Genomic DNA, 131,445 nt, shown 5'->3' with positions numbered 1-131,445 from the left:
ATCTTCCTACAAAGCATCACCCAGATGTCCATCACTTTGGCATCTGAGCGTTCTCCCTGGAAAGCATTTAAAATGCCCCCCAAGGGTCTCACCTCTCTCAGTGAGGCAATCTCCATTATCGTGCACTGCCACAAAGTGACCCCTTAACTCTCTTTCGCATGTGTTCCGTTTTGTTTGTTTTTTTACGCCATGTCACATCCCCTCCTGTTTTCTGTGGCTGAGTTCTAATAACTCAGATTTCAATTCTGAATTCTTATGTCTGCAGTCACCAGCTCTCACCATCATGAATCCTACTTTGATTGCTACCTTTCCCTCTTACGGAGATGTGCGTGCGCCTTTACAACCAGCGAGCACACTGGCAGAGATGTGAGCGGCAGAACCATACAATGGAGATGGAGAGAATTGGCATTAGAGGCGGACGTCCTAAATTCCCCATCGTGCCTCCCCCGCCAGCCAGCTCTGCAGGTCCCAATGTCCTCGTCTCCAGAAGCAGGAGATTAGAACATGGTCCTTCAGTTCCTAATTCTATGATTTTCTACAAAATGAATCACTGACCAGTATAACATGCCTACAGATGTTATGATGGAGGTAAGGACAGACAAATGATATAACTTGATGGAAACCAGTAAGTAAATACAGAGAAAATATGACTTGGGCTGTTTCTTCTCTTCCTTTTAAGTTGCTTTTTTGGGACTGTTGACTGGTAAGGGACTTTTTATTAAAAACATTTTAGTCTACAAATATCTGTGGAATAGCTGGTAAAGGATAGCATTACCTGATGGTTAACATTAAAGGCAGTGGACATTTTGCAGGCCAGTACAGTTCTCTGAGGCCTAATGTTTCATAGCCTCTTTAAAACATTATGTTAGCATCTAACTGCACAGACCTATTCAGCGAAAATTATGGTGACTTCATAGGACACTAGTCAGCCTTTTGAAAAATGTCTAGTACAATAATGGTGTGGAAAAAAAATGTGTGATAAGAAAAAAGTCAAGTTAGAGTTGCCATAGGGTTACAGTTTACTGAGGGGGAGAAAAAACTGCTTACCATTTCTATTTCTAGCCCAAATCTTGGCCTCTAATATTCTTCCTGACTGAAAATAGCCAGAGCCCCTGGAAGGAATGGCTGACTCCGGGTCTGGAAAAGGGAAATAGACAACAAGCCCCAGTTATCTGGGGACTCACAGTAAAGATGCTCTCAAAGACCCGTGGGGTCATGTCAGAAAAACACAAAGGCCAGGCTGACGTGGTTCCCACTGTCCTAATTGGGCCCCATTTGAGCCTTAAGATCATAGTTAACTGAAATCCACTGGGTCTGTGAAAATTCATGTTTGAGTCACTGTCACCTCTTTGTCACCACTTGAGGTAGCCCTTAAGTTGGCTCCTTGCCTTGAAAATTTTATGCATTTACCCTGCCTTTCCAGGAAGACCTCTGTTTCTAGTAACCAGTAGCCCAGATGGTAAGTGAACGCTGTACTTTACAGAAGTATTCCAGCTAATAGTTGTCGATGGTGATGGAAATACAAAAACACCATTTTGTAGTCCCTGAGGAAATTACACACTCAGACAAGGATTATGAATTGGTATTAAAATTAGTAGATGATGGATAGATGGATGGGGACATGAAATTTGTGTGTGGTTTGCCAGAGTAACATCAAAATAGATTGCAGCCATCACAAGGAGGACATCTTTACAGTAGAGGAAAAGAGGCTAAAGTTGTACAATATGAAGAGTAATGCCACCATCACACTACCTCATTGACCAAACGTAGCGCCACCTGTCGTGGTGAAACAACCAGGTGCTGCACGTGCCCCAGAGGACGGCCCCGGGGTGTGCACATCGCCCGTGATGTGTTCTCCGCTGAAACGTGTGACCTGAATCTGCCAAGCCTTCAGAGGCCACTTTCATTCTACAGGAAACATGCAGAAGGATGAGTTAAAAGCTGCCACAATTCAGACAAAGCCAGACAAAGTGAGACAAATCCAGGTGGTGCGGCATTTTACAGGACAGATCAGTGTCATGAAAAGAAGAGACTCTTCCGGATTAAAGGAGGGGTAGAGGGTACCAGTAGACCAGTGCAGCTTGGACTAGACCCTGATTTGGATTAGACCAGCTTCACGTGATATTTTGAGGGAAACTTGTGAAATGTGAACTTGGTACATTGAAAATTATATTTTGTGAAATTAGTTGTTTTTAGTGATTTAGGAAAAAAATTTTTTTTGCTGTGTCCTCAAGTCTTCCAAAACTGTGAATGTTCATTAATACAAAAATGTTGATGGTGGTGGAGTGTAGACATGAGACACGCCTGGGCTTGACCCCTGGCTCAGCATTTACCGGCGGGTCAAGACGCTGAAAGTGTAACTTAGTTACCTCTGAGGCTTGCCCTCCCTTTCATAGGCAACGGGAATTACAGGAGCCAGTGCAGTTTGACAACTAAGTTCTGAGCTTTGCCCGTTAACCTCCTGCTGCTCGACCTGTGCTTCTGTTCTGCATTTCTTTAAGTCTCTTCTTTGTTCCTCAATGTTTTAAGCTTCCCCTTGATTTCATTCTTATTTCCACTCATGATTCTTTTGTTCTGTCTGTGTACTGTGAGTGCTCAGGGTGAAAACACGCCTTGTCACCTCTGTGCCACTGAGGACTTCAGCTGCATAATTACCCACTTCTCTTAGGGCTTTTGTCGCGAAAAAGTTCAACAGTCCCCACCACTTTGTCACTTTGTGACTCTTCGTTTGGGACACTAGCTTTTTTCTCATTGACTCTTCATAATCCTGCCATGATAAGGTCTTCTTCAACCTCCTCTTCCTAGACTAAATCCAGCGTCTTCCTTGTGATCTGTAATGTTCCACTTCTACAGTTGCTGGTGACGAACGTCTGACCTCATCCGTGTTAACTGATGTGTAGCTGGCTTTCTCACTTTCCCAGTAATTCACTGAACTTGCTCATTTGATTGCAGCCTACTTGTCACTCTCCCCAACTTGTCCCTCATTTGCTCGTCATGGATTCCTTCATATAGTTACATCATGTTTACTTTCCAACTCCTACAATTTCTGTCAAGAGAACAGAAACATTCTATTTTCTGGAACAAATTCACCCAGAAAAATTGACTCTGCTGAAGAACCATTGTTGAAAGATACAGTGAAAATGATGATACAGCAAAGGTCCTTCATCCCTTTCAAATCTCCTACTTATTTCCTTAAGGATCTGAAAATACAGATCAATAAAGAGTTAGAGTCACTAATATATGGTGAACCGAGCTTTTTAGACCATAAGTCAGCAGAAGTCCTCCCTGCCCCCAGGGTAAGAAAGTCTGCTTTTCAGCATTTCTTGGGGGGCCATGTCACCTGTGTGCAGCCTGATGAGATGAACCTGGCCCTGGAGTCAAATGTCAGTTTAACCCCTGAGTGGCCCTGGAAAAGTGACTCAAAACTCTCATCTATAAAGTTAAATAGAAGCTAATATATTCCCCAGGGTGAGAAAATTAAAAATTGTGTAAAGATACTTACATATTTGTTAATTAGCCCCTGCCCAATGGGAGGGGAGAGAGAGAGAGAGAGATACCAGTAAACAAAGTACTTCTACCCGAAGCAGCTGTGGCTTCCTTTCCCCCCAATTTCTAGAGGCGGTTGGTGCTAACTTCCATTCCGCGTCCCATGAAGTCAAAAGCCCCTTCCCAGCGATCCTCCGCACTCACTTCCTTTTCGTGAACATCCTTACCCCCAGCTCCTTACTTCTGTCCAGCTAGTCGGGTTTATGAACAGTAGCCCCGCTGCCCCTCTGTTCCGCATTGACACGGATGTCCACCTGACACACTCTGGTTTCCCCACCCACCCAGCCTTCCCCCAAAAGCAGAGCTCCGCAAAAACAAAATCCCTCACTCAAGACCTTTCTTTGGCAGCTGATGCTGGTAAAAGGAGATTGCAGGGGAAGGAGGATGAACTGTGACAGCAGTGTACACACAACTTCAGTCGAACACTCAACGTTCTATTTTCAGAACTCCTTCCTCCGTCCCTCCCGCGGGTTCTCTTTGGCCACCTGCTCCGTGCCGCTTCCCCAGGCGTAGAGCGCCGCAGCAGCCCTGGGCCCCTGTTTGGAGGTGAGTACTCCCTGGAGCTCCAAGTTCTGGCTCTATTAAGTGGAGCCAATGACATCTTTTCTGTCTCTAATCCTAAACTCAGCCCCTCAGCCAAACCCATGGAGGCCTTCAGTAGAAAAAGGTGGGAGTTCATTCCATCGGATTTGCCTTCCTTAAAGGTTGTGGACAGCGTGGTCTTCACATGTGACATAATGGTTCGGGTTAGCACGAAAGTGTGGCTATAGTATCTAAGTTAATTTTTTTTTAAATGCCATTTACCTAGAGTTCATAGACCTAAGAATAGAGAGCTATGTCAGTGTAAACGTAAGAAGTGGAGCACACAAAGGGTCAAGGCTACTTGCAAGGGCAGTTTGGTTTCAGTGTTTCCAAATAGCTGTAGTCCTTAAAAAAAAAAAAAAAAAAGACCTTAATAAATACTGTTCAAGGTCTTCGCTTATCAGTAAATGGCCTTGATCTTGGCTTTTGGGTTCAGAGTGGAGCAGGCTCTGTATATAACCCCCTGGCTCCTGCGGACCTTGGAGGCTTTCCAGCCTGAATTCAGTAGCAGTGCTTGCTGCCTGGAAGCTTTCTAACAGACACAAATGCGCCCTCCAGCTCTCCTGGGATTCCTTTGTCCTTAATAGATGTAATCATGAGTTTAACTACCGCTTTGTGTCAACCTGTTATTTATAGGTTTTGAAAAGTGTGCCATTTCAAAGTGAATCAAAACAAAGAGGGGAAAATAATACTGAATCAGTGAACACATCTCAACAGAACCAACTTTGGGTCATCCTGCTTTATTTGAGATAGGTATTTTTCAAACACATCCAGCACCTAGCATGGGGTCAACATAAGGTGAACCCAAGGTGAACTGGAGGCTGGCATGTGGAGAAGGTTCTTGTTGTCTTTCTTTGTGCTTCAGTTCAGCCACCATCAAGAACAGCATCTCCCATGATTTCAGATGCTTGAACCATTCTTCCAGTTACGTTTTCAGAAATATAACATCATGGCAGTGGCCTCATTGGATTAGATGTCCAAAAGTGTTTATTTCTCATATGTCTGTCTTTCCTATGGGTTTCCTATAGAGGCAGCATGGCTTAGAGGGGAGAAAATGATTATAACCTGAATCCTAGTCTTTATTCCCCCACTTACCACCAGTGGGGCCTTAAACAAACTACTTGACTCCTACAAAATGTTACACAGCATAGTAAATGATCATGCTCCGACCGTCTATTGATCTGAAGTCTCCTTGCCTTGCTCACTACCGTCTGTGACATAGGAATTACTCCTTTCAGTTGTCCAAAACCTTGTTTACATCTTAAGGGATCTGTGCTTTTTAAATAATTTGGAATTTGATGAAAAATAAAGTCACTCTGTTGGTAACTGTCCTGAGCTTACATGCATCTCCCAAAACTCTTCTGACACTTGATCATCATAATCACCAGCCCGGAGAACCCAGACAAAGGGCTCTGCACAGAGACGGTGGTCAGGATCAGCGGGAGGACACGCACACGCTTCAGGGCAGAGTCCTTACAGCTCCTGCCCTGAGGATCCGTCTTTGCTGAGGATCAGTCACTGTCATATTTCTTTTTTCCAAATTAGTGGTCTTACTGCCGTTATCCAAGCCCTGCCTCCGCGCATCCTCAGCCGGACACAGCACAGCAGAACCACTCTGTGGTCTCCTCCTCTACCCATCCCTGAGGGTGCAAGTCTGTGTCCTTGACTCCTGGCCCCATTTCCGCCCCCGACCTCCCTCCCCACCTCTGCTCCTGCTGGGGACTCCTCCCTTCTTGTCTTAACTGTTCCATCAAACCCAGCAGATGTTCCTCAGATCTTTCTTTCCTCGGGAAGAAGCCCTACACTGTTGAATCAGTGGTTTTGGGGTTGAGATACAGCTTTGGGTTCCCCAACATCTTTAGCGTGTCAGTGCTGGTCCTTAGTGGCCCAGCCTGGCTGGAGCTCCAGACATTCAGAAAGTAATAGCAGGTGCTCAGCTCAGGCCTGTCTCTGAGAGAAAAAGACCCCCACCCTCAACCAACCATCACTAAACACCTGCCTTCCCTTCAAGCCAATAGCAGGAGGAGGTCTTTGCGTTGGGCCTGAGGGCTCCAGCTTGGACTTGGCCGTGAGTTATTTAGCTTCGCTTAGTCTCAGTTTCCTCATCTGTAAAAAGGGATAACAACAGTACAGGCCTCCCAGGATGGCCCTGAGGGTTAGACACGACAACCTGTGACCGTCTTCAGCACCACACCTAACACACGACAAGCATGCAGTAAGTTTACTGGTAGTCTTGTTACTGCTATTAGTCTTGGCTCAAAATGTTCTGTGTAATCAGGCACCTGAGATTTCAGTCTGATTTAAGAAATCTCTGAAAATCTGAACAGAATTCTTGTGTCACTTGCCATCACTAAATTTCATGAATTGCAGTAACTTCTAGGTGGTTTACGCGTCCATTCTCCTGGACACATGGGTTAGGGGATGGCGTGAAGGGGCGTAACAGCTCTGCAGTTCTCACCCTGCTAGGACCTGAAGAACACACGTTTTGGGAGACGGACGCCCATGCCTTATGTGTGACCCTCTCAGAGTTGGAGATTGGCCTCTGACTTCCCGTGTTCCTGGACTCGCCACCCGACAGGTGAATGGTGAGTGCTCGCCAGTTTTCTCCTGGGGCAATGCATGTTTCCAGGCCTGGCGGGGAGACGTAGCTGCACCCTAAGGTCAACAGTGACTGGCAGAAGTATGTTTACTTTTGCTTCAGTTTTATTGGAATTCTGTAACCTTGGACTAAAATGGACCCTTCTTGAATATATTTTTTATGATGGGCAAAGTCAAGAGGTGCCCTCCCCATCCCCTGTTTTCTCCAGGAATGGAGAAGAGGGCCCGTCACAAACAGGTCGGAGCTTCTGCTCTTCCAGTTCTGAGGGTTTCGACTTGCAGGAGTTTTCACAGCGAGATGTTGGTCCCTCCGGTCCAGCACCGCCTTTCATCTGAGGCCCTCCCAGGCTCCGCTGTCCGTGATGTCGAACCACCTTGTTTTTCCTTCAGCACCATCTCTCTGTGTATCATGCACTTAACAAATGTATTGACTACTATGTAAGCTAGTATAGAAAGTTCTCTTTTTTATCCCTGGAACATTCTGGAACCAAGAGCATTAACCACACCCTTGAAATAAGAGCTGCAACCTCTGTACGGCTTACTTGGTGCTCTGTCGTGTTTCGAGCACCATTTACTCCTCATAACAGCTCTAGGAGGCTGGTGCTTTGTTTCCCCCTTTTTAAAGGCAGGGAAAGTGAGGTGCAGAGAGATCAAGACCGTGACGCACGTAAGTAGACGACAGAGCAGTGAATGCGGGTGTTCTGGTTCCAGCGTCCGGGCTCCTGGCCGCTGTGGCAGGCAGCCCCTGAGGTGGCCCCAGGGGTCCCTGTCCTCTGGTGTCCACGTCCCGTGTCAAGCTGAAGTTTTTTTAGTTGATATATAGTTGATGTGCAATATTACATACGTTCCAGGTGTGCAACATAGTGAGTCACAATTTTTAAAGTTTATGCTCCGTTTATAGTTATTATAAAATGTTGGTGGTGTTCCCTGTGTTGTGCAATGTGTCCTCGTAGCTTATTTTATCACAGCAGTTGGTACCTGTTGATCCCCCTCCCCCTTTCCCTCTCCCCTCTGGTGACCACTGGTTTGTTCTCTGTATCTATGAGTCTGTTTCCCTTTTGTTATAGTCATTAGTTTGTTTTATTTTGTAGATACAGTATTTGCTTTCCTTTGTCTGACTTATTTCACTTAGCTTAATACCCTCCAAGTCCATCCATGTTGCTGCAAACGGCAAAATTTCATTTTTTTTATGACTAATATGCCATTGTGTGTGTGTATATATGTATATAGAACTTCTTTATCCAGTCATCTGTTCATGGACACTTAGGTTGTTTCCATATCTTGGCAATTGTAAATAATGCTGCTGTGAACATTGGGCTGCATGTATCTTTTCAAATTAGTGTTTTGGGGTTTTTTTCTGGATATATACCCGAGAGTAGAATTGCTGGGTCATATAGTAGTTCTGTTTTTAATTTTTTGAGGACCCTCCACACTGTTTTCTGCAGTGGCTGCACCAATTCACGTTCCTATCAGCAGCGCACGCAGGTCCCATTTACTCCACACCCTCGCCAACATCTCTTAAGTGCTGAGAGGCCACTTAATCTGTCTGTTGTTGTTTTGTTTCTTCTCAAAATCCTTTGGCTTGCATCATTTTTAGTTTGCTGTCTAGTTTAGAGAGATTTCACTATTTAAAAATACTTTTCCCTGCTCTTATATGAATGCAAAGCATTACTTAGATTGTGTGTGTGTGTGTGTTTTAATCACACCATATTTGGGCAAGAGTTGGATTTTCTATGTTAACCAGTCAGCCTTGCCACTGCTCTTAACTGACTTTAGATTCAAAGGCTACCTGACTTATCAAAGATACAGTCATGGTTACATCATTTTACCAGAGGTAACCAAAGGGAATACTTTGGTTACAGGCAAACAACTGTTGACCTCAGGTCTCCTGCCAAAATTTCAAACACCATGAGGTAGCACTGGAGCAGATCCAGTGAGAGTTTGTAGTTTGGCCCTGCATGGAGCCCAAAGGTTAGTTTGCAGGATTTATATGGCACATGAAGGTTGATGAAGGCAAAAGAGTTTTGATGAATAAAGCAAACAGCTTCCCCCAAGACAATCCTTGGTGTTTTGTAAATGATCGCTCCAGTGGGAGCAGCAACCCCAAATCCTGCTGTTGAGCCTGGAGGCAAATGCTTTTTGCACTGCCGCTAAAACAGGAAGACATCCTCACTCACATGGGACAGTGTCACCCATCACCCCTTCAGATCCTCTAACGTAGAATGGAGTCTGTTCCTCCTGCCAGTAGAGGCTACACTTTAAGTACCCTCACCCCCGAAAGGCATCATGTTATTGTAGAGCCACCCATAGGCACGTGTGGTGCTGCTCTCTGCTCCCTGTGTGTCTGAAATGGGCACTGGGAAGCCTGCCCTCCTTGGGGGCCGCACAGCCATTGGCCAGCCTCCTATTCAAGACCTTGAAAATGGGATCGAAGTGCCCTTCGCGGAGCCTGTGTGTGATGGTGTTGGCATTTAGGGCCCCGAAGGAAGAAGTGAAACCCACAGGGATGAGAATCGTGGCTCTTAGTCACCCCCTGCACGCTCGCGCGCACACACGGAGGGGAGCTTGAGGCTGGCTCAGGAGCCCTGTCCCCCACCCTACCTGTGTGAAAGCTCCCAGCTCTCTCCACCCCAAGCTCTGTGCGCCATGCCCTGTCCCCCGGCCCCCGGGCAGCACTACGGCCTCTCTGACTTTCTTCCTACTTCCTCTCCTTTCCCTGCTCATCAGGGCTGAATTGTGTCCTCCCAAAATTCATCGGTTGAAGCCCAAACCCCAGTCCCTCAGAACGTGACTCTAACCCTAACCCTAACCCCAGTCCTTCAGAATCTGACCCTGACCCTGTCGGGTTGTGACTGTATTTGGAAATGGACACTTAAAGAGGTAATTAAGGCTAAACAAGGTCAGAAGGCCCTATGCCAGGAGGACTGGTTCCTTAGAAGGAGAGGAAGAGCCCACAGGGATGGGTGGGCCCAGAGGACAGGCCGCATGAGGACACAAGGAGAGGACGGCCATCCGCAGGCCCAGGAGAGAGGCCGAGGTGAACCTTGCTCAGATGTCCAGCCTCCGGAACTATCTCGGCAGAAGGAGTACCCATCTGCCTCCGGCCTTCCTTAGCTACAAAATAAGTGAGTGTCCACGACCTGGAGACGCTGTGACTCTGCAGCACAGAGAATCGCCACCTTCGACGTACCCAGACGAGCCGTTCAGAACCGCCGTGCTCCTCCTCCTGTCCCCCTTTGAGACGTCTTTTCTCAACGTAGATTAATACTGTTTCTTAGCTGATTGAAAGTATTCATATTTCAACAGCATTTCCCCCTCTTTTCCTTCGCATTGCAAAATTATTCGAAATCGAATGACTCTCGTGATGTTATGGATTAAAGGAGTGTTTCTCTGGGAATTTAAGTTACGCTTTTAACAGTTTCTTCAATAAAATATGTTCTGAGTTACAAACATTCTATATGCAGGTAAGTCTTCGGAACATACTACTGGTAAGTTGGGACTGCGTAAACGTGGTTGAGTTGAAAGAAGTCATAAATCCTGACGCTGCTTCTTTGGCAGTAAGCTTTTACTATGAGATGAGCAGCTTGACCTAATTGTATTAAGAACAGAAATCTAAGAGGTGGCTGGCCTTACCGCTTCACCCTCCAGCCTCGAAAACTCTATGAAGAGTGGATTTCCTCCCCGGTCTCAAGCAAAGGCCTGATTATGACCAAAACTTGACCTGGACCCTCAGCAGGCTGGACATCTCTGAAACTTCCCAGAATAACAAAATAGAGTATAAATGCAGGGTGTTCAGTAAATTAGGGGTCGAACAGGAGGATGAAATTCCTATCCTCTGCTCCACTTCCTACCTCTGACCCTGCAGAGTGGGCCCCCTCTGCCTCTGAGACCCTCGGACGGACCTTTGATTTTAGCAGAGAGTAACCCGCCTTATCACGCAGCGTGGGCCTGAGCGCAGGCCAGCCATGTTCTCAATTCTGTGTGTAACTCTTTCCTAATATTTTAATAGAGGGAAGATCAATAGAAGCAGAAAGGTCTGTGCACAGAGCAGCCAAATAAAGCACTTGCCGCGTGTCGGCGCCTGGACTCAGAAAAATAGAGACCCAGAGTGCAAACCGCCCCCATGCAAATCGTTACTACCCGCCTCCACGGCCTTAGGACTTGTGTGGTCCTACTACGCACGGCACACCAGGTAGGAGCTGCGGGGAGGGTTGAACCGAACAAAACAGGACCACTCCCCTTGTGGGGCTGGAGTTCCCTGGACTCACTCCAAAAAAGTAATGAAGCAAATGTCCTTACAGCCAAATTTCTGAGAAGCAACTGCTGACTCTGCTGGGCAGGTTTCCATGCCCGCACCCCCGCCCCCAGGTACCTTGGCCCTCAGGCCCAGGCTCGCTCGCTCCCAGGGGCAGCCCTGGGCAGGCAGGCTGTGTTAGTGGCAGCACAGAGCACTTTGGGGGGTGTTTCACCAGGGTCCCTGCCCCTGCCCCCAACCATATTCTCACTTATACACCATAAGAAAAACTCTGAATAAAAAATAAAAATAAAATAAAGATAAGATAAAATACCATGGGAACATTCAGATTGATAGCTATGTTACTGAAGAATAATCTGTACTTAATCCACATTTTAGGATTCATTTTTTAAGAAGATTGACATACAGTATTTAAAATGTTTCAGCTCACATTGCAATTCTGTGGAGTACACAGTATTATTATTACAATTGAGTAATTACTGGTATTTTCAGAAGTTATGGCATACCAGATGAATGCTTACTAACTTAATTGGTCAGCAATTTGTTCGTATTTGTATTTCTAATGAAATTGTGCTTTTCAAAATAAACCAAGTAATTTATCTGTAATTTGGGTGATTTCAAAAATAAATAGAAAAAAATGTTTAAACAGTTTCTATACATCCCTATTTTATATACACACACACACACACGCACGCACACACACGCACATTTTTGAACTATAGAAACTGCTTGTTGGACAACAATGGTAAAGTGACAGTTGAGCATCATGTGAGTTTATTTTCCAGGCTCAGGCTTTGAGCTAATGAAAACCATGTTGAATCTGCCCAGTTTGGGGAAGGAAGAGACCAGATCTCGCCACAGCTCTGACCATCGCTGAATTATCAGTGCCCTTGGGGGTATTTGAGCCTCTAGGAACCTCTGTTGGTCTATAAACCTTTTTCAATAGAAGAGGGGATCTTGTAAATATATAGTAATGTTAAAGTTTCTGAATATTTTTTATTTTTCGAATTTTTTTCAGGTGTAACTTTAGAGATAAGGAAATGGACTTTGCGGGACCTCTGGTTTGAGGGCAGGGTCCCTAATGTTAAATCTATTTGGGTTAATTTAGTGGCTACAATACTTGCTATACAAGTAGGGGGTTCTAGACCCAAGCCTGCCCTGTGACTTGCTGGGCAGTCCTCTTAAGTCAGTCACTTCTCCTTTACCAGCTGTCAGTTTCTAACTAAAATAAGAGCTGAGACCAGTGACTGTGAATGGTTCACAGTGCTCTGTGGAGCATCAGTGCTGCTGTCTAAACCCGAACTTCTGACTCGTCTCACCCAAGGTGAGCGAGAAGGTGCTGAGTGTGGTCTCGGCATTTCATCATCTATTAGTGAGACCAAGGCCTGCATCCCACCACCCTGAAGATGTCTCGCGCTGATCTTGAGAGGAACAACGTGAGGTTCCACAATGAACAGGTCCGAGTTGGGGGAAGGCCTCCCTGTGTGAAGGGGAGCAGAGCATAACACTGCGATCCTGTACGTGGCCGTGGCTGGGGTCACTGCAGGCTGGGCGTCCACAGCACCCTGGCGACGCTGGACTAGCTGAGTGTGGCAGCTGAGGGGCCTCACCCTCTGGCCAGATGGTGTCCCCAGCAGTGCCGATCTTAGGACAGAAATGACATTATGTATTTTGTTTGAGTGGCCTGTCTTCAGCAACCTGTGTCAAGACTGTCTGCCGATAGGACTTACCGCAGAGTGAAGAGGGCTGGCTCTGGACTAGGGGCCGGGTGAATTCCACCACACTGCGGTCCTGCCCCTTGCCAGCCCCGTCACCTTGGGTCAGGGCTTACCTTTCCTGCAGTTCCTTTCCCCTCTGGAACAGAGGGATCAGAGCACCAGGCACCCGGCAGGACTCTTATGAGGGTCCCTTGAGATGGCACGTGTGAAGTGTTTGAGGCTGGACCCGAACCACAGTGACCCTGAACTAATTTAGCTGTTAAAATCTCTTTTAGGCCCATTCGACCTTACCACAAGTTACTATAATATTTTTTTAAATTTTAGGCCCCTGTTTCAAATAAAGATCTCTTGGCTAAATGGGACGGTTTTGCCTTCAATAAAGTTCTAAATTAAGGTTGTTTACAAGAAAATGATATCTTGGAAAAGAATCTGAAAAAAAAATGTATGTACAACTGAATCACTTTGCTGTACACCTGAAACTAACACAACATTGTAAATCAACTATACTTCAATTCAAAAAAATACTTTTTAAAGAAAATTATATCTGGTTTTTGTTCTCTTGTAGTCCCCACACGTGCTTTTTTAAAAAAATGAAAAATTTTTTCATACACTAGTGCATTTTTTTAAGGTTAATTAAATTATAAGACAAACTAGCCTTTGGGATTGCTCTATAGCGGGAGTTGTCAAGCTTTTTTTGCAAAGGCCCAGGTAGTAAACATTGAAGGTTTTCCAACCATGCAGTCTCTGCTGCAACCGCTTGGCTCTGGACTCGACTGAGAGCCACCCGGGACAAGAACACAGGGAGGCGGGCGCGCCGTGTCGCCAGGTAACCGCAGCTTTGGCCATGGAGGGGGAGCTTCACGTAGTCTCCATGTGTCATGAGATATTATTATTATTTTGCTTTTTTCCCCAAACAATTAAAAATATAAAAACCACTCAGAGCTTTCAATCTGTACAAAAACAGGTAGAGGGGCCCCGTGGCCCCCGGTGCCGTGGACTGGCAGCCCCTGCTCTGCAAGAATAAAGGTGTGGAAGGAGGTGTGGGCGCATCCACCAAGGGGCAGGTGTGCCTTGTTTTACTGCCCTTTGTTTTATTCTGCTTTGCAAATACTGCTTTTTTTTTTTTTTTTTTTTTTTTTTTTTGCAAATTGAAGGTTGGTGGCAACCCCACAATACGTTAGTCTGTCGACGCCATTTTTCCGATGACAGTTGCCCACTCTCTGTCTCTGTGTCACATTTTGGTAATTCTTGCAATATTTCAAACTTTGTTATTAGTATGTTTGCTGAGGTGATCTGTGATGTCACTGTTGTCATTGTTTTAGGGCACCGTGAACCATGCCCATGCAGGACAACAGACTTAATAAACATCGTGTGTGTTGTGACTGCTCCACCTGCCGGCCGCTCGCCTGTCTCTCTCCCTCTCCTCGGGCCTACTTCCTGAGACACAACAATGTCGAAATTAGGCCACTTAACATCCCTCCGGTGACCTCTAAGCATTCAAGCGAAGAGTCCCACATCTCTCCCTTTAAATCAAAGGCCAGAAGTGATTACACTTAGTGAGTAAGGCACGTGAAAGCTGAGACAGACTGAAAGCAAGGCCTCTGGCACCAGACACTTGGTTCTTGAAGGAAATTAAAAACGCTGCTCCAGTGAACACAGAAATGATAAGAGAGTGAACCAGCCTCACTGCTGAGATGGAGAAGGTTTTAGTGGTCTGGATGGAAGATCAAACCAGCCACAACATTCCCTTAGGCCAAAGCCTTGCCCAGAGCCAGACCCTAACTCTCTTCAGTTCTTTGAAGGCTGAGAGAGGTGAGGGAGCCCCATGAGGAAAGTGTGAAGCCAGCAGAGGTGGGTACAAGAGGCTAAATGAAAGAAGTCATCTTCAGAACATCTCAGTGCAGGTGAAGCGGCAGGTGCGGATGCAGAAGCTGCAGCAAGTTCTCCAGAAGATCCGGCTCAGATAATTCATGAAGGTGCTGCGCCAAGCAGCAGATTTTCGGTGTAGACAGAACAGCCTTGTTTCGGAAGGACATGCCATCTGGGACTTTCCCAGCTGGAGGGGAGAAGTCCTTGCCTGGCTTCAAAGCTCAAAGGACAGGCTGACTCTCTCGTTAGGGGCTAAAGCAGCTGGTGACTTTGAGGTGAAGCCAATGCTCATTTACCATTTCAAAAATCCTAGGGCCCTTAAGAATGATGCTTTTTTTAAAAAAAAATGCCAAATCTACTCTGCCTGTGCTCTGTAAATGAAACAACAAAGTCTGGATGACAGCACGTCTGTTTACAATATGGTTTACTGACCATCTTAAGCCCACTGTTGAGACCTACTATCCAGAAAAAAGCTTCTTTTCAAAATATGACTGCTCGCCGACAACGCACCTGCCACCCAAGGGCTCTGCTGGAGAAGGACAGTGAGAGTCGCCGTGTCCCACACCTGCTGACACAACAGCCCTTCTGAGGCCCATGGGCCAAGGAGTAATTTTGACTTTCTGGTCTTATTATTTAAGAAATACATATGTCATAAGGCTTCATCTGCCATAGACAGGGGTTCCTCTGCTGGATCTGGGCAAAGTCAGTGGAAAATCTCCTGGAAAGGGTTCATTGTTCTAGATTGCCATTGAGAACATTCATGATTCATGGGAAGAGGTAAAAAATACCAGTATTAACAGAAGAGATGCTTGGGAATAGTTGACTCCCAGCCCCGACAGGTGGCTCCGAGGGGTTCAAGACCTCCGTGGAGGCAGTGACTGCAGACGTGGTAGGAACAGCAGGAGAACTAGGTTAGCAGAGGGGCCTGAGGGTGGGACCTAACGGCAGTGGTGTTGTGAGGAGACCTGAACGGATGAGGAGATCTTACGACTGAGCGAAGTGGTACCTTGAGAAGCAATCTACTCCTGATGAAGATGCTGTGAAGATTGTTGAAGTGACAGCAAAGAATTTAGAACATATAAACTGAGTGGATCAAGCAGTGGCAGGTTTGGGAGGACTGACTCCAATTTTGAGGCTATCAGATGATGGTTAGCACTTTTTAGCAATAAAGTATTTTTTAATTAAGATATGTACTGTTTTTTAGATATAATGCTATTGCACACTAAACAAACTAAAATATAGTGTAAAAACATAACTTTTACATGCACTGGGAAACCAAAAACTTCATGTGACTTGCTTTATTGGGGCGGTCTGGAACCCACAATAGCTCCACAGTATGATACATTAGGAAACCACACTGGAAATTTAGTTTAAAACAATTTTCCATAAAATAGAATTTTGTTAATCTTGAGCTGAGTTTCATTTTCTTGATATGAAAAATAACTTACATAGGAGATAATTTCATGATAATATTAAATAGCAAGACAAAATCTTTAAAGAATTTTATGAAGTGTGGAGATTTTTGAGTGAATAATTATGTTGCTTTTTCTAAACTTCTTCTAAGAGATGAATAATGAGCAAAATTGTTGCAGTTTATCTGTAGGTGAATGGTTTAAACATGGGGAATATTTAAAAATTTAAAACAAAAATTCATACTTTTATTTCTGAAAGGTGAATCATTTCAACATTATCAAATATTGCAATATATTCTTAATATTTGTAGTACAAGGAAAAAGTTAAATATAATTTATATAAATACATAGAGAAATAGCAATAACAATATTATAGCTGATAACTCAATATTTAAAATATTCTACCTAACTGTTGTGCACAGTAGTTAAACACTACCGTATAGCCTTATTTTTCTTCCAACTACAAGTCATTTAAAGATAAGTATTTAAATAAAATACAATGCCAAGACACATTTAATGGACACGTATCCAAAGCTTTTAGATGGCCATTTTCATCCAGTTTTAATTTTAAAATATATCACATGAGAGCTACATTCTTTTCATAGGTGCGTGTTTAGTAATATCGGAAAAACTGCCTTTTCTGGAAAAAACCTTCCAATTAATATGGTGAAGGTATAGACAAGATGGTTGAAACCTGACATAGACATTAGAGTTTCCAGCAAAAATAAATTAAAACAAAGGGAAAATGCTAAAACCATCTTTAATGTTTTCAGAACATCAAGTTCGTCATTTTAAAAGCGTTGAATACTGGGTATAGGGAAAGCTGAGAAACATTTTCTTTTTATTAAAAGGCATGATACAGTCCTTTAAAATGTCCTTTATAATATATATGTGCACTCCATATCTGGTCAAAAAGTCATGCAGTTTCACTAAAACGTGAATGTTTTAATAACTATTGGGTGGTTTTTATAGAAGTAAAGCTGTTTCCTTAGGGAAAAAAAAAAAAAAACTTCTGCCAATTGGAACATCTTCATTCTAGGGGGCTGGGAGGGGTGGGGAAGAAGATTTTTCCTCTGAAAATAATGAAGTTCGGTCCCTGGCTCAATGAACATTCACTACCTTATTCAAATGAAAACAAATTATCATACTTCTGGAAAGTAGTTGTTTTCACTTGCACATCCTGAAATAGCATCTGGAAACCATCACCAAAATGTTAAGAGTGACACGCGAGTGTTGGTGAACAGAACTGCACCTGCTGCATCCCGTCCACCCCCGCTAAACGCCACTGTCCGGAGGGACAGATGAGTGACGGCATTCTCCATCTTGTTACATCATCAGGTGTCCTCTTCTTCCAACCACGCAGTCACAGCTGCTTGAGTTTATATTTAAACTCAATGTCATTTAATGGTGGCAAAATGCCCAAGCCGGCACGGGACTGGTCCAAAGGGGGACATTTGACTTGGCTCTCCACAAGCTCCAGTTCAAAATAGGAAAGCATCAGAATCAAAAATTGCTTGATTTCCTGGACAGCAAATAATCTTCCAGGACATATTGTAGCCCCTGACCCAAAGGGCATATAGTAGTATTTTAACTTGAGTCCGTTACTATAGAAGGCTGTCTTTGTCTTCCCGTTTTCATCAAGATAGCGATCATATTTAAAAGTCTGCAGCAAAGATACAGAGAAAATAAATTTATAAGCTAATTTTAAAGGAATTTATCTTTTTCTTAACCTGGAAGCTCCAGAATAATTTTTTTTTTAATCCAGTCTTTTTGTAACTTAGCAAATACCCCACCTTGAATCAGAAAGTGATGAGGAACGAACTTAAGGAGAACTGATGGGGATGGGAAAGCTTTATGCGTCCCGTCCTGCCTGGGTGACTAGTTCCTCCCTCTGATTGGCAGAACTAGACAGAAGGATTCAGATCAGAAACGAGAGGAGTCAGTACACCAGCCTCTAATTTCCTGGATTTGGGAGCAGAATCTTTTTAGGAAGAAGAGAAGCAGCAATGGTGTTATCACAATTGCAGATAAAATCTAGTAGAGATTATGTGATAACAAACACCAGGAGTAAAGATTAAAAATTCAAGCCATCGTCCAAATTTTCCAAAACATATGAATTTTTCACCTAATAAAGGAGGCAATCCTGTGGTTTCAATGATCAAATCAATTCTGTGGTGGTAAATTTCCTCTCTATTTCAATATGGGTCGATGTCACCTGGATACTGAGCTTTGATGAACAGTCACTTACCAAAGGGTCTGGGTAGATTTCTGGATCTAAATGCATTAACTGCGGATAAAGAGCTATGATGTCATCTTTGCGGATGTTGTAGGAACCGTCCTGGAGGTGCAGAGTGAAACCTTCCTTAGCTGTCCGGATGTTGAGGGACGCACTGGAAAGCCTCAGAGACTCCTTGATGATACTGTCTAAAGATTTTTAAAGGACGGAAGGAGACGAGGGAGGGAGGAAGAAGAGAGAAGAAAGTATTTAAAGGCCACATAATGCAGAGTCTGACATATTTCTAGCAGCCTCTAACACAAAGCTGAGCAGACTATGGGTAGCTGGCCAGATAAAAATTTCCCAGACTCTTTTCTGTGACCATGACGCTGTGATCAATGATTCAGTTATGTCTTAATGTATTTTTAATCTGATAATCTGAGTTAAGAATCTTCTGATAAAGACGGAATCTTCTTTGTCATCAATGGGAACTAGACTTCCAACATTTTAAGGAAAGGTAATCTTGTTTCGACATGATGCTAGACATCAAATATGACTGGGAAAACTCAGATATGTGAATTATTCAAAGTTTATCACTTTCGAGTTTATCAGTTCATATACTACTAACGCTTTTATTTAGAAATAATTTTCCAGATGTTTAATGCAGCTCCACTTCAGGGTTTGCAAGAACCCATTTTTAGCATTACGATCTCTGGTGTAAGATAATTCCCTGCATTCTGGTAGGGACCTAAAGGCACAAAAGGAACATGCTGACAAAAGCTAAAATATAAACTGAGAAGTTGCTTCCTGACCTTCCAGCCTCTGTCCTTTTAACTGTCATGGTTTAGGTGCTCAGCACATGATTGTGTGTAAAAGCATGGCACTTCAGCATCTTTTTCACAAATGAGAAAATAAGCCCCCCAAAAGTGAAGGGACATGTCCGCGGTCTCCAGGGCAGGGCAGCGCCCCCCAGTGGACCCTGTGTCTCTTGCCTCCTGGTCCCTCCCACTAGGACACACTGCCCCTGAAAGCACGTGTTGGCTTCTTTCCTCTAGAGAAACATCACAGAAAACAAAAAGGGAACCCTTTCTTACTATATAAACAGAGTACTTCAGGATTTCTATAAAATACAGAGAAGCAAATCATTTTTAAATGTAATAACCTTCCGATCACCCCACCCACGCAGCTAATTGCGGTTTCACGATGGTACCTTCCCCCTTTTATTTCATGAAAGTGCGCTCCCATTAACAATAGAGTTAGTGGCAAGTGCAGGAAGGAAGCAGGCAGCGCGGGGTACTGCAGAGAGGTGGCTGAGCGTATCAGTCAAGCGTCCCACATTAACACTGCCATTGCTTCCACCATTCCATCCCAGGCAGGAACCTAACCTCGAAACAAGCAGTAACCAGTTTCCTCCCTTGTTATACAGAGATGGTCATCGTCCCGGGTCCCAGGACAGCTGGAGGGTCACACAGGACAACACTCCCAGTATAATGCCTACAACAGGTAAGTGCAAGGCATGCACTGAGGATTCCTATGGATGGGGCCCAGTCAGTGAGACGGAACACAGCCAACACACCTAGCACAGGCATGGCATCCAGCTGTGCTTGATTCAGATAAATCGGATTGCCTTCTACGCTAACTTTTTGATCAGCGTTCTCTAGTGTCTTGTTTATTTCTTCAGTAGCTGCTTTCATGGCTTCAGGGTTCCTGTTAAAGGTTAAGGGAAAAAAAAAGATGTACAGAAAGTAAGTTCTTTTCTCTACCAAAAGGCCTGCATTTTCCCCTTCTTTTAACTAGACAGTCAGGATCCGCAGAAGTTGGGGAAGGGGCGCTCCTGTTTATTTTTTACTCTGTTTTGTAGTTGTGTTTAAGTCCTTGGATATTAGCAAGAATCGTTGCCTTCACAGGGTCTTGCTACATAGAAGTAAGACTTTGGTCAGACTTTTAAATAAATGATTCTATTAAGGATTAAATGGTCAAATTAGTCAAATGCATGGCAATGGAGAAGGAAAATTGCATTTAAAATAACAATTCTGTAGTACTGGCTAAATTGCCAAAGGAAATTTAAATATACTCTTAAAATCCACACCAGGATGTCACGTAGCACAGCTTTTCTATTTATATGATAATTGTTCTAACACTTTGACTTGTGACATGAATGCGACTTCATTTCAGTGCCTTATGTGTACCGGGTCCTCAGGGCCATGGTGATGTAACCTGTAACACATCACAGTAAATTGAGTCTCAGAAACGTTTGACTGGTAAGTGTCTATGTGACTGTCATACAGTGGCTGCTGTCGCCTACATGGTATAAAATCTATGCTGTAACCTTACTGTACATATGTGACTTTATTCCAGACGGAGCTTTCTTAAGTAAAAACTTTGGAAGACATTTAACATTTGTGACAGAATTGCAATGATTGTTTGTATCTAAAATTCTTTAAAAATATTTTTTATATTAAAGACACAAAGTTATTAGCCATCAATGGAACCTTGGCATTCCCAATCCTATGGAATAGTAACTTTGTGTCTATGGGATGCTAAACACCCAATTCAACTGAAATAAGAGCCATTTGAAGGTCAAATTCCCCAAAGATTAACACATTGGAAAGAAATCACGTTATGCAAAATATATGTTGCACGTAGGTTTTTTGGTATACACAGTTTTAAAAGGCAAAACCAGGCTAACTTCCATCAATAATAATGTATTATGATGGATTCGTAGCTATCAGAGTTGGTCAAATACACATGAATTACTAGTTGAGTGAAAACAGTCGATGCACCAGTGAGTAAGGTACAGGCACTGCCCTTCTCACTGGACACCAGTAATCACGCAAGTGTATTTTTATGATTATTAAGACCAAATTCGTGGATGTAAGGAGGCGTCATGAAGAACAGCCTGGGGTTAAGAGCGAGGGCTCTGGGTGCAGGCAGCCTGCACTGACCCTGGACCAACACAAGCCTCTCCCTGGGGTGTCTCTGCTGCCGTAAGATGCATTTACCAGTCAGAGATGCTCATGTTTTTGGAGGATTGGATGAGCCAATACACTTACAAGGGTGAGTGCCACCTTCTTGATTAACAGCATGAGAAGGTACCACAAGTCTTTTTTTTTTTTTAAGTTAAAATAGTTGAACTTCTGCTTTCAACCAACATAAACACATGACAAAGTCGCTAATTACCTAATCATCTGAAATAAGCTCCAGAAGGTCGCCGGAATCGTGTTTGCTTGCGATGCCCAGAGGACAGCGAGGAGCGACTTGGCCTTCTCCGTGTCATCCCGGGTAGAGAGCATGTCATTCAGAAACCTGACCAGTTCCGAGATGTGGTCTCTCCTCCTGAGTTTCTGCAGCCTCAAGCCCTCCGCCAGTTTCTCCCGGGCGTGGCGTCCCGTCTTGAACACGTGAATGGGGAAGCCTGCTACCAGGGCCGGGAAGATTTTGTCAAACTGCTTGAAGTTGTCGAGGGTATTTAGAATAAGTGCTTTTTGGGCATCCTGCCCTGTAAGATCTCTGCCAAAGAGTGTGAAATACCCGGCTTCGAACATCACTCGGTAGCAGAAGGAATACATCCCCTCCGTCGCCCAGGCCGCCGCCTTGGGTTCGGGGACCAGCCGGGCTCTCAGGACAAGCTGGAGGTTCTCCATCATGGTTTCTGTGAGGGAGCCCAAGGCCTCGCCCTGCAGGGTTTTGATGATGGTTTTACTTATGTTGTCTGTGGTGTTTCCATCACTCGGGTCAATGCTTCTGTGCCCAAATGCCTGACAGTAAACGAACGTGTGAAAAAATAAAGTAAGCCTGACTCAAGACTCATAAATGGCTGAAACACAGATCAGATGCTTTCGTAACTCTCTCCTTGTTACCAAAAAAAAAAAAAAGGGAAATCGGCCTTCCCACATACAATTTCATAGCACTTTACAAATAAATGGCCAAATCATGCTCTTCAAGGCCAAGTTTAAGTCCCAGGTGTTTGGTGAAACTTCCCTCACAGCCACTCTAGTCTTCTGTATCTTATTTTTCTCTTGCATCTGCATTTATTTGCACACGAGTTTGGTTCTAATCAAGAATGTTTCTAGATCATTAGGTCTCCTTTATATTCTATGTACATGTATCTTAACCAGACTTTAAGCTACTTAGTAGCAGAAACCGTGTCTAATATTTCTTTGCAGAGACTAAGTGAATATGAATTCACTGTTTTCTCTGTACAAGAGCCTCTTAGATCTCATCTAAGTGATGCCAAAATGTCAATTCCTTCACGAAACCAAACACTTGTTCAATGTTAAGTTTCCAGCGGCCGCGTGTGCCCTGGGGATTGTGTAGAAATCACTCACATGAGTGAGTTTGTACCGGTCTTATATCTATTTCGGCTTTTTCAAAACATTAGTTCCAAGAAAGTATGTCTAATTTGATTTATTGCGTTTGTAAGAATCTCCCTGTGAGGGTAACCCTCTGTAACATGTCTCACTTCAAATTTAAGTGCATCAGAATGATTAAATAGATTGACAGGAAGAACATAAACAGACCAAAGGCTTATCAATGCAAAGCTGGTTACCTTTGCAGAAGCAGTGAAGTGAAATTTTTTCCAGTCTAAGTACTTTCCATGGCACAACACCTTGTGGTACGACAAGGGGTTGGTGATGAAGTGGACGTAGTTTCCCATGAGTTTGCAGGTGAACACGTGACCGTGTTTCCTCTGATTGGCTCTGAGGAACTCGAGGGGGTTGGCCCCAAACTGCAGCGCGCAGCCCAGGTACGGGACCCACCCATTCTCCAGAGGCGGTTCACCCACTTGCCTGTAAGACACAGATGGTAGCTACGGAAAGCTGCACATTGCTTTTGATTTATACCAGGCTTTAAATATTTTACCAGCGACTTTGAACTTCAAAGTTCTACAGGGTATAGGTACTTTTTCGTTGTTGGTGGGGGGCCTTGCTCCCTACTAAAATAATGAGTTAAATTAACGTGAGATACTGGTGGAAATAACTAACCCCATCCATCCATCCATCCATCCATCCATCCATCCATCCATCCACGCACGCCTTCAGCAGAAACTTACCGGATGTCTAATCTGCGCTCTGCACTCTTCCCAGTGATGAGGGTGAAAGGGACTACGGGGCCAGCGAGGTTTTCCCTCTCAGTGTAGAGAGGACACCACGTTCTAGTGTTTATGTTTTTTCTAAGCATCATTTGCCTAAGTCTCTCAAAATGTTTCATCTGATTGTTTTCTTTAAAGATACAGGATACTGAATAACGGAAAGGATTGCAGAATTGAAGTTTTCAAAATCTTCCTAGTTGAAATCTGCTACTATTCTGTGATGACAGCTGAAGCGGGGCGGGGGGTGGGGGGAGTCTCTGAGAAATTAGCATACGACAAAGCAAAACCGAGCCAGGTAAGTATTGACAGGATCATCTATCATAATTCAATGCTCTTTCCTGCTGTTTTAAATGTTTTTATTTAAGAATATAATGTTTATTTTCCAGTGTACACCACCATCCCTCTTGGTAGAAGAATATAACATAAAATAATTATTTTTATTTTTATAGTTTGCAGGTAAGTAGTTTGATTAAGACTAGAAACTATCAGGCCTAAAAAGATACCATAAAAGGACAAAAATACCTGTAAAAGGTGGACAATACGTAGCAATCTACATGGCTGGAGGTATGCTGTGAGTAATTCTAGCATCAGCAGACTGACACAGCAGAGAATATTTACATACCACCCCACCCCCCAATACTCTGAGCCAATCAGAAGTTAAACTATGGCTCTGTATCTGACGCTACTTGCATTTCTTGTATTCTTGAACCAATCATAAGTGATACATACAAAAAGGATGTCCCATACATTTAGCTATTCCCCAGTTCACCAGGGTGGATGATCATTAATAAGAAACAAAAGAGGAGTAGAATGATGAGTGCAATTTCTGTGCCCCTGTCTAACTTAGGCTGAGTCTGTACAACGCAGGGGACCGAGCTGAAAACAGAACGTGCATGTAGTCAGAGCATCTGTTTAATCCCCACGAGAGGAATTTTACATCCCACTCACCATCTGTATTCTTACTAACCTGGACTCTGTACGTACACATAAACACACAGAGGGCTTATGGAATTTCTGTCACTTACATTTGGCAAGTGTGAACATTTTTGCATTACCACTCACATACCGATTACATACCATTACCATAAATTTAAATTAAATTTTAAATTGTTTAATTTTAAAAGAATTAAGGAAGAACATTTAAGAAAAATTTAGCACAGAAAACCAAACTTACTGTATAATAATGAAGGTAAAAGAACGTTCAATGAATGGACAGAAAAGCAATTTAAAGATAAAACTTTCCTTACCTTCTCCTCATGCCAAGAATAAGCCATAAACAACAGCACACGGCTGTAACAATCCCCCAGATCAGAGACATGCTCATCATTTTGCAAAACTAATGCCAAAATTCCGAGGAGGAGAGTCTGTGGTAAGAAAGGCAAGGAAGTCACAACACAGACTCCAGCTAGACGTCTTATATACAGTGAGATGCCTGACTTGAGTGACCAAAGCAAACAATTACCCATTCTATTAGAAAAAAAAAAAAAAAACAAAAACTGGCCTTGAACTAAGTCCACAGTTGTCAGAAGAGATTCCAAAACAATCAGAGACCTGCAATAATTGATCAGGTGAAGGTCCCTCACACATATGTTGACTTAACATTCAGACCTTGGAATGATAGCTAATATTACAAATGTAGTATGTTTATTAAAAGAGTAAATAAACCTGTTCAGGATGAACATACCAAGTAGAGACGCAAAATATAACAATTTAAAGAAAAATATGCATAAGTTATCATTAAGCTAACGATTTCATCTTGCTACCTTTTCAAGAAGAAATCAGTTTGAACGATTGGTGAGTGATACAGCGGTCAAGTTCAAAGGAAAGAGAACTTGGTGAAATGTTTCTGCTGCTTCTTTCAGAGCTCTTACAAAATCATAGATATTTTACTATATATAGTAACATGTTACTTACCTAACATCCTCAAGAAAGAAACCGGCGTAAATGCATCTTCCAAATAAACAGTTTATTTTAAAGCATCAAAACTTTATCAGCCATTTTTTTTCTAATTGAAAATGTTTACTAACTTTTCTAGTTGTTAAAGGAATACAATTTCAAATAGTTTAAGACCAACTGAAACATACCTTCATTAAAAGTGAAAGCCAGTTCATAATTTATCTCCTCTAGTGTTCCCCACTCAGAAGTAACAACTGTTAACTCTTTGGTATGTAACCTTCCAAACTTTATTTCTATGCACACTTAGTAACTGAGCACCATTTTGTGCCAAGAACTCTTCAAAGAAGGTATTCTGTGTACAAGCATGAATAGGATGGACAGATTCCCCACTCTAATGAAGACACTATTTCAGTAGAGAGGCAGATAATAATATATGACTCATGAATAAAAGAAAACAAGGTGTGGAGAGCTATTGGGGGATGAAGGAGACTGAAGATATGGTGACCAGGGAAGGGCTCTCCGAGGAGGTAGGAGGTGACATTTAAGATCTGAATGACAAAAAGAGATTAGCCAAGTAGAAACCAGAAGGAAGAGAAAACTCCAGGAAGAGAGAGCACCAAATGCAGAAGTTCTGAGATAAGGATGAATTTGGGGTATCTAAGAACAAGAAGGAGGCAGAATAGATCAGATCAGAGTGAAGAAGGGGAAATTTGGCTAAGACGTAAGACCAAATGGTTGGCAAGAGCTAATTCAGATATAAGGAGTAGGGAGAGAGACTTTGGAAGGCAACAGATCAAAATGCTGTCTTCAGCTATGCAGACCGCCATGCTGTCAGATCAAGAATTGAACCTGAGTCCAAAGCTAGGGAGAAAAGTCAGGGGCGGAAATAGAAATCTCAAGTCATCGGCATTTGGATGGCATTTAAAGCCCACAGACCTTATAAGATCACCTAGGGAGACAATAGAGCCCAAAGAAAGAATAGTGTCCAACATCCAGCCTCAGAGAAGCCCACTTCTTGAGAAGCATCAGAGAGCAGGTGCAGAGGAGGTGGGTGAGGAAGAACCAGGGCGAAAAGCAGGAAACCGCGGTGTCACGGGAAGAGGAGGATGCAGCTGAAGAAAGATGAGAGATTATCTGCATCACATGCTACTCTGAGGCCAAGGAAGATGACAAAGAAATGACCTCTGCACTTGACGACACGGAGGTAGTCGGTGAGTCACACAGAAACACACATGCAAAGATGGGGTTCTAGCAAAGACTTTGCTTTTTTTATAGCACTAAAAAATGGGCACTGTCCTGTGTGTACTTCCTATGACAATACATATATAGGTATTAGATGTGTATCTGCATAGAGATCTTCATTTTTTTTTACATCAACTGCTTTATTTTTTTCCTTTTTTTATTGAAATATATAGTCCGTTTACAATGTGTCAATTTCCGGTGTACAGCATAATGTTTCAGTCATACATATACATGTATATATTCCATATATATTTCTTTTCATATTCTTTTTCATTATAGGTTAGAGCTCTTCATTTTTCATGTGTATATAGTTTTCCACTGACTGAATTTAGTATTATAATTTAATTAACTGATTCCCTACTGGTGGACGTTTGGTTTGTTTCCAGCTTTTGACTATAGAATCCATTGCTTTATTTCATGCTTTTTTGCCTCCTTACACAGAGACCACGAATGTTTTCTCATGGATGATTCGTGATCATAATTAATACCAATCACTGGATGGCAGTGCATAGATTTCTCCATCCATTTAGGGTTTTTCTAGGGCTTTGTGCACATTACATGTATCTAGACTGGTGGGCTTCTTGAATCACTACTTCTATTTTCTCCATGATTCCTGAAAAGCTGAACCTTCACGTGTCTGTCAGAGTAGGATGCCACAGTCGGAGAAAACGCCAACCTGATAACCAAACAAGTTAACCCTTTGGTGTCCCCTCTCAGTGAAAGCAAATGAACAAACACCTGGCACCACTAGGAGCTATCTGCAACCTCCTGTGACTCTATAATTTTGTCAAACTTAAAAGGTTTTCAAGATGGTGAAGAAGTACATTCTCAAGTCCAGGAAAACGTCCTGGAGCTTGGCCCCCACCCCACGGCGTCTCAGAACACCACAGGCTGCTTCCAAACACAGCCGTGCCCTCCGCTCTGCACCCCGGTCTCCCTCCCCCACCCACAGCCTCTCTGCTATACAACAGAAGCCCAGGAAACACACACACCCGCTTTTCTGTTGCGGGCTGAGGAAAAGCAGAGGCTTGAGCATCCGTATTTTCCTCATTTACATACGGTTTTTGTCTTCCTCCCGAGGATGTCACTTCTTCCTGCTGTCACGTGTCCTCCCAGGCATTTGTCACACCCCCGATGCGCTGCCTCCGCTCTGGGGAGTGGGGATTCAGACGCTTGTTACAGTTGTCAAAACTATTAATAGGCTGAAAGGAAATTCCTACAAGGCTTTCCGATGAATCAAGTGCATAGAGTTTCCTGTGCGGATTTTATGACATTTCCATGTGTTCAGCACAGCGATCAGAGGGTTGGGAAATAAATACACGCTAGCTGAGTTGGAAAGCTGTTTGGTGCTTTTTTCATTCTCTGCTATGTTTCAAACTGTGAAGTGTCATCCCTCCTCCCCCCACCCACACACACATGCTAAGCACCTACTGTGTATCAGGCACTGTGTCAACGCTGGGAACACAGTGGTAAACGAGGAGGCAGTGAGCTCTGGCCTGTGGGGTTTCCACGGCAGCAGGACCTAGAGTCAACGCCCTGATGCAGGAAGGAGTGTGTTTTGTCGCCAGAAGGTCTGGCGTGGAACGAGCTTGTCTAAGCGATCTGATCCATCCACGGCCTGCCAGTTCCCTCTTTACTTGGAGAGCAGCAGCGGGAACACACTGACGTGCAGAGGAAAGACTGTTCTGGACCTCAGAGAATATAGGACCAAGTCCAACACTCCATCCCCATGAACAGATGTGTGCAAAACACGGAAACGCAAACCAGAGGAACAGAGAGCAGAAAGCACAAGTGAAGCCATGGCTTATGTAACCTGCTGGTTAAGAAATGCTGCAAGCCTGCTTCACAGAGCTCACCCGGCAGGGTGGCCGCCTGAAATAAAATGAGCTGTGAGTATGGTCACACTCCGGAGCCAAAGCAGTTCTCTTCCTGAATTCACAAGTCACACCAACTCGGCGGTGGCACGTGGGTGACCTCGATCGGTACAAAACCTCGCACTTGCCCTTCAGGTCCCTAATTCAGGGCAAGTCAGCGGGAGAACCAAGGGGACTAGTCTGGGGCTTTCATAATATGCTCTTTTGTTTATTGAAGTTGGTTTACAATGTTGTGTTAACTTCTGGTGTACAGCATAGGGAGTCAGTCATACACACAGATTCCTTTTCATGTTCTTTTTCACTACATGTCACTGCAAGGTGTTGAATCTAGTTCCCTGTGCCGTACAGTAGGGCCTTGTTGTTTACCCATTTTATATATAGTAGTTTGTATCTGCTAATCCCAAACTCCCCAATTTATCCCTCCACCCCACTGGTAACCATAAGTTTGTTTTCTATGTCTGTGAGTCTGTTTCTGGTTTGTAAATAAGTTCATCTGTGTCATTTTTTAGATTCCACATATAAATGATATCATATAGTATTTTTGTTTCTCTTTCTGGCTTACTTCACTTAGTATGACAATCTCCAGGTCCATCCATGTTGCTGCAGATGGCATTATTTTATTCTTTTTATGGCTGAGTAGTATTCCATTGTATAAATATACCACATCTTCTTTATCCAGTCATCTGTTGATGGACATTTAGGGTGTTTCCATGTCTTGGCTATTGTAAACAGTAGCTGCTATGAACACTGGGGTGCAGGTGTCTTTTTGAATTAGAGTTTCCTCCGGATCATAATAAGCTCTTAGGAAATATGTCTATTTACATTTGAGCCATGTCTTCAACTCTTTTTTTTAGAAAAAAAATCAATTATGCTATAGCATATACAGAATATCTGATTCTCAGATATTGTTTTGAATCTTAAACACGTGGTGTCAAGGTTGTAAATGTCTAGTATATCTAATGTGTCCATTGAGCAGACTGGAGAATGAGGTGGTGATAAGTTCTATTTCTTATCAAGAGAGTCGTCATTTTTACATTAGTTTTGAGGTTTTCACTTTTTAAAAGCTTCCGACATCTATTTTCCTACTTGAACGAAATAATCCACTAGGTTCGGCAAGGCGGGTGTCTTAGCTGTTTTAAAGGTGAGGAAGCAAGGCACCATGAGGGGGTCGTGGGCAATGCTGCATAGCTTGAAACAGCCCGCGGTCAAGGGAGTGGAAGCCGGGACTCAGTCGGGGTTTGCATCCTGGCGCTGCCACAAGGTGTGCGCCTCGGCCCAAGAGTCTGCCTTCCCCGAGTCTTTGCTTTCTTATCTATAAAATGGGGATGGTGGTCATGCAGGACGCATAATGTACACGTTGAAATAAGACGATGTGTGTGAAATGTTTCACCAGGCGCTTGGCACAATCTATGCTCAGAAGCGTTTACTGTCATTAAGTGGTAAATCCGGGACACAACCCCAGACTTCCCTGCATTGAAGCCTGGCGTGTTTCCTGCACAGGCCAGAAGCCCACAGGAAGTTCAGTGGAACCGACAGGCACCTGACTATGGATTTAGGAAGCAGTACACACACCACCTACACGTTCAGATACCAAGTTGATTTGTCAAATGTGTTCTGAACATCAAATGTGCGCAAGGCGCTGATAGGTCGTCAGGGAGATATGGGAAACTTTCCCAGCAAATCATTCATTCATTCATGTTAACCTAGCACCTCCTTTGCTGTAAAGCACCTTTTAGCTGCTGGAGACACAGCGGTCATAAGACCGGCAGACCCTGGCCTCAAGGAGACACAGCCAACCAACCCGAGAGCAAATCGACCATTTGATTCCCGTCAAAGAAACATCATGTCTATTATCAGAAAAGGTCAGGCAATGCATCCGTGTTTCGCGCCAAGATCTTCACACACGCGCTTACGTGACCCCCGTGGGCGCACTCGGAGCCGGACATCCGTTGACAAATGACTTCATGCTGCGAAGGCCTGGCCCCCGGCCCGGGGCAGCGCTGCTGGCCGCACCGCAGGGGCGCTCCCTTCCCCCGGGGTGGAGGCAGGTCTGAGGACGAGAATCAGAGGCAAGGCGGGCTGCTTTGCTTTTAAGCCTCACGTTGATCCGCGCCTTCTGGGCAGAGAACAGAAGCGGGAGCCACGGTCCCCCGGACTCGCTCAGCAGGAGGGCAAGAGCTCAGGGAGAGGGAGGAGAAAGGGGGTGGGGGGTGGGGGGTGGGCAGGTGAGGGGGAGGCAGCGAGGAAGAGGGGGCTGGGCCCTTTCCCACTTTTTGCTTATGAACAGCGCTGCTGTGAACAGTCAAGTTTTTCTGCGAACATGTGTTTTAAATTTCCTGAGTGGAAAGAGTGGATTTGCTGGGTCATACGGTGGCTCCGTTGAAGCCAAGGGTGCTCTGCAGTTAGACCCACGAAGCTGCATCTGACCGAATAAATAATGAGCTGCGACCTGCCCTCGCTGATCCAGGTCACTTTAACTGTCCCCCAGGCCTCACGGAGCCCGAACGAGGTGCCTGCCCGAGGCGGTTCGCAAGAACGTGGAGTCAGCTGTGCCCAGTTCGGGCGCGAGCCAGTTAAGACTGGGCGGGACCGCGGACCCTCCAACTGGGCTCAAATGTCTGACCCAGACTTTCTGACGGCGGAGGGCGGAGAGCGCCTCTCAGGACAGGCGTCCCGCGGAGCAGCATGCAGCTTAGTTGCACCGGAGCAGGACAAGTTTGACCTCACTTTTAACAAAAAAAATTCTTGTTGTGAGAAGGTAATTAGGTTTATTTTTAGAGGAGGTACTGGGGATTGAAGCCAGGACCTCCTGCATGCTAAGCATGCTCTACCACCTCACCTTTTCCTTATCTCCGATCACCCTTCCCCACGCTCCCGAGGCCTCAGGTTTATTCCATAAATATCCCAAGCCCCTCGCCTTCAGGGAGGTGATTTGAGGCATCCTTGCTTGGCTGCCTCCTGACCAGCCTTCCCTCCGCTGCAGATCTCAGCACCTCAGCGTTTGGCTTGCTGGGCGAAGGGAGGCAAAGGCACCTGGTTCGGTGACACTTGGTTTAACTTTTTCAGACAAACTGTTTCCCAAAGTGGCTGCAGCATTTTACATTCCCACCAGCAGCACATGAAGGTTCCGGTTTCTCCATGTCCTTGTCAACAGCTCCTGTGGTCTCCATGTTTTTAATTATAGCCATCCTAATGCGTGTGAAGTATCATCTCATCATGGTTTTGATTTGCATTTCTCTAATGATTAATAATGTTGAGTATCTTCTTATGGGATTATTGGCCCTTTGTAAATCTTCTGGAGAATGTCTGTCCAAATCCTTTGCTCATTTTTTTTAATTCACTACTTGTCTTTTTGTTGTTCAGTTACAAGAGTTATTTCCATGTGCTGGGTGCTGATATCATATATCAGACCTGATTTTCAAACATTTCCGCCCATTCTACTGGCTGCCATTTCACTTTCTTGATAATGCCTTTAGAGACACAAAGGTTTTTTAATTTAGTTGAAGTCCAATTTCTCTATTTTTTAATTGATTACTTATACTCTGGGTGTCATGTCTAAGATGCATCTAATCCAAGGTTTGGAAGATTTCACGCCTATTTTTCTCCTAAGAGTTGTATAGATTGAACTCTTGTCTTTAGGTATCTGATCCATGCTGTGTTGATTTTCGTATATTGTATGAGGTTGGTGGGGTCCAGCCTCACTCTCTTATACGTGGATATTCAGTTGCCCAGCATCATTTGTGGAAAAGGATGTTTGTTCCCAGTGAAATCTCTTGGCACTCTTTTTGAAAACCAGTTAACGTACAGGTAAGGGTTTATTTCTGGACTCTTTTTTTTCCCCATCATGATTAGAGAACATACTTTCCATGATTTTAGTCTTTATTAAGACTGTTTTATGGTCTAACATAAATCTGCCCTGGAGATGGTACTTGAAGTACCTGCCGTGGTACTTGAAGACTTTGTATTCCGCTGCTGTTACGTGATATCCAGGTGTCCATCAAGTCTGGTTCGCTTCTAAGGCTGCTCAAGTCTTGTAGTCCCCTGCTGGCCACCCGTCAAGTTGCTCCTTCTGTTACATTGGAAGGTGGATGTTGAAGCCTCCATTATTGTTGAATTGCCTATTTCTTTCCAATTCTATCAGCTTTGCTTCGTGTATTTCGGGACTCCGTTGTTAGGTGAATATAAATTTTTATAATTGTTGTAATTTCTGGATGGATGAACTCTTTTATTGTTCTAGAATGTCCCTAGCAATACTTTTTATCTCACATTTGCCTGATTTTTCTCCTAACAGTGTGCATTTTCAGAAAACATTAAACATGCTCCAACCATAGCAAAAACCAGAATACAAAAATTACGCTTTTGTTGTTTTAGAGGGTATTCATTACTTTTTCCACTAATGTACGTTTGTACTAGGGAATGTCCTATTTTAAAAAAAGTAAAGCTTATATCGCCCTCTGGTGGACAACCATGTACCTGGCACCTCCTCTGTAGCTAGGAAACCGGAAGCAGCCGCCTTCACCCGCACCGGTGGAACCATGAGCTAGAATCCTGGAAGGCACTGTGTCGACCCAGCCCCTAGAAGCAGAGCCCGGCCTCGCAGCCCACATCTTAGAGCCAGCAGCACCTAGGCCTGGGGAAGCCTCCCTACACCTTTGCCTGTATTGACCCACTTGCCTTTTACTCAATAATTTAGCTCTTTCTAAAGGTTCAATTTTACTTAATTTTGAAACAATCCCAAATTTACAGAAAACCAGGAAGCACAGTACGATGGATTTTCTTTCCTACACTGTTTGAGAGTAAGTTGCTGCCCTCCTGCTCATCACCCACAGCTGTTTAAGTGTATGTTACCGACGAACAAGAGCATTCTCAGCACAACCACGGCACAGTCCTCACAATCAGGAAATAAATGTGAATTTTCAGATTCCGTTCCAGTGTTGCCAGTGGTCTCAAATTGTCTTTTAAAACCAAGGGATTAAGTTCTGAATCTCGGCTGCGCCTGGCTGTCATGCACGCGTCCTCAGCCCCCTTCAGGCTGGAACGGCTCCTCCGTCTTTCCTTGACTCTCGTGACTTTGATGGGGTTGCGGATGCAGAGGCTGTAGTTCGACACGTTGTCCCTTGATTAGGATTTTTCTAAAGGTTCTCTGACATTTATGTCACGTATCTCTGGCAGAAACAACACTGAAGTGAGGCTGCGTTCCTGTCATGGCATCCTATTGGGGCACAGCTTCAATGTTCCAGTCACTGATGATTTTAACTTAAAAACATTTTTTTTTTAATTTTTAATATTTTTAAAATTTTACCTTTGATCACTTGATTTCACATGGCATCTTTTAGGCTTTCCCACTGCAAATCATCCTTCTTTATGTACAGAGGACACCCTCGCCTCCCCTTCTAGAGATATAATCTCGACTCTCATCCAGCAACTTCATTTGACTCAAAATCCAGCCTCCCTGGGTGACGTGCCGTCGTTTCTGTGGTGTCCCGGCGGTCTAGCAGCCTGTCAGCTAGAACACGAGCTATTTGCCTCCTCTTTCCCGTCCCCACCCAGCACCCTCCATGTACTGGCTGAGTGGGACCGCAGTGACGGCAGCATAGGACCTGCCATCTGGTAAGGGAAGAGCAGGTGGCACAGAGCCGACAGAGGCCTGTGCCGATTGTGAGCCCTCCTGCGCAGGACCTGCAGATACCTGCTGACGGCCCAGCGGGGTCAGGTCCTAGGAGAGCCTGTCTGGATACGCCTGGTTCTGACCAGAGGGTAACACTGGTCCTGAGCCTTCTGTGGCTGGCTGTGACTCAGTCCTCTGTGGCCACATTTGGTGTGAGCTTAGGGAGAAAGTCCACCCCGAGTGTTGCATGGCTTTTTTTTTTTTTTTTTTTACAAGGTAAGTGACCTGAAGGTGTCTTTAAGGACTCAAAAAAAAAAAAAAAAAAACCCACAGGATTTTTGCAGAACAGGCTTGAGATTCCCTTGGCAATGCAATGCCTTCAAAAATCTAGTTGACGGGGAGGGTATAGGTCAGGGGCAGAGCCTGTGCTTAGCATGCATGAGGTCCTGGGTTCAATCCCTGGTACTTCCGTTTAAATAAATAAATAAATAAATATAAATAAACCCGATTACCTCTCCCCAAACAAAAAAAAATTTTTTTTAATCTAGTTGGTTTATAGTTTTTGCATCAAAGCAGTCTCACACGCTAGTAGCTGTCTTGATGATTCTTCTCACCTTGCAGGAGGTCGTAGTTTCTTTTACTTATGTCTTTCCTTTTAATCTTCAATTAACTTTTCATTTCATAGTGTACCTGTTTATGTGTTCGTAAGCATATTAAAAGGTATTGTTATTTTATTCTAATGTGTATATGATAGAAGTGTCCATTTCTAGATTAATAATTATTTGATAATCAAAATGGGTGTTTAATTTTATCAAACACTTTTCCAGCATCTATTAAGATGATCATATAGTATTTTCATTTTTAATTTAACATTGTCAGCCTAGGAAAACATTATGGTAAATGCTTGCCGTTCTCATGACCCACTTAAAGGAATAGAACGTCACCAGTGCAGCTGCGCTTCCTGCGTGCCCCTCCCTAAGCCCTTTCTCCCCGAGACTGCAGCCGCCGACCCTGCCATCCTGAGTCTGATTTCCATTATATTTATACCACCTTCATACTTTTCCACACGTGTATTTCTGTTAAGTATATAACAGTGTTTAGGCTTTTAATACGTGTATGTAAAACTTCACGTTGTATATATCTCTCTACAATTACTTGTCTTTACTCAACATTGTTTGTGAGAGCCATCAGCATGCAGTTCTAGTTCATTTTAACCACAGCTGAGTGTCCCGCTGAATGAGCACACTACATGTATACATCCATCCTCCTGGGGAAGTTCTTTTACACTATTTGCACTTTTTTTGTTGTTTTTATTTTTATTTTTTTTCTTTTGCTATTTCAATGTTTTTATATGGTCTTCTTGTGTACATATGCAAATTGGGGTTGTCAGATTTGGCAAATAAAAATACAGGACACCCAATTAAATTTGATTTCAGATAAATAATGAACAGTTTTTTTAGTGTATGTCCCACCTATTGCAACCCTACAAGAGTTTCGTTTAGGGAGCACAGCAAGGTACGTCTTATAAAATGCCCCCACCACACACAAAAGTAATAGAAGTTAAAGTTTCCAAAAATAATAACTGCCCTGACCTACTGATAACTACTCTATTCACTTCCTATTGAGTTCTAATCTAGCCTTCCCTATTCCATCTCATTCCATTAAAAAAGGACATGCCTTGTACCACCAAATTAACTTCACCCTGTACTAGCCTGCCGGGTCCTCAGTCTGAGAAGCTGGGATGGAGCGTGTGCGGCCAGGAGCGCACCTGCTGACCTGTGCGGGCTGCAGTTTCGGTTTTAGCAGAACAGCCGGTGTCCTCTCCAACGGAGCGGGGGCACGGACGCTCCCGGTGCCCTGCAGCCTCGCCAGCGCTTCTTACCGTCTAACTGGATGATTTTTAAATCTCATGAATGCCAAATACGGTCTTATTTCAGTGGAAGTGTGCATCTTACTGTCTTTTAATGACACTTGCCCTCCTCTCATCATTATTGGTCATTCAAAATTCCTCCTCAGTGAACTGTCTACTCATATTCTTCGTCCAATTTCCTATCGGATCGTTTGCCTTTTTTCTTACTGATTTTTTTAGTACCAAGTGTTTTGTTGCTGTTGTTCTGATTCTCTTTGTTGTTGTTGTTAGGAGGGAGGTGATTGGGTTTATTTATTATTTTTTTTAATGGAGGTATTGGGGACTGACCCCAGGACCTTGCGCACACTAAGCACGTGCTCTACCCCTGAGCTATAGCCTCCCCCGCTGTGAATTTTAGTAGTTCATGGCATATTTCACATGCTGATCCACTGTGTGTCATGTGAATTGCAGATGTCCTAACACGTGACATCCTTTCTCTTTGTAGACGTGTGTATTTGGCTCTACAAAGACTTTTATTTCAATGTGATCAATTTTTCAAGGCTTTTAAAAATGTACTGTTTGCATATCCCAAGGTCACAGAGATGAATCAGTATCCGTAAATGTGCATGTAGAGCCTCTGTACTTCTTCTAGGAGTTTTACGATGTAGGTGCATGGTTTTTGCTTGTTTTAATTACTGCTATATTCCAAACCCCTGGAAGAATATTGCCACATCACGGGCACAGAATGTTTGTTGAAAGAGTGAGAGGAAAGGGAATACCTGGGAGGCAAAGTAAAATAAAAATGGAAAATCAGAATGGTTAGGGAAGACCAGAGTCTCTCTGACTTGCTCAGGGTGGAGCATGCTACCGAGGCACAAAAAGTCTGGACGCTCAGAAGGCTGCATCCTAAGAGGAAGGGTTGTGTGAGCTGGTCTTGAGATGAGTTAAGGCCGTGGGACCCAAGGCCATGATCAGAGCATGTTTATAGTATGCAGTAAATAATTGTTCCACGCATGCATCGATTATATAAGATTTAGAACAAAGGAAATAGAAGTACGCATGTGCTAGAGATACTCTGTAAGCCTAATGAATAAGGAAACTCAGGTTGTGCATGTGCTGGCAGAAAACAGATAAAAGCAGGACAGGTGCATCATAGTGCGCACCTCCCTGTGGCAATAAAGTGTTGTTAACCCCATGGTGTCTCCAGCTGAAGTCTGTCCAGTGGTATGGCAACTCCTCGTGCATTTTTTCGTTTGGGCCGCTCACTTCCTAGAACCCCACGTCAGCCTCCCTCGGCTGACAGGTTGCCAAGAAAAAAATTGCTTCCTTGGACTTTTTTTTAAACACTTATTTTATTTAGTATTTTAGGAGTGTTGAAAAATTAATCAGTGTATCTAACAAATGGAAAATTTCAGTCGAGCCAAATTGAGGATTATAACCCAGGGACGGCATCTCAGAAATCTCCAAAAACTGTTCTGCCTGTTAAAAGTCGAAACGTAACTGTATAGGTTTTTTGAGACAGGGGGCTGTCCATTCAGTGACGTATTATTGGTGGTTTGCACAATCCAGGTTGAAGTCTTCAGTGGGCCCCTTACAAGACCAAGGAGGAACGTTGTCTTTGAAGGAGTTGTCTTGTTGGTGCCGGGAGATTGTTGCTCTTTGTGGCTGAGCAGGTATTTCTGCCGATGGGGGAGGGGGGGTCTGGTCCGGCCGGTGCTTAAATGCAGATACACACAGCGCACAGTAGAGCAGAGAGAGGGGGCCAAAGGGCAGAGGAAATTCCTCCTGCTTCAGTTTTCCTTGTCTTGCCGTAAAGTATGAGTTTTATTTCACAGGTGTTTTTAGCGGAAGTGAGGAAGTCTTCAAGAGAGGTCAGCAGTGAGATTTCTCTGATGACCACTGTCCGCATGCTGGGTGCTCCCCACGTGACAGCGGGATGAGGGCTTTCTCCCCTCACCTCAAACCAGATGGGGGTTTTCAAAGAACCACTCCGGGAGCCTGTCACATGCTCCCTGGCATTTGAGTGACTCAGCTGAGAGACTTGCTGGAGCCTCTGGGTGACAGAGAAGAGAGAGCTTCATAGGAAGCAGCCTACGCCCCCAGAATTGGGCAGAGAAAGTCTTTCTTTTCTTTTTTTTTTTAATTGAAGTACAGTCAGTTACAATATGTCAGTTTCTGGTGTGCAGCACAATGTCCCAGTCATGCATATACATGCATGTATTTATTCATTTTCATATTCTGTTTCATTAAAGGTTATGACAAGATATTGAATATGGTTCCCTGTTCTATACAGAAATTTGTTTTTTTAATCTATTTTTATATATAGTGGTTAACATTTGCAAATCTCAAACTCCCAAATTGATCCCTTCCCACCTCCTTTCCCTGTACCCCACAACCGTAAGGCTGTTTACTGTGTCTGCCAGCCTGTTTCTGTTTTGTAGACAGGTTCATTAGTGCAGAGAAAGTCTTTAGCTGAGACATCTTTCAAAGGACATGCCCAAAGGGTTGGCCTTGAGAGGAGGGAACATGGTGCCAGGAGGAAGGATGCGTGTGGGAGGAAACCTCAGAAGGCAGGAGCTGAGGATGGGACAGAAAGAGGAGTTGGCTGGTAGGAGACCCCCTGAGGACGAGGGGCTCTAAGACTGTACCAAGCAGACCAGCAGAGACAGCACCACGATGGGCACCAGAAACAGAGATGCCCCGAGGAAGGATGACAACCGCTCCAGGTTCTAAGCTCCGCCAACAACTCTCCCTGCCTGGGCGGGGTCGGGGCCCACGAAGGGGTGGGTACTAGACAAACATCCAGTGAGAGGGGTCATGGGGACACAGAAGAAATGCCCCCCCCCCGACTCCCCTTCCCACTGCAGGTTTCCAAGCTTACATCAGACATTCTCTGCTGAAGGGGAGAAAATTAAATTACATGCACAAAAAGTCAAGCTTTGAAAATAGATAAACCTACAACTAAGAGAAGAAAAACTGTGGGATCTGTTGGCAAACCTCAGCTGTCCAGAAAAAAATTGTCCATCTTAAGCCATCATCCCTGCTAATGACCATCTCGGCTAAGAAGCACAGTTTATTCAGTAAGTCAGTATGTTGCATTTTTCTGAGTAATCATTTGAATCTAAATTTGCAGGTATGCTGCTAGAGATATACAAACTGGTTTTTTTTTTAATAACATTAAAAATCTCTGTGCCTGAACTTACATCTCTTTCTTGTTTCTACTGTGGTTTATACGTAACTTCTTTCCTCTTGATCATATTTATCTATTTTAGTGAGTTTTTCAACTTACAAACTTTTGATGATATTGGTCAAGTTTATGCGTTTTGTTTCCTGTTTCGTTAAGCTCTGCTTTTATGTTTCTTGATTCCTTTCTTCTCTTCGTTGGGGTTATTTGATACACTTTGCCCGTCTCCCTGAGTTGCATGCCTAGTTTGTTTTCATTCTTTCTAGCTTTCTACTTCCTGTTTTTAAGGCTATGTTTTCACTTGAGTACCATTTTAATGCTGTTTTAAAATTATTCTTGACCGAAGACTGAGGAAATGCTGTTTTTCTTTTATAGTACTCAAGTTAATTTTTTTCATAAGGCAATGATGTTACCCAAAAACTGGGTTTGTCTCTCAGTGGGTGTCAAGCCGAAAGATCCAGAGAGCTAAACAGCAGGAGAAGGAAGGGTCTATTACTTGCAGCAGGTAAGGAGAACGCCGGGGGTCTTTCCCAAAGCAGTGTCTCCCCAGCAGCAAAACTGGGGAAGTTTCAAGCTGAGGGTACATGCATATTCATGAAGGGGCTTGAGCAAAGGGGAATTCAGCATAGAATTGGGGCAAAGGTCAACGGAGTCCAGGCTTTAGTTGATTAAAGCCAAGAGTGTCAGAAAAGGTCAACATCACATGATCCCTTAGGTCTCAGCTGATCTGGTGGTTGGTGCTGAGGGGGGTTTAAATTCTGCAAAACAGCTCAAGAAAGTGTTTTAGGATAATCTTTACCATTGAAACAGAACTGGGAGTTGACAACTGATTTATTATCTCTCGCCTGATAAAAGGCTTTTTTTTTTAATTCCCCTAAGATAATTATTACTGGACCTGTTCAAGGTCAGGCATTGTGGCCATGCTTAGATCATAGCTGCTTTTCTGTCAAGAGGGAGATGCCTGGTTCTCTCTCTCTGGGACCCCCTACCTTATCTGCTTACAATGAGGTTCAGGAAGCCGAGGGACAGGCATCAGGAGAAACCATTTTTCAAGATGATCCCACTTGGTGGGGGGAGTTAACTAAGTTTATTTATTTATTATTTATGTATTTATTCTTAGAAGAGGTACTGGGGCTTGAACCCAGGACCTCCGGCATGCTAAGCATGTGCTCTACCACTTGAGCTGTACCTCCCCACCAATTTATTTTTTGACTTAAGATCCTTCAGTAAGTGAAGATTCTCTGCTCTGATTTCTCAACCATCTTGTATTTAGACTTCACCAACATTTCAGAACTATGCACAGTGAAACTCTTCTTTTCATGTGTCAGGAGGGGCACGCACAGCAGAGACATGGTCAGAGCAACTCTGTGGAGCAGCCTGGTCGTCGCTCCCAGAGGTAACTGGCGGCGACCACAGCCTGGTCATCGCACCGGGAGGCAGCCGGCGGTGACCGCGTTCAGCTGCCTGACTTCATTCCTTCACTAGGAGCAAGACCCCCTCGATTTTCTAAAAGACCCACATCAGCAAGCAAATCAGCAACCAGGACGCAGAGCGAGCTCTGACGACGCAGCAGCCCACCTCCGGCATTTTCCCCTCCTTTGTTATAATTTATATACACAGCCTAGAGGTGAGGCGTAGTTTTTATCTCTTACTTATTGTCTTGCTTTTCTCAGTCCTCCTTCCCCTCTGACATACAGATTTAGCATACCATGAGTCATTATGAAGCACTGCTTTCCAGTTTATCTGAACACGTTTCAACAATCCGCAGGCCGTCTGTACCCGGCCCACGTCGTCAGCTGGTCGGGCACGGGGGTCACATTGCATCGCTTAACCCGTAAGGGTAACAAAAACCTGCCGGCTCTGACACATCCCACTGTGCGCCGTGCACAGCTGCAGCCCTGCCCAGAGGTTTCCACAGTCCCCTCCCCACCCGCACGGTCCTCACCCCCTCCCCTTCCCTCCCTTCCCCCTCAGCCCCAGGCCCTCTCTGGCCCTGCAGCCATTCCTTCAGCCAGGTCAGAGTTTATTGCCTTCTGTGCATTCTTACTCCAAGTCGGCATGTTTCTCTAGTCCACAGAGGCTTTAATGACTGGCTGCTACGAAATGGCGCCACGTGGTATTCCTGTTACATACACAAACACAAAGTTGAAAAACAGTTTCTTTACGGAGCCTGTCACTTGGCGTAATACCACCGAGCACTCAAAGAATAGTTTGCCTCGTGGATGGGAATATTCATTTATACTTGAATATTGTATACGTTCTGGTAGATTCTCTCACTCTGTCCACACACCAGTCATCTAGACATTGTTTTAAAGTCTAATGTGTAGTGGGGAGGGTGTAGCTCAGTGGTTGAGTGCAGACTTAGCACACACAAGGTCCTGGGTTCAATCCCCAGTACTTCCACTAAAAAAAAAAAAAGTCTGAAGTGCTCCAATGGGGCTCAGGAAGGGAGGTCCCAGGGGAAATGGACCTGCGAGGATGCACTTGAGCAAAGGGAAAGGTGATGTATTTTGCAGCTCTCCTGGGGAAACCGGGAAGAATTAGCAGTAAAATCACGCAGAGCCCGTTCTCACTTGATGTGAGAAACAAGAGCTGGACAGTACTTGCATCCCCTACTGTGGGAGCGGAGCACACATCCCACGTTGGCTCTTGGGATTTGCGAGCGAAAAGAGGGATGTCTTCCTGTTAGCTTTGAAGATTCCGGTAACAACGCGGTACTTTGCATAGGACATCTATTTGTCCTAAGCACGTGGAACTCTTCCCGCTTTTGTGCCGGTGGCAGAGCTCGGAGGGCTGCGCCGCCTCCCCAGATCCTGGCCAGGAAGCCCCATCTCTGCACGCGTCCCGCAGGCGTCAAATCCTGACGGTTCACGTTGCCCTTCCTGAGGACGGTACGCAGACCTTTGGTTTTGGATAACAACAGTTCACCTCTTTCTCCCAACGTCCTGTGCGCAGCCCAGACCTTACATCTCAGAGATTCCCCTGCTTGCTTTATACGCCTCTGTGCAGATGTCAGGCTGGCGGTCGTGCAATGTCTCCCTTGCAGAAGGTGGGCCATCGCAGGGTCAGTCTCTGGAGAAGACGCCAGTCCTCAGAGAGGGAACGAGACCTCCTGAAACACGTGCAGGGTGAGATACAGGAATCCCATCTCTTTCTGGCCTTGTTTTTTGCCTTTAATTGGACAACAATCTGCCTCTTACCTAGTGGTTCTGTGTTAATTCATTGTGTAGTATTTTTGAAGGCATTTTCCGTGACAACAAGGAATCCAAACAAGTAAATCTAACAGCTGGAGTGTTAAATTTCCCTATTGAGCGAAAGGGAACACTGAGCAAAGGAAAACTGTCTCAACTTCTCTTCCAGCAGCTGAAATAGTCTATTGACATTGATTATTACAGAAATCTTAAGTTCTGAGTTGCTAAAATGTGGGAAATCATGTGGCTTCTGGAAACAGGAAAATATGTTAACTCTAGAATTCTAAACAACTTTTCTGTTCCTCAGGCATGGTGCCAGGCATGAAAGACCGTTGAAAGCACAGCCCCAGCCCTCAGGAAGTTTCTGTAAGATGACGTAATGGTTAACACAGAAGAAACCACGGGGTAGAAAGCAAAGCAAAGACCACGTCCGATTACATGAACAGTTATGACGGGAAGGACTAGATTGAGCGCCAAAGGATGAGGGTCAGCTCCCAAGGTCAAGCTGATGCAGTTGCTCTGTTATCCACCCACCAAGAAACTAAGTGAATAAAGAATGTATTCCATTTTCCATATGAACACAGCTCAGAAGTTCTGCATTTTCCTGGCTGTGCAAACACAACTAGCATGGTTGATGCTGAACATCTGGAAGCCTTTTGGCCACGTGGAACTTGGAACACAGCCTTTGGCGTCCTTGCCAAGGGTGTGTGTATTCACAACTTAGGGAGGAATCCCAAGTAGAATTCCACAGTTAAGAGCAAATAATTTTTAACATACTGAAAAAGTACTCTTCTGTGTGGTAGAGAAACACAGCCAGTAAAAGATGGAACCTCGGGACAACCCAAATGTCAGCGTGGCACATCTCCTGCAGAATCTGGATGTACTCAGAGACTCCAGTGATTTTATGTTCTTAACAGAGCCCAGATGCTCCTAAGTATTCCCGATACTATTAAAAATTAAACTGAATATAAGTGGCCATAAAATATTGCAGTGAGTGTTCCTATCTTAATTGTTTTGAACACAGATGTACAAACAGCTGCATCCTTTTACCAACATGGCTATTTCAAATCTACTGTAATCAATTCTTATATATTATTGATCACCTTTTTATATTTTTTCTTATGGGGATCCTGTAGCCAAAGGGGATAAGATATATTTAAATTACTCTCCTTGAAATTATTATTCATCATGGCCAGGGCAAGAAGGTAGAAAATAGAATCTTGAAACAAAACAAATGACACAGCTGACAATTGAAACTCCATTTTTTTTTTAGAAGTCACATGTTATCTTGCCTTTGCTTAAACATTTTTCAGCAACCGCACAAAATAGTTCTATTGTGTGGAGGGAAAGAATTTCTAAATATGGGAAATTTTAATTTTTTAGGAAAGCAGAATTCAACACACACCTTTGAAAGGGAGCCAAATGTCATACTATAAGTTAATTTAACTTTTCTTTGCCAGTTGTATTTAACTTATTGGTATATCAACCAACCGTATTTTTATCAAATGTCAAAGACATGGCTCTTGACTGTGATGGAATATTTAGCACAGCTGACAACTTCACTATGGCAAAATGATCTTGGATGAAGGATCGTTAAAAGCAGCTTTGTAACAATTGTAGATGCCTGGGGAAATGGTAATTTAGCACCAGAGACTATTTACATAAATACATTTACATTGTATTTACATGTACATAGGGATGTTCTATTATCAAATAACCAGCTACACTAAATCCAAACTTAAAAAGTAATATTTACTAAGGAATAACTGTTCACCTTTCACGAATGTCCAGGCTTTACAAAGTGATTTGTTTCAGTGTTTTTTTTTTTAATAGGGAGCACTCCTTGTGCATTGAAAAAAATGATTGATCAAATATCATTTTTTTTTTCAGGAACACATTCTTTTTTAAGTGAGATTCTCTAGAAGGTATGTAAACAAATTTGTTCCAGGAAAGTCAGCTGAGGAGAGCTTTGAGAGGTGGTTACATTGCTCAACAAAGCATTGTTCAGAACCTTGTTGATGTAAAACCCAGAGGGAGGAAATGTGTTCCAGAATAAAGGCATCATAAGGCACTGAGGGCCAGTCTGGTCTGTCATGTGGCCGAGGTCTTACCAGGGAAGAGGAAGTTACATAATTCCACAGAGCAAGTGACCTGCAAGGGTTGGATTTTTTTTTTTTTTTTTTTTTTTTGCCTTGATGGTGAAGTTCAATCTTTCGAAATAACAGCAGCACTAATTATGATCAGACTATTCATGGGTGTTTCAGGAACCTTAAAAAGACAAACTTCTCCATTCTGGAAATTGAATAAAAATCTATGGTGGCTACCGTCATCTTTATTTCTTCCCATGAGCAACATTATAAGCCAGAAGGAGACCCAAGGGGCCTCCTTTTAAGTAAGAGCTGTATCTTGGTCACAGCAGGGCGTATTAAAGAGATTTTAATGTGCAAAAGTAATATCTTTGGTTAGTCATACCCTACCATGGTAATTGTGAGTGTCCATTCATATTTGTGGATCTGTTTTTGTGTTACACCACTGAAAGTCCTACAGAAAGTACCACGTCCTGGACAGTGACTACACTAGCATTATAGCTACCCTGGGACCATGGTTGGCCCTAAGCCCACAGTATTTTGATGTTACTGTATCTACATAAATATTATTCAGAGATGAGTTGTGTAAAGTGATACGATTACATTTCTTTTCTTGGTCAATTTTCCTCACTTTTTTTTTTTGGCTGCTTTGTACTCGAATTTCATTAATTCATCTCCCCACACCCAGAAGCAAGAATCTCTCACTCTGTTCAAATGCATTACTTCTCGTGGAGACATTCTTTCTAAGCCTTCTATCACCCAACTTCACGTAGGACTGCAGAGCTGTCGGCCCAGTCACCTCTCTCCTGTGCCGAAGTCTCTGCGCTGTGGGAAACTTCTCAACTGTGATTTCAACATTGACCCATTGGTTTTTTTTTTAATAGCATGTTGTTTAATCTCCATGCTTTCCTCTTTTTTTCCTTTGTTTCTTTGTAGTTGATTTCTAGTTTCATGGCCTTGTGGTCAGTAAAGATGCTTGAGATAATTTCTATCTTCTTAAAATTGTTGAGGCTTTGTGGGAAACTTCTCATCTCTTCCTTTTTCTTGTGGTATTCTTATTTGGTGCAGCAAATGCACATTTACTTTATAATTTACTTCCTAATAAATGGAGAGTGAGAGAGAAACTCATTGATTCCTTGTTGATATAAAAGTGTCTTCACACTTGAGCAATACAGTTTGGCCCAGAATAGATTTCTAGGTTAGATGTCACTTTCCCTCATAATTTTGAAGGCATCTCTCCATTGTTTTCTAGCTTCAGGCAGTTCTGTTGAGAATTCCAATCCATTCTGATTCTCAGTTATGGGTATATGACCTGTTTCTTCTACCTGGGAACTTCTAGGATCTTCTCTTTTCTCTGATGTTTAAAATTTCACAAAGATGTGCAATAACGTGAGTCCTTCTGAAGATGAATTGTTCTGGGTATTCGGTGGGTCCTGTTAACCTGGAGACATTTGTTCCCCAGTTCTGGGACAGTTCTTGCATTTGTTGTGTGACAATTTCCTCCTCTAGTATTTGGTTGCTGGACTTCCTGGATCAACACTTGATCTTATTATTTCTCTTCTATTTGCTCTCTTTTTGAAGTATTAGTTCCCCTTTCTGGAAGATATCATTGACTTTATCTTCTAAGCCTTCTAGGAATTTTTTATATTTTTGTCATAATACTTATAAATTTCAGAGATCTCATTCTAAAAACATAACATTTTGAATAATCCTTAAAAGTATCATCCTGTTCCCCTTTCACGACTGCAATGACTCGTTTACATCTTCTACTGCCAACTTTGGTCCAACCCCTTCCACCCCCCCCCCCCACCACCTCATAAGGATGCTTGTGATTACAGCGGACCCAACTGGATAATACAGAACAGTCTCCCTGTCTCAAAATGCTTAACCCAGTCACATCTGCAAAGTCCCTTCTACCATGTAAGGTAACGTATTTACAGCTTTGGAGGATTAGGTTATGGGCATCTTTGGGGGGCCATTATTCAGTCTACCACCACTAGTAACTCACATGTCACTTCAAATTTAGTAAATGCGAAAGCCATCCTCTAATCGTCTCACCTCCCTCACTTGCTCATCTTACTGTGCTCCACCTCAGCAAATGTGCCGACATCCACCTATTGGCTTATCCCACCAACCACTAAGATCTTCTGATTCTTCATTCTAATATATATATACACATATATGTATATACGTATATTTCTCTGATTTTCTCCATCTCCACTGTAACTGACACATCAGGACTACTGTAATAGTCTCCTAGTGTGGCTCAGCACATCCCAGACTTCCCCACTCATCCATTCTGTCCTCCAAGCAGTAACCAAAGTAGTCCTTTTAAATGCAAATCAAATAATGTAACTCTCTTCAGGAGCTTCTGAACAGCCCCGCCTGCTTCTCCAGCTTCATCTCAAGCCATCCTTCTCTCACTGTTGTGTGCTGGCCAGAATGGCCTTTCAGCTCCTGAAGTGCATCAAGTTTCACTTCAACTGCAATGCTTTTTCGATTGCTGTTCCCTTTGTCTGAAACACTTCTCCTCCATCTGTCCCTTGGCTATCACTCTTCAGCTTAAAAGTTGCATCTTCAAAGATGCCTTCCTTGAAATCTTAGACTAATTTTTGTTCCCTTAAAATACCTTTCCCTAGTCCCTTGAGCTTTTTCTAAACACACATCATGACTCTAATTTTTTGTGTAATTATTATATTTTAAATTAATAAATTTTATTTTTTAGAACAGTTTTAGGTTTACAGAAAAAATTGAGCGAATAGTACAGAGTTCTCAGGCACTTCATCTCCCCAGACAGTTTACTCTTTCATTAACATCTTGTATTACTGTTGTTCATTTGTTACAGTCGATGAACAAACGTTGGTACATTACTTCACATTAGAGTTCATTCTTGGCTTTGAACAGTGTGTTCCATTCCACCAACAGTTCTTTGACACTAGCTGGGTGTCCTACAACTTCATTCATTCTGGCCCTGGCTACCCAGAGTTCGTGTCAGACCCTACAAGTCAAAGGACAAAATCTCTAACAAGACTGTACCCACTTCACTTGGGAGCCAAAAATGGCATCCTCATGGTGTCTGCACTTCTGTCCAGCCTGGCTACAAATTTGGTGATTCCCATAATGCCCCTTCAAGTTTGATACTTAGCTAGAGTGACTCACAGAACTCACTGGAAGCACTGTACTTTGGATTACAGTTTTATTATAATGTATACAAATAAACAGCCAGATGAAGAGATACCCAGGGCAACCACTGACCTTTTTACTACCTTTAAAATATTTCTATTTTTCCAGAACATCTTATAGTTGGAAACATATAGGATGTAGCCTTTTCAGACTAGCTTCTTTCACATAGCAATATGCATTTAAGGTCCCTCCATGTTGGCATGGCTTGATAGTTCATTCCTTTTTACTGCTGAATAATATTCCATCTATGGATATAACATGGCTTATTTATCCATTTACCTGTTGAAGGATATGAAGGATATCTTTCTTGCTTCTAGTTTGGGGCAATTATGAATAAAGCTGCTATGAATATTCACGTGCAGGGTTTTGTGTGGACATAAATTTTAAAATCATTTGAGCAAATATCCATGAGCATGATAATTGATTTGTATAGCAAGACTACACTGCGCTTTGTAAGAACTTTCAAATTGCCTTCCAAAGTGGTTGTGCTGTTTTGCATTGCCATCGGCAGTGAATGAGAGTTCCTGTTGCTCCACGTGCTCACGGCTTTTTGGCATTGTCAGTGTTTCAGATTTTAGCCATTCTAAACGGCGTGCAACACTGGTATATCTCATTTCACTTTGCAATTCCCTAATGTCATGCTGTTCAGCCTCCTTCCTATGCTCATTTGCGTGTCTTCCTTGGTGAGGTGTCTGTTCAGATCTTTTGCCCAGTTTTAAATTGGCTTCTTTTCTTATCGTTGAGGTTTAGGCATTCTTTGAGTATTCTGGATGCAAGTCTTTTATCAGATGTGTATTTTGCAAATATTTTCTCCCAGTTTGTGGCTCGTCTTTTCTCCCTCTAACAGTGTCTTTCACAAAGAAGAAATTTAAAATTTTAATGAAATTTAACTTGTCAATTTTTTTCTTTCATGGATTGTGCTTTTGGTGTTGTATCTAAACATTTATGACCAAACCAAAGGTCACATAAATTTTCTCCTGTGTTATCTTTTAGAAGTTTCATGTTTTGAGTTCTAAATTTAGGTCTATGATCTATTTCAAATTAATTTTTGTGAAAAGTTTAAGGTCTTTTGTCTACATTCTTTTTTTAATTTTTAAATTTTAATTTTTTTTTGCATGTGGAAGTCCAGTCATCCCAGCACATCTGTTGAAAAGACTACTCTTTGTCTATTGAATGCCTTTGCTCCTTTGTCAAAGGCCCATTGAGTGTACTTTTGTGAGTCTATTTCTGGGCTCTATATTCTGTTCAATTGGTCTGTTGTTCTAGTCTTTTTGCCAATACCACACTGTCTTCACTACTGTAGCTTTATAGTAAGTTTTGATGTTGGGCACAGTCAGACCCATGATTCTGTTCCTCCTCTTCCATTTTGTGCTGGCTCTTCTGGGACTTTTGTCTTTGCATAAAACTTTCAAATCAGTTCGTTAATATCCAGAAAAATAACTTTGCTGGGATTTTGATTGCGATTGTATCAAATCTATCAAATTGGGAAGAACTGACATCTTGACAATCTTGAATCTTCCTAGCCAAGAACATGGACTATCTTTCCATTTATATTTATCTTCTTTGATGTCCTTATAGTTTTCCTCATATAGATTTTGTACATATTTTGTTAGTTAAACCTAATTACTGTGTTTCTTTTTTTTGTGCTGATGAGTAATACTGTGTCTTTAATTTCAAATTCCATTGTTCATTGCTGTTACACAGGAAAGCACTTGGCTCTTGTAGTTAACCTTGACACCTGCCACCTTGCTATAATTGCTTACAGTTTTTATTAGTTTTACCACGGGTTAAATTATTGTGGCACTAAATACTTTAGCTAGAAATAAAGTGTTTCCAAGTTAACTGCTATTTTGTCAGATACTCTATGTTACTCCATGGTAACTATGGAAAATTTAGGTAAACTATGCCGCAGTGTCTTTGCATGCTAAAGATGTATCCATCTTACAGACTGATGCAAGGACCAAATAAGACTACTATATACGTCAGGTTCTTCGGACGGTGCCTGGAATCGCAGCCCTTAAAAAACACGGTTTCTCAGCTGTCGTGTTGGATACAGCTATTACTTTTGTGCACTGCCGCACATAACCTTCAACAATCAGCGAACCTTAGCTCAGAGGAACAAAGTAATAAAAGCTGAAGAAAAAAGTTGTAACACAAAGAGGGCAGGAGATGAGAAGGGTTAGTGGTAGGGATGTTTCTGAGCCTGTGGGTGGAGAGGATAAGCCAGGGGGTCATGGTGAGTAGGATCACATGGTGGCCGGAAAATCTCTTACGGACAGGTTCTCAGGACTCTCTTCGTGTTGGAGGTGATAGGAACCAAGTGATCCTGAGGGCGCATGCACAGCCGTGATTGGGTGGTACCCGGCCGCTGGGCACGAGCTGTCGGGAGATTTGAAGCAGGTGGGCGGCTCTACAGCCCCCACTCCGGGAGCAGCGCGAGCAGCTGAGCCGCACCCCGTCACGCCCACACCCCGCCCCCGCCCCGTTACCATGGGAACCGGATCACCTGACCGGGCGCCGGGCGCCTGCGCGGGCGGAAGGCGGGGGCAGCCGCTGACGCGCCTGGCGGGCGGGCCTCGGGCGCGCCGCCCTCCTCTCCTCCGGTCTCGGAAGTCCGAGCCAGTGAGCGGCGGCGGCGAGCGGGTCCCTACGGCCTAGGTGAGCAGCCGTGGGGGGCAGAGAGGGACGCGCAGGGGCGTCCCGGGCGCGGGAACAGGGGCGAGGCGGGGGGCCCCGCGCGGCGCCGCGGAGGGCGTCTGGGCCGCGGCGGCGGCACCGTCTCCTTGGTGGGCTCCGCGCCCCTCCCGGCGCCCACCGGGCCGCGGCCGAAGTTTGCGCGTGGCGTTCTCCGCCTTTCGGGGTCCCGACCCCCGGGGGGCGGCCGCGACGGCGGCGGCGGTGGGGGGGGCACGTAGGGGACCGAGCCTGGCGCTCGGCCACCCCTCCGGTCGCGTCCGTCGCGACCCTTTGTGTTCCCCTCGGGTGCGGCCCCCGGAGACGGCGAAGGCCGCGTCCCCGGGCGCTGCTCACCGCCTTCCCGGGGGGCGCCCTCCGACGGCTCGGGCTTGCCGGGAGGAGGGAGGTGTCTGTTCCGGAGCGGGTGGGGGCCGCTGTTGGCTGTGCGCTCGTTTCTGGAGAAGCTGGGGGCAAGCGGGAGACGTTTCCTGCGGGGTGTGCTCCGAAGGAAACATCCCTTGAGGTCTAGTGATTCAGAGCTTTCGTTTCAGGATTTCCTTGTAACGAGAAAGCGGAGGCAGATGGATACGGAGTTTTCCTTTTTCCCAAAATGGAATTATTTAATCATGGGATCTTTTGATGTGTCCAGTTTTTAAAAGAAATTTCTAGGTTTATTTAGCTTGTATATATTATCTGCGTACACATTTACTGCTATTTTTTCCATTAGGTACGTTACCTAGAGAGGACGTGTGGGTTTACCAAACTCGTAACATCCAGGTGTTTCCAAGAAAAAACAATCAATTAAAAAGGAAGATTACGTGGAAAAACAGGCGTAGGCTGATTAGCTTGATCTCAAATGTATACATATGATTAGGTTAAACTGAAACTTGTCCAGTCTTTAGTTTTTCTGTTTGAGATTGAGGGCAAACAGTTAAAATGTGAGTGTTTTTCTCCCCTCCAGTTTTCTCTGTTACCAGCTTAGTTTGATAAACTTTTGTGCTTTATATGATGGGTAAACGTTATAGGTCACGTGGTTTGTGCTACAGAATGAAGATAAGGAAATGGAATGTTCTGTAGGTTCAGGAAGTAGTCATTCTATTATAATCCATATTTAACTTTGTTAGCCTTAAGGTTTAGTTGTGCTTGGGCATTGCAAGAAAGGATAATAAAAGTTATGATCAAAAGAGAAAGAAGTTACCAATAGTTGGTGGTTGAATGTACTGTTCAGTAAAACAGTTCTTTAAATTGTGACTCAACTATTTTTTTTTTCCTGTTTTTGCCGGATTTAGGTGCTTTTTTTAGGAAGAACATGCCAAGAGTTTCTAAAAAGAAAGAGTCCCCCGAACAACTTACATCTAGTAATAGTTACATTAGCAGTTGTTATTTTTTTCCTAATTGCTGCCAACGTTTCTTGTACACTTAGTTCTTGAGGAAGTAAGCAGTTACGTGGCTCAAGCAAAAAAGGGGTATACAATGTGATGTGTTCTTGATTCTCCAGCCAACCGCATTCCTGTAGGAGCCAAATGTTTTATATTTCTTAGGTAATGTCCCAGGGCTATTTTATACCTGTATAAACAAATACGTAAATATATTTCGCCTCTTTTTTTTTTCTTGCAGTAAGATGTACGTAAGCTTTACCGTTTTAGCCACGTTAAAGTGTACAGTTCAGAGGTATTAAATACATCGACGTCTGCAGCATCACCACAGTCCACCCCCGTAACTCTTTCCTTGTAAAGTTGAAACTCTACTCCGGTTAAACAATAACTCCTCATTCTCTCCCCCCCCCCCCCCCCAGCAATCTGGCAACCAACCTTGTTCTTTGTATCTTTATGATTTTGACTAAGTACCTCATATGTGAAATCACAGTATTTGTCTTTTATGTGATTGGCTTATTTTACTTACTGTAACGTCCTCAGAGTTCATTCGTGTTGTGTACATTGCAGAGTTTCCTTCTATTTGAAGGCAGAATAAGGTTCCATCGTGCATCTACATATATACCACATTTTGCTTACACATTCGTCTGTCGATAGTGCTTATCCATGTCATCTGTCGTGGTGGCTTCCACGTTTGAGCAATGGTGAATAATGCTGCTGTGAACGTGGGTGTACGAATATCACCTCAGATCCAGATTTCAGTTCTTTTGGGTATCTACCCCGAGGTGGAATTGTTGGATCATGCAGAATTCTGTTTTTTGAGGAACTGCTGTGCTGTTTTTGTAGTGGCTGTACCATTTTCCACTCCCACCAGCAGTGAGTAAGGGTTCTGCCTATTTTTAAATTGTATTTTTTGGGTTTTTTGGCTATGGAGTTATGAGTTCTTTATTTATTTTGGATATTAATCCCTTTTCAGATACATGATTTGTAAATATTTTCTACCATTTGGTAGGCTGCCTTTTCAACTTACTGTTTCCTTTGCTGTACGGAACGTTTTTAGTTTGATATAGTCCCACTTGTTTATTTTTTGTTGCCTTTGCTTTTGGTGTTAAGTCCAAAAAATCCTTGCCGAGACATACTAAGTAGCCTACCACCAATGTTTCCTTCTAGGAGTTTTATGGTTTCAGGTCTTTTGTTCAAATTTTAACCCATTTTGAGTTGATGATTTGTGCATAGTGTAAGATAGGGGTCTAGTTTTATTCTTTTGCATGTGACTGTCCAGTTTTCCTGGCACCATATTGAGGAGAATGTCCTTTCCTAGTTGTCATGGGCTCCACAGTTAGAGCGTCACTGGGTTTCACCTCTGTGCAGCCAGGACCAGATAATGGTCGGTTACTGTTGTCTTTTTCACAGATGCAGCCCACTATCCGCTTGCTGGTGACGGAGGGGGCTAAATTAGGGTCCTCCTTGGCACCTGAAGCTGCCTTTGGGATGAGCATGTCATATGGGTCCAGTCCCTTCCATGCAGCCATCTTGACTTCCCTTTGCAGCCCAGTTGCCTGCTGTTCATCAGTAGGAACACCTGCGGTCCTGTGGGGGCCCAGGGATACATGCCCCGCTGGCCGCCAGAGCCACGCGGTCTAAGGTGTCTCCTGGGCGGCAGCTCCAAAACCTGGAGCACCTGATGTGATGCACTGTTTTTTTGTTTGTTTGTTTTTGAAGGTCAGTGATGCTTCAAGCCTGAATTTTCATCACCCCAAGATACTTTGGAGAGGGCAACTCAGATTAAACGAGCAAACATTATTTTAACTTAAATAATTATATTTTTAAAAAGGAAGACCAGTTGCAGTGAGTGGTTTGAGAGGAGGAATGAATCAACTGAGAAAATAATGAGTATTGCCATTCCAGGTGGTATTAACTGGAAAACTTTACCAGCATGTTTCCTACCTCATTACTCAGTGTTGCAACTAGAAAGCAGATTAACTAGGTGTCCCGAGACAGCACGTGCAGCATTTGGGTTATGGAGCTCTTTGGTCTGTGCATGTGTTTGAAGACAAAGACAGTTACCCTAACGTTGCCCTGAGAGGGTGAAGGGTCAGATGGAAAACGTGGTACTGAGGCAGGACAGTCAAGTATTTTTTCTTTAGGTGTTCTAGAGAAACCCCGAAACTTCTCCAGACTCTCAGAGACCTCTTAGTAGAAACTGACTTGGGGAGTTATCTTTCCAAGTCCTGGGAGGCATGGGGTGCAGGGACCTTCCATGAGGCATGAAGAGATTCAAGGAGGTTGTAGAGAGCACAGCCGGGGCCAAACCTGGGTTGGGTAAGTGGCGAGCACTGGCTCTTTCCGGGAATTAGACCAGTGAAACAAAGTTGTTACACCAGGAACATCCTGATCAAACTGATCTCAGGAGCCTTGAGAGCTGTAAGCTGTTCCTTCTGACTAGGTCAGCTGAAGGGAAGGTCTAGAAATAGAGCTCTGTCTTTAGTTGGAACCGTTAATAGTGTTTGGTCAGAGTTTTAAGTGAAGGTAAAGTGAGAATTCTCAAGTTGATGTAACGAAATTATTTTCAGAATCCTCTTCAATCTCATTACTGGTCATTCTCAAATTCCAGCCATAACTGAAAGGATTTCAAGAGTAGCTTTGCGATTCTTCAACAAGGGCTGAGAATTTTTGACACTTAGCATTAGGTCAAAGATTTAATTGCACTGTACAAGTGAGTTAATGGAATCCTTCATAAAAATAATACAAGAATTTATTATTCTCCTGGAAAGCTTTAAACAAGGTCATGTTCAAAGTAGCAGACTTGAAAGATAAGAAAATTTGAACTTTTCAATAAAAATTTTAAAGATATCTTGTTTACTGTTATTTTGATAATATCAGGCAAAATATTTGATAAATGTTTAGTTCCTGGTAGGATACACTGTCATGGTAGATAAGTAAAGAATTAAACGTGGGCCTTCAGCTCAAGTAGCAGAGGTAAACATAAGTGAGCCATGACGTAAGGCAGAGCGAAACGGCCGAACTGAGAGAAACGAGTGATGTCAAACTGAGGCTGGCAAAGACGCCCTCCCAGAAGTGGCTCTTGACTAAGATCTTGATAGAAAAGTCCTGGAAGGACATTCCAGGGAGGAGACAAAGCTGTTACAGAGACGAGGAGGCACAGAAGCACGCGACCTGGGTGGGAAATAGCAGGTAGGTTGTGGCTGGAACATTGTGATGTTTGGAAAGAAACTGGATGAAATGAGGCCATGTAAATAGTCTGAAGTAGAATCATTGTGAATCCTTTCTATTTTAGAAGAATGGTGAGAGTTAATTAAGTTCAACATACTTAAACTACATTTTTAATATATATACATGTGTATATGTGTGTGTATATATATAATTTGGGGTAATGTTCATTAGTTTTTTTAATTTTGAAAAGGCCATATTTTTTCTCAGCTTTAGAGTGTTGCTATGAGTGACCTCAGTTGCTCAGGCAACTGCAGTTAATATTTGTTTGAAGAAAAGCTTCTATGGGGAAAAAATTTCGAAAACTGCTTGCTGAGTTTTGAAGTGAACCACTCATCCAGTTCACTTTTCATGAGGAAGGTGGGATCTTGTAGGTGGCCAGTGACGGGACCAGAAATAGAAATAGCATTAGATTACCAGTCAACGTCTGTTCCAGTGAATTTAAAATGACTTTGTTTATGATGTTGATAAAACGGCTGAAAGTTCAAATCAAAATGTGTTTAAGGGCAAAGCTACTAGGGAACTGACCTTTTGAGACAGAAAAGATACTTCACTTTTTCCCCCAGGTTAAAGGGATTAAGCCATATTTGTGCTTTCTCAAGAATTTCCATTTTTTTTCACAAACTTAGGTCCTGTTTTCCTCTTAAAAATACAGAATCGAGCTACTTCTTTCTGTTCAGCATTTTATTGGAGGTTCTACCTCAGTGCAATTAGGCAAGAAAGAGAAATAACATGGCAAAGATTTGAATAGACATTTTTCTGAAGACGATGCACAAACAGCCACTAAGCACATGAAAGGTGCTCAGGTTCGTTAGTCATCGGGAAATGCAAGTCAAAACTGCAGTGAGGTGCCGCTTCCATCTACTGGGGTGGTTGTAATAAGAAAGACTAGAAAGTATGTGCAGCACCATATCGCATAAGGGACTTGAGCAATCATGGATTTTAGTAGAACCATATACTGCAGGACAGCTGTATTGGCCAGGATATGGAGAAATTGGAACCCTCTCTCACAGGTGCTGGTGGGAAAGTGGAATGGTTCAGTCACTCCAGAAACCAGTTCAGTTCCTCAAAAAGGTAAACAGTCACCATATGACCTGGCAGTCCTACTCTTAGCTGTATACCAAGAGAATTAAACGTACACGTTTACACAGAAAGTTGGATATAAATACTCACTAGCATTATTAGCAGCATCACTCATAATAGTCAAGAAGTGTAAAACCAGCCAAAATGTCATGGACTGATGAGTGGATACCCAAAATGTGGCATGGCATATCCGTACAGTGGAGTGTTACTCAGCCAGAAAAGGGAATGAAGTGCTGGTCACGCTACAACGTGGATGAATCGGGGAAGCACTGTATTAGGTGGGAGAAACTAGACACCAAAGGCTGCGTGTTCTTTGATCCCAATTGAATGTCTGGGACAGCAGATTGAGAGGCAGAAAGTAGCTTCCATACTTGCCCGGAGCTGGAGGGAGAGGAGGATGGGTAGGCGTGGAGTTTCTTTTTAGGGTGACGGAAATATTTTAATATTAGATGGTAGGGACAGTTGCACTACATTTTTTTTAAAAATTCAATTTGCTTTAAATATGTTGAACTTAACTCTTAATGTACTAAAACTATTGAATTGTATGCTTTAAAAGAGTGAATTTTGTGCTATGTGAAGTACATCAATTAAAAAAACTTATTTAGCATGCAACCAAGAGACAGAAACCATATAGTAATTTGAACAGTGAAAATTTAATGTATGGAATTACTAACTATAACATGATTGAAGAACAGGGATCAGCTAGTAAGAAGTAAAGAGATCTTTAATGAATACAGGAAAAGCAGATTTATTAAGTACCTGCTAACCTCAGGACTGAGACAGAGTGCCTCGGAAGAGGCTGTCCTCTCCTGCGTCTGGGGTCCAGGCTCTGTGGGGGAGAGTGCAGCCATCACTCAGTGGGCGGTGGAGTTGCTGAGATGCCAAGCTGACCGGAAATTCTCTCTTTGGGGTACTTGGGAAGGCCTGCCACAGGGAGTGCTGCACCTTGGAACTCGCTGCAAGCCACACGAAGGGACGGTAGGGAAAGCTGCTCACTGGCCGATGCCTTGCGGGTGCCACCGTGCTAAGGTGCGAGAGAGGCAGATGCCGCGGGAGCCTGGCTGGAGTCTGGAGCTGGGAAGACCAAGCCCTTCCTCCTGCAGCGTGCCCCTAGCTGCTGCTACTGACAGAGCTTGGTATCTTGCCAGCTGGCCAAAGAGCAGTATTTAAAGGGCCCATCTCCACTTTCACAGAGCAGCCACTCACGGGTGGATTTTGATTGTGAAGGGAATAAATTGATAGCTGAAGAACCTGTGTCAGACCTGTGCCAATTTACAGTATGTTCTGTTACGGTGTATTCTAAGGAAAATGTTCATCTCAAAATAGCTAAACAAAATTTCAGAGTATATATCCCTGTAACACTTTTAGAGAATTTTGTTTTAAATTTGTACAAAAAGCAACTCATGATCACTAAAAATCATTGAACATATAGAAGTGTTTAAAATATAAACATTTCCCTCTAATCCCTCAGTCCCTTACCGTCTATTTCACTCATGGCTCCTGCAGATCTAACTGTTGCGAACAATTGGTGTGTGTGGTTTTTTCTGTATACACAGCTGTGTAATATGTGTGTGTATTTGTATTTTTTCCTAATAATAGAGGTATTATATGTAGATAACACGCACGAGCTATTGTGGATTTTTGTTTGAAGGATATAATACTCGCTCAGTTGCCAAGCACTTGTGTAGGTTGGTAAGTCACATAATTGTTCTCTTTGATTTTCCTAAACTTTAGAAATGAAGGGACTTTTACTAAGGGAAGTTTAAAATCTATAATGGATATAGTTTGATCATAGAAGTAAGGGAGGGAGAGGTAGTCTGGTAACCATTCATCAGCCAACAATTTTTAGTATAGCTGGATGGTCATATTTTTCCATGTGTTTTGCCATTTAAGTGTCTCTTTTGTTAAACATTTATGCATGTTTATGTGTGTGTTGCTGGCTACACATGCTATTTAAATTTCAATGAAATTTGAGTCAGAAATTTTTTGTTTTTTTTCTTTAGAAAAATCCTGCAAAAATGTCTCTGTACCCGTCTCTTGAAGACCTGAAGGTAGACAAGGTGTTCCAGGTATGTGTAAGATGTTTAAGTGCCTTTTTCCACGTGCTCTGCCATGCATTTTGGTTATAGGTGGACTGAAGCATGAAACTGCCAAATAGCAGATGTATTTGCTCATTTTTACACTTCATAAACTTCTTTTCACTTTTTTCTAACTGAATAGTTAGTTAGAAAAGCTAGAGATTCTTCTTCATTTCACTGTGAACTAATGGGCACGGGATATTATTTCTTTGAAACTGGACTTAAATTCTTCAAAGATAACTTGATTTTTATGACTAAGGTTTAAATTAATTTTTAAGCTGGTAAAATACACTCCAACTTCTCAGATGTTCATTGTCTTATTTAAAATACGTACATTGTTCTTTTGGGTCTTAAGGTATGACCAGTCTTTAAAATAATTCTTTGCTTTCTCAGAAGTAAAAATTGTAGGAACAGGGGAGTGTGTGCTGCTTTTAGAAAAGTAGGCATGGAAAGAACACTGAAAGTGCAGTGCTTAATTTCCTTTGAGATGTAAGCAGCAGATGTGTCACGTGTTCCTGCTCTGAACGGCTGTTAGAGAATGCAGCATTTCTAATTTCACTGAGTCAGAAATGGAGTGAGTGTAGTCCTTTATGTAAGTATTACTTCTGAAGACAGATGCTTCTGCTTAAGAGGAAAGTCTGGGATTGGGATAAATTCTTGCTGCTTTATAAACTTTTTAATTATTTTTAACTGGAGATAATTCATAGTATTTAATGAACTCATGTTGTTTCCAGTTTACTTCCAACTTGACCTCTTATAAACTCATTTTTTTCTGCTGCTGTTCATTCTTTTCATTTGACAAGGTAAATCAAACTTGTTAATATGTCTTTACTCCTAAAATCTTTTTGATACGATACATGTGATGAAATTCTTCTTGAATTCTTTAGTGCTTCAAAGCTTCTTACCCTAAAGATCATTTTACTTGAGGCCTTGGCCTCAATTTACTGTGAGATTTACTTCTTAATTATTTAAAGAGCACAAAAAGTTTGTTATAAACTTGTGAGAAAGTCTTAACCAACCTCAAGAATACAAGTGTTTTTTAGGCAAAATGTTGGCCCTTTTAGGATGGAAAAACCCAGCAAAAATAGTAACAAATGTGTAGCTGAAATTGTTAACCTTGTAGCAGTTATTGGATAAATGGGGGGGAGGTGATAATGAACACATACTTCCCATCATAGGTCCCCTATGGATATTGGTTGGTGATCTGTAACATCCCTGACATCTGTTCAGCTGCCAAGGCTTTGATGCCTCACAGTTTTAAGTGGTCTGTTCAGTCATCTCGAATCTCTCTCACTTTTCTTCAGTATTGTGTCATTCTCATATGGTTTTTATTTCCACTAAGTTTATTTGAACAGGTGCACTTTCTTTTTAAAAAGCTTTTACTTGAACTCCTTAGCCTTCAGGAATAACAATTAAGCCATTAGTATGACATCAGAGCGCACTAAGTGATAAGGGTTTGCAGAAGGGTCTGGAACAATGGCTAATTTCTTTTTCATCCTTTTTTGTTAGCTTTTTATGGAATTAAACTTTAAATTAACCATAGACTTTTAGCAGGGGTTTTTGATTTTGAAAACAGAAAAAGAAGGAAACAGTTGATATTGAAAGATGCTGGGGTGGAACGTGAAGAGGGCTGCGACCTGTATCAGGCTGACCTCTTTAAGGGGGAGCAGATTATATGAGTATTTCCCATATACCCATTGGAAGACTTTGTATGTTCTGAGCAGAAAGCTGGCTGCCTGGAGACGAGCAATGAGTAAGGAGCAGGAAACATGGGTTTTAAATCTCACTGGATTTTATAATAACCTAACCTAGCCAGTAAAGTCTTGGGCTGTTTTTGTTTTTTTTTCCCTTTCTGTGGTAGGTGGTACTTGAGTTTATTTATTTTTTTTCAAGATGCCCCTGTAAAAGTAGTAGTTACTCATTTTCTAGTTTTCTGCTCTTTTACACCACAGCAGAACTAAACTGCAGCGGTGAGCTGGTAGTTCATTCAGCCTCATACAGTCCCTGGACCTCTCTCCCCATTAGGAATTTTTAATGGGAGCCTGTGGCTGCCATATCTACACAAAAGAAGCTTTTAAGAAACAGCAATTTCCTCAGTTTCCTATTAGAGTGAGCAGAGGCTCACACTGGTGGCTCCAGGAGATGGTGTCTCCACGTGCTTTCTGTAATGGCAGGAACAATGCTCTGGTAGTAATTTGTGTGATCCTTGGAACACCCTCCCCCCACTTTTTTTTTTTTTTTTTTTTTTTTTACTAGTTTGAGATTTCAAGGAAGGGTGAAATAACTTGCTACATTTAATGGCTTATAATCCTTAAACCCTTGTACTTCCCTTGTAGTTCTTTTATTTTTACTACAGATTATATAATAATTATGTAACTTTGTTTGCAGAGAGCTTTTTGTATATGTTCTTACTTAAGTATTCCTTGGATAGGAGCAATAGCAGTGAATGAAAGAACAGAAAGTAATGAAACAATGTGAAAAAGAATCAGTTTCTTAAAATTAGTAAATTTTGTTTTTCAGAGCTGCTTTAGGTTCATAGCAAAATTGAATGGAAGGTAGTTTCCATCTGAGTGACCCCCGTGCGCCACTCCCCCACGCCCCGATGCAGCGCACACGGTGCACGTCCTCCCCACTCGCAGCGTCCCCACCGGAGTGCTGCACTTAGAGCTGCCACACCAGGTCCACGGTTACGATAGGGTTCTCTCCCGTGGTGTTCGCTCTGCTGGTTTGGACAAATGTATGGTGACATGTGGCCACTGTTGTAGTGTCGTGTAGAATACTTCCACTGTCCTCACGGTCCTCTGCTCTGTCTCTCTCTCCTTCCCCACTAATTCATGGCAACCACTGATCTAAACTGTCTCCATAGTTTTGCCTTTTCTAGGATGTCTCGTAGAGTTGTACAGTATTTAGCCTTTTCAGAATGGTTTCTTTCACTTAGTAATACGTGTCTCAGGTTCCTCCGTGTCTTTCCATGGCTGAGTATCCCATTTCTTTTTAGTGCTGAACAGTATTTTTTTCTTAGAGATTATCCAAGAAGTAATCCACTGGCTACTAGCTCCTATTAGCTGAGAGTTGGTGAAAGAATATTCAAAATTCAACATACTTTAAGTTTGTGGGTATACTTAAAATTATAAAGATTTTCATGCTGCATTTAATTTCAGTTTAGATTGTGACAAATTATGACACAATAAATATTAAAGAATGACTCGGTGACAAGCATATCAGAACATTTACAGTCCGAATGAGTAAAGTACTTTTTGTGCTCCTGTAGGCTTTCCTGATTGAAATTAAGCTTCCGTCTCTCCAGGCATCTTCAGGACTTCTTTTAGCATTAACGTCAGGGCTAGGCTGAGGTACAGGTATAAGCTCCATCACTTAATTGACATATTGCTGATTAAGTGAAAAAAGGTATTAGAGGTGGATCGTACACCTGACCGCCCCCTAGTGACATATGCTCTCTTAGAAAGTCAGATGTCTCTGTAAAGGAAAGAGGAGCGCCATCAGTGGCACACTGAGCTCGGCGCGGGCTGGGAAGGCTGCCCGGAGAGGAGTTCCTGGCAGATACGAGTATCTTGGTTAATGTGCGCGTTGTCAAAGTTTCGGCAACTTTAACAGTTACAAATTACATTACTTTACCATCGTTTTTAGTAAGTGATAAGGTATGTGTTTTGCACACTTTGTAATATTTTTGTGTTTAGTATAACGACCCCTTCTTATACTTGCTAAAATGTAGATGGTCTCAGTGGGATGTGCTAAAATGGCAAAATAAATATTAGCAACTTAGTAAGTATTTAAATTTTTAGGTGTTCTTCTGATGTATGACTTTATGTAAATACGGTTGAGCTTTTTTCTTATGTAAATAAGATATTTTAAATTAGACTAATTAGCAACATAATAATGAAAATGTAAAATGTGTGATCACCCATTTTATAATGCATTTTGAAAATACTAATCTGCAGTAGCACAATGAAATATAAGGTTATAAGGTATGTAGATCGGTGCCTAGTCAGGTTTTAAATGACAGCATTAAATGTTTATAATATGAAATATATTTTTGATTTGTGGATTTTCTTTGAAACATATTGCTGAAGTGTTTAAAATTAAAATTTCTTGAAAAGAACTAGTGTTTTTGAATAAAACTAGGTTTAATTTATACATTTTGTAAGTTTAAGTATCTGTATAGCATTGTTAGAATTGTTTTCTCTTTTTCAGGCTCAAACTGCCTTTTCTGCAAACCCTGCCAACCCAGCAATTTTGTCTGAGGCTTCGGCTCCCATCTCTCAGGATGGAAGTAGGTTTATCCTTTGGCTTCATTCTCCTTGAACAGAGATACTTGCTGAAATAAGGAATCCCAAGATTTTCTTTTAACATGCAGTGTAAAATTGGTGATTAAAGCTTTAGTGGTAAGAAGGAGAAATGTTTATTTCAAAAAATACCCCTTTAATCAAGAAAGTGAACTGTGAATATGAAGGTGTGTTTTGTAGCTTAATGAAAACTGAGTTACTTAAATTTTCAGTCCTCCTTAACTTATGAGTGATTCATTTATGAAAAAATTGAGCTTCCTGAACTGTCCTCTGTCTTTGCAGGGGTGGGAGGTTGGTTAGAGTGGAAATTTCCAACCACCTCCTTTTGAGGGAGCGTCCTAAATCCTGAAGTCTCCACCTTTGTGCTCCGTATCCTCTCTGTCCCTTACTGCTATGTCCGTAGGGGTTCCGGACAGAACCCCTGTTTGTAGATAATAAATAATATAACGTAAAATACAAAAGGAGTGTTAAGTAGGTTTTTATGGCGTGCCATCTTATGACTATAACATTGTTTCTTTTAGAAAATGCATTTTAAGTCACAAAGCATATGAAAACGAGCTTTTGGAAGAAGTATTTTACTACTCAGTTAAATACTGTTAATATTTAAATACACTGTTTCCAAGATTTCATTGGTATGTGGTTAACATTCTTAAAATGATATGCCACTGAATAAATTTACAAGCTTTGACCGCTTTCTTGTAGCGCAGAAGAATCACCTTCCTAGCCGGGCTTGCTGAATGAGTTACAAAGCAGCTGGCGTGACGGTGTAGGCTTTGGTCGATTGTTCTGAACTGGGGAGTCAGGAGTGTGCTTACAAAATTCCTCATCAAATAGGTGTATTTTAAGAAAAAGGAAAGATAAGATAATTTATTTGGAAAAATTATTTCTACTCTTAAATTTTTAGAAATCTGAGGTTTCAGTTCAAATGTCTTCATATTTTACTTTCACCTTTAACTTTTCCTGTATTTTTCATTTCTGTCATTTCAGAGATGGGATGGGATTTTCTAAATTGCTAATTTAAATTCATCCTAGATTTTATAAATTAAGTGTAATTTTTTAAACACAAATAGAAGTCCATAATAACAGTTTTTACTTTGAATATTCTACCAATTTTTTTTTTCTTTCTTCATTCATTCATTTATATTAGATCTCTATCCTAAACTGTATCCTGAGCTCTCTCAGTACATGGGCCTGAGTTTAAATGAAGAAGAAATACGTGCAAATATGGGCATGGTCCCTGGAGCACCAGTTCAGGGGGTATGTATGGTGTAATTAACTTTGAATTATATAAAATCATACCTTACAGAGAGATACAAGCTAAGTCCTCTTTGTGACTAACTCAAAGATTTCTAATTTCAGCATTGACCTCTTCTCAGGAATTTTAAACTGCCTTGTGGATATCACTTCTTACATAGTCTACTTCCTTCTGTGCTGTTACTGGTTTTTTAATCTATTAGAAGTTAATGACTCATATGCCTCTGACTAGTCCATTCTTCTTTGTCCTCTGCCATTGGTCAGTTACTAAGACCTAGTGATTTTGTTCCTAGTCTTCATGTTATCTATTCCAGTCCTGTTATAGTCCTCCCTATTCAGTTTCTGTCCTTCTAACCTAGGTCATTGTAGTATCTCTTATTTTTCCTCTAGTAGCGTCTTACATCCAGCAGCACTCAACTGCTGGTAGATGCATCATTCTCAAGTACAGGTCTGTCATATCTTGTTTTTGCTTATAATCTTGTAACATTCTGAAGTCTCAATCTCCTTGTCACGAGACCCCAGATTCTCAGCTTCAATATAATGTATCTCAGTTGTTAATACTATTGCTGTAAGACCACAGTACTTTGTAGCGCTTGTTATAATTACAGTTAAGTGCTTAACTTCCTGAGGACAGGCTCCATGTATGTGTTGTTGCCATGATGCCAGTGCTTCATGCAGTACCTGGCATTTATTTATTCACCAGATAGTAATTGAAAACTTGCTTATTACATCAATCAGGGTCTAGTTGGGACAACAGAAGTCACACTAGATAGTTCAGTAGAGATAACTTAAGAAATCAGAGAGTTTGAAGAATTTGAAAAAGCAAAAGTGGAGCACAGATGCAATTGCAGAAAGTAGCTGCTTCTCCTAGGACCGGGGTTACACAGGGCGCAGGGTGGAGTTATCAGAGCCAAGCGGCTTAGTGGAAGAGCCCCGTGAGCTGGGCCTCTGACTCGGGACCTCCAGTACCTCTGAGGGGTTGCAGTGAGGCTGGTTCTGGGAGTAAAGTCCAGAGTATGGAATCAAGTGCTGGCAGCAGGGTTAAGGGCTGGGCCCTGGCAGCGCGGACGGGAACCGGAAGCGGACAGGAAGGAGCGAACACTGGTCCCTCCTCCACACCTCAGTCTCCCTCTGGTGCCTCCTGTGGCGGATGCTTGCTAAGCAGCCCACGGACCGAGGAAAGTGAGTGTAACTCGCATAGTCAGAGCCCCAGCACCCCCAAGCAGAGTCTGGGAGGGTGAGTCTGACAGAAGGTATCTCAGCACCTGGCGCTGCCTTCTCCTTGGACTGCTCGGTCTGTCCACATGCTTCCTTACAGTTTACAGCTTCCCCGGTAACAACTTCATGGTTTCCCCTTAAAAGATGCGATTCTTTGGTTGAGGAAAGGGTCCACTTAAAACAATAAGCCAGTTTGGGTCAAGAAAACTGACAAGAGGAACTTGAAACATAGTGCCTGGCAGAGTCCCTAGTAGAGCTGTCCTGGGGCAGCCGGTCTGTCCATGCAGTGGGCTGATCCGTAGGTGTTTGTCAGAGTGGACGCGAAGTGATGCCGACTGTCCTGTGTGAGCCGGCACTCCCACAACATGCACACGCCGTCCACACAGCGGCTGGGAGGTCAGAAGGTGGCCCCTTTTATAGAAACTCTGAAGGGTAAGTAGGTTGTTAAAGATCAGGCCATATGAAAGAACACTCTGGAAGATGATGCGTGAGCTTCAGAAGTATGATACGGCCTTTATAACGTCCACAGTAGTCTGTTTGAGTTGAAGACAAGCCAAAGTACACATGGAACAAATGTCTGAATTCATAGGGTGACAGAGAGTCACTGAGTTCTGGAGAGGATATGTCGGGAATAGGTTAGTTGAAGAATCAGTGTAAACAAACAGGGTCATTTCTGCAAAAATCAAACTTTCTCTGAAGGAAATAATTTACAGATTACTTTTTGGGAAACCACAGCTGAATATATTCGAATAAATGAATGTTTCTAAATATTGACACATTGTGTATGTTTCTCACAGCAGTTGGTAGCAAGACCTTCCAGTATGAACTATATGGTGGCTCCTATAACTGGTAATGATGCTGGAATCCGTAGAGCAGAAATTAAGCAAGGGATTCGTGAAGTCATTTTGTGTAAGGATCAAGATGGAAAAATTGGGCTCAGGCTTAAATCAATAGATAACGTAAGTATTTTTAATATTTATTTGAATTTGTCTAGTTTATAGGATCTTGAGTGATAAATGTTGGAATCATTTAAAATGTAAATGCTTTAATTAATTATAATGGTACATCCATAATCAAGACTATTTTAAGTCTGCTAACTTAAATTTTTCCACTTGGAGATGCCCTATTCTAAAGAGGCAGAGTTGGGACTCCAGCATTGCCTTCAATGAATTTTTTTTTCTATTTTTTGCACTCTTTTCCTGGAATAAAGCTCACTGGTCTGCATGTATCATAATACAGTTTATACCAGTAGAATTCTGGCACTGAAATAGGGCAACACGTGGACGTTAAGACTGGCCAGTGAGGCTCGGTGGTCTTGTGTGTTTTTAAATTAAACGAAGCCCGTCTGCTAGTGATATGGCTTTGCAGGTTTATCATCTCCGTCCTTCAGGTTGAATTTAATAGGGCATTTTCTAGGCGACAGTGACTTTCCAAGTAGGGCGGCCGTTACTTTACAGTTACTTTACTTCTTTCCTTAACCAGACTGAAGAAATTAAACTGGGACTCCTTGAGGGCACATTTAGGATCGTTCAGGACGTGCTGAGTCTTTACCCCGATCTGTGGTTTTACATGTTCCTTTACAGGATTTCTTTTCAGTCTTGAGGTCTTGTTAGCTCAGTGTGTCCAGCCTTTGCACGTAGAAAATGATGACGTGGAAAATGGCGGAGGCTGATCCTGGCAGGAAGCCCCAGCGCCCCCTGCCTCCCCAGAGGGCTGAGGGAGTCTTGTCTTTGCACACTCGTGGCTCATGCAAGACACATCAGGGTGCTGCTCTGGGAAGCTCTGACTTCACTGCTCTCCCTTCCTCTTCAGTGCCTGGAGTGTATGCCGCTCCTCTGCCGGGTGTCTTTGCTGCTTCAGCTCTCTCCCAAGGAGAGAGACAAGGCACTCTTCACAGCCCTGTCCCCCGGAGCAGCTGCGCTCATAGTGGGTCTGTCCACGTGGCCAAAGCTCATGGGTCCCACCACTTCGCAGGGTGCCACCCAGTTTCCAGGTACCGCCCTGGAGCACAGGCCATGACAGCGTGTCACCCAGCTTACGGCGGTGGGAGGGTCCAGCCTTGTAGACGCGGTCACGCCGTGCAAGGCTCAGTCTTCCTTTATGCTTGTGCAGATGTGTCCTGTTCAGTGTCCCAGGTGGGAGTTTATGTGAGAATATCCACGTGGGGCTAGTTCTTAGCTAATTGTTCCTGAGTTTTTTGTATTTCCCTCATAGCAGATTCTGTTAGGAACTGGAGTGGTGTTGAATGGGCCTACCTTTATAGGCTGTTAAATCTAATCTTACTGATTGTGCATAATTTAGCAAGTGGGTGAAGGACTTCTTCATTTCAAAAGGTAGAGTTATGACCTTAAACTATCACTTTTTTAAACAGTAAAATGAAATTTCTAACTTTCCTCCTGAATAATGCCTATGTGCTGATACCTGTTTGGTTTCTGTCAGACTCACAGCAGCTTTTATTACACGTTTATTACAGCAGTCCTGCTTTCTTTCTGTAATAGTCTCTTTATTCCAAGATGGGGAGGGGATGGTTGAGGTTGGTCAGGTGGTTCATGATTTGAGGTAGAAAATAACCACAGAGCTCTTTTTTACCTATTCTTAGGGTATTGCATTGATAAAATTTTTAATTTCTTTCTTGGGAGCAATGACACACACATTCACTTAATTTTTCTTTTTTTCTTTTTAATTACTAGGGTACCTTCCTAACCTGAAGAGTTGGTTCCTAATTTTCCAGCATTTTAAAACATGTAACAGTGGTAAATGGTTATTGTCTTGTTCTCTAGGGTGTATTTGTTCAGCTGGTCCAGGCCAATTCTCCAGCCTCGCTGGTTGGTCTGAGATTCGGGGACCAGGTGCTCCAGATCAACGGGGAGAACTGTGCAGGCTGGAGCTCAGACAGGGCACACAAGGTGCTCCGACAGGCCTTCGGAGAGAAGGTGACCATGACCATTCGTGACAGGTGAGCCGACGGAACAGTTCAAAGGGAAAGTCAAGACTCATTTTCCATTTTCTTGGCTCTTAAGAGGCTATGAATAAAGTGTTTTGTTGCAGAAAATGATCAAATGTTACTGGTTAGCCATTTATAGTCTTGCAGTTGTGTGGTATAGAGTCTTCTTACATAACTTGACTTCTTTTAGAAACAGCATTCTGGTTTTGCATACACCTTATTTCAGAGCTTACAGAAACTCGTCCTCTAAGAAGTTACTTTCCTGTCTTAATCCATTTCTCTAGAAAAGAGAGAAGAACATTGGACAAGTAACCAAGCAGCAGGGCGTCTCGGGCCGCACTGTCCAGTTTCCTGCTCAGGGTGGGGGCGCGGTGCCTGGGCCCCTGCAGAACTCCTGTGGGGTCTCCGGGTTCAGAAAACCCAGCCTGGCCTTCGGGTGGTGCGGCTCTGGTGGTCAGGGTGGGAGGACGGAACGTTTTCTTCAGCCTGTGGCTCGTTTATTACTGAGACTTTGAGCGCGTGTAGTATCAGCCCGCCCCTGCCTGGCCTCACAGGTGTTGAGGGTGGACCTTATCACATTGTTAGCTTTGGGGTTTTTGTTTGTCTCAGTTAAGGTTGTTTTATCTACTTTTGTGTTTCTGCTCCTCTCACATGGTAGGTATTTAGTAAACATTTTGTCGACGAATGCCATTTTTGCTTTGTATCTAAGGAAAATTTCAAAGAATAACCTGTACCAGCAGGAAGATAGACTGTTCTGAATTTTATCACGTGAAACTCATATTTTGTTGTAAAGTCCGTGCGGTAACACGGCAGCGGAGTTGTGGGGAGTCAGCAGGTGTGGCCGGCGGGATGGCCATCCTTGTAAAGTGCCTTCCTCCTGAAGGGGCTGAGGACTTCCATCTCCCTGGGTCTGTGGTTCTAAAATACAGCAGAAACGCCCTCTATAAAGTTTTCAAACTTAAGATGTGAAAAATTCTATAAAGGTTTAAAATATTTCCCAGGAATAGTTTAAGCTCAGGAAATACTAAAAAGTTAATAAAAGATAAAAATTCATCTTAATATTGATTTTTGTTCAAACCCATCTCATTCTTGAAGTTAAGTAACAGCGAATACTGTAAAGGAAGAGCACGAAGCAGGGTCTTAAGTCTTTGATACTTGAAAGAAGAAAATCTTAGGCAAACGATGGAGAGGATTTTTTAAAAATCTTTTATGCTAAGATGTTCTATGAATGTATAAAATCAGAGCTAAGTTGTACTAATACCTGCTAAGTTGCTCTTATTCAAAACGTAATGTAACAAAGTATCCAGTATGGCAGGTTAGAAATCCATTAAAACGTCTGCCTTGGAATTGAGTCTTTCCTTGACCCCACTACGTTCGCAGGCCCTTTGAACGGACAGTCACCATGCATAAGGACAGCACTGGGCACGTCGGCTTTATCTTCAAAAACGGGAAGATAACGTCTATCGTGAAAGACAGTTCTGCAGCCAGAAACGGGCTTCTCACGGAACACAACGTCTGCGAGGTCAACGGGCAGAACGTCATCGGGCTGAAGGTGGGGAGCAGAGCGCGGCCTGGCCTGCTGTGGCTGCAGCTCGTTTTCATCGTTCTGTTCTGAAGGTTCTGAAGGAGCTGTTGGGCCGCCAAACTGTGGTCTCTCGTTATAACGAGGGGGCTGTGTCTGTGCAGCCCCTCCCATGAGTTCTGCAGAGGCCTGAGCACTGAGGGTGCTGACAACATTCTGAATGAGTGATCGCTTTTTTCAGTCTAGGAGTTGTAGGAAATGAGTAATAGTTTATGCTCATATTAGTGTTTCATTTTCAGTTTATTCCCTCCACAAATTCCTAAATAGGGCTACTTTGAGGTCTAAAGGTCTTCGTTAGGACCTGCTTATCTCATAAGCTTTGGTTAAGAACACGCAGTTAGCCGAGGGGCTGTGGCAGCACTGTACGTGGGGAAATGTTTAATCTTCGGTAACAACAAGGCCGCCTGCACACAGATACACTCAGCTCAGCTTCCTTAGCAGTTTTGTTACTACCGATCAAATTGTGATTCTGTTGAATTAAAACTTGGAAAGGAAAACTAGAACTTACTAAGTTCCAAAGGTCAGGATTTTGGAAGAGGACATACATGGTTCTTTACCAAGAATAACTTAGTTTTATATTTAATAAAGCCTCAGTGGAATTCATTTTCATATGTTTTCAACAGGACTCTCAAATTGCAGACATACTGTCGACAGCTGGGAATGTAGTTACCATTACCATCATGCCTGCTTTTATCTTTGAACACATTATTAAACGGTAAGTAGGCGGTGCTTCATCTTGATGCTGCACTCAGGTGACTTCACGTAAGCACTGCGCTTTGTTTTTTTTTGCCTAATGGATGACGCTGGCATTATGTAGAAATTTGAAGTGAATTACTTAAATCAGAGGAGTCAGTTGGTAAGGATGACCCCTCACAACCCCTCAAGTCTGCAGTAAAATCCACCAATAGGAAGAGGGTCCATGAGCAGAGGGGGCAGGTGCTCATTCCAGTTTTCAGTGACATGCGGTGCTCTGCCCTGCCCGCAGCTAGTCTGCTCGGTAGACACCGACTCGCGGCTCATGAGGGAGAATGCTTGCACGTGGGGTGTTTGGGGAGCTGTTCTGGTTCTCGAGCATCTCGGGGCAGGTGGAGCTGGGGGTGGGCTGTGTGTCCCCGGGAACTGGGGGTTGGAAAGCCTGGGAGGGAGATGAGGACAGGGGCAGCCAGGGCCCCTACTCTAGAGCCTTGACATTCTGTTTTGGTGAAGTTCAGAATCTACTTTGCTTGTGGAAGTAAAACTTAAAGGATTAAAAACCACCACCTGTAATATAATTTTTGTTTCAGCTTCTGGGTAAAATCAGCTGGCTGCTTTTCCAGGGTGGGTGGTGGGAGGGGGGAGTTATCAGAACTAACCATGTAAGAGCTCACTTTTCTTAAACCAGTGATGAGGCCTCCCCACCCCCCACACTCCCTCCAATTAGTAACAGCGTTGTCATTTTGTTTTAAATTGGCCATCATACAAGGGTACAAGGACTCACCTGTACCCTGTCTGACTTTACCAGCCAGGATTCAGATAGTCTGTCACACTGGGTATTTGCAAACAGCTAGCTTACCCGAGACCCTCAGATCTAAATTCCTCAAAGAAAAACCTTCCCCCAGCCTCCCACTCGAAGCTGGCAGGTGCTGAGTTTGAGCTGGAGTGTTCCTGGCTCAGTGCAGCACGTAGTAACGGACTCTCCTGCAGGATGGCCCCGAGCATCATGAAGAGCCTGATGGACCACACCATCCCTGAGGTGTAAGGGTCACGGCACAGCGGCGCTCGCGCGACGTCTCCAGTTTACTTCCTGGACAACTTAACTTCACATTATGCACACGAAGCTTTCTAGGAGCCAGAGAGCACATGCTGCATGAGGACCTCCTGTCTTACAGTAGGGCTGGGAATCTTGCCGCTTGATCCGGTATCTTGTTCAGACTTCAAGATAGTTGTAGCCTTATCCTGGTTTTAGAGATGTGAAAACTTTGAAGATTTACTGACTTTCGTAGACTAGTGTCTTTACTGGAAGCCTGTGCTGAGGATGACCAATGCAGGCCCAGCTCTGTGTTAGAACCAATCATCTTTACCTTAGGAGCGAGTAGTGCTGTTCACGTGACTTCAGTTCTGTGGAACACCTGCATTTTTACTGCGTTACCATAGCACATTTAGAATGATTACCTTTTTTTTTTTTCTTTTAGTTGTGTGTGTAAAACACCAGTTAAGAATCACTGGTTTCATTCCAGGTCAGCATTATACAGTGTTTGTAAGCTTGCAAGAGAGTGTGTTGATTATCATTAAATTTTAACTACCTTCACTTAATATGCTTGAACTGTCGCCTTAACTACGTTAAGCATTTAGAATAAAAGCCAAAATGTAACTATTGCTGCCTTTCTGAAGCCCACGTGCAGCTCTGCGTTCCACTGAGATGCACACGTGCCCCGCGCAGCGCACCGGGGACTTCCTAGCCGTTGTGTAATGCACACTTCTTCCTTCTAAGAGTTACTGCTATCACTTTCTGAGAAATGAATCACCATGTATTTAATGTAAAAAGTCTTGTACTAAATGGACAAACTTTGATTTCCTTTTTTCATTAGTAGATTAAGTGGGATAGTACCTGATTGTTGCAGTTCCATGTAACCTGTGACCGAGCTGCTTTGGGCTGGTCTTAAGAGTGTTTTCCTGGTAATTTGTTCCATTTCCTGACTCCTCCCTGCAAACAGAATGACAGTGACACTGTATCCTGATTTTTCCCCTTCTTTTTGGTTTATGCCTATTCTATTTTAATTAAAAATGTATAAATTTCAATTTTAGTCTGTCTATTATTGCACCTTTGGGAACATTAGGCCTAGGGTAGCCGCCTGCCCGGAGCCTGAGGAAAGCCCCCTGTATTGACAGGGTCTGCGTGTCGGGAGGGGGCGTCTCCAGCTGTGAGGCCAGACGACCAGGCTGAACGCTGGGCCTTCCGACTCCCCCTGACGACAGCCAGGCCCGCTAATGTTTAACATCTAAGATGCACCAGTGTGTCTGCAGAGCACAGAAAAATTTTAAATCACAGTTTCTGTGGTTCAGAGGCTGAATGTAAAAGAGTCTCAGTGCTGTTGCTTCACAGCTTACCTTACCGGGAATACGGAAAAGCCAGTCAAAAGCAGGGCTTCAGTTTACCTCCCTTCTCCCGGGACTTGGGTCTGAAGACAGTTCCGAAAGTGTAAGAATGACATTTCACAACATGACGTGTGGTTTTCTAGAAGGATCAATACTTGAAATACCTAGTACTTTGTAATAAATCATTTAAATAAGAAAAGGAACTTTCATTACAGAAAAATACTTTTAATGTCATAGAAAAGATGAGGATTTCACAGCTACTGTGGAGCAAACTGTCCTGTGCACAGAAGACTGTTGTAAGAACTGCTAACCCTTCCCCACACTCTCAGACTCTGGGGGCAGTAGGTTATAGAAAGTAACCACTCCATGAAAACAAATCCCCCAGAGCCCACTGGGCAGTGGCCGTGTGGACTAGGGAGACATGAGTGACTGGGCAGAGAGCACTCACATCTCCTTGGAAAATCCTTACATTGTTCAGTGCCTCTTGGAAGCTGCCCCGGCCGGGTTAACATCTCTGAGCTGTTCCCTCTGCCCCCAAGCCCATCTTCTGACCATCATCGCCTGCCTTACAAATGCACGTTTACCCTGAATGCTGCCGCGTCCTCGCCTGCCTGAGGATGGCAACTGATGGCTTTCAGTGAAGTCACCACAATTTAGAAAGTTTAAAACCACAAATGTTTCTTGCGGTAAAACTTCTAATTACTATAATTGCACATTCACCAGTTCATTTAAAAGTTTGGTTTAAAAATACATTAAATCGAGTTCAATAATACTTGAGGAAAAGGCACTTAATACTGCAGTTTCCAGAACGTGATCTGTCTGTCCTCCCCGCCCGTGATGACGCTGCTGCACTGCTCGTTCATCCACATGCACGTCACGGCTCCTGCGGGAGAGGCGTGGGGTCAGGGCGCGGCGGGGACCTGCCGGCGGACCAGCACGGCCTCCGCACAAGTTAAACACAGCGCTCAGTACAGGGAACCTGGGAGGAGTAAGGAACCAGGTAAACGCAAAGCTAACGCTAAAACAAGCGGCAATTACGGATGCGGAAGAGAATGCAAAGGTTATACACTGACAACCAGGGTCAGGAAGCGGCAGGGTGGGGAGGGAACTGGTGTGAGTTTGCTGATTTACTTCCACTTCTGTTGCAAGGAGGCGAGGTTTCTGAACGCTAGTGAGCTGAGGAAGAAAGGCAGACTCACCACTAACACCCACCCACAACAGTGACCTGGGGGAGAAAAGGCGGCAAGTCAACAGATGCTCGTAACCATGGATCCTGGAAGAATTAAAGCCGCCGAACAATCGGGAGGAAGACATGCCCGTGTCAGCAACACCGAAAACCAGTGGGCAAAACAACTGCACACAACTGCACACCCTCCGCTCAGTAACAGTAGGCACGCCCGGCACCAGCTGGCGCAGGTCCTCCAGGGAGGAGCCTGCGTGGTAGTCAGAGGAAGACTTTGTTTTCACTGTTAATTCATGACTTTTTAACTCTGCAGGTATTAAATAAACCATTACAGCTTTTACTACAGTTTCTAATTCTCTACGTGGAAGTTAATGTAGAAACGCCCATTTTGGAGTCAAATGTCAGCATAAATCTAAATCCTGAAGGACCCAAAAGGCGCAGGTCACCTGGGCAGCCAGGGTGCCAGAGGGGCACGTCCATGGCGCAGAGGGCACGGGGGTTGGGGTGGGTGCTCAGTTTGACGCACATGCTCGCTGATGGGGACAGCGGGTCTGAGCAGAGTGCTCCGGGAGGAGGGGCAGGCCAGTGGCTGGCTGCTCACCTGCGTGGCCCCGAATTCTCTCAGTGCTCCTTCCCCCGAGGAGGTCCCAGATGAGCAGCTCGCCAGACTGACTTCCGGATAAAACAGAATTCCCATCCCAGATAAAGCACCTGCGAGAAGGATTTAGAAATCACCATGTCGTCACTCATCGTGAAGGAGGGGTCCACGCAAGCCCAGCGGCATGACTGTGAACTTGTTTGTAAATGGCTTCGCGCTAGGAACTCAAGAAGGGGTACCTCTGGGGCTCGTCCGAAGTCATGGATGAGATGAGCATGCCCGTCTGCACGTCGATGATGTTCAGACAGCCGTCTTCTCCTGTGCTGAGGACGTGGCGACTATCTGGAGCGTGAGGCGAAACACGGATACAGGTTACAGCTTCTGAAGCGCATTGTAAATTAATCTGAGGTTTTATTTCTGAATCCCGTGGCTGGATGCTCACTCGAGCTCCCTGTGCTTAACCAACAATGATTATCCTCTGCTGGAAATGCTTCTGAGATGCTGGGCTGATGACCCTTTGGTGTGAATTCATTTACACCTTATACATTAATTTCTCTAGTGAGGTGAGAAATTAAGAGCAGTACTTAATACAGCTTTTCTAATGGGTAGAGATGTCACAAGGAGACTGAATTCTACTACGGAGCAGCCTTACTTATAGGCAAGACCTCTCAACAGCAGTCTTTTTACACACATTATTTCAATAGTAATTCCAATGCCCTGGTACCATCTGTATTAAAAAGAGATAATTCTACCTGGGCTAAAAGCAGTGTCACATATGGTCCCTGAGTGACACGGAATCTGGTGCAGCATGGTGGCCGTGGTGAGGTCCCAGATAGTCACTGTGCCTTCTCTGGTGCCTGAAACCAGCAGTGTGCCTGCAGCATTTAAACTGATTGTGTCCACCTGCAGAAGCACACACACGGTACCCCGTGCAGAGTCACGGTCGTGAGCACTGCCCGGGCCCATCCACACACGTGGACATGAGCGAGACATCAGCGTCAACACCGCCTACTGTGCGCGAATTCATTTCAGGGAGGGGATCTTCATCTGCCAGTGGCTACAAGGATGTGTTGCCGGGGTAAGTGTAATGCTCTCGTCGAAAGAGGCTAAAAGGGACAGTTTCAGAGGGACACCCCATGAGGAATGAACGGCCGCGGGGTCCCTCAGTGCCAGCAGCACGGCTGACCCATGACTGAGGGGTTTGGGGGAGGTGGAGGGCGTCTCTGGGTTACACCCGCCTACCCATCTTGAATTACACACTAAATGAAGATTTCTCAACCTCAGTCAATCTGACCCCGCAAACCGGGCATCGGTTCGCAGCCTCTGAGGACAGGCCGTCCTGCAGGCCACGGCGCGAGGTCACAGCCCTGCGGGAATAGAATGAGCCAAAAGGACCCGGTCCCAGGCCTGGCTCTGCCCCAGGCTGTGTGCACTGGGCTGTGCAGACAGGTCCGTGTCCTCAGAGACTGGACGGGTGTCACCCAGACAGACGGCCCCCTCCACCCTCAGGGTCAGAAGACACGAAAGATGATGGGTCACATCTTGTCACCCAAATAGTTTGGGGGTCCTCAAATATTCACAATCTACTCAGAAACTGGACTTACGGAAATCTAGTTAGATAGTAGCTAATTCTCAGAGAAACAGCAAACCGAAACAAAGACAAAGGAGACTTGGAAGCCCGAGAGTCAACTGCAGGCAAAGAACCGAGTCAGCCTGCGATCTCCTCCAATGAGCAAAGTAAAGCCCTAGAGAAGCCAAGACCCCCCTGCTGGCGCGGCCCTGCCGCCGGTACTCACGCCCACGTCGTGCTCCAGCTCGGCCAGCAGGTCAAACTGGTGTCTCCTGGCTGCACTCATCTCGGGAGGGACCCCGGACCACACCTGGGATGGAAGACATTGCAGGAGGTCTCTGCCAACGTTTACTACAAAAGCATGTCTAACGCTCAGGGAAAACCCTCCTGACCGACGTCCCTTTAACACAGTTAAACGTGACCAGCATGACGAGGCCTCGGGAGGCCTGGCCGCTCCCCGCTGCCTGAGCTTCCCCAGAGTCGCCGGCACCGGCGCCCTCCCTCACACCTGCCCTCATGACCCAAGTGTTGCGTGAACTAAAGAAACAGGTGTGCAGAGTGCTGCAGTGTCCGTTAAGGTTTTGCGAAAACTCAAAAAGGCAAGTCACCCAAAAAATGTACTGAAATTCGGGGCCGGGGGCGAGGAGGAGCAGAAATGATGCAAAACTCCTGCAGGAATTCTGATGGTTTTAGGTTCTTGCTTTCGTTTTACATAAACGCAAACTGGACACCAAAGATGATGAATAGTGCCGTGGTTTATGCAGTGAAGTTGTACAGAAATGCAAAGAAAAGGTCAATATGGGCCGACATCGATGCTGACAGTGTGCGTTTGTCTGGTCTAACCTTAAATAAAAAGCATCCTCTGTTAACGGCCCCCCACGGTAGCCCGGTCTTTTCTGATGGCCTGGCTGGCTGCTCGTTCTACAGCCGAGCTACACCCTCTAACGAGCACGCAGCCATCCCGCCCCCGGAGAACACACAGTACGCAATTGTGAAGACCTGTCATGTTAAAAAGGGCACACGTTAAACAAACAATAATCTTCACTATCCTCACAGATCCCTCACTCTGTGAAAAATCGGGGAAAAGTGACTGAACACATTAACAACAGGCGGCTGACTGGCTTCTCAGGCTGGCCTCTTCCACACATTTCAATTCAGAAACTCCCTACAAACCTTCACAGTCGAGTCCCAGGACGCAGAATACAGCCTGCTGTCGAGCCAACAGATTTTACTAACAGCATCGTCATGCCCCATCAGCGTGTCCTGGCATCTCCCAAACGCCACGGAATAAAAGTAGCTGACAAGAAAGATGAGAACTGTTGAAACCGCCCGCTGACGTTGTGGCTGTTAAACACATTTTGCAATTAGTATCGTTTAAATCTACGGGTACTAAGGCCCGCTGAAATGACAAATTACTTGTTCTCGTGACAGTAAACCAAAGTGGGAATTTAAAAGTAGGAATTTCCAGGTCTGGCTCATCTGTGTTTTCACCTGAGTTTAAAAACTCAGAGGAAAATAGAGTCCAACGGGAGAAGTGATTAGATTCAAATCATCACACTGAAACCCACTGTCCTCACCAAGCATCTAAACAACGGGAGACCCTGTGCTTGCCGGCCTCGCGTCCACAAAGGGAGCGTGTGGTGTTACAGGGGGCATGCGGACACCTACACGTTATTGTCCCACGAAGAGCTTATGACAGTGGCATCTCCCGGTAAAAGTAAACACGACGACAAAGCCTGAAATGCAAATAATTTGACGTTAAATGATTTACAAAAAGCAGTGAATCCTTAATGTGGTAAAATGATTTCATAAGTTCCTCCCCCAAATTAATGCTCAAATTCTCTTTGTGTTGGCCTTCCTCATATTTGCGAAGTTTCTTTTCAACTGGCTGATTCCAGTTGCCGAGCTTCCTCCAAAATGTAGGAAAGGAAGTCAAAGTGTGTCAAGTGTACGAAGACCCACCCTGACGGTTCTCGGGGCTCCGGGCGCCCTTGCTGCCCTGGGCCAGGCGCCTCCGACCATGTCGGAGTGAATCGTGGGGATGCAGGCCAGGATCCAAACACACACTCTGGGGCACGGACTCGGGGGGAAAGGGAACCTTCCGGAAGTCTTTAGGGAACTGCAGTAGCTTTCAGATGACCGACATTAACAACAAAATGTGTTTTTTCAGAAGAACTGGTTTTCTAGTCAGTAGGTATCCTGCCAACTCAGAAATGCGTTAAATTCTGTAACACACAAGCATTTAGTCTGACAGTTCCCAGAAAAGGGAAGATTAAGGAGAATTCTACTGGGTAGCACTTTAAATTTTTTTAAAAAGTGACAAATGAAATCACAATATTATGAGAATGAGAATGCCTGGAAAAACTTCTAATTTAACTTAGGAGTCATCGAGCTGAGGCATTCCGTAGCTACCGCACGGGAACAAACCCGACTGTCTGGGAGGAAGCAAAATGTCATACACGTGTGTGTATAAAACAAGCCGCTCCGTGAATTTCTGTCGTAACACAGATGCAAAGTTAAAATGACCTCAACTCACCATATTTGAAAATGATATACTTCTTTGTAGCATCTTGGATTCTTTGGAAAACATCTTCAGCGTGGAGTCTGATTTAATAATGACAAAGCAAACATGTAAGAAAGATTTCCTGACCTTTACAGATACTGACCAGCAAGTGCATGCGAGGCACTGGGGGAGGTGGGGGGGATGACGGGCGAGACGCCGAGGGCCGCCCCCCAGGACACCCCAGACATCTCTGAAGGTCTGTGACCTATGACACACAGATTAGCCTAAAGCCACGGCCGAATGCAGAGTTAAGTCTAGTAACTTATAAATAAGCTAAAGAACAGGAAAATAGCAATTTTAACATTAAAGAAAACAAAAAAATTTTTTTTAAATGTTTTTAAAATAGCTTTTAAAATATTTAATTTTTTTTTAAAAACCCAATTATGGTGTGATATCCTTGTACTGAATTAGCATCTGTGGACAGGAACCGCTAACTTCCTAAATACTAAACTAGGGATTGAAATGTCCAAGCGTTTAACTTCCTTGCTAACAGAAGCTTTAAAAAGGTGCACCCAGACAAGCTCCACACCAAGACCCGCAAACCACAATGTGCTCCCAACACCCCGCGTCCGAAATACGTAACAGCACGTTTCCTCATCTGGAAACACACAACGTGACACAGAACAGGTCAGCATGAGCTTTAAGTAATTTCTACTTTCCTCTGTGTAGTAAAACTGAGTATTTCAACCTAAGTTTTGCGACAGCAACACACAGGAGTGAGCCGGGACATGCGTAGGAAACCATCCCCCAGCCTGGCCGGCGGCTCTCCCAGGCGCCGGGGCCCGTGGTGGCCCAAGTGTCTACACACCGGATGCGTGTCCAGCAGCAACACGAGTGTAAATGTCAGTGCAAATAAACCGGTCACATGGATTAGTAAGAGCGAAGGAAAAACCAGAAAAAACAAAAGCTTTTGACCAAGACACCCCCACTCCCTGGTCGTTGGCCAGTTCACAACGAAGCAATATGCTAAACAGGCCTCAGAGGTTTAAAGCCTGGGTGCTTGTAAAACTCAGTTTACAAGGTCACGTGAGTACAGGGAGCTGAAGGATTTAACGAGCCACGACAGACAAATCCAGCCAAGAATGCAGGCTTCACTCAAAGATAAAGCGTTTTGTCTTGGGTTAAAACATTGGCAAGCTCAGTGGGGAGGACTCCTGGCAAAGCACCATGGCCTCCTCCCGTCAGAGCGCCATCGTCCAGGTGACCCCTGCACCCTGGGCAGGGCGTGGGCCTCCTCTGGTCTCCGGCAGAGTCGTCTTCCGTGCCTCGTGGAGTTTTGTGTTACAAAATCTGAGATCGTATTTGAACGAGGCAGGAAGAACACGCCATGGAGGCGGAACCACAGGCAGAGTCTGGGAGCGGCAATTTTGATTCGCCCGGAAATGGGTGCTAGGACAGCGCCTTCTCTCACTTAGTGGACGAAAAACACACTTTCTTGCAACGAAGACTGAAGGACAGGCAGCCAGCTACTCACAGCCAGCTACCAGCTCGGCCAAGCAGCTGTCTTAGAACCCTTCCCTTCTCACCTTCACTCTGCAGAGGGCCTGTCACCAAGCTTAGGGCAGGACGGGGACAAGATGTGCTTTAATGACATACTGTGCACCCTGCCCGGAAAAGCATGGCTGTAGACGGCAGGAGGTGCTTAATGCTTAGTCTCTTTATGAGATCAAAACAGTGAAATTCTAACGTGCCATTAAGATGCAGTTACATGTCCTCTTCCTTGGGCCACGGCAGGGCTTTTGCACAATTCTGATAACACCTAAGCCCATTAACAATGTGTGACTTAGACTTCGAGCTGAGTCCTGCAGTCAACACGCTGGAATATACGCTGAGTGACAAAAACAAAAGCCCAACAGCACATCTGGCTCCCTACCTGTGACGCCTGGGGTGGGACCCGGGGGGCGGGACCTGTTGCCTGTCCCTTTGATTCTGGGAAACCTTGCCAGCCACAGAAAGGTGTTTTCCCAGTATTGTTTTGGGCAAATCACCATGGAATTGTATGGCATCAACCACCAATTAACTGCTCGTAATTTATTCCCCGTGGAGGCAGCAGAAGCAGGGACAGTCCAGACGGAGTGAAGGAGCCCGTCTTCAGGCAGGAGGACATACCTTGTGAGGTTGTGAAGACGGACGAGCCGTTGCAGGAGACTGCGATTCCAGTGACTGCCCTGTTTGAAGACAAAGTTTTATAAATTACCATCAACCGTGTGCCAGGACAGCCGTCTCTCCAGGGCCTTGATCTGAGTGGGTTCAGTCCGAGCTGCTGTCCCCTTTCCTTCATGACGTGAATGCTGGCTGTGGCCCACCTGAGACCAGCCGCGGCCAAGTCACAGGCGGCGGCCCCTCATCCTGTTCTAGTAACACCTGGGGCTGGGACCACCCACTCTCCCTCCCCAGGCCACTGCCGGGGACGTGCGAGGTCGGACACACACGTGTGACACCAGGGAACCAGCTGCCAGCAACCATGTTACTGGAACGCCTCACTCGCTTCTGCCCAGTGACAAGGCCACTGTGCGGCCCGCATGTCCTCTTAAAGGTTCATTTGTGTCCTCACGGCCTCGGAGCATAAGGCCCCTTCCTACGTGCCATTTAGAGAAGTCGAGGAAAGGAAAGCATCAACAAATTCCAACCAGCCAGGTGGGGCTATGAGTCCCCTTCCGGAGGCTGTGCTCTGGTCTGGGGCCAGTGCTCCGATGGGGCCTGGCTGTTGAGTCCCACTCATGACCGACGGTGAGCCTGACAATGGAACGTCAGACTGGACATGGAGCAGGACAACGGTCTCGTCCCTGGGCCCGGGCTTCCCACCTGGGACAGGCCGGGTCAGGCCAGGTCAGCGCTTCTCAGGCCCCTCCCCATCCCTCTACCTGCACAGGGGAGACCCGCTGAGGCCGACAGCAAGCCCGAGGTTTTGGAAGTAAAGTGGGTTTTTTTGTAAATTCTTGTGAGATTTGCAATGTTGTGTGGGTGTGTGTATGCACGCACATTTGTTATCATTTTTTAAAAAAGCTACATTTTCGTGTGTGCGCGCACGTGTTGCGTGCACACTGGTTATCATTTTTTTTTAAAAAGCTGGATTTTCCCCAACAATATCAGCATATGCAACATGGTGGTAAGGGACAGCGTTTCTCCTGAAGCTTCACATTCTCATGGACCCAGGGGGCCATGCGCCCACCAGAGAGGCACCCGGCCACCTGCTGTCTGCAGACCCCGTCTCGTGCTCCAGAATGACCGAGGGCACAAATGACACACATCTGTCTTGTGCCAAACCTTCCTGGTCACTCTGACCTCAGATGGCTGGTCACTGTGGACATCTGAGGGGCACAGACAGCAGTCAGCACGGCTCTGAGAGAGCGCTCGCCCTGGACTCAGTGGCGCCAGGCCCCCCGGCCGAGGCCGCCGCGGGCGCACACGTGCTCACTCACTCTTTGTGGATCCTGTGCTGCTCGTACAGCTGCAGTTTGGTGATGTTGCTCCAGGCCAGCGTTCTGCTCTCCTCCGTCAGGTCTTCAAAAGACTCTTCACCTGGAGAGACTGCATCCAGCGGCAGCCGAGTCAGCCGCCGCCTCTCTAACAACGCCAGAGACCGTGAGCCTCAGGCCACAGTATTTTCTGTTAGAATCAAACAACCAGCAAAGCGCAACGCCCCCAGACAGAACTGCTCTCAAGGGCGCTGTTCGATGGCTCCACGTTTGTCGAGGGAGAAGAAGGTATGTGATCTCAATAAAAATCATTCGCGGAAAGACTAAGAAGTGTCTCTGACCACTACAGTGCTTTTGTACCTTTACCGAGGTTTGCAGCTTTCAGCAGGCCCCCGAGTTAGGAGCCTCAGGACACACAAGACCGATGATAATCTTTGCAAAAACCTGACAGCTCCCTAAGAACACTGCAGGCTGGTTTTGGGTTTAGTTTTGAGAGGGAAAAAGAAGAGATGAAGCCAATCATGGCTGTGCCCCTGGGGCAGGCCTAGCCAAGTGGTCCCCTCACTTCTGTTTAAGGGCAGCAGCCATCGCCCTTTTAAATAATCCCGGCGGGGAGCGCCCTGTGACTCAGCAGAGCACGGGTCTAAGGCACCGCGAGGTAATCCTGTGGTCTCTCTGACTTAGTCCGTGGGGCTTTCTCCTTAGGGAAGTGCTCGTGGCCAGCGCGGGTCACGCGACCGCAGGGAGTGCCGCCTCCGCAGCTGAGCGCCTCGCCGGCCGTGTGGCCTGAGAAGCCTGGACAGGCCTGGGGCAGAGAGGACTGGAGACAGGAAGGGACCATGCACTTCTGCTCCCGAGGTTTCATGGTGTCAGACCCCTCCCGGGAGCCTGCTGTGCGAGGCTGTCTCCTGTGCAACGTAAAACACGACAGCCGGGCAACGGTATATTCTCTCCTCTCTTTCCAAACACCAGATCTCAGAACAGTCAGGTTCAGCTCTGCCCCAAGCACATGCCTGGCACACTCTGTAAATGACTGACTAGGAAAATAGAACCAGGTGAAGAAATCAGAGCGCCTTGACTTCACGATCTGCATCTGGGGTACCGGATGCTCTGGGGTAGAGAAGGGCGATGTGACCGTTAAGGCGGCCACGGCCGGGACGGGTGGATGAGAAAAAGGGGACGGACAGCCAAGAATCCAACACCAGCTTGGGAAACCACAGGAAAGGAAGAGGACGTAACAACAACGCAAAACACTGCTGAGCCCCAGATTAAATCACCAAAAAATAAAAGCGACTGATCTCCTCTAAGGTCAAAAGTTAAAAACAAACCAAACAACAAAAATAGGGTGGTCTGTCTGCAGGAGAAACGCAGTCAGAGGTAAAACAGAATCACCTCTGAGCCGCCCAATGTCCCTGTTTCGTGTCTACTCCAGAATCTTCAGAAACACCTTAATCAGAAAAGAAACAGAAGACGCTCCCGATCGCTCTCCTTACAAAAGTTACCTGGAGAATCGGCTGTGGACGCGTTACAACTCGAGGGCTGGGACCCACTTTTAAACCTAGGGGTGATCCTTCGAGGATGCGGAGTCGCAAAGAGCTGTTTGGGTGTCTGTCCGAACTCCAGGATCTGGGTGAGCACGGCCACCTTCTCGTCAGGGTCCTCCATGCTTTAGGACAGAGGAGAAGCGACGTGGTGAAGCAGCAGGTTCAAGCTCCCCAGAAGCAGGAACCCCAGACAACACAGAGTAACAGGGGCGAGATGAACCCTCCGACGGTAACAGTGGCTACGTGCAGGGTTGTCTGCACTGTACCCCAGGTCGGCAGGTAAGTTTCTGAGGCTCAGCAACTTACATAACGGTGAAAGCAAGCTACAGTTCAGTGTCAGATTTCCATCCCTTAGTATCAAATAACCACATCCATCATTTAGACAAAGAGGCAATTTGTAAACAGAAACCCCTTACAGACACACAAGTACCTGTTCAAGTCTACGCCTCCTTCGTAGGTCAGGGGATGAAATACTGTAAAAAAAGAGATGTGAGATAGAACATGGCTGAAAGAGGAACCCTTTTGTTAGAACATATGCTCCGTTGAGAATTGCAAAAACTCAGCAATTTTAAACTTTTATTCAAAGAAACTGAATTTCATTCTGCAAAACAGCCTAGTAATCTCCAACGTGGGTAAAAAATCAGCCTGAACTATTATCTTTCCCTGAGCAGCAGTGTACCTGGCGCTGAGATCACCTGTCGTCCCAGGGTCTTTCTGGGTCAGTGCCCCTCTGCTCCGGGGGAGCCCGGCCCGGCCAGGTGTGCCAGGGGTCGGCCCCACGTCCCCGTTACCTGCGTCGGGAAGTCCGGAGGAGGTGAGAACTACATGAGGAGCAGGTGAGGGCTGCCGGCTTCCTTCTGCTCAGTTAAAAAGAAACTCTGGGGCCTTCTTAGGAACTGAGGTGGCTGTTCTAGCGTACTCAGACTGAGCTCTGAGAGAAACGACTGAATGGGATGGGAGTACAAGCTAGAATTACAAGACTTTAGAGAAAGACTTCTTGGGACCACAGAGAAGCAGGTGATCTCCAGGCGACAGTCCTTCCTCCTCTTTTACCCTCAGTGTCTGATCGGGGTCCCTGAGCCAGCGGGCACTGCCTGCTGAGACAAGGTGCTTCTGCGCAGGAAGTAAGCTGGACCATTCTGAACTCGTTTTTGGTTTGCTTCTGTTTAAACGCTAAGTGAAGTGTGGACGACAGGGACCCACCGTTGTGGGCTCCAACTGCGTCCCCTCCTTTCTGCTTGTAGCCGAACACGAGGTCGATCCACTCGTGCAGGTGCTCGGACACGTAGCTGCTCTCCAGTGCCTCCCTGCTCTTCCGCAGAAAGTCCTCGGGACCTAGGAGGTCAGACACGGCTGAATCAGCCCAAGTCACCCTTTGACTTTCTCCCGTTTCTTCTGTCTGTCCATGGGCAGATAGCGCTTCTGGGATCAGCAAGAGGGACGTGTTTCTTGCTTAGTGAGGTTATTCCCTCCCATCATATATAATATAAATTTGAGGGGGAGTTGTGGCAAAAATGATTTTCACAACATTCAGGTCTCTCCAATACATAGTAAATGTTTTTACATCATAGACTCAGGATACTTACAATTTGGAATAAGACTGTTACCTCATTTAGACAGAATTATAATGTTATTTTTTAAAATCTAGGCAATTGAATAATTAATTAGTCATACTGAGACCGCACTGCCAGGCAGAGGACTTGCCTGACTCAGTACGTCTAACTGGTACTCACTCCGCGCCCACGGGGGAAGCTTGACGTCATCAACCATCTGCCCTCCTTGTCTCTTCCCCAAATCCAGCTTCAGACTATTGATTAAAAAGCTGACGTCATCACCGTAGAACTCCGGAATCAGCTGAAAGTTTCGGGGGGGGGGGGGGAAGAACAACATTTTTAAAGCCGTTAGAAACCACCAGTCCGGTGAACCATTAGCGTGGGGACTGCTCACCTCTTTAAAATCGGTTGCACCATCCAAACAGTTTTTCCAAGTTTCTGCGATACTGAATGTGAAAAAAGGTGACAGTGATTTTGAATCAAGGGTATGGAAGCAGCAGCAGCAGCACTGTCTGGGAGCCCGGCTTCTAGGTACACTCTCGGTAACTCATGATTTCCCCATACCCACATGAGGGTCCACCTGCGACAGAAGAGAAAACCCTGGGCCCACTCAGGGAGGGACCACGGGGCCAGGACATGGACCCAGAGGGGACGTCTCCAAGGCCAGGTCGGGAGCCCCCCCAACACCACAGCCTCATCAGGGGGCCACTGGAGGCAGGTGCTTAAACACTGAAAACTGAGCATGACTATTTTAATAGCTCATTTCAAAAATGGGCTATAAATAAACACATGCAGAGCTTCGAAAAAGGTTGGAAAGACACAGACCAAAAGATGAACACAATGAGTATCATCTCTGCATGGTCAGATGCCCAGCGAACTTAATTTTCTTCTTTATATTCTCTGATTATTTTGGGTAAGAAAATATTACTTTATAATAAGAAAAATTACTTAAACACACATGGGGGATTGTATTCAATTCACAGCAGGATTATTTACAATAATGAAATGTTGGAAACGCTCTAAATGTCCAATAGAGAAACAGCTAAAATAAAGAGTTCAAGTGAATTACGGCATAGGTTAGGAAGTGATACAGTAATTTTAAAAAAATCACTTTTTTGAAGAACATCTAATAATATGGGAAAAACTTCAAGATCTAATATGAAGCTACAAAAGGCAGGACAAAACCCTGTATTTAAAACATGTTCTCACATTCACACGTACACACACACGGCCATACAAAGCCTGAGAGGAACAGGCGGAGCAATTTCTGCAGTGTTTTTTTACATTTCCTTCCATTTTTGTTTGTATCTAGGGTTCAGACGTGAACACACTGCGCATGCGTAATTAGAAAGCGTAAGGGGTGTTAGGCGAGGCATCGCGGCACACCTGTTGAACATTCTATCTGCGTTATCGAATCTTCCATTCTGCAGACATAGCATGTACTCTGGCGCTAGAGGGGGAGAAAAATCAGAGTTGGGATCACGATCACAGCCTCGCGGAAGAGTCCACGTGAAATAACGCTGAACCGGGAGTGGCGACGGCATCTTACCGATCCTCACAAGATAGAACAGCACGTAGCCCGGGGAGGAGTAGTGGCTGCCGTACATGAACTTGGGCTCCGGCATCTCCTGGTAGCGCGCCTGCAACACACGGAGCACGAGTGCTGCTGGGTGCGCGCGGCCGTGACTCCGGCAGCAAAAGCCTGCAGGAGTCCCGGCGCGGATACATTCTATCCCCTCGCTTCTCTCCTGGGCAGGAACAGGAGACCATGACAAAGAGCGGGGATCTGAATAAACACAGCATTCCTGCCAGAAGGGTCTTGGTTTTCTTGGCCCAGGGGGTAACAATGTTGGGGCTGGACTGAAGAGAAGAAATTTCATGCATCTCCTGTGCAATTCACCCGAGAGCACCCTCAGGAAAATAAATCAGCTCAGCCTCTTACCTCCTGGATCGGAGGCAAAAATGCAAATGGTGAGCAGCAAAACTCATGGGGCAAGGACGGCAGCGGGCAGAGATGGGAGGGAGAAAAAACCCGCGCGGACCCTTTGGTCCCTTGGGATAGACCCGCCCTAAGTCTGCAAGAAAAGAGCTCCAGGTGCTACAGAAACCAGGCCAGGGCTCCCGGCTGCTCAGAAACGAGGAGCCCCCGAGCCCACATACCAGCAGCCTCTCCAGCCGTTCCTTATTGAGGGCCCCTACTGGCTTACTGAGGTCCCGGAAGGTTCCTGGATTTGACAAATCTATAAAATAAACAAATGTTTAAAACGTAATGAATTCAAATAAGTAAAGCAAGCAAGTTTATACTTAACCTTATCTCCCTGAACTGACTCGCACGCACACATTTATTTCCAAATAATAAATCATTTTTAAAAAAATCAAGACAGACCCATTAGAATTACAGTATTTCCTATGGTTATTTATACAGCTATTAAGGTTAGAATGTGGGCGTTTTAAGTTAGTGACAGCCGCTCAGGTAACATCTCTAATGTGAAAATACCCTGCATATTGATTTTTATAAAGAGACCTGATTAAAAAAAAACTACATTCCAAGTAAAACAACAACAAAAATAAACAAATTTCAAAAGCCATTATTCTTCTGCCAAGATTTACTTTTTAGGTATGAATCACAGTGAATATTATTATTCTGTGACAACAGCATAATTCGAGAACTGGAGACCTGAACATTATCAGAAATAAATTGTGTTCCTAGAAAATGTTACCTTCTGTTACCCCTTTCAAGTACAAGAGTTCAATTTATGAACTGCCAAAAGTAATTTATTGCTCACAATATCTAATTTTAAGATATTACAAAATAAAGTTACAATCACATTCTATTAAAATAATTTGAGAATGCAGTCTATACACCACAAAGTTAAAACAATCATCTCTCAGTAATGTAATAATTGATCATTTTTACTTCCTCCTTTGAGTCAGTACTTTCTAAGAGTCCCATCATGAATAGCTATTCCGTTCAGTAATCACATTTCTGAATGTGAATTTAAAAATAATATAACCTGAGATGCAATTTTCCAAGTGAAAAACTTAACTATTTCACAACGTGGTACTAAGAGGTAATAAGAGGTAATAATGGTCACACAGGCTTAAAATTACATGCATGTTTTCTGGGTGTGTCCTTCAAGAAGTAGGTGAGTACTTTTTTTCAGGACTAGAAAAACTCAGCGACAGTAAGAAACATACGGATGCGTGGAATTCACATAACACTTCTCCGGTGTCGCGGAGGGGAGACCGGCCACCCCGCGCGGTAAGGCGGCCACGGAATTGACTCTGCTCAGGAACCATGACGTGGCCCCACGGTGGCCCGTCCTCTCTGCGCTGAGCGCGGGGGGCCCTTACCCAGCTCGGGGCTGCTGTAGTCGCTGACCACCCAGGGGAACACCGGGTACTGGGAGAGGTCGTTGCAGCTGCGGTCGGCCAGGCTGTTGAGGTGCAGCAGGTACTGGTAGTTGGACAGGTGCCCCCGCTGCCACTGCAGCGTGTAGCTCTCGGCCGAGCGCTCCGCCACGTGGTGCTCTGCGGGGACAGGCCGCTGGGTCACTGCTGCGCCCGCACGCACGTGACAGCCCTGCCGATGTTTCCCATGCAGACCCTCCCACCCATCTTTGAAAAGCCCATTTTAGAACAAGAAAAGCAGGCTACGATCTGTTCTGTTAAGAATGAGCATCTCCAAGATCCAGGAGGGAAACTTACTAAATACAGGATATAAAACTTATCATACCTGTTAAATACATGCTGTAAAGCAAGTATGAAAGTGTGGAGCAAATGTATAAATATTACATGGTAACGAAATATTTGCTATGTTACATACAGGCTACAACACGTGCTAACAAAGAACCCCTCCAAATGGGCTTGAGTTTCACTGCCCTTAAGAAGCCATGACTGTAAAAGTTTGTTTCCTCCATTTTTAACGAAATCAAAACAAAAATCTTCCAGTTTTCTTTCAGATCTGGAAGAGGGGTATTATTGTGAATTTGTGAACGACTACATATTATTTATGCAAATGAGGAATAAGGAAAAGAATAAAAACTGCTGAGGGAGAAAACAGGTCTGTGTCGGGAGGAAGCAATTTCTCAACCCCGCAGAGCCAGAAAGACCACACGAAAAATGGAATCACAGACCGTGTGGCACTGACAATAACTTTCCTGTAAAATGAGTCAACTGTTCTATTTTGTTCAGGAAATTTTGCTTTTTATTGGCTGCATCAAGCAACGTATCTAAGTCATTCGTTGATTCAATATTTATTTTTATTTATTTTGCCAAGTTTCTTCTCTAATCAGCTACTAGGAAAGGGCTTAAAAAAAAAAATCACAACATGCATCCTCTGATTTTCCATTCTCAGAACACATCAGAGAAAGTCTGGACAATATGAGGAATAAACTCAGGCAGAACCAACAGCGTCACAGAAGCAGACTCTTTAGGCCACGGCAAGTTTTCTAACTTGAGATTTTTTTTTTTAGGACTCACCATGAAAATTGAGTTTTTTGTTGTAATCTTGTTAGAGTTAGAGAAGTTAAATGAAAAAAATTAAATCCACAGGCAGGAGATAAAAGTAAACTTGTATCAAAGCTACATTAATGCATTAAGTTAAACTGAACAGCTTAATGTGAGAAGAAAAAAATAATGAATTCTAAAAGCCACTATAAAACAAAGTATGTTCCTTATTGAAAATAAACTATTCCTCCTTGCAGGAAAATTTCCTTTCTAAGGGAGTATGCTGCATAGGGCGCAGACGGCTTCTCTGGACACTAGGGCAGCAAACAAAACTCAGGTGGTGTTAGCAAAACCCCAACGTCTGTTTTTAGAAGTCATTCCATTCTAGTCAACGGGAAGCTCTGAAAGCAAGGATTTAATTCAGCCATACAACTTAAACATGCTTATGCTTGAAAAGAAAAACACAGGTGTTCTCTCGGATAAAGGTGGGAAAGTTCACATTTCCTATGGAAGATCGTGGAAATACTAGTTAAAAGCAAACCGATTCCCGTGGGACTGCGTTATACTTTTCATGTGTTCCTTTTGTACTTTTTCCAGCTTTGTGACTTAAGACCACAGTTAATGATCACAAACACATGACTGGATAACTCAGTCTCCCATGAAGAAACTCAGACCTGGTTTTCATAACTGGACATCAAAAGTAATTAGGGGATTCTTTGTAATCTGTTCAATCGGGGGGTTGTTAAGATGTGAAAAATATTTAAATATATTTATCACGAGTTTTTAAAATACAGAATTGGAGTGAATTATTAACAAATTTCATTTGTTTCCCTTAGTTTTTTAAAATGCCTTTCTGCCACCCAGTGCTGCTGATGAGAAGAAATAAACAGAACCACAGGGAGGTGATTCTCAAGACAGCACTTTTCTTCTCGTTCCTTCCTGTCCCAGTTACTCGGGATTTGAACGACCTTCACATGGACAGATAAAATGAAGGGTGAGCGCCAAACCTAGATACGTAGCAATATAAAAGTAGAGGTCGTCTCGGTCTTGAGGTTCGTAGAACTTCAGGTAGATGTCGGAACACAGGTCATCTTCTGTGCAGAACACTTCCAAGCCCTGTAAGTCCAGAAAGAAAAGAATCCAACCGCATTCACCTTTCAATCCCAGTATAAGCGACATCACCACCAAGGCCACCAATTAAACTTCTCTGTTTTTTGTCAGTTTCATATGCATATTCTCCAACTACAAATCGGATTTAGCAATACACACAAATGTCCTAAGAACAAGATGTGTATCCCAGCTCAACTTCATGAAAGCCCTGTTGGTGCTGAACATTGCTACTGATAACAGCATTTCTGAATCTGCGATTTTGTAATTCAAAATTGGCTGACCCAGGTCTTTCTGTATCTTCTTCCAACACAGATATTTAGCTTTCTTTTATAAATTAAATAATGATCATGTCAATTTCACACACGGATCACTGAGCAAGTCCTTCATTTAGTAGGCTGCAATTATCCTTAAGGAAACCAGCTGTGTGGATGTGCTGGTTGGGCCAAGATGGGACGGGAACAGACGGGGAGGGGTGAGCACAGAGCTGCCCGAGGGTCCACTCCAGGCTTTCACTGCTACTGCTGAGGGAACCGAGGAAGCGAACACTTGAGGCTCAATTTCTTGGTAAAGCAGGGCATTACCTACCGCACAGGGGCTGCAGGTAAACGAACACTGTATAGGAATCACCCAGGACACAGAAGGGACTCAGGCAACGTCAGGTTCTTCTCTTTTTCTGACTACACCTCTACGCCCAGAGGAAGAGATTTTTTATAGGACCTGTTTCCCTAATCCTCTATTAGCACTGGAAGGGGAGAGTGGCCTTTTAAGTAACACAGGCAGGGAAACAGTTAAACATCACAAACACAAAACGCAAAAATGATACGCTTAAAATTCGGCAGTGCTTTTGTAATGCCACCAACTTACTGGCTAAGCCTCAGAGGACAGATTTACGTTGATGTCAAATTAAAGCCCCCCGGGACCACGCCTCACGTGGGACTGGTTTCTACAGGAAGCAGGTGAGGCTAACAGAAGAGGGGATGTGCTTATTCAGGGGGGCGACTGGAGAGCCGCCCATGTGATGTGAATGGTTCTTTATCTCTTTCTCCCGCTCACCAGGCCCGAGCGCTGAATTAGCATAACGTCACAGTGAATATAAGGCAACTCCACTGAGAGCTGACCTGGTAACAGCTTCCAAACTGTACTCGGAGACCCAGGCGCCAAGACCCGGGGGTGGTGCTGGACTGGATCTGCAGGCACTGTCCCCATGCAAACCCAGAAACCCTGAGCACTTGGGACGGAGGGACTCCAGAGCACACTAGCCTGCTTGCTCTTGGAGCCAAAAACATTTTCCCAACAGCCCTCTGACCTTTATAAATTTCCAGCTCATCCAAAAGGCGCTGCAAGATTCAGAGCCTGTTTGCTTACAGCGCAACACATCTGCACTTTCCAGACATGCCCAAGGTGTTTACAAGTCAGGAGACTACCTGGAGGGTCAGACAGTCACCCTGCACGACAGACGGCCCATGGGAACTCACCAAAGGCATGAGGCCGTGCCTCCGTTTGTAGATGCGGCGGACGTCCTGGAGGGTTATCTGGACCACGGGTGTCTTGAAAAGTAAAAAGATGGTCTCACACACGAACGTTCTGACAGCGAGAAGCCGCCCTCGGTGTCAGAAAGAGGCAAAGGGGACACAGTCCTGCCTTCTTGACGTGAACGCGGGAACAGCTGGACAGGGAGGTCTCAGAACAGGGCATCTCTCCCCTTACATGCTGGTCTGCCCTTTTCCACCAGCTCTGTGACGGTGGACAAGTCCCCGGGCCCCCACTCAGTACCCCAAAATGATACCACATGCCTCTGCCCTTCCAGTTACTGCAAAGGTGCCAAGTGAGAAGGCGTACAGGGCTGGTACAGACAACTCTCAGGAACCCTGCTGTCTTTACAGACCTACGGTTTGCTCAGAACCGACATACATCCTTAAGAATCCTGTTTTTCACCCCCTTAAAAACTATAGTGTATTACGGCTCATGAGTAACTGTGGTATTAAGCAGGGCCCCTAAACCTTCTGTACAAGGAGGAAAATGTTTCTTGCTTCTCTGGAGTCTTAAAACACCAGGCAGAGAGGAATGAGGGCAGAAAAGGCACTGAGACTGGCTCAAAGGTGACACATCCACCCTCCTCCTCCTCCCAAGCGAGAGGGTGGAGCAGCCTCAGAGGCACCTGCAGGGGTGGAAGGAGCCCGAAGACTGGCCAAGGACCAGCCCCGAGGTCTGGGAAGGGACCACGGCTCACACCACAGACCCTGTGCACACACTCGGTTACTTCTGCAAAAGGTTTGACTTGAGCCACAGCAACAGTGGTGGCTAAGCCCCTCGACTACAGCGCAGAGAATGCCAGCAGCATGTGCACTGTGCCCCCTGGAGGGCCGGGCGAGCGTGCCCCACCACCTGGTGGACACAAGTGTCACAGCACCACCTTTCACTTGGGAAGCACTAGGGCTTCAGTGACACAGGATGAGAACGTGTGTAGCCCTTCCAGGGTGTAGCCTTCTGTGGCAGAACCGGTCCTGCTCTGATTGATGCTGCCGGCCGAATGGTCCAAGTGCACGATCAGAGAGTCTGAGGACTTCTACTCTTGTCAATCAACCACTCTGAGCAGGGGCCAGGTCTAGATGAAGCACCTGAGCTCTGCACGGCTGAGTGCGGAAATCGGAGCTCCTCCCGACCTTCTGACCTCGTGAGGCTAAAGCCGTGACAGAAGCCTGTCTCCACCATCGTACTAGGAGCTTCACAGCCGCCCGATCACAGAATCCCCCCCTACAGGCACCTCTGCCCTGGGGAGAGGACCACTCCGACTGCTTCTTGGGGAAAGATTCCGACCTGAAGATTTTGTTTGTAATTAAGGACAAACAAGAAATCTTGACTTAGGTTTACATACAAGGTGGGCACAGGAAACACCCATTTCCTCTTGATCTCAGCGTATTTCACTGCCCCCGTGCAGACGTGCTCCTGAGGAGGCATAAACCTCTAATGATCCTTTACAAAGTCACGAGGGGCAGGGGTTCTTTTCACAACACAGCAAGTGATCCCCAGCTGGCCGAAAATAGGCCAGGAGAGCTCAAACTCGGGTGCACGTGCATCAGGGGAACTTGGGGAGCCTGACCAGAGGTGGGGGGGCAATTCTGATCCTCCCCAAGACGTGGGAACTCGGTGCCTGTGAAGTCAAGTTCACGGGAAAGGGCTTGAAGACAAACACCGCGATGCGAAGGACGCATCCCCTGGCCTGTGGGCTGACTCACCGGGTACCCATTGAGAGGCTGAAAGTACAGGGTGGTGTCAGTGACGCACACGTGCCCAGGATTCGTCACCAGAGGTGTCACCATCTCTGCTTTGCACTCCATATGCAACGTTTCAGAGACACTCTGGAATCTGAGAATGTATTTTCCAGCAAAAACAAGAAGAAAAAAATCAGAACTCGATCTACTTCCTAGGTGTCACTTTATCTGACGAGCTGCAGTGTGACTTTGCAGAACGTGTGTCTAAACGCTACATTTAACACAAAAAAAATGGTGATACAGATCAGCCACTTAAATAAAACTGACTTTCTTTTAAAGGGTATAATGAATACTTGATTTTTAAAAAGCTGAAGAGGTTACGTATCACCGAAGACAGGAGGGTAAACTACACCAAATAGCCCTTTAGCTGAAGTCTTTACTCCTCCCGCAAAGAGTCAGGACTGGAACTGTTCTTACATGAACATAATTTTCTACTTTCGTGTCCTTAGGACCTGTTCTTACAGTCATATAAATCATGCTCACAGGGAGCATTTACCTCACACAGTTGCAAGGCTGCGGGTACATGACTACAATTACTTGAGTGTCAGTCAGTCCAAAGTACAGCCTCTGTGGAGTTCCTGCAGTCAAACCAAAGGTGACCCTAAACTACTCGAATGAGTCCAAAAGTCCATTTTCTTTTTGTTTTACTAATTAAAAAAAAAAAAAACTAGAGGGGCAGCACCCAACTCATCGATATTTTAAGGCAATTACATCGTCAAACAACAGGGGTAAAAAGTCTCGCCTATAAGTGGGACAAAAGCACACGGCAGGACAGGCTTCCTCTCCAGGTAGGACGTGAGAGAGACCTCCCGGCTCTCACCCTGACCACAAGCACCAGCCAGCTGCGCCGTCCTGCTGCGTAAGGAAGACAGTAGACAAGACCTACGTGAACGGAGAGACTGAGCGCCGTCTCAGTCAAACCCCAGCAGGCTTTCCTTTACGGTACTTGAGAAGCTGACTCTAGATTTATACACAAGCGCACAAGCCCAAGAAGAGTGAAGACAGAAGGTAAAAAGGAAGATACGGTGCGGGACCCGGCACGACCAGGTGCCCAGGTTACCAGAAAGCCACGGTAATTCATACGGGGGAACCGCAGAGGAGCCACAGACCAGACAGAGCCCAAACCTACATAACGTCAGGAAACCTACTCAAAACAGGGCAAGAAACAAGAACAGGCTGGTAGGAAGACACAGTTACTCGCAGAAAATACACTGGACACTTGGAAAAGCCCCCAAAAAGGAGAAAAAAATGAGTAAAACCATTAGACCAGTAAGAACGCAGTCTTAGGGGACACCTTCGGAAGGTACGTATCACAGCCTGGCGGGTCAGAAAGACTTCCCAGAAGAAGTGTCAGCTAAGCTGACACGGGAAGAGTCAGAGTGAGCCAGGTGTGGGGGAGGGTACAGAGTGCACGTGCTCGGCGCGCACGAGGTCCCGGGTTCGAGCCCCAGTACATTTCATTAAAATAAATAAATAAGCATAATCACCCCTTCCCCCCAAAAAAGAGCCAGCCAGGTAGCTAGGTGCAAAAGCGGCAGGAGGCTGAGCACCCCTTCTACGGGAGCAGGTGCAGAGGCTCAGGGGCACCACGGGGCACCCCCGGCATCTGGAGCAGAGGCTTCCAGAGCAGCCACGGCGACCAGCAGCGGAAAAGAGGGCCACACAGGCGCTCTGTGCAGGCGGGGTCGAGACTTTGCCCTGAAGGCAGTGGGGCGTCTGGAAGGGCTGTAAACAGACAAGCGATGTAAACAAGCCAGTTCTTTAGACAGAACACATGTTCATCGTGTATCAGGGCCAGTGGGGAGAGACCGGTGAAGGGAAGCCACGGGCCGGGGGACGAGCTGAGAGCCGCTCAGGGGTCTGGGCAGCCTGAACCCACCTGGGCATGCGGGAAAAGACACGCGCTCACAGAGGGCAGACCTCGGGGCGCAGGGTCAGCAGGCCTTTCTGACAGACAGACGGCAGCACGGAGAGGAGGCGAGGAAGCCCCCACGCTGCTCTGGCACCGAGGCCGGGCCACTCCCCCAAGGGGGCAGGTGTGGGTGAGGCAGACGGTGACACCCGTCCTCAGGTCTGGACACAGTGAATGAGGCATGAGATGATGCCATCCACCGCCTTCATCGTCGGGAAGCAAAACCACCCAATCTTACCTGTTTTTGTCAAACGACGTCCTCGCCAAACGTGACTGCAAGATAGCTGTTATCTATTAAGACACAACCAGTTAAGAAGTGTGGATATGAATATGTATGAGTGAGGTTAATGCACAGTAAAGCCACAGATCTTCAGAAACTCTCACCATAGCAGTTTGGTCCCCGAGTTTGTCCAGGCAGGATGCTCTGTGAAGCTACAATGTTAGAAACAGACACGAATTTATTTTCTTCTCTCAGACGACACATAGATACTTCCTTAGAAGCAATGAAAAAATCACTACCATTCTGTTCACTTAGTTAACAGTCAAGAGCGATTCTGCTCTGTCTGTGGTTCTTACAAATGTACGGTTTTCAAGTTCAACCCAGTTGAGTAAATCTGTCTCATATTTCTGAAAGAGGTTATTACGGTTTTGGTTAAGATGCATAAATATGAAATTCTTAAAAGTTTCTGCCCAAGTCCGCCAGCGAAGGTCTGAGTAAAGCACTGACTTACCTGAAGCAATGTCTCCACAACATCGTCCACTTTGCCTGAAACATCCAATTCAAAGACATACTCCATGGTACCCTGTTCGGTCAAAGGGAGAGAAGCAGCGGCAGGTCAGGAGGGGTCACTGTAGGGGCACGTGCGCCCTCTGCTGGGCAGTGCTCGGACCTGCCTGACGTGTCCTCCCTCAGTCCACCTGCAACGGGGGGGGGGGGTGTTCAGGGGAGAATTTACTAGTTTAGCAGATTTACTGCTCTATTTATTATTTCTTCCTTCTGCTAACTTGCTTAGTTCAATCTTCTTCTTCTAGTTCCTTGAGTTATACAGTTAGTTTTTCCTTTGAGACTTTTTTTTTAAGGTAAGCATTTATCACTTTAAACCTCCTCTTAGGACTGCTTCTGCTGTATCCTGTAAGTTTCGGTATGTTCTGTTTTCGTTTTGATCACCTTGAGCTATTTTTAAACTTCCCTTCTTATTTCTTCTTTGACCCACTGGTTGTGCAAGAATGTAGTTTAATTTCCACATACGTGTGAATTTTCCTGGGGCTGTGGATTTCTAGTTTCATTCCACTGTGGCTGGAAAAGATGCCTGGAATGATTTCAGTCTTCCTCAATCTGTTGACTTGCTTGTGACCTAACATGTGGTCTGTCTTGCCAAAAGTCAGAACACTTGCCCCCAAAAGTCAGAACACTGGAATACAGTCCTGCCCTGTCCCTCCCTCCCCAGGGAGAGGATGGGAGCTGGGGTTCCCTCTGACCACGTGGCACTGTGCCAGTGGAAGGAGGCTGCTGATTTTCCTACCAGCTGCAATGTGGCTGATTCCACGCCAGCCAGCAGTGCAGGCGGCTCTTAACCGGTTTCCAGATCTCTCACAAAGGGAATCGGTTCATGTTTCTGAATCAGTTTCTCCACGAGAGGGATGAGGGTCTAGGGCTTCCTCTTCTGTCATTTTCGCCATCACTGAAGTCACCATCCCCTCCCTCCTTTTAAACATGAAACTCCTCTGGTGTTCTAATTCACATTGGGAACGAAAGAGCTTCTCTTTGCTTCAGGAAACCTTACTCATTTCCTTTGATGTAATTTTGCAGCCACCTTGCATCTTAAGTGGGTGTCAGAAGAGCCTTTACAGGGAAAGCAAACCAGTCAGTGGTTCTCAACTGGGGGGGGGTGTTCCCCACTACCCCCCAGGGCTTTTGTCAATGAGTGGAGGGAGCACACATTTTGGGGGCAGGCTGGCACGTGAGGGCCAGCCCCTTGCAATGAAGAACTATCCTTCCCCTGAGAGCACTGCCTGAGAGCAAGAAATCTCAGGAGTCCTGTGTCCGAGTGACTGGCGCACACAGTCCTTCCTGTAGGGAGAACCCGGAGGCCGCCGCCCGGGCCCGGGTGCCCCCCCCCCCCAGCTGCTGCTGAGGGGCCGCAGGCTGGCCCGGGACCAGGGGTCGCGGTTCAGCCTGTGGGCCAGCGTCTGCTCAGAGAGGGTGGCTCTCCTAATCCCAGAGCTGTCATTACCAGGAGCACCAGCCCCGCCTCTAGGTCCTGAAGAAACTCTTGCTAGGAGTTGTCTCTGCCCCCACGCTGAGCTGAAGCATTAAGCAGAGCACAGAGCAGTGGAAGGTGACGTCTAGGCTCACTTGACAAGTCCTGTGTTCACGTCCACTCAGACAGCTTTCTCGACCAGGAGAATTTATAAATGATTCCCACGCTCTTAAATAAGGATCTTTTATAACCTCTATTTCTCAAACATTTAAAAGAAGTTCTCAGTAATAAGCAGCAGATAATCTTATAAATGACACACATTCTGATTTCAACTTTTAGTAATTCAAGCTTTCCCTCTCTAATACACACATTTATTTTTAAGTCAAAAAGTTAACTGAAATCTCTTGGACTAAAGTCTGTCCAAAAGTACCATCAGAATTCTGTTATAACTGCTAGGTAACAAGCTTTTAAATATCCATTATGATTATGTTTCATTACAGATGTTACTAGAGACACAAGATCTTACTGGTCAAAATCACTAGACACCGATTGCTGGGAGTACATGGAAAGCAGTACTTACCCTCTCTGTTTTATACGGGGCAACAATGTTGTGTTCTTTAATGAAATATACCTGAGAAAGACAAATCAATACTTGTAAAACAATTAAACACTGTCATAGTAACGTGTTACAATAAATTAGGATGCTTTGAATCGAATTTGAATCATTATTACCATAATTTCTATTTCCAAAAGCATTTGAATTAATATCAGTATGGCTTTAAAGTTCTGATATTAAAATAACAAACATAAAATTAAAAAGAGACTCATCAAAGCAACGAGGTCCCGACCACTGCCGGATAAACAGTGTCTGAGACGTTTCATGAACATCACCACCTGCACCAAATAACCAGGCAGGCAAGAGACGGAAGCTGATCGAACTGCTGATTTTCCAAAAAACAGGTAAAAGAAAGTCACTGTGGTATGAAATTCATTCATTGACATAAAGGAATGTCTCTTCTCTAGAGATGAGTCAGGCCACCTGTCCTTACGTGGGATACTAGTCACCACGTGAGACAAGCAGCACCACCTACCAGGACCACTGACGTCCTCACACCTGCACCCTTAGTCCTGCCTCCCTCCCATGTTGACGGACGGTCTGCCTGGCCTCCCCAGACAGTCACCCTGCCAGCCCAAGGACATGGACCACCCCCGATCCGTCAGCTCTTCAGAAACTCTACTCCTATGACTACACGCTGCGCTTTCTCCCGTTGAAACAAACCATAGACAAAAACCATCCTTTGGTCTCACATCCTCCTTTTGCCATTTCTCTGTTCCTTTTTGTGGCAAAACTCTCTGCAAGAGCTAACTGCACTTTCTCTTGGGCCCAGGACCAATTTTCCTTCCTTCCCTGTCACCGCAGCCACCCCTGGCCAGGTCTGCACAGACGCACAAGATCGTTGAGGCACCAAATCCAACGGCCAGCTGTCAGGACTTCCCCGATCCTGTCCTCAGATCATGCAACAGAGCTGACGGCTCTTCCCGGGGAAGTTTCCCAGTGGGCTTCCCAGCCCCTGCTCCCAGCTCTCCCCACCTTCTTCCGTCTTCTGGGGGACCTTGCTCTCCCCTCAACCTCCAATGTTAGAGGGTGGCAGGGTCTCAGTCCTCAGACCTCCCTGCCCACACTGTCCCGGGAAACCGCAGCCACCCCAGGGCTTCCCAAGGACCTGGAGCCTGATGACTGCCCAGCAGAGGGTCCTAGCCTCAGCCCCCTCCCTGAAACCCAGTGGAAGGCCTCCAAAGTCTGACGGGACCCCTCCTCCAGGCACTCACATTCTGAACAAAGCTGCTCCTCCCCAGACTGACTTCAATAGGAGGCACTGCTGTCCACCTCGCTGGACCCACCCCCAGCCGTCTGCCACTGGGCCTGACAAGTGACCCATCAGCACCTCTGCCAGGCTTTCCTTCAGGACACATCTGGACACTGACGACCTCTCACCCTCCCCGGCTGCCACCCTGGGCAACACCGCCTGGATTTTCCACCCCCTCCAACGCTCTCGGTGCTTCCACCGCTGCCCCCCGACAGCACAGTGTCTGCAGCCGCCGGGGAGACACACACACAAATCACACATGCCCCTCTCTCCCGCAGGAGAGCTCTTTTGTGCTTTACTCTACCTCCTTCCCGTGGCCCGAGAGGCCCCCACTACGAGGTCCCCCCGCCGCTCTCACCTCCCTTCCGGCGTCTCCTTTACTCCCCCCCCGCCCCCGCCCCGGGCGCACGCACCTGCGCCCGCATCTGCCGAGGACACGCAGCTCGGCCTCGCTCCGCACCCGGACCCCCATGCGCACCTGCACCGCGCAGCCCGCTCCCTCCCGCCTCCAAGTGCTGCCTTCCCCGAGACGAGACGCATCGCCCACGCTCAGCTCAAGCAGCGCACGGATTCCAGTTCACGTCCTCTCCTTCTGTCCTGCTTTCCCGTTCTTCACAGCCTTTATCGCCACCTGACATTACAGATGTCTGCGTGCTGCCTGCTGCCCCCACTGAAAGGTCAAGACCATGGAGAAGGGGGAGCTTCAGATACTGTTCTTCCCCACCCTTCTCTCTATTCTACCAGCAAAAGAACATTTGGAAGCAAGACTCTCCAAAGCCTAAAGAACCATAAAGTTTTCCTGAAACACTGCGACCTGGCAAGTAACCAAAAATCACAAAGGCTGTGTCTCCTTGACTGTGTGCTGAACCCAGGACGCTTCAAATGATACCGGAAAGACTAGCCTGTGTCTAGGCACCCCTTGAGGTTAAGCTGACTTTGAGTCTCTTTGAGACGAGACCCCTTATACAAACTATTGCAAGCAGGTGGAAGGATCTGGGGCTTTGTTCTAAGTTTATTGAAATTTTACTAAAATGTACATTTTTATAATGGAAACCGTACTTTTCCAATGGAAAAAGTACCTACTCTTTTTAAGACATGGGACTTTCTAGAATAAAGCCACGGTGTAGAAGGATACTACAGAAATAATGAGAACACAGGTGTGGACCGGAATTATCAATAATGGTGTTCCCTCCCCAAAATAATGGATGACCGTAACTGCTTCCATCTATGCCAGATACAACAACATGAAGTCAAGCACAGCCTCTGAAACGTTCTCCTTAAAATTAACAGACTCGTGGATGGCAGTCCTAGAAAGCCACCCAATCTGCTATCACCCAGCTTGCGGAAATAATTTTCAATATGCATTAAAAAGTTCCATGAACAAGACGGCTGACTGAGCCAAAACCCACAGGGAGGCTCCCTGTTCCCAGCCATTCATTCACCTCTTGAGACGCAATGCTTTGGGTCAAGTCCTGAGGTAAATAAATCTTTGTTTCCCACAGCTTTTCTTACGTTAACTTGATCATAGAGTGATTTTTTTTTTTTTTTGAACAACTCCAGGAGCTGGGCCTCTGCAGAGAGTGGAGGCAGCACTGACCTCCTGCCCCCTTCATTTTCAAGGTGAAGAGGGCGACACCCACGGCGAAGAGAAAGTGGTAAAGATCTCAACTCCATTTACAACTTTTAAACGATCCATAAGCGAATTAAGTGCAGTTGACCCTTGAACAACCCGGGTCTGCACTGTGCAGACCCACCTGTATGTGGACTACTTTCAATAAATATATTGGAAACTCTGAGGAGATCTGGGACAATTTGAAAAAAGATGAACAGCATAGCCTAGAAATATTGAAAAAATTAAGAAAAAGGTATGTGGTGAATGCACAAATATATGTAGATACTAGTCTATCTTACCCCTCAGAACCATAAAGTAAACACAAATCTATTATAAAAAGTTAAAACTTAACAAAGCTTATGCCCTCGCTCACAAACCGCACACGGCGCTGATCGGAGCCAAGAGAAACGTAAATAAAGGCGCAGGAGTAAGTCTCAGCCACGGAGCTCCACTGGAGCACACGCGGGGCCACTGCCACCATCTCACAGCCCCCTCCCGGGCGACGGCGCTGAGGTCAAGGGTCCTAACTGTTCAAAAGCCCGCGTGATGCCACTCGCCTCCGCGTGAGCAGCGGTCTCCATGGTAAACTGCATATGGCAGTAAAAAGTCACCCCTCCCGCATCTCGTGTATTTTTCACCATTTTTAGTGCAATTCTGTAAACCCTGACTAACATCACGGGACCCACAAGAAGGGCCCCTAGTGACGCATGACGTGATTCCAAGGAGCAGAGAGAAGTCACGACATGAAGAGAAAAATCTGAATTCCTTGATACGTGCTACAGACTGAGATCTGCAGCCGCGGCTGCTGCCACTTCAGGATAAAGGAATCCAGCGTAAGGACCATTGTGAAAAAAGACGAGGAAATTCATGAAGCCGTTGCTGCCGCGACCCAGCAGGCATGAGCACCTGGCACTTTTTGTGAAATGTATTTTTACCTCGCATTGAAAATGCAGCTTTTATGTGGGTACAGGATGGCTGTAAGAAAGGCGTGCCTGTAGACGAAGATGATCTGAGAAAAAGCGAAGTCATCAGACGACAACTTAACGCAAAAGGAAGGTGAGGATCTAAAGCTGGAGAGTGTCATGCCAGCAAAGGATGGTGTGTTAATTTTAGAAAAGAGGTTCGGCTTTAAAAATATCATGCGAACAGGAGAAGCAGCTTCTCCCGACCCAGAAGCAGCAGGTGAGTCTCCAGATGCCATAAAGAAAATCATGGAGGAGACAGGAGATCTGCCTGAACTGGTTTTAATGCAGACTGAAGTGCCCCCTTCTGGCGGAAAAAAATGTCAAAAAGGACATTTACTAGTAAGGGACAGAAGTGAGCACCAGCACTGAAGGCAGGAAGGGACAGGCTAACTCTACTGCTTTGTACAATGCAGCTGGGTTTCTGATCAGGACCACCTTCACCTACAAAGCTGCTATCCGCCAGCCCTGGAGGGGAAAAGAGAGCCCCAGCTGCTGGCCTTTGGTTGCACAAGAGGCCTGAACAGCAAAAACCCTTTTTCTGAATTGGTTCCATTGATGCTCTGTCCCTGAAGTCAGGAAGTATCTTGCCACAAAGAGACTGCCTTTTAAAGTTCCTCTGATACCAGATAATGCCCCTGGCCACCTGGAGCCCCATGAGTCCGGTACCGAAGGCATCAGAGTGGTCTGCTGGTCCCCAGACACAGCGTCTCTAATTCAGCCTCTAGATCGGGGGTCATAAGGACCCTTAAGGCTCATTACATGTGGTGCTCGATGGAGAGGATTGTCAACACTGTGGAAGAGAACCCAGCAGAACATCATGAAAGTCTGGAAAGATGACACCATTGAAGGTGCCGCGGTGGTTACAGAAAAAGCTGTGAAAGCTGTCAAGCCCGAAAACAACGCGTTCCTGCGGCAGAAAACTGCTGTCCAGACGCTGTGCGTGACGCCACAGGATTTAGACCAGAGCCAACCTAGGACGTGATCAAAGAGATTACTGGAGATGGCAAAAAAAAAAAAAAAAAAAAAAAAGTTGGCGGTGGTGGTGAAAGGCTGCAAGGGATGGGTCTTGGGGAAATTCAGGAGCCAACAGACGGCGCACCGCAGGCACGGACAGAAGGCAGCTGGGTGCAGATGCGCGCTTCCCGCCTCCTGTCGGAGGAAGGACGCGGAAGACGTGGAAGCAGCAGGGCCAGGGGACAAGCTGACACCAAACAACCCGGCAGGAGGGCCCCCGTCAGTCAGGACTGCTTGTGACCTCCTTTCCCACACGGACCCGAAGCGGAAGCAGGCGGTGGAAAGAGGGATACCGTACAGCAACCTTCTCAGAGACATAAAGCAGCAAATGAGTCAGAATGACGATTATCTTTCGGTAAAGTGACGTGGAACGTGCCTGCCCCTCCCCTCCCTCCTCCACCTCCCACCCCCTTAGGCCAGATCCCCGCCCGCTCAACATGAAGACCACGAGGATGAAGACCCTCATGACAACCCACTTCCACTGAACGAGCAGTAAACATCACGCTGTGCAGTGAGCCTGCTGTTGTGTCTATGTGAAAATCTAAGGACTGCCCGGCGAGGACTGGACGAGACATTCTGTGTCGGCACCACCACTGCCTAAAGTCACCGTGCAGACGCCGTGCGGGAGACTTGTACTGACGTGGACAGGCTGTCATCACACAGGCGTAAGGTGAGCGACATTTAATACACAATTAATAAGGGGTTAGCAAAACTATAAAACAGCAAGAAAACTTTCAAAGCATGACATTCCTTTGCAGCATGCCCTGCTCCCTCGTACTGGGAGGAGCTACGTGTCATCCTGTCAACACAGGTTATTAAAAAAAAAAAAAAGTCACCATGTTTCCAAGACTGTACTATGAATCTGATCTGGGGCTGCTGGCCGTAACAACGTGTTAATGATTCACCCCACGGCGTCCGGGCTGGGCTGCCGGGAAGCGATCGTATGGATCACATGAGGCTTCGACAAAGCGATCCTACCACTGCTTCTTGTCGATGCATGAATAGTTACACTTGTAAATAAATGACCTTCTCGTTCTTGTCTAGTGCTGGTGATCTGACACCCGCCGTGCTCTGTCACCTGAGGCAATACTGACGTGGGTCCCGACAGACACGATTCATCTTGTAAATAGATGACGTCACCTTACGGCGTGGATGAAGGCAAGACAGCAGCGCAAATGCATCTTCTCTTCCTTATTATTTTTTAAATGACATTTCCTTTTCTCTAGCTTATTTGACTGTTAAGACTACAGTATATACTACATATAACATACAAAATATGTGTTAATCAACCGTTTATGTTGTCGGTCAGGCTACAGGAGGCTATGAGTAGTTAAGTTTGGGGGGAGTCAAAAGTTACACCTGAATTTTCAACTGTTGGTGGGGGTGGTCAGTGCCTCACACCCCTGCTTTGTTCAAGGGTCAACTGTATGTGACAGGAAAAAACATGTTTTAATTTATCTGTGTGCTGCCAATAAAGCACGGTACTGGATGCATAACTCCATGCTGAATAAAGTCGACTGGATAAAAGGTCATGACCCTAAGCACTGTAATTACACAAGGCTGTGCATCTCGAGTCGTTGCCTCGTGGTCCTCAGGCGTCAACCTGAGCTCTGCGTCCATGCTGCTCCACTGTCTAACGGCCGGGAGGCCGCAGGAGGACCTGCAGTCCCGTCGTCTCTACCCTCAGACACGGCCAGGACCCCTGAGGATGAAGCCACAGCCTGCAAGTCCCACACACTCAGCAAACACGAAGGGTCTCATTAGGGGCCACATCTCTTACAAGATATGTTTCTCAATGCCTAAGTTTTACAACCATTTAAACTTCTATTCCAGTAGCCTTCATTTGAAGATTTCTACAGATTTCATCATGCTATAAAAAAAAAGTGTGTGCATATATGTATGTATTTATGTATTTATTCATTTAAATGTTCATTCAGGTTAGAAAAAAATATTTACTTAGGTGTACCTTACCTGACTGAAAATGAGTGAAATCCCTCCGGGTACTGCCCTGAAATGCAGACAAGAGTCAGTAAGTACATATAATTGTTTGGTGGAAGTAAAATTAAACAGCTGTGACAATGACATACTTTGCAAAGTGTCTACTGGCTCCGTTTTCTCCATGCTTTCCTATTTTTATACAATCTCTCAAAGGAATCTGGGTAAAATTGAAAGAGAAATGTAAAAATTAGCCAAGGTAAAATACATAAAAAATTAGGAATACGTTCAAGATTTAACATGCATTTACCTTAATGATGGGCTGGGATATGGCATCTGGTTCAAAAATAACTGATTTCGAACATATTTTTAAGGAGCCTCTGATCTTCCTAGAGACGCAAGTACAAAGGGTTGTTATTAAATGGACGTAAGGAAAGTCACAAGAAAAATCACAAAGCACTTGGACTAGAAAGTAGACAACTCAAGCATCAAACGACAGAAAATAACAAGGTTTTAATTAAAGAGCAGGATATGAAAAGCTGGAAAATAAAGCAAAACAGTCTTCAGCTCCAAGTCCTCAAAGGTTAAAGACTCTGCACCCACCGTGACACGGTTCCACGGGGAGAGCGCGGACCTGGGCATCCTACTTCCTGTGGTCCCCACAGCTGCTGAGGCGGGAACAGGTTTCTAATCCTTCAGAAACACTGATTCCATCCTGTCCCCGCAAAATTCTTTTTGACTTCTAATTTCCTACATCTTAAAGATCTATCCAGAAGGCAATACTGAATATCTAATATTGATTACATAAGGGATTTTTTTTTTCTTATTTATAATCATGGAAAAACAACAGTTTGAATTTAGCCCATAAAATGTTTTGAATGGTAACTCTGGGGTACGTAGGAATTCAGGAAAAAACTGGTCCTGTGACAAGGAGCAATGTTAACTACCACCTGCCTCCTACTGTAATATCAAGCAGATCAGTTACCCACGTCACCATTTTCCTCCTTTCTTGGGACATTCATCCGGCTCCAGTAAATTCTGGGGAAGGAACCTGCCTGGGCACGTTCAAGGCTGACGTGCGCCACTTGCCGGAAGCTAATAAAAATCTACGCATTTTGTTGTCTTTTATCGACTGGATGACTTTTATGAATGACCAAACCAAGGCAATCATGTAATCATGTAATTAAACATTACCATGTAATCAGAACACAGGTTAAGAAATGCTGGAACATTACCTTACTTAAAAAAAAAAAAATCACCTGAAGATTAGTTTCCAAGAGTACCTTCTGTCTACAAGCACAACTCCAAGGAGCTTATGTTTTCTACAATCACTTGGGCGACATTTGAGCTTTTCCTCTAGTCATTCCCCGGTGGCCTTGGGAACTGTCCTTTCCCTGCCCATCCCGGAGTTCTCTTAACTGAAGCAGTTACTTTATTTATCCTCTGGAAGCACCTACCTGCTCTCCCTGCTTCTGTGTGCCCTCCCCCAGTCAAATCTTCTTCTCCCAAAGAAATCACACATCCCTCCTTGCTCACAAATACGCCAAGGGCTTCCTAGCCCGCAGGATGAAGTCCCCACACGATCTGAGAGAGGCTCCCTCGGTACACGTCTACACGCGCTGAACGCACGAGAGGGCTTGCGGTGCCCAAGGTCATGATTTAGTCTGAAGTTCCTCCTCCTCAAAGGATCTTTCAAATTGTTGATTTGAGGTCATTTTTTCCCATGCTGTTCACCGCACCTACTTTTCTAACACCCCAAATGACCTCATAATAATAAAGTACTTATATGGAAACTGCTAAACAAATACAAACAGAACAGAAAACCCCCAAGTTATCAATCACCTCATCTCTGTAGTTACTAGCATGTGGTCATCCTTGTTTTGTGCATCACACGCCAGAACCCTGCCAGGTTCCAGAGGAAGTCCCAGACATCCTACACTTCATCTATACACACTCTGACATGAATCTCTATAAAGATAAACACTTTTAATAGATGACCTGTCATTATCACACCCCCCCGAAAATGAGTAATTCCTTAGTGTCATCAATAAATAGCCAGGGTTCAAATTTTTCCATTTCGTAAGTGTTTTTATAGTGTGTTTTTCAAATCAAAGCCGGAAGTCCATATTATATTTAGTTGATATGTCTCACATCTCTTCACCTAAAAATTTTCATTTTCGCACATTATGAACTTTGCAAAATGCATCTCTGTGGTTTTCTTCTGTCCCATCTCCTTCAGTAAGATGAAAAGACCTGACCAGACTCTAGTTTGATTTTTTGCTAAGAACCCTTCAGAGGCAGCGCCCGTGCACTTCTAGTTCACACCAAATTACTCATTAGAAAGTGCTCATTTTTATACCACGCTGGTGTTTTATGATCATCCCTTTATAAAACCATAAGCCAAATAATTGAGAGTTAAGTACAAAAGGGATGCAAGAAAAAAGGCATGGAATGAATCAGAGCCCTATCCTGCTGATTTAAGACACCAACACTTACAACCTTAGACACGTTAGTACACACGCAGCTTTGAAAAACATCTGAAGTTATGACAGCAATGTAAAAATCCCTTTCTTCTCATGACTTTCCCAATATAAAAGGGGGGGAGTCTATACGATCACACATCTGAGTTTTAAAATGTCAGACAACGGAAGAGTCATCAAGTCCACAGAAATACAAAAATCTTCCTTACCTTTCATTCCGATTGCCCTTGTGCTGAATGTGGTTAGCTGTATGCTGTTCAAAGTAGTACTCCTCCAAGTTAAGCAGGAGCAAGGAAAATCTAAAGTTGGAAACAGAACAAAACCTCGTGTTTATTTTTTTTAAAGTATGAAAAAGCAGAATATTGCACACACATGTCCCTAAAGTGCTTTCCCATCCACGGAATCAACAAGTATTTATTACATGTGTGTTACATGCCAGGCACTCCTCTCTGTCCACAGACCTGCCCTGCTCTGCCAAAAATAAATCAATAGAACTGTTTACCAAGTGGATTAATTATTCCTTTACAGAAACTCCAAGTTTCATGAACTAAAACTTACTCTTGCCTGAACAAAGCTCGACGCTTCCTACTTAAGGAATTTCCATCCTTCGTTTCCCCTGATGACACATGAGGCTTCCCCACAGCCCCTTTCCCGCCATGCAGCCCACTCCAGCACCCTGCCCCGTGCTGGGTGAGCTCGCGCTGCCGCTCTCACCAGACCCCATGCCTCTGAGAGGCAGGTCCTTAGACATTCCCCTGTCATAATCACTCTAATGCTTTGTATGTAGTGGGTGTTTACTACATAAAATAAGTAAGCTGAACCGAATGGGACTGCAAAATAGTTCTTTTTAAGGTTTTAAGTGCTTTCAACTTTTGAAAACAAAATAAAGTGAGAGAAAACATATTAACTTGGCTGTGTGGCCACAGAAACAAACACACGGCAAAGAACTGAAAACGAGTGTCGTGTGTGTTTCATGATTAGGGTCAGGAAACGACAGCACCTGGAGGGGCGACGGGGAAAAGTTATCATGAGAAGAGTGGCCTTGGAGGTGGGTCTTGAAGTAGCAGAGGAAGACGTCCCGATGAAACACGGCAGAACAAACATATGCTTATTTCTGCTCCCCCTGGAAACAACACTAAAACACGAACAAAATTTTTTTAAATAGCAAAACCGACAGACTAAAGAAAACCAGAGAGACGTAAAAGCAGGTGAGAGAGACGGATAAACGTGCGAGAAAGGGAAGGCAGACGGGAGGAGTCAGCAGTGCCCAGACACCAGGACAGCAGACGCCTCCAGGGTAGGTACCAGTCAGGAGAAAGCCAACGCGAGTCACAGGACTTCCAGAAAGTTCCACAACTGCAGGCATCAGGTACCAAGGGGGCGGGGGGGAAACCTGGGGGGTGGTTGAAAGTCCAAACGAGGACAGATGTCCAGATTCCTCCCCATGGTTCTCCCTATGCGTGGTTTTTCAACACAAAAATGAAACATGAGGCTCCAAACTGGACAAGCCCAGTGGAGAGCATGAAAAGAAAATGATGAAGCAAAAAGTAGGAAGACATATAACACACTGAGCAGCAGTGTGATGGGTTACTTTTGGAAAAAAAGAAACTGAACAGCCCTGGAGAAAAAGCCTGTAGATACTAGCGTTTGAAAGAACTTCCTGTAACATCGTCCCAAGGTGAAGCCTGACAGAAAAGGTGACACGGAATTACACGCTTCACGCTTAAATATGAACAGACAACCCAAGGTCCCCAGCCTCTAACACGAAAGAACTGGAGCAAACAAGCAGAAACACTCAACTCGGAGGACTGGCGACAATGCATGGAACAGAAGAAAAGGTCAAAAGACTATAAATAACATCCTTACAAAGAAGACAGTAAATCCATGAAATAAGACATAACTCACTTAAAAAAAAAAACCGAACAAAGAAAAATAACTCATAAGTTAAAAATAATGACAGCAGGAACCAGCTTTACCATCCTATTAGATAACTTTTATTGGCCTGTTCTACCTTTTAAAGTCCATGAACAACAATTAATCATAGGCTGAACTGCCAGAGCTCAATGCAAAATGCTCACTATGCTCACTAGTAATACTTACCCTGGGGGAGGGTAACAGCTCAATGGTAGCATGTGTGCTTGGCACGCACAAGGTCCAGGGTCAACCCCCAATGCCCCCATTTAAAAAACAAAACAAAACAAAAAGCACTTCTCTGAATACAATTACAAGAGTTAGGATTGCTAGGAACACTCCTCAGATGCATCAAATAATTTCCAAGACGGTATAGACCGGAGAGATACTAAGTACTTTGCCCCGTACTTTCAGCTTGTAGCTTAAGGAGTTGAACACCTTTGCTCGGACTGGAGCTATGCAACCCATCTTCCTCCTTGGTCTCCCCAGCCCTCCTCTTAGAGAGAGGGTAAAAATAAGTGTTCGTCAATAAGGCAACGACACAATTTTATTACTATGAAGCACAAGGAGCCTTCACAGACAATCAGCTTTTCAAATAATTATTAAAAATAATCCTATCTTTAATACTATTAAAATGGCCATACCACCCGAAGCAATCTACAGATTCATGCAACCCCTATCAAAATCTCAGTGGCATTTATTGTAGAAACAGGAAAAAAAAATCCTAAAATTCATACAGAATCAAATAGCCAAAACAATCAAGAAAGAAAAACAAAGCTGAAAACCCCACAGTTCCTTATTTCAAAAGATACTACAAAGCTACCAGTAATTAAAACAGTGTGGTACCAGCACAAAGACAGACATGTAGACCTGAGAACAGAATGGAGATACCAGAAATAAACTCTCATATCCACAGTCTGATGATCTTCTACAAGAGTTCCAAAGACACACAATGGGGAAAGGACAGTCTATTCAACAAATGGTGCTGGAAAATCTGGATGCTCAAGGAGGAAATTAAGAAAATGTTGACGAGACAAGAGCAAGAACACAGTCCTGTGACCCACTGTTGGAAACGTGCCCCTTTTAATACATTTGACAGTGACCTCTGAATAGTCATTCAAAAATATCTTATTCTACCCACCTATACCAACATCGATTTCTCCTTTCTCAACTCTGCTCTCAAGATATCACAAAAGTGAACCGATTCTCTGCCAAAGTTCAGTTGAACTAAACCTACTGCATCTTCCTGACCAACCAGTGAGAACTCTGTCGGAAGAGATTAAATTCGCATGAGATGACTTCACAGTGAATTCATGCTGGAGACTGGTGACAACCTCCTCGTCCTGTGGTTTATATATCATCTGGCTGATCTAGAAACCCAACTCCCGGGGAGGGGCTTGCTGCAGGCTGGGGCCCAGAATAGAAGGCGGCTTCCCACAAAGTTCCGTGGAAACCTGCTCTGGTCTCGCGTTAAAGGCCAACAGTCCTTCAACAAGGACTGGACCCCACTGCCTTAACCATGCCGGAGAAGGTGCTGGCCGGTCCCTCCCAGGACACACACACAATCAGCCCTGCCCCTATCCCGCCCCATCGCTCAAAGGCAAGGCTCAGACGGGCCCCAGGAAAACCAGGGGAGGGGCCGGGCCAACTCACAGGCACAGACGCAGCGGCGCTCTCACAGCCTAGCTGCGTGGTCCCCGCCCCATCAGCCCGGGGGAGGCAGCTTCTCCTGGGGACTGAAGCCCCATTCTCAAAACACTGAGAGAATCGCACATCCAGCAAAACTGATTTTCAAAACCAAGGCAACTAAGGGACACGCTCAGACCGACAGAAACATAGCTTACTGTCATCAGATCCTCATCAGGGGAGCTTCCAAAAGCTTCTTCAAGAAAGAGAAAATCATTCCACAGGGAAGATATTATACGCAGGAAGGAACGCCGCACTAAGATGACAGTAAATACGCGTGTGACGCTATACAAGCGTTCACCAGCCAACGATCACGTCTAATCTGCAGGTTTAAAATACAGATTGAAAATACTGGACAATAACGTACTATAATTTAGGATTTTTTCCATAGGTCTGCTAATTTTAAGCACATTTATAACTAGCAGCTGCACCTCAGAGCAGTTGTTGATGTGACCTGACAGGGAAAACCAGCACTGAACACTCCGGTTTGCAGGCCGTCACCACTCATCACTGACAGAACCCTTTAACTCCCTGTAAACAGGTGTTTCTGGAGTCGCCTATGGATGTGTCACTGAGAGCTTCGCTTTTGGCTCTGTGTTTGTGCGGATAACTGAAGTGCTCCCAGGTCCTATGTTGTTGGGAAGGAGGGTAAACAGAACGATTAGCTTCAGACCTTAAGTTAAATATAAATGTTTAAATTTCAAGGGCAAGCCCTGGAAAAACAGAAACAGAATACATAACTTCCAAACCCTTCAGGAAAAATTAAAGGGAACAAGGGAAACTTAGTTAATCCAAACAAATGAAAAATAAGACTAAAAAACAAAATGAAAAAGTAAAAGTGATTCCAAACATATCTGAAATATTAATAAATGTAAATGGACAAATTTGTTATGACAGGAAATTCCAGAACAAATTATTATAAATAGCTTATAATTGGACTTTGTAAGAAATATGCCTAAAATCTGAGGACAGAATAGTTGGATGTAAAAGAATAAAACATTTTACATAATTAATGCAAACCAAAGAAAACCGAATAGTTGTATTAATATCGGACAAAATAGAAAAAGAAATTACTAGAAGAAGATCATCATACGTTGCTAGAAGATTCAATTCACCAAGAAGACATCAACTCTAAGCTTAAACAGACTTAATAACATATCTTGGAAATATTTATAATGGAGATTGATAGAAATACAAGATGAAGTTAGCATTATGAAGCATCTCTCAGTAACTGAGAAGTCAACCAGAAAAAATTCATTCAGGAAATAAAAGATCTAAATACAATTAACAAGCTTGATATAATAGAGATATATATTTTGGTGTAACCAAATTTATAACTCAATATTTTGGTACAACTAAAATTAACATTCTTCAAACTCACATCAAACATTTGTGAAAACGACTACATACTAAGTTGTAATACAAAATTTCAAAGCGTTAGTATTATCCAGACCTTATTCACTGAACGCAAGTTAAAAAATTTAAAAACCAAAAGATAATTTTCAAAATCTATCAGCTGGAGATGTTAAATATCTGGTGGGCAAAAGATGAAATCATAACGGCATTGAGGAAAAACCAAGCAATGAATTCATTAAACGGCCATTCCCATTTTACGTCACATTTAGAAAAACCATCTAGCAAACACACCCAAAGTCCATGTAGGGGTAGATTCTTGGGTCTTCTTAAATGGTAGCTGTTTTGAAAGAAGTTAAATTTGAGACAGCAATAAGAATAAAATTACAGTCTAGTGGTGTACTTTGGGTAAAGCCAGTGTAAATTCTCAGTTAATCAAAATACTTGCAACATTTATTTCCTCTCCCATTGTTCTATGTTGTTGTTGTGTAAGAATAATAACCCTACTTGTGTAGATTTCTCTCAATCCATCAGCTTTCCTGACTAACTGAGTGCTGGTTCTGCAGTGTATTTTCAACCCCTGGCATATCCCACAGAGATGGTAAAAGCATAGGATGATCAGTCTTAAAAATGAAGGATCAAACTAGGGCATAACACATCAATCTGCCCCCTCAGCAATTATTTTTAGTATAACAAATATAGAACCGATAGACAAAATAAACATACGAAGTAGAAGAGATTTAGTATCAGCCAAGACATGTTAACATCAACATAAAACAAGAGAATTATACACACATGGAATGCTGGAAGCAAAGCTGACATCTAAGAAAAGCCTCTAAAACCATTAATGTAACATGTGAGCCCAGTACACAATTCATCATCACAATGTGTTATCCTGGGATGACAGCTTACAAGCCACAGCTAAATAATTTGTTCCATGACACTGTAGGGAGAAACCTGGACTCTCTCCCAGGAGGGACGGACCTTGGCTGTCTAAATCTCTATCACCCAAGAGGACAGTAGCTGAAGTCCCGCCACAGCACTTCCAGCTGTGAAGATATAGCGTGTTTAACAATTAGCTTACTCCTGCATCTCAGAACAGAAACACCTCGAACAGCAGCAGTCTGTAGAACCCTCCCCCCTCCCCGCCCCGGGCTAACCCACAGTACACACTTGCCAATCCCAGCAATTTCAGAGGAAGGTCTGTTTTAAATTTGTTTGCACTTATCTTCACTATAACACCTGCAGAGGACGTTTTAGAACACCATTAAGATCAATACGGCTTCTTCCATCTAAATCTTACCCAGGATACTGGTGTACTTAGTTTGAATGGCCAAGTATCTCTGTGTTTTCTAATACTGAAAATCACCAAAGCATTTCTTTATAGCATCACCAATAAATGGCACCACTTAGAGCTGTTCAAACCAGAACCCTGAGAGTAGGGCTGCCATGGTTAGCAAGTAAAAATACAGGACGACTGGTTAATGTGAATTTCAAATAAAACTACAAAAAATTTTTAGTATAAGTATGTACCAAATATTGCATGGGACGTACTTACACTAAAAGATTACTCATTGGTTCGTCTGAAATTCAAGTTCAACTGGGCATCCTGTATTTTATCTGACAGCTTGAGCTGGGTTTCTTCCTCTGTTACGTCCTGCATGCAGTCCACCACACCAAGACCTGTCAATTCAACCTCCTACAAGCAACTAAAGTCCATCCGCTTTTCTCCATGTCTTGGTCTAAGTCACCAACCTAAGAATCTCCTAACAGTCTCTCCGCTTCTCTTTCCGTAGAAACATCTCTTACTCTAAACGTATCAGCATCAACTAAGAGAAATAAATGCTAACTTCAAGTGTTTCCTTTCTGGGTCATCACTTGGTAGCAGGAGAAATCTAAAATCTCTAAAGCAGCACGAGAGGGACCCAGGCACTCACAGCTCGGAAGAGGTGAGGCTTTCCACAGGTGACCTCTGAAACATTTCCAAGGAAAGTAACAGTTCTTTGGGGTGTGCTGGAGTCAGTGACCTTTATCCATCATTTTGCTAAACGGTGTTTACTGCCACAAAGAGATAAGCTAGGGGGAAAAAAAATCTGTGCAGCAATGGTAAGTTTGGGGCACAATAAAGCTGGTTTAAAATACTCTTGTCTTTCAGAAAGAAACCTAAGATTTAGAAAGAGACTGCTTGATTGTGAGACAGACTCCTGCCATTCAAATGGCTATTCTGTGGACACCGTCCTGGTATGTGTGCCCGTCAACCCAAGTTTGCAAAGCCGTGGGGCAGAACATTAAAGACTCTGGGCAGTCAGATAAAAAGTGAGAGTCGGATAAAAATAACGTATGCGGCGCTGACTTTTTCAGACTACTGACGCTCAGGAGCAGTTGCTGCCTCCTGACTGATGAATAAATATTTCGGCTGTGAGAGCTACAGCTATCTCCGAGTGCTGCTGGCCGGTCACGCTGTCTGATCAATGGAAACAGACGCGCAGGTGCAGACCTGACGATCTGCGCGGCACTGCAGAACCGTGCAAGCTAACCAAACCAAGCCCGAATTACTGCCGTGGAAACAACTCGCAGATCTGAAGAAAACAGGTTCCCCTGTATATCAGAGGCCACAGAACTGTTACAAGTGACTCTTAGATCATAGACCGGGATGGCCATTCACGTGTTTCAATTCTTACAGTGTCGATCTGAACATTCATCTATTTAATACAGAATACCACATCTTAATGCTGTTGGCACCGAACAAAGAAGCTATTCAAGGTCTCTCCACATGAAACAAGCATCACAAACAAGTCAGAGCAGCCTCTACAAGTGTGAGTTACTTTACTTAGGGTCCAGTTATTATTCAATAAGCAAGCCTTTCTGTGGATAAAACCTCATCACACTACCAAAATCGTTCTTGGAAGCTCTATCCAAGATGTTTTTTTGGTAAATATTATCTTCTTCTCTACAGCGGGAAATGAAAATTCAGACTATGGGGATCCTGGGAGAGGCCATTAGAGATTAGGAAGAGGTATGAGTGTTTGCACCTGGGTCCAGTCAACCCCTGTAAGACAAGCGTAGATCTGCAAGAACACAAGCCTCAAGGTCCACACCTGCATGTCGTGTATCATTGTGGTTTTGCTCTCCACTGATCACACAACAGGACAGGCTGGCAGCTCTCCGAGGTAACTGACCCCCACAACCAAAATAATATGTGTAACCTGAGTCATTCCCCAGTTCCTTTTGGCACCTGGGACCACAGGCCAGAGGACCAGCAAGTTGTTTCAGTCACTAGAAATGCATTGAAAGTATGCTTACAGCAAAAGTGAGCTTTCTTATAAGGGACTTCCCTTAGAGACAGAGGATCAGAAACTCTGAATCATACCCCAAATCCTTACCGGGAAGCCGGTGACAATGACTGTTCACCTCAGCGCTTAGGAATCCAAAGCCTTCAAATACACTTACAGTAGGGTCCAGTGCTCGGCAGAAAACGTCCAGGGGGACTGGCCCCCGGCTTTTCTCAGAATATGGCCTTTCTCTGAGGCTCTCTCCCAGCCAAGGAGGGCAGGGAGCTGTACACACATTTGCTTTAGGTCTGAAGTTGGCAGTAAAAATGTTAACAAACAGCAAGTTCACATGCCCAATGCACAGAGAAGCCAAACAATACCCAAATGCGGAGTTTGGAGCAGAGAAAGGTTTACTGCTGGCAGAGAAAGGAGAATGCATGGCTCCTGTTGCCAAAACTCCAAACTCTCGGAAGGGTTGCAGCTGAGCCTTTTTAAAGGCCAGGGAGGGGGTGGGGTCCCAGAGTATGTGATCAGCTGTGGACACCTTGATGATGATCAATCCTTAGGCACCAGAAGGTCTGGGGGCCACGTGCTTATGATCATCAAATAGCTAATTTCTTCCATTTGGTGGTGGTTTTAGCATCTGAAAAACTCAGGAAAGACGCAATCAACTAGGTACTTCAGAGAGGGACTAAGGCAGAAGATATGGGGGAGCTGTCTGTCCCAGCAAGGGCCCGCAGGGTCCTGCTAAGTTACAAAAAAGCCGGGGTATGGGAGGCATCAGAGTCTAGTCCCAGGTGGGGTGGTCGCTGACCCGCGCAGTGCGGGCGAGTGAACAGCCATGCGGCAGGGGACCGAGTGCCCGGACCCAGCGCCGGGGACCCGGGGGGTCAACCTCGCTAGCTTACCCCGACTCCCACCCCCACGGTGTCCCCGCGCGGCCCCTTCCGGGAGAGCTGGGCCGGGTCGCCGAGACGGACCCGCGTGGCCGGCGGGCTCCGCCTGCTCTGGGCTCCGCCGCGGGATCCAGGCGGCCCGGCCCCTGGCCCGGCCTCTGCCCCCGGGGCCGGTGCTCCCCGCCGCGGAGGGCCCCCGAGCCCGACGCTCACCTTTCCCTGGAGTAGAGCTGCAGCTGCTGCTCCCGCGGCTTCTTCCGGATAAACGCCATGGAGGGAGGCGGGGCGCCCGGCTCGGGCTCGGCGGCGCCGCCGCCGGCGAGGAGGGAGCGGGAGCGGCGGAGGCGGGCCGGCAGCCGCCGGGGGCTCGGCCAGAGGAGAGCGCGCCTGCGGCCTGGCGTCCCGCGAGCCCGCCGCCGCAGCCCGGCCCCGCGTCCCGCCGCGCTCAGCGCCGCGTTCTCCCGCGCGCGGGGACTCCGGCGGCGCCGTGACTCAGGCCGGAGGAGGGGCGCGCGGTCACCCGAGGCGCAGCCGCCCGGCGCCCGCGGGGACCCGGGGGCCGCCCGGGCTCTGTCCCCGCGCGCCCCCGTTTCACCAGTTTGCGCGAGAAAACCAGCGCGCCCGTGAACCCTGTCACTCTGTTGGCCACAGCGGCTCGAAATAACAACATTTGGGGCCTTTCATCTGTTGGTAATTGAAATAATTAGTCGCATGACTTTTTCTTAACAGCTTTATTGAGATAGGCCAAGCAATCCACCCACTTAAAATGTATCATTCAGTAGTTTCTAATATCTTCACAAATATGTACAACTATCGCTACAGTTTAGGAACATTTTCACCACCTCGAAAAGAAACCCAAAGTCTTTAGTTACCACCCCACCCCAACCAATACCCTTCATTGTCAGCCCAGCAAACCCTGCAACCCCTATTCTGGACTTTACATATAAATGCAATCATACATTATACATCCTTTGATGTCTGGTTTCTTTAATTCAGCTTGTTTTCAAGATTCATCCATATCTCAGTACTTCACTCCTTTTTGTAGCTAAGTAATATTCCATTCTAGGAACATACCACATTTTGGTTATCCATTCAGCAGTTGATGGACGTTCCAGCTGTTCACACCAGCTGGCTATTGTGAGTAATATTATGAACACTCATGGACAAGTTTTTGTTCAGACATGTGTTCTCATTTCTGTTGACTACATAACCCAGGAGTGGAATTGCAGTCATATAATAACTTTGTTTCACCGGTCAAGAAACTGCAGTCTGTTTTTCCAAAGTGGCTTCACCATTTTATATTTCTACTGGCAGTGTAGAAGAGCTCCAGTTCCTTCACATCCTTGGCAACACCTGTTACGCTCTGACTTTTTGGTTCGAGCTGTTCCAGGGGGTGTGAGAACCACAAGGTCAAGGTGTGAACCTCCTTGTGGTTCTGCCTCCTTAATATACCCTAAGAATGAACCTGGGTTTGTTCACCTTTGAGGGATTCTTGAATAACAAACTTTAACTTGTATATATATAAGCTGGCACATACCTGATATTGTCTTACTAGACTGGGTTCTGCAGAGTTAGATTTTTAAAAGCTTCAAGGTCAATGTGTATTTCAGCTCTCTAGTATGTAGAAAAAAAGTGTTATGTATAAGGTGGGCACCCAATACAATTTTTTGCATTGACTAAACGTGGATGGATACCCTATGACTTGGGTTGAGTATATTCCATATGACCAAGCCCCACACAGAACGTGTATGTAAAAGGACGTTGGAGACAGTAGCCCAATGTTCCTATGGGAAATGGTGATGAGGTCAGATAGCCAAGACAACCATGAGCAGGTAAACGATGAGTAAGATAGTAAGATTTACCAAGAGGTACATTATGACAACTCTCTATATGAGAAGTACTACAATAGATGCTCTGAGTTCAGAAGAGAGAAATTTCTTTGGCTGGAATAAGGCCAGAAAACAGCATGCAAGATTTCTTCTTTTAGTTGAAATGTTGCAGAAAAATGTGTTACAGCTGGGTGTTATAGCTCAGTGTTACAGCAACCTGGATCCGCAGGGAGAGACCAAGCAGCACTTGGAGAGTTGGAGAACTCACATTTATTGCGCCAGCAGGCCTGAAAAAGTTAACACTCCCAGCTCGAGGACGCCGTATGTACGTTTACACAGGCCTTTATAGGCTGCCAGTTTTACACTTTGCAACATCATATGCAAATAAAGTATAACAGAAGTTGACCAACCAGGAATAAGCTTTGTAGAAATAGACCAATCAGGAGTGAGGAGAATGGATCAATCAGGAGTGAGAGAAATAACCAATCAGGAGTGAAGGAAATAACCAATCAGAAGTGAGCTCAGGGAACCAATAGAATTTTAGGGGTAAGTAAGCCGTTTCAGAGGCAAAAACTGAGATAGAGCCTCTGGGCCCGGGAACCAGATGGTCCTGGCAGGGGAGTGGTGGCCCTGCTTGGGGGCCCTGCCGGTTTTTTTATGGGGCTTCCCGCCTTAAAAGGTTACAGATGATGTGATCCTGTGACTCAGAATGAATGCCCTGTGTCAGGCAATAGCTTAAGAAGTGTGGCCTACGAACTATAGCAGAAGCAAATAGGTGAGAAATGGGAGGGTGGGTGGGGAAAGTGGTAGTTTTGGGTCCTGAATATATGCTTCAATGGCTTTGGGCTACTGCCCACTTCTGACTTCTCCAGGATTCAGAAGCCTGAAAGGGATGCTCTTACTGGGAGTATAAACACGCTTGTCCACACACCTCAGCCTTTGCACGGCAGTCTGGACTCGGTAATTTCCCTGTCCTCCGACTTCCCGTTCATGATGCAGGTCAAATTTCACTTCCTCCTCGAACCATCCACAATGACTGTTTTTACCTACTCACACCCTAAGTGAAACAGAGTAGCCACTGAATCCCCAGCGTCCTCACAGTTTCCTGCTCAGAGTCTATTTTTAGATCACAGGATAATATAATGACTTGTTTACGTTCCTGTTTACCGTCCTCTAGTAACAGCCCCTCAGGACAGAGATTCTATTTCTCATTTCTGGGTGATCTGAGTGTGCCCAGTCTTTTCATACGGGTTCTTTCCCAGCTGTGGTCAGACGGAGATGTGACCACGGAAAAGAGAACCGGAGAGAATGGCAGTGGGAGGACTCTATTATTTATGTTACCAGGCAGTGGGCTTATTATTGTCATGTAAAATATTTTTAAAACTTCTTGCTATTAATTTCTAACATGGCACATATCAGTAGATACCACCCCACATAAACAAAAATTCTCAATAATTTTTAAGTGTAATGGGTTTGGGAGAGGAAGTTTGAGAACTACTGAACAAACAAAGCCATCAGGACGTTCTAAAATCTGGCACCTTCTGAGAGAAAACTTGCAAAAATTGTTCACCAGAAATGTCTTGTTTATTTGACACAGCTGTCATTTCAGGAAGGGTTAAAAATATCAAGGTTCTAAGAATACTTCCAGTTATCCACAGGACTGCTAAGATTTCTGGTTGTTGCGATAAACTGAATTGTAAATGAGTTACTTTAATATAAAGGAGAGTTTCTTATCCTGTAAATAATAAAAAGTGCAGAAGTATGAAAGACATTTTGATCCTTTGCTACAAAAGAAAATGGTACTTTATTAAAAGAAAAGACAAAAGAATGAATGGAAATTGACACCAGGAGGTAAGCGTTTGGGGGCCATTCTAGAGAAAATAGCCACTAAGAAAATTTGTGATAAACAGGATTACAGACCATGAAAAGACTGTAATTTCTAACTCACCTGAACGACTGTTTGAAACAAGGATAATATGTCAGCTAAAACAAAACCTCAAGTTTAAGAGACATTGCTTATCCCTGGAGTTTTTATGAAGTATACCATTGGCGTAAATAACCGGAGGAAACGTGTTTTTCATCCATACAGTTTCTCACCTGCCACGTTGCAGACGAGCTGGGTTCTGGTCATGGCCATGGCAACAAACACCAGCTCTCGAACCGGATGGTTCGGATGGTTCACATGTGGAGAACATATGGGAATTTATTTTATATAGTTTAATTTTTCCCTCTCTACCAACAGGAAAAATGTCTCAGATAGTTTCCAGAGAAAATGATCATGTTCCCATGAGTACGATTCTAGGGGTACAGTATTTTAATGCTGGTTAACTGAACCAGTGCTTCCCTCAGCACACAGGCTCCACTAGCTACACTCAGGAGCTTGGCGAACTGGAACGTAGCAGCGGCCCGTTGCTACACACGGTTCAGCAACAAGGATAACAGCTTGATGGTGGTCCAGATGGACGATGATGCTACAACTTACCAATGCTGCTGTACCACTGGCCATTCTTTTTACTACTCATTCACTTAAGGCCTGTCACAGCATATCAACTGTCTCATTACTTAGCAGTTTAGGAAAAATATAAAAGCTTTCTTTCTTTTTTTTTTTTTTTATTGGATTAGGGGTCTATTCTCTCTGAATGAGAAGCTATAGAAGAAAAACCATATAATTTCATAATGATTGCATCATAACAATTGTTATAGTGTTGAGTTACAGTTAATTTTAGGACACAAATGTAGGTGTTTGTGGGGATTTTTTGGCAACCAGCATCCCTTGCCTCTTTCCCACAGAATACTAATTTTCTTTTGAGGACTATCTTATCTCCCACCGAATTTAATCTGGTGGAACTTCTTGTTGGTCCGATGTTTACGCCTCACCAAGCTAACAGCTGGGTACATAACCCAAACTCGATGCTCCTTCCATGCAATCCAAATCTTGAGTAGAGTGACAGAAACTGAGGACGGCTGGAGATTTATTCTAGAGGCACAAACCTGGAAAAGCACTTGATTCCTGCTGCTCCTGTTTGCTAGTCCCTGGGGCTACCTGGGCCCCGGCCCCTAAAAACCCCACTGCTCCAGCCCCCTCATTGATTCTCTGTCTTCTCGCATCTGTCCAGAAAACTTCCTTTTTGTTTTGTCTAAACATCCAGTTTTTGGCTTGCAACCAGAGAACCCCAATGTAAACAAGTGTCCATGCATGTGTTATTGCATTTAAATCTGCTAAAAGGACCTATAATTTTAATTTCATGCAACCTAGAGAGCATGAGCCTTAGCCGTGTACAAGAGAGTGCCAGCATAAATACCCCAGAGGTCGGTCAAGCCGGCCACCTCAAGTGTCCAGAAGAACACGACTGAATTCAAGGATCACTGTAAAATACTTACTGTGCACCAGGCATTGTGCTGACCTCTAGGCCAGGCAATGAAAATATGGAGAAAAGACTAAAATGGTTGCTTGTCTTCAACAAATGTATAATCTAGCAGAGCAAATCGACATGTACACAATTAAATAGACCAGCACTGTACGTGCTACCACAGACATCTGAACAAAGGACTGTGGGCGCCCAGCAGAAGCAGCAATTTCCTTCTGCCAAGTTGTTCCAGAAGGAGTTAGACTTTAAGACAAATCAGATGTCTCCAACCAGAGAGGGAGAGGAAGGTAACTCGGGGAGATTAAAAGGAGCTCATGTGGCCTGTCTGGGGAAGAGGGAGCTGGCGATGGTTAGGATGCAGAGAGCAGGAGGCGGGGTGCCAGCTGTTGGGCGCTGTGCAGGAGGGAGGAGGAATTTAGGTTTGAGGCACTTGACTGTGGAGAGCCCGGACCCAGGTTTGGATTGGAAAGGAGTCAAGTGAATGATTGAGCCTATATTCAAAAAAAAAAAAAAAAAAAGAGAACTCATGGAAAGATGGAGGCCAGGAAGAAAGGAGACAAAAATCAGTACAGAAGATACTGGAGCAGGTGATGCTATCAGTAAAGATACAAAACACAGGATGGTGTGCTAGTTCTGGGGGGAAGGAGATGATCGTGATTAGGATGGGAAAATATTACTAGCCGCAGAAAACTTCCAAGCTACTGAAATCAAGTCCCCTAGAACTAAGTTCCTTTGTTGAGTTTAAGATTAATCTCTCTGTCCAAAGCTTCATTCCCTTTCTTGTCCCCCCGACCTCAATCCTGTGCTAACTGAGCACAGGGTCAGCAGAGTCAGCCGACTGCAACCACCACTGTCAACACCATCTCTGAAGCAGGAGAACTGCTGTTGCAGGTTTCATCACTGACAGGACCGACTCAGGTTGCTCCTCTGGGGCAAGGTGAGCTCACAGGTCCCCAGGCCATGGACCACCTGGCCAAAGAATCGTAAACCAGAGACACCCTGGAGCCCTGACACTACCATTAAGAAACGTCCCGGAAATGTCACAAGATGACGATGAACCCCAGCTTCTTTGTTCTCCTTTAAACAACACCCCTGACTGAAAGACCAAGTTGGAAAGGGTCTGAGACTTGCCTCCTACTCCCTTGCTTGGGGTCCTGCAGGTGAGCTCTCACTTGGCTGCAAACACCTGCTGTCAGAGGTTGGCTCTCTGTGCCGCAGGCACTGAGCCCTTCCTCACGTAGAGCGTTAGCCGGAGCACAAGCACAGGAGAGGAGGCAGCTGGGGTGACTCGACTGTCCTGGGTGGCAGCTAGGAGACAGCCTGAGGTTGTTCTGGAACCCCTCTTGCCCGTCTCCAGTGTGGTGTGTGGTCTGGGCAGTAGGGACATAGTTTTGCTGCCACGCCCAGGACAGAGCCCAAGGTCTAGCAGGCGCAGAGCTGACATTTGTTGAATGAATACGTTACCCAGGTGTTGAGTCCTTCCCTCCTTCTCTCTTCCCTTAGGTGAGCTGCACATAACTCTAGGTCACGTGGGCCACAGGTGTCCCACTGCCTATTTTTATGCTGGTCCCAGTTTCTTGATTTTTTTTTTTAAATTGAATTATAGTTGATTTACAATGTTCTGTTAATTTCTAGGGTACAGCATAGTGATTCAGTTATACGTGTGTGTGTGTGTGTGTGTATGTGTATATATATATATATATATATATTCCTTTTCATACTCTTTTTTTCATTACTGGCTATTATAAGGTATTGAATACAGTTCCCTGTGCTCTACAGTAGGACCTTGTTGTTTACCTATTTTATATATAGTAGTTAGTAACTGCAAATTCCAGTTTCTTGATTTTAAATTTTGGTAGAGTTATACTTGAACAGTTGAGAATTATGTAATTACCTGCATTTTGCTTCCATTACGGTTTTTGGTTGATACTCATGAACACACCAAAGGTGCAGAAGAGGGGTGAACAGTTATCTGGGGCCGACTGGGCTCCTGCTGGTCTGTGTGAGCCACCTGGGTAAAAATAAATGTGGAGGACACATCCCACCTACAGACTGGGTGCTGGGTGCTGGGAACCAGAGTAAAACGCTGTTTTGTGGCGATGGTGTCTCCAGCAATTTGGTCTTTGTCTCTTTACTCATAAATAGATTTTTCCCATGAAAAATGAACAAAGAGATTTCTATCTCCCTGCTGCTCAAGCTTACCACTGTGAAAATTAAACCATCAAAAGCGTACGGTTTCAGGAAAATTTTTTTCATCCACAGATTTCATCATCCAACAGATGCTAGAAGATGACGTTCTTTGAATGGAAATAATTTCCAGAAGGTTTTCTTGTCAGTGACTAAGTAGTCACACCATTTGTACGGTTGGTGATGTTTCAGCCTTTGCCTTATGTATCAGACCTGTTCTTACATAAATGACATATGTGGATACATGTAAAACACATAGGTAACAAGGATAGTTCAGACTGTGGGGTTTTGCAGGGGTTGTTTTGGAGTAAATGGAAGTAGATAAACGTTGACATTTGTAGATGAGAGCCTCAAAGTCTGAACGGGGAGGACCGAGTCCTGAACAGCCACGTTCACCTTAAATCCACTTGGCCATTGCCTCGGGTGTGGTTAGTGAGCACGGCTCCCCCGGACTCTGGGGTTGGACGAGGCTCCTGTTTGCAGGGAGCCCACATTCAGCAGGAGAGGCAGCGATCACATAGTCAAGGATGTAGTGAATTATTTCTTTACAACCGCAGCCACTGCCGCCAAGATCAAGCGCGCAGCCCGGTGAGACCACGCTGCCTGGCTTGAACCGTCTGCGCGCACGTGACACTCACACACTCCCAGGGGAGCGGCTGGGGGTGCGGTGGGGGGCCCTTCCCTGGGGAAACGCTGCGGGTCTCAGACAGCTGTCCTGTAGGGGAGGGAGGAGCCTGGGGCAGGAGGGAGCCTGGCGCGAGCACAGATCAGGGACTGCGGCGGGTCGCTGGAGGCCGGGGACTCCCGTGCCTAAGCGCCTCGGGTTAGGGCCTGACTTCGCCGCCCGGTGATGCTGCCGGTGCGGTCACGGTGACCGTGGGTGCGCAACGCGCTGGTTATTTACGTCCACACTTGAAAACGTCCCATGGCGTCTGATTCCCCGTTTTATCTGCTCGGGGTTTCCTTCCTGTCAGGAGCACCTGGGATCTCCGCGGCTCAGGCCGCTCTCACCCGAGAAAGCCGGGGTGCAGGCCGCGCGGGGCTTGCTGGGCGGGGGCAGCCTCGGAGGGCTCGGTCCGCGCCTGAGAAGCGCTGTGCCCCCCTTCCACGTTAATCACCTCCTTCCACTTTTCAGCAGCGCCTGGCAAGGGGGGCACTTCTGGCTCTATTTTACACGCGGGGAAACCACGGCTAAGAGGCCGAGTAACTTCCCCCGGTCACACCGCTAGGAGGGGCGAAGCTGGCACCTTCACACGGGCGTAACTCTCAAACTCCAGCCCTCTCTGCTGGCCCGTAGCCACCCCGCGGCTGCCCCGCCGAATCTTTAAGGAGTTCGGGCACCCCTGCAAAGGAGGGGAGGTGTTAGGGGCTGAATCGCATCCCTTCCAATTCAGATGCTGAAGTTCTAACCCTCAGCGCCTCAGAACGTGATCATATTTGGAGACGGGTCTTCAGTGAAAATGAGGTCCGCAGGGTGGACCTAACCCAACATGACCAGTGTCCTGGACGGATGAGGACTCTTGGACACAGACACGTAACACGGGGAAGGCAGCCACGGGAAGCACAGGAGAGAGGCCTCAGAGGGAATCAGACCTGTCCACGAGACTTGATCTCGGACGTCTGGCCTCCTGGACTTTCTGACGGTTAGGCTGCCTGTCTGCGGGGCTGCGGGAGGACGGCCTTGAGCAACAGACGTGTGCGGGGAGCCTGCTCCCTTCTCCGTGCCTCTCTGCTGTTCCTTTGTGGCTGATCCTGCCCTCTTCCCACAGGTGCCTGTGTTCCTGGCGGGTTTCCTAATACAGTATCACACTGGCTACAGGCAGAGCTGTGCACACCTGGCCTCCCCCCCATAACTACAGACCGTCCTCAGGTTAATCTCCAGGACCTTGCCTTCCTGTCATCTGATGACTTGCAGCAAAAGATAAAAGCTGCTCAAGCTAACTCTGCCAAGTATCAATATTAGCCTCCAAGCTGAGGTACAGCCTTCACTCGGTTAAAGACGTTAGGATGTTAAGACATAACGGAAGCTCTCAAGGTGGGATGTGAGGCTTAAGAACTTCAGATACAGGCGTTAATCAGAAGAGAGAGTTCTCTCTCTTTTTCTTTCCATTTTTAAAAACTGAAGTAGAGTCAGTTTACAATGTTGTGTCAGTTTCTGGTGTACAGCACAATGTTTCAGTCATACATGGACATACATATATTCCTTTTTGCATTCTTTTTCATTATCGGTTACAAGATACTGAATATAGTTCCCTGTGCTGTGCAGTAGAAATTGCTGTTTATTTTATATATAGTAGTTAGTATCTGCAAATCTCGAACTCCCAATTTATCCCTTCCCACCCCTTTTCCCCCTCAGTAACCATAAGTTTGTTTTCTATGTCTGTGAGTCTGTTTCTGTCTTTTTTTTTTAAGTTCATTTCTGTATTTTTTTTAGATTCCACATATAAGTGATATCATATGGTATTTTTCTTTCTAGAAGACAGATTCCTGAGTAAGGGAAACTTATAGCATCTTTTGAATCATCCTTCAAAGCTCATGCAAAAGGCTGACTCCACTGAAAGGAATATTTTGGCAGATGGAGGGGCTGAGAATCACTGGGTAAATTTACTCTCATTTACAGTCTCATGGCTTGTTTGGCTTCACTAATTGAATCAATATTTCTTCTGTATTTTTTTTCTCTTAAAAAATAAAAAAACCCAAATATAATAGTAACCTAATGCCTGTAGGCACCTGCATTTCATCTTCTGGAGACTTTTTAATGTTATAATTCCCTCAGCAACTCTGTAATTCTTTATTAAGTTTTAATGTTGCTTAAACTCTCCATCTGTAGACAATAAATACATTTCCCCCCCTCATTGCCGGCAGGTCTAGTATTTCCCCGCGGTCTGTTTTAGAGCTCCCTCTGGTGGTTTAAAGCTATTATGATACATCCATCTGTAGCATCTGCCTCCATTCCATCTCACGGTGATTGCTAAGACCTGCTCACCAAAACAAAATAACGGAAGTTATGTTTGCAATAGATGGCAACAGAACGGTGCCCAGCTTTACAAATTAAGAGTAATGACTCAACTTGTGACTGTCAGGGAAAGGACAGGAGAATTTGGGGAGAGGCAGGTTACAACCACTCTATCAAATGGCTTTTCTTCCATTTGGAGAAACAAAACATATTCTGAAGGTTGCATTTTGTATTTCTATCATTTGCTGAATTTGGATAGTTTTTGGTCTGGGGTGAAGGTGGAGAAATTGCTTTGGTTTTGTGCTATGGCTTTGCTCATGTTAATGTCATTTTTGTGCACAGACCTCTTAGAGTGGGGCAATACGACTCCTTATTAGCGCCTTTTAAGACTTTTTCTCACTTGATGATGATGGGTCATTAGGAGAAAGGGCTCAGTGTCCTGTGTTCACAGCTGCTCCATTGCCTAATGTCTTTCTTTCTATTTACTGTTTATTTGTCTTTTCTTGTGGTAAAAACACATACAATTTACCATCACAACCATTTTGTGGTGTGCAGTTTCTGTCTTTTTCTGACTTGCATCTTTTTCTCTCTGTCCCCTCATGCCCTCCTTGTCACTTGTAAAACTTAAGTACTGATACTGAAGTGAGATAAAACATAGAAGGATTACAATCATACATTGGCCTGCATTAAGACGTGACCAGAAAGCCCTGTGAAAAACTTTTCAAAACAACAAAAAGCAAACCTAGATGGGTATCAAAATGAATGTTTTCCTTCTCAAAGTCACAGACCTGGGAAATCAAACACTGATTACAGGGACTTTATCTCAGATTCTTTTACTTAAGAGAATATTAAATGTGAGTTATAGCCTCCTTCTTGCAAAACAATTCCTCTTCAGAAGCAGGTTTAGTTTTCAGAGACTGACGGTTAATAAAAGAGAAGACACACCGAGTCATATCTAGGAGGGTCAAAAATAAACCTCAGCTTAATTAAGGAGATGTCTTTTCCTATAATACTTGTAAGTGGATTTTTCAGGCAATTCCAAAAGAGCAAATTTAAAAACGTCTTGGGAAACAGCAGCATTTTGTGTTTAAAGGAAAAAAAAAAAAGGCAAGCTGTTTAGAGTTGACAAAACATGTCGACTTATATTTACTCATTTGACCGTAAAGCAGAGAAGTAGATGGAGGGCTGTTATTACTATTGTCCCCAACGTGTGGATGAGGAAACAGACTTGTGGAGGCCCGGTGTCTGACTGGGGGTGCTGGGGCGCTCTCTGTGGGAGGGATCCATCCGGGGAGGGGACGGCGAGCCCCGTGCTCCTCCCAGCTCCGCCACCACCCTCCACTGCCTGCTGCTCAGGGCACGTGATTTGAGATACAGTTTATGATATTTTTGTTTCATTAAAAAAATCAGACAACTCATCATAAACTTGTACATCTTGTAACATTCAAAACCTCTGTCACAAACAGGAATGAAGTCCGGAAGAATATTTGTCCAATGTGTTAACATGTTAAATGGTAACATCATCTAACTTTCTCCTGGAAGCAATGGATGTGTGTGTACGTATTGATAATCAGAAAAAAAAAGTGTTATTTGTAAAATCAATTTTAAAAGAACTAATTGCTGAGTTCATAATTGATATACTTTTTTTTAAATTAAGATTTTATTTTTTAGAGCAGTCTAAGTTCACAGCAAAATGGAGGGGAAGCGGCAGAGATTTCCGTATATCCCCCACCCCCACACATAGGCAGCCTCTGCATTCCCAACATCCCGCACCACAGCTGTGTGTTTGCTACAGTTAATGAGCCCACATCGACACGTCTTCGTTACCCAAAGTCCATAGTTTGCATTACAGTTCGCTCTCGGTGTTGTACGTTCTATGGATCTGTACAAATGTGTAATGACATATATCCCTCATTGTGATATCATGCAGAGTATTTTCACAGCTCTAAATATCCTCTTTTCTGCCCACCCTGAGAAATCACTAATCTTTTTTTTAACTCAAGTGTAGTTGATTTACAATATTGTGTTAGTTTAAGGTGCATGGCAAAATGGGTCGGTTATACCTATATATATGTATATTTCTCTGTTCTTTTTCATATTCTTTTCCATTCTAGTTTATTACAAGATACTGATATAGTTCCCTGTGCTGTATAATAAGCCCTTGTTGTTTATCTGTTTTATATATAGTAGTGTGCATCTGTTAATCCCATACTCCCAATTTATCCCTCCTCCCTACTTCCCCTTTGGTAACCATAAGTTTGTTTTCTATGTCTGTGAGTCTGTTTCTGTATTGTAAATAAGTTCATTTGTACTAGTTTTAGATTCCACATTTGAGTGATAGCATGTAATATTTGTCTTTCTCTGACTTAACTTCACTTAGTATGATAATCTCTAGATTCATCCATGTTGCTACAAATGGCATTATTTCATTCTTTCATGGCTGAGAAGTCTTCCACTGTGTGTGTGTGTGCGTGTGTGTGTGTGTGCATGCACACGTGTGTATCTATCAGTCTTCTTTATACACTCATCTGCTGGTGGACACTTAGGTTGCTTCCATGTCCTGGCTCTCGTAAATAGTGCTGCTGTGAACACTGGGGTGTGTGTATCTTTTCGAATTAGAGCTTTTGTCTTTTCCAGGTATATACCCAGTAGTGAAATTTGCTGGATCATATGCTAACTCCATTGTTAGTTTTTTAAGAAACCTCCATACTGTTCTCTATCGACGGCTGCACCAATTTACATTCCCACCAACAGTGTTGGAGGGTTCCCTTTTCTCCACACCCTCTCCAGCGTTCATTATTTGTAGACTTTTGAATGATGGCCATTCTGAGTGGTGTGAAGTGATACCTCATTTTAGTTTTGATTTGTATTTCTCTGATAATTAGCAATGCTGAGCATTTTTTCATGTGCCTGTTGGCCATCTGTATGTCTTCTTTGGAGAAATGTCTATTTAGGTCTCCTGCCCATTTTTTGATCAGAAACCACTGATCTTTTTACAGTCTCCATAGTTGTGCCTTTTACAATGTCATATAGTTGGAATCAAACAGTATATAACCTTTTCAGATTGGCTTTTTTCCACTTAGTTATATGCATTTAAGTTTCCTCTGTGTCTTTTCGTGGCTTGATAGCTCATTTCTTTTTTAGCACTGAATAATATTTCATTGCATGGATGTACCACAGTTTATCCATTTACCTCCTGCAGGTTGCTTCCAAGTTTTGAAGGCAGTTTACAAATTTGCACTAGATAAAACAAGGCAAAAGTAAAGATAATTAAGTGAGTAAATTTGGGCAAAGAGACAGAGAGCAGGGAAAATAAACTGAAATAATGTCTGCTTTGAGGACTTAGAAGTGGACCACCTCTTGGACTCACTGGAGGTGACATTAGCTGAGTCAGTGATCCTAAGACAAGATCTAATCAGGGCTTAGGAGAAGCACATTTATTTTTGGCACTAAATCCAGAGAAAATGTTTTCTGGCAGTTCTTATCAGGAGGACAGGGGCAGTGGGCTGAACAATGTCTTTAAAAACATCCAGACTGTGAACACAATAATGAATTACCCAGGGCTGCTTCTTACAGAGAAGATGTCAGTAGCGACAAAGACTCTGATGTCTAACTGCAGGTCAGTGAGCAACTTTCTGGGTCGGAGGGCGTAAGCAGTATGGCCCCTGCGCCGGGCACTAGGACTCTCTGACTTTGGTCCAACAGTAGGCGTAGAGGAAGGGTTAGATTGTCTGTCCTTTGGCAGTCTTCCACAAAGATAGCTTTTCTCAATGACTTTTGATAAATATTTGTAAAAGGTCCATTAGAATAATACATGCATACGGTATTTTGAAATAAAATTCATATTTTATGGCAAGACAAGAAAAATTTAAACATAAAAATTCTTGTCCGCCCTTTAGCCTCCTCTTTTCCCCCCTGTGCACTGCGTATTTGCATTTATGCACCGACCAAGCCTCCCCCGTTAGCAGACGTACCTGCTCAACCAGGAAGAGCAACAGTCTCTTAGCATCAACAAGACAACGCCTTCAAAGATAACATTCCTTCTTAATCTTACAAGGGGCTTAGATCTGGATTGTGTAAACTGTCAATGATACATTATTTAATGCATGGCCCTCTGTCTCAAAAAACTTAGAGAACTGTGCCGTGACTTCTAATGGGTGGAACAGTTCTTGGGGCTTTCTGAGATGCTGTTCCTGGGTTATAATCCTCAATTTGGTTCAAATAAAATTTTCCATTTGTTTCTTAGATCGACTGATTTTTTTCTCAACGGTATCAAATAATAGATAACAGCTTTGCCACAAGCAACTCCCCCTGGGCCTCCCCACCCTCTCGGCTCATTCCTCAGAGGCACTTACTACCCTGCTTATTTCTTCTGGTGGTTTCTTTCAGAACACTAAGCAAAATTTCTTGATTTCTTGAAATTTTGGATAAAATCTAAATTTTAATTTTAGATTTAGCTGAGCTATACTACTCACCTCCAATGGATAACTTTTTAAATTATTTTTTAATGAGGAATTTTA

The 131,445-nt window shown here is 44.8% G+C and overlaps 3 protein-coding genes and 1 long non-coding RNA gene across 10 annotated transcripts; 2 read left to right on the top strand and 2 right to left on the bottom strand.

Annotated features, from left to right (window-relative positions):
• Positions 1–15,974: 15,974 nt before the first annotated feature.
• On the bottom strand, positions 15,975–27,921 carry LOC102524538 (cytochrome P450 7A1). Of its 2 annotated transcripts, XM_032470012.1 has the most exons (8): positions 27,857–27,921; positions 27,418–27,575; positions 24,535–24,651; positions 22,745–22,985; positions 21,376–21,953; positions 19,772–19,902; positions 18,229–18,404; positions 15,975–17,643 (listed from the first exon to the last, which is right to left on the bottom strand). In XM_032470012.1, the coding sequence occupies exons 3-8, from the start codon at positions 24,612–24,614 to the stop codon at positions 17,344–17,346; spliced, it is 1,506 nt and encodes a 501-aa protein (XP_032325903.1). In that variant the 5' UTR covers positions 24,615–24,651; positions 27,418–27,575; positions 27,857–27,921; the 3' UTR covers positions 15,975–17,343. The 2 variants fall into 2 exon arrangements, with proteins under 2 accessions (XP_032325903.1, XP_014415675.1); XM_014560189.2 differs by lacking the exon at positions 27,857–27,921 and having other exon boundaries at positions 27,485–27,772.
• Positions 27,922–38,630: 10,709 nt separating this feature from the next.
• Positions 38,631–43,102, top strand: LOC116660426. Of its 3 annotated transcripts, none has more exons than XR_004315931.1 (4): positions 38,631–38,836; positions 40,269–40,567; positions 41,723–42,068; positions 42,439–43,102. It is a non-coding gene; the product is annotated as an uncharacterized LOC116660426 (long non-coding RNA). The 3 variants fall into 3 exon arrangements; XR_004315930.1 differs by lacking the exon at positions 38,631–38,836 and adding an exon at positions 39,091–39,445 and having other exon boundaries at positions 41,950–42,068; XR_004315929.1 differs by lacking the exon at positions 38,631–38,836 and adding an exon at positions 39,091–39,445.
• Positions 43,103–49,924: 6,822 nt separating this feature from the next.
• SDCBP (syndecan binding protein) lies at positions 49,925–71,922 on the top strand. 2 transcript variants are annotated; one of them, XM_032470100.1, is made up of 9 exons: positions 49,925–50,059; positions 57,768–57,833; positions 62,055–62,133; positions 63,294–63,403; positions 65,419–65,577; positions 67,399–67,574; positions 68,943–69,114; positions 69,768–69,859; positions 70,828–71,922. In XM_032470100.1, exons 2-9 carry the CDS (start codon positions 57,783–57,785, stop codon positions 70,880–70,882), a joined length of 894 nt encoding a protein of 297 aa, XP_032325991.1. In that variant the 5' UTR covers positions 49,925–50,059; positions 57,768–57,782; the 3' UTR covers positions 70,883–71,922. The 2 variants fall into 2 exon arrangements, with proteins under 2 accessions (XP_032325991.1, XP_032325990.1); XM_032470099.1 differs by having other exon boundaries at positions 49,928–50,059; positions 65,416–65,577.
• A 501-nt stretch (positions 71,923–72,423) lies between these two features.
• NSMAF (neutral sphingomyelinase activation associated factor) lies at positions 72,424–117,068 on the bottom strand. 3 transcript variants are annotated; one of them, XM_032470096.1, is made up of 31 exons: positions 116,799–117,067; positions 107,677–107,766; positions 105,298–105,376; positions 105,140–105,207; positions 105,024–105,060; positions 98,174–98,224; positions 96,124–96,195; positions 95,777–95,824; positions 95,631–95,683; positions 93,445–93,574; positions 91,684–91,755; positions 90,106–90,214; positions 88,004–88,180; positions 86,810–86,889; positions 86,199–86,289; positions 86,036–86,099; positions 85,044–85,095; positions 84,830–84,950; positions 84,300–84,431; positions 83,527–83,569; positions 83,055–83,218; positions 81,556–81,700; positions 80,243–80,301; positions 78,107–78,174; positions 77,239–77,306; positions 76,744–76,867; positions 75,797–75,880; positions 74,753–74,903; positions 74,240–74,342; positions 74,004–74,113; positions 72,424–73,102 (listed from the first exon to the last, which is right to left on the bottom strand). In XM_032470096.1, exons 1-31 carry the CDS (start codon positions 116,855–116,857, stop codon positions 73,008–73,010), a joined length of 2,799 nt encoding a protein of 932 aa, XP_032325987.1. In that variant the 5' UTR covers positions 116,858–117,067; the 3' UTR covers positions 72,424–73,007. The 3 variants fall into 3 exon arrangements, with proteins under 3 accessions (XP_032325987.1, XP_032325988.1, XP_032325989.1); XM_032470097.1 differs by having other exon boundaries at positions 81,556–81,664; positions 116,799–117,060; XM_032470098.1 differs by lacking the exon at positions 98,174–98,224 and having other exon boundaries at positions 116,799–117,068.
• Between the last annotated feature and the right edge of the window lie 14,377 nt (positions 117,069–131,445).

The sequence above is a fragment of the Camelus ferus genome, chromosome 29 (assembly GCF_009834535.1).
Source record: "Camelus ferus isolate YT-003-E chromosome 29, BCGSAC_Cfer_1.0, whole genome shotgun sequence".
Taxonomy (NCBI): Eukaryota; Metazoa; Chordata; class Mammalia; order Artiodactyla; family Camelidae; genus Camelus; species Camelus ferus.
This window is presented reverse-complemented; position numbering and strand designations above follow the sequence as displayed.

What these genes read in the sequence shown, in the direction of transcription:
- LOC102524538 (XM_032470012.1), bottom strand. Translation starts at nt 24,614, where the DNA reads ATGATGAGCATGTCTCTGATCTGGGGGATTGTTACAGCCGTGTGCTGT. An exon ending in ATTCTTGGCATGAGGAGAAG is followed by an intron (nt 22,986 to 24,534) that starts GTAAGGAAAGTT and finishes TGTGTCTTACAG; the next exon opens with GCAAGTGGGTGAACCGCCTC. An exon ending in AGCTTATTTCAGATGATTAG is followed by an intron (nt 19,903 to 21,375) that starts GTAATTAGCGAC and finishes AACCTTTAACAG; the next exon opens with GAACCCTGAAGCCATGAAAG.
- NSMAF (XM_032470096.1), bottom strand. Translation starts at nt 116,857, where the DNA reads ATGGCGTTTATCCGGAAGAAGCCGCGGGAGCAGCAGCTGCAGCTCTAC. An exon ending in GGCACGGCCTCATGCCTTTG is followed by an intron (nt 90,215 to 91,683) that starts GTGAGTTCCCAT and finishes CTGGACTTACAG; the next exon opens with GGCTTGGAAGTGTTCTGCAC. An exon ending in CGTCTTCACAACCTCACAAG is followed by an intron (nt 78,175 to 80,242) that starts GTATGTCCTCCT and finishes TTATTAAATCAG; the next exon opens with ACTCCACGCTGAAGATGTTT.
- SDCBP (XM_032470099.1), top strand. Translation starts at nt 57,783, where the DNA reads ATGTCTCTGTACCCGTCTCTTGAAGACCTGAAGGTAGACAAGGTGTTC. An exon ending in AGGTAGACAAGGTGTTCCAG is followed by an intron (nt 57,834 to 62,054) that starts GTATGTGTAAGA and finishes TCTCTTTTTCAG; the next exon opens with GCTCAAACTGCCTTTTCTGC. An exon ending in CTGGAGCACCAGTTCAGGGG is followed by an intron (nt 63,404 to 65,415) that starts GTATGTATGGTG and finishes TGTTTCTCACAG; the next exon opens with CAGTTGGTAGCAAGACCTTC.